This window comes from Ochotona princeps, chromosome 20 (assembly GCF_030435755.1).
Source record: "Ochotona princeps isolate mOchPri1 chromosome 20, mOchPri1.hap1, whole genome shotgun sequence".
NCBI classification, from domain to species: Eukaryota; Metazoa; Chordata; class Mammalia; order Lagomorpha; family Ochotonidae; genus Ochotona; species Ochotona princeps.
Window position 1 is genome coordinate 10397835 of NC_080851.1, and position 126543 is coordinate 10524377.

The window sequence follows — 126543 nt, forward strand, 5'->3', positions numbered from 1 at the left end:
GGTCCTGGATCTTGCCTGGCCCAGCCCTGGCTGTGGCACGCCCTGGCTATGGCACTCATTAGCAAATGAGCCAGCAAATGCAAGATTTCTCTCTCTCTCTCTCTCTCACTCCCTCTTTCTTTCTCTCCTCCTTTCTCAAACAAAAATAATTTTAAAGAAAAACACAAGCGATTTACAGTCTTTGAAGTAAAATATGTTTTTTTCTGAGCAGTTTACATGCAATTACCTAGGTTATAAGACACAGTGAGGAAATTAGAAAATTATTTTTTAACTTGTACTTAAATAATATGAATAAGAAATCTTACACCTGGAAAAAAGGGAAATATCTTATTCAAATAGAGAGAACATCTTCATTTCTTTGACTCTAAAATGCCTGTCTACTTCTTAGGAAAATGTTTCTGATTGCACGTTCAAACTTATCAGTGCCCAAATGTCAAGAGTTAAGAGATGTTCGATAAAATGTGGCTAGCAAAATGTCATGTGGCAGAATTCTAACCAGGAAATGCTGCAAAATGAGGGTCATGACAACCTGTGATGCGAAAGAAAAATGTCGGTAATGGCACAGTCCAGTAAACACCACCATTGTACCTGTTATCTAAGTGGACACTTGCCAATTCATGTCATTTTCCCTCTACCACTTTGCTTCCTCCCTCTCTGTAATTCACACACATCTGGGTATGCTCCCTTTTACTGACTAGTTGTCTTATACACACACACACACACACACACAAATGTGTGTAAACACACACAATTTTAAGCAGGCACTGTTTAAATCTTTTAAAGATCAGCAAAAAAAAAAAAAAAAAAAAACCGGTGAAAACCACAAAAATCCCATCAAGTTCAAGGCTGGCTATTGTTTCCCATAACACACTCTGTTAAAATAAAGTATCGTGATACTGTCAAAATGAATTTTCAAGCCAGTTGGATTTTAGGAAGTTACTCACTGTTGTTCAACCTTTTAGCTCTATTAAGAAAAAAGAGCAATTTGAGTTGTTTTCCTGTGTTTTACAGGATTTTAGTAATATCTCTTGTCCTCTAGCACATTTTGTCAGACACTTGGTACTTGATGTCTCCCGAGGTGGATTTGCACTGCTCGCAAACACTGGTCAGAACACCTTGATTACCCTGAGCTGGGTCAGGCTGCATGGAGGCTGTTGCTGCCTTGCAAGCAGATGCTGTTTGGGGATGTCCAATACACTACTAGTTTGGATTATAACCAATGAGCCAATCTCCCAGAACCCTCATCTGTGTATATAGGTTTTTCTCTTCCAGTGTGGCTGTTCCTGAAATCTACCTTAGTCAATAAAATACAGCAGAACTGGCATTTTGTCAGTACTGTGCTGAAACCTCAAGAAATCTTCAAAACTTCTGTTTTTGCATTTCACACTTCTGCATTCGGGGGGAGTTGGCTGTCATCTAAGAAGTTCAGCTAACAGGAGACCAACATTGCCATGAAGGAGGTCCAGTTCAAGAGGAGAAGTGTTAACACTATAAACAAGGCCCCCAGAGAGAGCAGTAACAGAGGCCCTGCTAACATTCTCCCTGCAGAACTAACAGGTGCCCCAGCAACCGATGCCACGGAATGCAGAAATGGGCTGAGCCATCTCACCACCGCACTCCCTGCCTTGCGTGCACTCAGGGAATGCAGTAATGGATGTCGCTTTTCACTTTCTCTCCTCCCTCTTTGTTTCTATGTATGTGGCTTGTGTGTTTGTCTGCCTGCCCGTCACATAAATGAAGAAATAGAAGTTTGATACATGAGATAGTAGAGTCAAATCTAACAACATAGAGGCACACAACATTTTGTTTTGGTGATATAAATCCCCTCTAGTGCACAGGAAAAAATAAACATCTGACCTCTGGGATATTTCTAAGGAAAAGATAAGGAGGAAATGGATTTTGATAAGACTATAATCTTTACATTTTGTGATTAGTGAAGAAAGCACTTGATTTAGGAAAGGTGCTGTGACCATCCTCAGACACAAATAGACGCACACCCAAAAGCTGGCTTGGATATCAAAGCTGATGACAGTGCAATGTTTCTAGGGAAACCAGAGCAGAACTCTAAGCTGGTCAAAAAAAAAGAACCCCCAAAACAAACAAAAAACTAAAAACAAAAAGCTTAAAGGGGCTGGTGCCACAGCATAGTGACCTGGGTCTCCACCTGCAATAGTGGCATCCCATATGGGTGCCAGTTCAAGTCCAGCTGGTATGTATAGGAAAGCAGCAGCAAACAGCCCAGGTCCTCAGGCCCCACACCAACATGTGAGACTGCAGAAAGAAACTGCAGGCTCCTGGTTTCAGACCAGCCCAGCTCCAGCCACTGTAGCCATTTGGAGAATGAATCAAAGATGGATGGTCTCTCTCCATCTCGCCTCCCCTCTCTTTGTGACTCTTTCAAATGAAATAAAAAACTGTGTGTGTATACACATATACATATATATTATATATAATATATATTGTACAAGCTCATATAATATATAAATACATAGAAATATGTATTTACATATATAAATATATAAACACCACACGGCTATCTCCAAAGAGCGTGATCATGGCGAGGACCTGCTGGGTGCGGTGGCTGGACTTGCACTGGACTGTACCCTGAGGATGTTACGGATGTACTTTCCTGCCTGCAACAGAAGCATGAGTGAAAGGAGCGGCAGACGCACCTTATAGGGCCCAGGGAGCCATGCGACTTTACATGTGACCTTCAGTGTTCATGCTTTGAAATAATTACTGCTATTTAAATAATGACTATTCTTCTTCCATATGAGCAACCACCCAATGAGTCCTTGTGTATCATAGTATTTCCCCTGAACTCTGTAGAACTGTGGTCTACATCTGGTTAAGACACACCATGTCACAACTGGTCACAATTAACAGCTGTTTTCTGAAAGTAGCCTTAGCCCCTGCTTAACTCAGATTCATGATTTAATCTCAAACTCAGGTCTACGCCAAGATATCCGATTCACCAGAATGAGGTCCTGAGTCCCATACTTTCTCCCACTAGAATTAATCACTGACACTTCTGACTTAGGTTGGTTAAACCTCTAACCGGTTAAGCAGAACCCAGCAAATGCAACGAAAGGTAGCAGGATCAGTGTGCACGCTGCTGGGTCAGAGCAGCTCAAAGGGCAGGCCTGTCAACATGGCGCAGAGCCAAGGAAGCCAAAGAAAGGAAAGTGTGGCCCTCAGTACTGGAGTGATTGCCCAGGCACTACAAAGACAGCACAGACCGCTACCAACAGCTGGCTTGAATGGCAGAACTGAAGACTCCAGGTGCACATCCGAATGGCTCGAAACATTTACTAAAGTAAAGTAAAGGCTTTCCTGGGAGAGGAAGCCTGGCTTCCCAGAAGTGCCCAATGCAAAGAGCAGAGAAAGAAGACTGACTCGGGAGGGGACTGTGGTGGTAATTAGGTAGCAGTAAGAAGGCAATGGAATGATTTAAACCTCCTTCTAAATATGAGAGCACCTGGGCTTCCTCATTAGCTTAGCCGGCTGGGGGAGGGGAGGCAGCAAAAAGGAAGAGGAAAGGGTGAAGCTTAAAAGCTTTGGAAAGCAACAAGACAGGAGCCAGAGTGTTGACTGCAGAGGGTTGCTGGCCACAGCTGCTCACCGGGGAGCACACTACCGGCTGGAGGGGTTAGACATGGGAACGTGCTACCACGGGCTACTTTAGGGAACAATTGGCCATTGCATTTATGATGACTTCCAAAGAAAAAAGCTTCAAGTAATTCATTGATTCCTCTGATGTTGTGGAAATTCAAGCCCATCTTAAAAGAATTCCTTTAATCATCATTCACTACATCCTATGTGACTAACACTACCACGTGGCAGCTAGTAGAATGCCTTACACAAGTGGATACTGAGCAAATGACGGCTACAGGATTATTCAGTTTGTGATTGTTATGGAGCTAATATAGTACTTTGATAGTTTATCTCATTTGATATTTAAATATATTCTCTGAGAAAGACACTTTGGTCTTCATGTGACAATAACAAAACTAAGGTTCAGAAAGAATACATATGATTCAATGTGTGTCACATCTGTGAGTTCAGCCAACTGCAAATGGAAAATATTTGAAGAAAAATGGCACTAGTGCTGGACAGATACTTTTATTTTTCTTGTCTGTATTCCCCACATAATATAGCATAACAGCTGTTTATGTGACTTGCATTGTGTTAGGGGAGTAGTCCCACCGTGTTGGGGGAGTAGTCCCACTGTGTTAGGGGAGTAGTCCCACTGTGTTGGGGGAGTAGTCCCACTGTGTTGGGGGAGTAGTCCAGAGATGATGTAAATGCAGAGGATGAGTGGAGGTCCTCTGCAAATGCTGTGGCATTTTGCAGAACACAAGCATCCTCAGATTTTGACATCCTAGGTGGAAGAAGGGTCCTGGACCAGTCCCCCATGGATACTGAGGGATACCTGCACCTTGCCTCAAACTCAAACTGTTGAAAAGGTTCTAATCCTCTTCCCTCAGAGTCATACCTGTTTGTTTCCAAGTCATACCGCTTGCCCTAGGGTTAGAGATAACAGATCACTCCTGGAAGTAAATGAGACAATCTCTTCCAGTTCTTTCATTTTCTTTTTTTCATCTTCAAAACTTTGCTCTATACTGTAAATACTCTTTCACTGGTTAAAAAAATAATAATTTAAGGCGTATCTAACTGCTAGTATTTGCGCTCTATTCAGATATTAAAGTTCAAACATTCCGTACTTAGATTAGCACTCATTTATCGCACTGGCAAATACTAAAAGTCAGATTCCGGCCTTCAAAATGATTCATTTGTTATACTTGACACTATCTGATGAAATATTTGAATTTTTTCTCAAGATTAGAAGGAAAAAGAAACTATCAGATCTCTTTCCAAAGCAGTACTTTCTGTCCTTCCAAATCAATGTTAAATTGTGTTCAGGAGATGAGTTCTAATTGACCACAGCCAGAAGTGTAATTTGCTTTAAAAGTTCTTATCATCTTGATTGCTCAACATGTAATCAACTTGGAAGTTCAAAAGCAATATGAAATGCATGTCTTAAATAGATGGGTCACACAAAATTTCTCACAGCATGACAAACAACTTTTTTTTTAAGAATCAAAGCTTATTATCAGTTGTACCAAAAAAGCCCCACCTGAATCATGTCTTATTGTTGATGTAACCCTTCCTAAGGAGAATGTTTGTGAAGCAATGCAGTGGACATTTTCATCTACATTTTGAGTCCCAAAGTATCTAACAATTACATCCCTGCCATCATTGTCTCATCTAGTAATGTTCAAGATGTCTCAGGTAATTCCTAGTGCCATGAGACAATTTTCTTGGAACAAAAGCACTGTTACTGGCTGAGTTGGCCGGCCCTGACACCTCTCTTTTCTTAGCCTGCTCCTGGCATAGTGGCCCATCAGACCACATACCACACAAGAGATGAATCCAAATGTTAAAACCTGGCTGGAGTCTGGCTCTGAAATTGCAAAGAAGACCTGTGTAATCAGCTGTCAAACACAAATTTGATACCAAAGAACTATGCTTTTCATCTTAGCATTAAGTTTCATCCCATGAGAGATTCCCCAGCTTTTGGTCCCACTCTTTGTCACCTATCACTTCAAACATTAAAAATGCCAAGAAAAATAACCTAACAGACATGTCACAACTCACCATGAGCCCTGGCGTGTGTGCGTGTGTTCTTCCGTGGTTTGCTTGGCTTTCTGAGTTTCAGTAGTTTAGTAGTTCCTCCAACGTACAGGTGGGATCATTCCCAAAGCATTCCCTACCAACCCCTGCATGTGCTTTCAATCTCTCAATGAAGAGGAAGGCCTCTTACATGCTAGCTGGCCTTTATAATCATCACCGCTCTTAAATCTTTGTCCTGCCTCACAAGTTCTTCACGAGACAGGAGTCACATCTAACGCACTTGGGTCCCTCTGGCATCAAGGGCAGGAGATTGTGAAAGGTAGCTCAATAACTTTTGGCTAACTTGACCTGAACCAGAAGTTAAAAGGAAAATAAAAAATTGGGGTCTTTTCTAATTTTTGAATGACAAAGCTGACAGTTGCTTCACCTGTGGCTCTTTTAGAAAAATAGCATGGAGTGAATTAGTTAACGCCAGATTACTTCTGGTCAACACAAGACTAATACTTGACACTGTCAATGGAGATGAACCCCAGTATAAATTTCTTCACAACATTATCAAAAATCATTTTGTTTGCACTTGAGTAGTTAGTCACCTTCAGTTAAAATAATTCAGGAGCGGCACTTTATCATCACGGACGATGTTCATTGGATAAATAGCAAAAAATGAATCTGTCTCCCATATACTCTGGTTACAATGTTTGTCAAAGATAAATGACATCAATAGAGTAAAATCTAAAGTTATTTCTTCTTCCTAGTTTCACAGGTGGAAATTCCTTTGATGGATTCTGTTGAACAAATGTGGAGAACTGTAGTAAGATGTAAACAGAATCATACTGGTTAAATAGTGAATCACACTGACCCAGGTGCACGGAGTTGAGGGACCCATTTGGGAGGAGAATGGTGGATACAGGCTTTGCTCTGAGTCATGCTGAATTACATGCACATTTCAAAGTTCTTTGAGCCACTTCCTCATAAGGAAACGATTCTTCACTCTGTAGACAATGTCAGAGATAAGCTTTGCCTGAAAAGGTACATGTTGACAGTGAATATTTCTGTCCAGAATGCTGTCCAGAACCTGTTTGATTCCATTAGAGAAAACAATGTTCTTGAAAAGGCACTAATTTATTTATACTGCCAAGAAACACCACTCATTCACTGCAAGGCTCTTGGTATCCTTTTTTTTTTTTTTTAAAGATTTATATATTTTATTGGAAAGGCGGATATACAGAGAGGAGGAGAGACAGAGAGGAAGATCTTCCATCCGATGGTTCACTCCCCAAGTGGCCGCAACAGCTGGAGCTGAGCCAATCCAAAGCCAGGAGTCAGGAGCTTCCTCCAGGTCTCCCACATGGGTGCAGGGTCCCAAGGCTTTGGGCCATCCTCGACTGCTTTCCCAGGCCACAACCAGGGAGCTGGATGGGAAGTGGAGCTGCCGGGATTAGAACCAGCATCAATATAGGATTCTGGTGCGTTGAAGGTGAGGACTTTAACCGCTACACTACCGCACTGGGCCCAGGCTCTTGGTATCTTTTAGGAAGCAGAATCATAGCTTTTGAATTGGCATGGAGAGCTAAGGTGATGTGGACAGGCAGGGAGTGCCTGGATGTTTACACTTTTTTAAAAAATATTTTTGATTACGTTTACATAGTTGATTAAGATGGCAAGGGTTGAGGATTAGGGGAAAGTGGGTGAAACCATTGTTTCCACATTTTTTCTTCTTCCTCTCTCTGTGGGAAGGGTGGACATAATGGGAGAAGCCACACCCAGCCTCCCAACACCTCAGCACCGAGGGATAGGTCGCCAGATGTCATCCCAGGGTCCCCAATGAGGAACATGCTCCAAGGGTTCTGCTCAAATGGTTTTGATAGCTCCAAAATGCAATTTATTTTGTTGCTCCAAGGATGAGGAAATCTTTCCAAGATCCACTGACTGGCATACCCCGCCTTAGAGTTTCCATTTGTCCAGATATTTGCTATCAACGCTTGACTGGGGTAGTTGACAATTTGTTCTGCCTTCCATCCTCTGCTATGGTAGCAGACAGATGTCCTTTCCAGGCCCCAACGGATTTCCATATCCTCCGTGTGAACCTGGGCATGCCTTCCACTGCTCCGTCTTAGAATCTGAGGAGGTTCAGTTCTGTCTGACACACTCACTCCACGGTCAGCCCATAGATCCTGCAATTCTCCCCATGATTGGAGTGCTGAGCTCAGTGATTCAGTTGGGAAAGATCCCCCAAAAAAACCTCATCTGAAGTGATCCCAGACCTGAATCTGGTGTGTGCCTGCCAGTACGGGGTCTGGCTCAATTTATCACCCACATCAGTCTATGCACACACAGGTAGTTGCAATCGCTGGGTCAGTTCTGTCCCTGGCCCCATCTCTTACATAAACAATGGTTGCTATGGCCCAGTCCAACCTTGCCCACCATACACTCTGCCCTCATGTATATCAGCAGGAGTTGCAGCCTAGTCAGAGCTACCCTCAATAAACTGCACCAGGCCCACTCCCAGCCCTGGTTCCTGTGCATGCCAGTATGTATGGCAGACTGATCCAGTCTGTCCCCCATCCCATTCAGGTCTCATAAACATCAATGAACACTGAAGCCTAACTAAACTCAATTGATCCCACTATCCATGCCACACTCATGCCAGCAGGTGCCAGCAGGTGCCAGCACCTTCCTAGCCAGGCCTGCCTCCAGCCCTGGTTCCCATGCTCACCAGTAGGAGTTGCATCCCATCAGAGAGGTGCTCACAGTTTCCCCACTGGGCCCACTCTCAGTCCCAGGTCTTGCACTCTTCAGGTGGTTCAGGAGTCTAGCTTGACAGGATACACCCCAATCCCAGCACTTGCCAGCTGATGTTATGGCTAAGCTCAACCAGTCTGCATTTACTCTGGCTTATGCATGCACCAATAAGTACAGTTGGTTAACCCAGACTGGCTCTCCCTCTAACATGGTTCACACACAGGCCAACAGGTGTTGTAGCCCTGCCCAAATTGGTCTTCCCCCAGTTCCAGTTGTCATGCTCACCAGTGGGAGCAGTGACCCAGCAGGAGAACCCCCTCAACCTCCTACTAGGCTTGCACCCTCTCCCTGAGTCTCATCTGTACTGGTGAGTGCTGCAGCCCAATCTGGCATGGCCTGCCACTCCTCAGCATTTGGTAGCAGATGCTGTAGCCTGACCTGGCCCAGTCTGCTCCCAGTTACAGCTTGTGCTGGTGGGTGTTACAGCCTAACCCAGCTCAGCCAGTTCCAAGTCCTGGCCCTAATGTGAACTAGTTGGTGTTATGGGCCAACCTGACCTGTCCTGTACCCTGTCCTGGTTTTCTCTGCCAATGAATGTTATGAATTGGTACAATCTGGCCTGCCCACAGATGAGACCCACATGTATGCTGGCAGGCACCATAACCTGGTCTGGTCTGGACTGTTCCCAGCCTTGGTTCTTGTGCTCACCTGCAGGAACTGCATCCTGACTAAGGAGTTCCCCAAGCTTCTCTATCAGGTCTCCTCCCAGTGGCAAGTCTCATACACACTGGTGAGCATTGGCCTAGCCTGACTTTGTCCACCTTCTGTCCTGGCAGGAACAGTGGCCTTGCCCAACCGGCCCACACCCATTCAGGCTCTTACTTTTGGGTGCTACAGCCTAGCCACACCTGGTCCATGCCCAGATAAAGGCTTCACATGGCTCAGTGGCTGCCAAGACCTAGCCCAGCCCATCCTCCATACCCATTTACCCTTTGACTCCATTCAAGGACAAACCTTTTTTCATGTCCTCCTCCTTTGTCTTAATCAGATGCTATATTCCTCTCTACCACAATCTTCTACTTCTCCAGGAGTATTTGCAGTTTAGTTTCAGAACATTTTTAATGAGATCCCCCCCCCCCAACTATCACATTGGGGTATATAAAATTCCTTAACCAAATCTTACGGGGCCAAATCACTGGATTTAATTATTGCTTCTGTAAAATCATCAAATCACTATTAATACATGCTCCAACCATAGTCAGGAGCTTATTCTCTCATAAGTAAACACACATGAAGCTCACACTGCACAAGCCAGATGCCGACCAAGAATCAGACCCTTCCATCACTAAACATATTTATGCCAGTTTTCTTTGTGTGGCAAACAATTTCCAATTGTAACTGTCACCATTTTACTTTGTACTATAAAAACATACTACCTGCCTTCCCTCGCTTTCAGAATTAGAATACAATTCTATCCTCTTAAATGCACTATAGTCCCACAACTTGCTTTGATCCATTGAATGGTACCATGCCAGTTCTAGATTGGAGCCTTAAAGGAAGTGAGAGCCCCCATTTTCTCTATCCTGAAATCCAGAGTCCAAGGAAGGAATCTGCCAACGGCCAAGGCCAACACGCTGTCAGAAAATCCCATACTGCCTATTGGAAAGGCCACCTGCAGAGCGAGGCCCAGATGGTTCAGCCCCTGCAGGTAAACACCATGTTCTATGCAAGATAACATGGAAAATGGAAGAACCACTCCATTTACTCCAGTACAGATTGAGGAACTGTGACAAATAATAATGATAGAATTATTCTTTAAAACCTGCACATTTTGTTGTTAGACAGCAATCAATAGGTAGAGCAGTTGCTATAGTAATTTTGTAATTATGTAAATGCTTGAGAATTAAATGGGGATAATGAAAATTGCTGTTTATTTAAAGACCCAAGTGAAAGGCTAGGAAATTTCACAAAGGTTTATTATTTGAAAAAGGTTTAAAAACATAGAAATATTGTTACCAAAATACAATGATTGAAGGAGAATAAATAAAAACCGAAACACATTCTACAGATCACTTAGGGGTGCCTAGAAGCATTTTTTGTTGAAGTTAGAAACTTTCTCCTTTTTGCTTTGTTTCATTCATGATTCCTTATTTTTTAATGAGAAATGATCTAATAAAAATGGATGCCGTAGTGGAGCCATTAATTGAATCAGCACCCATTGTTCCCTTAATTGCAGTGGAATATCCTTCTCCAATCCTGACAGGAAGAAGGGTTAAGAGTCTTTTCCAAGCTGACTAGCTGCCCAACCAATCCCTTGCTTTTTTGTTATTCTGGATTCTATGTACAGAAGAGTCTGAGGAAATACTTAACATATGATGAGCGCAAGAAAATGACACATCCTCACAAAGAATATTCTCTGAAATGTCTGTAGCAGAAAAGAATTTAACCAGGCTTTCTGTGTTTAAGGTTTAGATGAGTTTAAAAAGTAACCACGAAGAAACAGAGTGGGGTATAATTATGACCACCCTAGAAAAATAACTAGAGCAGGTGGACATTTGGTCTAGCAGTTAAAACACCCATCCGTGCACACCACAGGTCAATGTTTAGGGTCAGTTCCTATCTCTGACTTGACTTCAGCTCTCTGATAATGTACATCCTGGTAGACAATGGTGGTAAGACCTGAACTGGCTTCCTAGCTTCTTAGCTCCTGGTTTTGACCCCAGCCAGGGCCTTTGTGTGCTTCTAAGTCATCAACTGGTGGGATCTCTCTCTCTCTCTCTCTCTCTCTCTTACTCTCTCTCTCCCAGGGAAAATATTTCCTCCCATGGACCTGCCCTTAATGGAAGACAAAGATGGCAGAATTGCAGATCTTTCCAATCCACTGGCACCTCTAGTGCAGTGAACCCTTCTAGTCTACGGCATGTAGCTAAATATTATTCTTAGTTTCTATCGATATATCAGAGTTTGCCTTATTAGACATTTAGTGTGAAGTTGAAAGGCAAACTCACATTCATGTGAGACTCATTGGATTGCCCATGAAAGAATTATTTCCCAAACACAACAGTGTGGTTCCTCTCCCCCTCTGCATTTTTGAACCAGCTACTGAGTTCAGACATTTTTCTCATTTGGAAGGCACTGGGGAACTGTGATTATATGACCTGCCAACATTTTATATTTGTATTGTGAGAGTTTTGTTTTCTATTATAAAAAAGCATTATGTTCAGCCACATAATAGAGACAGTAATGTGCACCAAATATTTCCATTTTATTTCTCTACATTCCTCAGCCTCGTGCAGTGATAGGACCACGTGATTTATCTGGCTCAGGGAAACAAAATGTGAGGAGTGAGAGGGGTCATTTCCTGGCCAAAGAATTAAAAACCATCTGTGATTTTCCAGTTCCCTCTTCCTCTGCCCAGATGAAAGGGTTTTATATTTCAGGTGATTCAGCTCTAAGCCGATAGAGCCTTGATCAGCTCAAGTCTCTAATTTGCCCACCTACGTAGAATATGTAACCATGAGTAAGACATAAACTTTTGCTAAATTTATTCTTTTGAAGCTAATTGATTTCTACAGTACAATCTAGCCCATTTCACTCATACAGTATATTTTATAAACAAATTTAATGTTTCAATCAACCCATTCATCCAACACAGTAAATATGCACTAGTGTCAAATATTATGGCAAGCCACTAGGGTGAGGATGGTCTAAAAAGATACAGGCTGTGTCTTCGTTATAGTTACTTTCCAATGACAAAAATGGGTAAATAAATCTCAAAAAAGAGGAGCATCTACAAGTACCTGCACGTGCTGCAGCCATCCTAAATACTTGGCAGAAAAATATGAAGGAGGAATTGCCAATGTTTTACTGCTCTTAGGCATGGTAATATATTTTTATAATATGATCTTTTACATATCCCAAGAAAGCATGGGACAAAATGTGCATGGGAAGGGATACACATAAGGGGTTTGATTCTTGAGATGTCAGGGAAGATTTCTCAGTGGAGGTGACATTTGATTTGAGTCTCAAAACTTAAACTTCACCTGATGTAACACTGCTGTGTGATCACTACAAGTGTGTCTTTCTCCTCTTTACGGTAGGACTGCATGTCCACTGGGTTTCACGTTAGGATCAGCCAGGTGTTCCATAGGGCCAAGAAGATCTGAGTTGAATGGCCGGCTATCCTTTTCAGGCAAAAGCTATCAGAGCAAGTGATCACTCTGAACCAACATGTGTGCAGAGATGTGCGGCGACCACAGCAGCACAGGCTGAGATCAAATTCCTACCAGTCCTGAAGCCTGAGTGAGCGCACTGAGAGCAGCCTCGCCACCCAAGGCTGCACGCATGAAAAACACGTCTCTATGACTTCAAGATGCTGGTATGCACAGGGTAGTTTGTGACTGCGACATGAGCAACTCCTTCGGACAGGTGTCGCTCATGCCACTCAGAGGCAACGGTTTGTGAGACTGGCATGGGGTGGAGGCTAGTGGGCATGTCTGAAACAGTAAGCTCAGCAGGGTGTGGATTCAGACGTGCAGCGGAAAGCAAGATGAGGTCTGGCGGCACAAGGTGTGGCAGGGCTTCTGTGGCTGTGTTAAGAAAGGTCCTTGATGCTGTCAGTCCAGACTGAAGAACTGCTCTGAGAGCGATGGTCAAGACAGAAATGTCTGTGGTCCTTCAGTGCACGGAGCCTGTGCCAAGGACTCTGTTTCCAAAGCGGCCTTAGATAAAGATTTTAAATTATGAACTGTCCTTTAGAAGCAATTATGAGGCATGTTTGGAAAGTCACACTGAAACCTTTTTGTCTTGCACTGTCTAAGGAAGGCGATTGTCAAAACCTTGAATCTATAGTCTACCACTGCCACTGTACCTTGTTTGGAGGATTTTAATATCTTCTAAATAGTAAAACTGAACACCCCCCCCCTTTTTAAAGATTTGCTTGCGAGATGGAGTAACGTGTGGATTGTCTGTGGCAGTGGGGAAATGAAACTGTCACATCAATTACAAAGGCCGCTAAGTTGCCAGCAGGAAAAGCATTGATTCTCAGATGTGTAATTTCAGATACCTTTGTCATCTCACTGAATGGAAAACTTTGAAAAGAAAATCACTTTTCCCATTCACAACAATACCCATCATTGGAGTCTTTGAAAACAACTGATAAGATGGAAATTTATTTTTGAAATGCTCTCGGTTGTTGTTAATTTTTATTTCTAGTTTAATTTTCATTTCTCCTTTCTTTGAGATATCGATTCATCAATGACTAGATTCTTAGCAGGACTCAATGTGACCAGAGTCCTCTGCAAGTTCATTTCAATAGACAGCTAAGTAAGAAGTGATTTGGAACTGTGAGCTTAGTATCCTTAAAACAAGCATTTACTTTTACTAACTGCTTAAATTCTGGGCAATTTTTGCCTCTTCTCCTGCTATCTCAACAAAGACAATTTCTTCAGCAAGTAGAAATTGAGATAGTTGGAAATCATGAAAAGTCTTGCCTTTCTGGGAACTAGATCAAATTCTCGACATTAGTCTCAGAAGACTCTGGAAAGTGTAAGAGGTCTGACACTGAGGTGGACAGAATGGGGAGAAGGAGGTGGAGAGCAGACAGGGCCTGACCCTGCCGGGGACTGGACCTGCCGAGGTGCCTCGCCTACTGCCTGCTGTATTTTCCGCTGCAGCAACCTGCTCTTTTTGGAGTTCAGTAGCCAGAAATGAAGTAATGTGATGACAGTATGAGGTGCTTATTTCAGAACTGTGACCAAAAATAGCCACATGCTCACCAGTCCTCTTTCTTTTTTCTGAGGACAGAGGAAACCTCTACTCCTGAACTGCTCTTGAAGTTACCTAAGGACCGCATGACTGCGTTGGAGTAATGGACTGGCAGTGGGACTGCGGTATTCATCTTCCAAATCTGCCTTACAATCCCCAGGCTGTTGGCCACAAGCTCTGTGGGATGACCGTGGGAAGTTGTGTTATTTAAGATGCTCTGTCATAGAAAGGCAGCACAGCTTCCTGCACCATTCTGACTAGATAACAGTGACACATGAAAGACATACATCTTTTGTCCAGGCCATGAGATTGGGGAGGTGCTTTTCACAAAAATTGGCATTTTTGTTCTGCAAAATATAAAATATCTATGACATTAGAAATATTGCCTCATGTGATTAAACTATGGGAAACATGGGAGAAACCACAGTTCTATGAGTGATCCTGTAAGATTTTAGGACTACTCAGCGATAAACGATCAATATTTACATGCAATGGCTTCAATGAACTGTAACCCCTCAGCAATTAAAACAACACGTAGGATGATTTGCCAGAGAACCATGGTAACTTGTTTCTAGCTTAAAAACACCACTACCATTATAGCAGACAGTATGGAGATTCCTCAGAATTCTGAAAATAAATCCACCAGACGACCCAGTCATCTCATTCCTGGGAATTTGCCCCAAAAAAATAAAGTCAGCATATGGAAGAGTTATTTGTAACCTCATGCTTATTGCAATGCAATTCACAATAGCTTTAGTTTGGAATCAACCCAAATATCCATCAATTGATGACTGGATAAAGAAAATATAGTATATACATTATGAAATGCTATTGATCCATAGAAAAGAATTCAATCCTGTCTTTTACAAAAAAAAAAGATACAACTGAGAACTAATAGGTTTACTGAAATAAGCCACTTTCAAAAGTTCAAATCTCATATTTCCTCAGACATATGACAGGTAATAGGCAACACAGAAAACGTCTGGGAATGAAATGGTCACTTTGGGATATGAGTGTCTTTTCAGCCCTAGATTATACTCCACTTGAATTGTGGTCATCCTACTTTCTACTTGGTGAATATTAAGATTAGCGGTGAATTAAACCGATTAGACACAATGGGGATTTCAAGTATGTCTTTACAAACACTAATGAAGAGAGGAGGGGAGAAAAGGGAAGGCATGCAGGGAAGTGAGGGGCATGTGTCTTCACTGATCTGTACCAGTGGAATATATAAACTGAGTTCTTTTCATATTAATAAAAATTTGAAAGGAAACAGTAACAGAATTGACATTTATTAATAAGAGCAGTATAAAAGTTACAAGTAAAATACTAAAACAAGCAAAAGGATACACTGTAACTCTGTAAAAGGTTTACTTAAACGACTGTGATCTTTGTGGTTTATATTAAGAAACATTTTTTGAAGAATACATTTATCCATGCGATGAGATGAGGTTCTGTCCAGGAGTGATTCTGCAACACTCCATGCAGACTCTGCAATGCAAATCAGTTGCAGTATTCCTACCACTCCAGTTCTAGGGAGGCTTATGCAGTCAACCGTTCCCTACATCGACTTTCCTGGAAAATCTTGGCATATTTGTAGTTTGGGTGTTTAAGGCTTGGTGGCTGATCTGAGTAGCAAGCTAATATGAGATGATGGTTTTTAATCAGTTGTGTTGGTTCATGTGTGTAGTCTTTCGATGCAGAGAAAAACAATCTTCTCATAATACTTTCTTGATTCAATAAGAACTCCCATGAAACTGAATAGATACCACTTTTTAACCTGTTTTTGTTGCTGTGATATATAATCAGTTTCTAAAAGTCTCTTGTAGAAGTAACATTTAACACAGTGACCTGTGGCTGGTAAGTCATTATTGCAGCTTTGGCACATCATTTCATAAACTATTCCATGTTTGGCCTACATGAAGGACATATTTGAAAAGTCATTGGTTACTTTAACTTTAAAGTCTTCAATGTGTTTATGTGCTGGAAAATGGAATTGGTCATAGGATGAGATGAACAGATTTGAAAATTAAGTTAACCATATGAAGGGAAGCTCATGCCTGTACTGCCTGGATCGTTCAGGTTCATGTGCTTAAACAGAAGTGCTCCACTGACAGCAAGAACTTGGGATTCAGATTTTCTTGTGCCTCCTCAGAACTGACTCTAATACAATAAAATAAAATAAATTAAAAAAAAACTGACTCTAAAAGGGACTTTATCAAGAGTAACTAATATTTGGATATTGCTTGAAGTCCTCCAATGATTGTTTTTACATATCCCAACATATCACCTGTATCAACTACTTAGAATCACAATCTTAGCCTTTTACAGTATTTATCTAAATTATCTCATTTTAGAGTAAATTGGGTATATTTCTGACTCCAGTGAAATGTGTCACTGTGAGATTATGGTGATCGTGCTTTTGAGTTAAAATATCCATCCATGAACATGGATAATGATATGCATAAAATAAGTCCTAATCAACTAATTATAAATGCAAAAAACTCTATTTTTATTTAAATTTGACCTATTCAATGCATATTTTGTTAGAACAATGGTTAATTTTACACATTTCTTCTATCAGTTGTTTATACTTTCTAACTAATATCCCCCATACTACTTTGTGACCCAGCCAATCTCTGATCCTAAGGAACAACAATTATCCAAACTGTGCCTTCCTTCTGTAAAAATATTAAGCCAAGCTATGTTTGCTTCATAATAACCTATTGTGATCATTTCAAACTTTGGGTAGATTTGATGGCCAAACAGATAAAATCTGATCATATTTTCGCTAAAGTTGAATTTCACATGTAACAGCTGTATGAATTTCCTTTGCTGAGGGCTCAGCAATTGACCAGCAGGAAATTATCCTCTAGGGTGAGCAACTCTTAATTCAGATCACCAAACCACATCAGTGCACAAATCACTTAGAAACGCTGTTTCAGTACACAACTAACTACAGAAAGGAGAGAGCTTGGATAAACAGAATAAGAATGTTGACACTTAAAAGCCCATAGAAAAGCAGCACAGATCAGCTGAGAAAATATGATGAAGACGCTGGAAGGAAAGTCTGACGTCCTGACACCCCCATCCAAGCAATCACCCAGAGCAACAGGCGGCTGATAGCTGTCAAATATGAACTGAAACCCCAGCGACAGAATCCTATCTATTTGAGTGGACACCTTCCATCTCCTTTCTTCACTCCGGCATGGTTCCTCCTGTCCTTTGCGGATGGAATTCAGCCATCCACACCAAGAGGCGTCGTGAGACGCTGCCAGCCAGTCTTCACTAGGAAGCAGTATCTGCCCATCTTGTGATTCTGTGTCTAGACAGAATCTTCCACAGGAACCCACGCTGCACTCCATCAATGACAGATTCTAACAGGTGTTATTTTCCTGTCAGACTTTTCATTCCTTTGTGACTGTTAGGCAGAGACCACCTCCAAACTCAGTTTTGAAAACTGGCAGTTTCTGCTCTATTTCTCCCACCTTCTCAAGTCCCTCAGCACCACCATCCTTCGTTGATAGCATTCTCTTCTGACCCTCACCCTCCACTCTGCTGCACCAGCTCTGCCCCTGCCCCCACACTCCCTACTCCGGCGCAGTTTCTGTTTTATCTCCATTCAAAAATCTCTGGTTGCTCATTTCCTTTATAATTGCGAACACGATGTCCCAGGTGACACAGATAATTCTTTATGAAATATTAATGTCTTCATTTTCCAAGGCTGTAAGTGTCGTTTAACCTGGAGTGGTGATTCTAATTATGAGAGTGGTAGACTCCTAGGAATTCGAGTAGGAAAATAATTTTAAATAGGAAACTTTCCAAAGGTCACTGAAAGTAGTTAGTAAAAGCCACGATGGGCTTTCCTGATGTCGTATTTCAGGCTCAGCTCATCTGTAGGAGTCTGTTACGGTGGGATGACACTTGCTCTAAATAATGCCTTATGATTTATGAGTATTTCTGCCACAATTATAGGGGCAAATACCTAGTTTATATAATGGCTACAAATATTACTTTGGGTGACCCTTCCTCAGATGGACATTTTCCAAAATTATCCAACTGGACTGTCCTCACATCTGAATTATTCATACAAGAAACAAGATCTTTCATTTTTAGCATGATAAAAATCGGGCTTGCATAGTTTTGTGATTTTTTTTTTCTGAATCTTTAGGCAGCTAAATACATGCCAATATGCCATTGGAAGAAGATGACCAGGAAAGTAATAAGCTGGAATGTGGGACTTCCATGTGGCAATGAACAAGATGCATCTTCTATGCATGTAAACAGGTATGTGGCTTGACCTATTCTTCCTAACTCCACTCTGTCCCCCAAAGATTTTGCATTACTGGCTATCAGCGTCTCAGTTCTCATCAGATATTTACAGGTCACAATTGCTGGCATGAGAAATCACCAAAGGCAGGAACTCCTTTATGTATGACTTCCCCAGAGATTTGTGTGTAAATTAAAAAAAAAAATCACAATGTGTTTCTCACCATTTACCAATATCCATTTGCATTATTTCATCCAACAATTTCATGGTGATTAGGCAGTTTGAAAATGTACGGAAATCAAACCTCCCCTAAGAAATCTGTTTTGAAATACTGCAAGCATAGGGTTTGGCTTATTTGAAAGAAACCCGATTTATCACATTTGTGAGTTAATTGATCTTAAGTCCAATATATATGCTATAAAAAGAAAGGTGACATGCATTAAAAAGAAAATTTAGAAAACCAAATACTCAAGTAAATCATCCATTCTTTTTGAGTAATTTTGCTTCTAGTCTCTGACTAAAGAATAATTAATTTGCATGGTTATCTCTCAGTTTATTGATTAAGCGACCCAATACTCTCACGAAATTATTTATCTGACATGGACATTTGCAAATGCTTAGGTAAATATTCAAAAACATGGGGATATTTTAAAAAATTATATCAAAATCAGAATTAAAAATGTTTATTTCTTTGCAAATGATTTAAAAACTTACACATGTTAGGGTTTTTCAAAGTTTGTGGAACAATGCATATTATGAAAAAAAAACTATACATGGGTTTCTCTTTTTTTAAGATTTATTTTTATTCCAAAGGCAGATTTACAGAGAAAGGAGCCAGAGAGATCTTCCATCCGCTGGTTCATTTCTCTAATAGCCAGAACAGCTGGAGCTGAGTTGATCCGAAGCCAGGAGCCAGGAGGTTTTTTCTGGGTCTTCCACACAGTGCAGGGTTCCAAGGACATGGGCCATCCTTTGTTGCTTCCCAGGTCGTAAGCAGGGCGCTGGATCAAGAAGTGGAGCAGTTGGGCCACGATTCAGCCCCTCAAGGGATGCCACTTCTGTAGGTAGAGGATTCGACTGTTAAGGAAATACAGCCGTCCCTTTTAGTTCTTTTAATTCCATTTTTCCGTGAACTTTTTGAAGTCCTGACACTTCTGAAAAGATAATTTCCTGCTGTATGAGTGAGACCGAAGTTACTCCCAGAAATATAAGGTCATAGTCTTGAGTGCCCTCATTTATTGAAGCATATCTATACTAAAGCTTAGAGCACGCCTCCGCAAGCCAGTGAAGCTGTTAAACAGACTGTCAGTTGGCTGTGCTTGATTTTGAGAACAGCTTTTGCACAGGAAAACACAAAATTCTTTCAGTGGTAGCAATTCAGTCATTCTTAGGAGATTTGATTTGGAGGTAACCAGGCTGTCTGTGTGTGTGTGTGTGTGTGTGTGTGTGTGTGAGAGAGAGAGAGAGAGAGAGAGAGAGAGAGAGAGAGAGAGAGAGATCTATTGCTTCAGCAAAAGAACATGTTAAATCATGTTAGATGAATGGACTAGAAGCAAACTGTACTAGTCTGTTATAAAGGACAGTGAGTTCTGGGGTTTACAGTCCCTTGTGGTTCTCTTACAACTCTTCTCTGTGGTCTCACATCTCCACTGTAATTGTAATTTATAAGTTGCGTATGGAGATGGCTTGCATTGTCTTCAATGAGGTTATTATACGTTCTTTTGCTTTTGGTAATTGCTACTTTCAGAATTTGGGACATTGATGCGTGTTGACTCCTGTCATTTTCAAAAATTCCTGAGACTCCCATGATGATTTTCTTGCTGCATTTTGCATTCCTTGTCCTCAATTTTGGGTCACTGACCATCAAAAATAAATGAACATGAAGTTTTTAGGTTTTATTCCATTTGCTCGTAACAGTTTACCCAGATGCTAAATAATGATCTACTATCTTACATTTAGGTTCACAAAATTCCAGCTAACCCAGACTTTCAGAGAGAAAAGGACATGTGCTTAATGCACAATGTTCTACATCAGAATGCCTGGATTTGACTCTCAGCTCTGGCTCTAGAGTCCACTGCCCTGACAACACAGACCCTGGAAAGCAGCGACAATGGCTCGAGGAATCGGGGTTCCCTCCATCCACGGGACGCCCTGCACTGTGTTCTCTGAATCTGGCTTCATTGCTGCTTCAGTCCCATTGTTATGGGCCTTGAGGGCTGCAAGCTGCCCATCTCTGTCTCTTTACATCCCAAAGAAACAGAAGCTAAAAATAAATAAAAAGAAAAGGCAGAAGGCAAATAGCAGGAAGACTTCTAGATGTCCATAAACTTTTTCAACCTGAGCATTGGCTCTACACAATCATTTACAATAAAAAAAATTTAGGATTTTAATCAACATCATGAAGAAGTTAATTCCAGATGTTACAAAGTTCAGACCCTTCTGAGAATATGCTCAAAGGGCACAATTCCATGGCTATGCCATAGTCATTGTGAACTTACCAGATTTGCCAGTATAGCTGTTATAGAAATCCCAACAGAAGTATCTGTGAGGATTCATTGTTAGTGGTGTGAATGGATTTTAAGAAAAGTAATGTGGGCCTGATGCCATAGCACAGTGGTTAAAGTCCTCGCCTTCAACGCACCAGAATCCCATATGGGCGCCAGTTCTAATCCCGGCGGCTCCACTTCCCATCCAGCTTCCTGCTTGTGGCCTGGGAAAGCAACGAGGACGGCCCAAAGCCTTGTGACCCTGCACCAGCGTGGGAGACCCGGAAGAGCTCCTGGCTCCTGGCTTCAAATTGGCTCAGCTCCAGCCATTGTGGCCGCTTGGGAAGTGAACCATCAGATGGAAGACCTTCCTCTCTGTCTCTTCTCTCTATATATCTGCCTTTCCAATAAGAATAAATAAATCTCAAAAAAAAAAAAGTAATGTATACTTTCAGGATCTTTCCTGAACTTTCCTTCACTTTGGAAACTTTGGCAACTAAGGTAACCACAATGGCTATAATAATTTTACTCCTTTTCTGCGGCTTCCACCCTTTGCTTGCTCAATATTGTTAGAAATAGCAATTGGACTTTCTTGCCTTTATAATTTTGATTTCAAAGCAGATTTTGGGATGGGAGTAGAAGAAGAATTTTCTCCTGTCCAGTAAAGTACTCACCCCAGGAAATAAATAATGCTGTTATTATCCTAATTTCATCTTAGTTATAAAGTATAAAAGGTGGGCCTGGTGGATTTAGTGGCTCAAGTCCTTGCATTGAATGTGCCGGGATCCCATATGGGCGCCAGTTCTAATCCCGGCAGCTCCACTTCCCTTTCAGCTCCCTGCTTGTGGCCTGGAAAAGCAGTCAAGAACCTAAAGCCTTGGGACCCTGCACCAGCGTGGGAGACCTGGAGGAAGTTCCTGGCTCCTGGGTTTGGATCAGCGTAGCACCAGCCACTGTGGTCATTTGGGGAGTAAATCATCAGATGGAAGGTCTTTCTCTCCATCTCTCTGCCTCTCTGTATATCTGACTTTGTAATAAAATAAATAAATCTTTTAAAAAATTAAGCATAAAATCTATAAAGTAAAAATTTGACCTGCTTTGAAGAAAAATAATTATATGTAAGGATGTATTTGAAAATAAGCAACAATTATGGCAAATTATTTGTTTGCATATTACAATCTAGTCCTTTTGCTTTCAATGAACTTGGACAGTTTACTGGCACCCACATACATTACTCAGTAGATAAAGATGTACTAAGAAAGCCCTTTTATTTTCGTTCTCTTAACGTAGTGAATACAATCAACAAAAAAAGATTTTATCTAATTGTAGAGAGAGGATATTAGAATAAACTTTCTTTTTTCCAAAATATTAAAAATTCAAGGTACCAAAAACTCATCACCTCAATTTGGCGACTTTCCAAAACTTAAATAGTAGATGGATGATTAATCTTAGGTTATACAAAATAGAGTTCCATGGATTAACAATTTCTGTTGGGGCCAGTATAGTGGCACACAAGGTTAATCCTCTACACTGTGGTGCCTGTATTCTACATGGGCAGTGATTTGTCCCTGACTGCTTATGGCTTATGACCTCAGATGGCAGTGTGAGACGGCCCTAGCCTCGGGCCCCTGCACTCACAAGGGAGACCGGGAAGACATTCCTGATTCCCAGCTTCAGCTGAGCTGGTCTTAAGCAGTTACAGCCATCTGGGAGTGAACCAGCAGATGGAAGACCTCACTCTCAGTCCCTCTCTCTCCCTCTATCTCTGCTGCTCTGTAAAATCTGCCTTTCCATAAATAACTAAATCTTTAAAAACAAATTTTATAGCTTGCTATTTTGATGGTGATTCAATTAAAAGTTAGGTGTATTTTTTTTGGAAAACATTGGAACTATTATATTTCATTATATACTATTGTGAGAATTCTCTACTTCAAAACTTTCTATGAATGCATTAAGAAATTATCTGATATGTAGTATCAAAGTAATTATCATAATTGTTTTCCAAAAGTCTGTACTAAGCATAAATGTACATCTTTCTGAATGTTAAAAAGCTAGATTGCATTAACGAGCAAAACAAAAAAAATCATTATTTCCGAAAAGAAAGTCATTACTACTTCCTAGCCTGATTAAATTTCAGCAAAATAAACTCAGACAGATGAAAATATTTATATGTCATACCAACGAAATATAAGAGGGCACAGGCAGTGAGGACATGACAGGCCTTTCAGTGGAAACGTTTCCAAGACTGTTGGAAGACGTTAGGAGTGTCTCGTATATTGGCCCTGAAGGCCCCTGCGATTTTGGACTCGGCACTATTTTTTTTATTTTTTATTTTTTAAATATATTTTTATTTTGAATTTTGAATTACATGATACAGTTACGAATAGGCTGGGATCCCCCCCCCAACTCCCACCGCCCCCATCAGATTTTTCCCATTTTGTTACAATAGTGTAGTCCTTCCTAAGGAATCATAATTCCTACTTCCTCTAGGTTAGCTTCCTCTCGTGCCCTTTAGGTTCAAATTTGTTGTCTACCAATCCACTCTAACTTTGCAACCTTGTTCCCACCAACCCGCTGTAACCTCATGGGGCCACACAGCACCTGCTAAATGTCCTCCCTGTGTCTGGTATTTTGACTTACTAGGGCATACTTATCCCAAGAAAAGCTTAGTTGCATGAAAGAACTAATAGAAAATGTGAGGTTTAAAACAGATATAAACAAGTTTGAGCAAAAGGAGGACTTTGTTCGCTAAGCCTAGCATGAATCCACAAACTGTGGAAGCAGATGTGATGAAGGCCAAATTTGCCATTTAAATCCACACATGTGGGATTGCAACCTACTAATACGTACCACTTCTGAAGCTGTGAGCACAATACATATCTGTGAGTGCAATACATATCTGTTTCTCTTTGCATATCTAGTCACATGTTCTCTTAGACACTTGGCTCCACCTTACTGAGCATGCACCATACACCATGTAGTATACTGGGCTCTGGGAATGAGAAGAACTAGGGTGTAAAGACTGCCCTTTAGTAGCTCACACAGTCACCAGAAAAAGTGACATGTTAACAGTGTAATAAGAACAATAATGGAAGTACATAAAATTCAGTCATATGGGGCAATAAAGATTGATATCCTTGACAGAAATGACCAAGAAACAATTCACCTTAGCTGGCTTTGAAGCATTATTAAGAGGAACTGACAGACAATGGGTTCTTGAAACATCTGTATGAGCTTGTCAGACAAAAATGCAAGAAGGCCTAGGATGAGAAAATGCACAGGAAAGTGGATATAAATTGACTTCTTCATAAAAAAAAAAAAAAAGAAGAAAAAAAGTAAGATGCAGTAGAGTGACAGTGACAAAACCCTGGGAGCATGCCTGGAAGAGGATCCACGAGCAGGTGGAGAGAGAAGTGCAGAGAGAAAGCGTGGTCCAAGATGGAACCGTGGTCCCAAATCCAAGAAACAGGAAACTTCAAAAGGAAGCGGGCAGTGTACCAATGCTTGGAAAAGGTGAGTGCGAGCTGCGTGCACATGACTCATTCTGTGTGGCCCTTGGGAGTCAGCAGGGCTTTAGCAAAAGCAATTTCTAGGGCATGCAGAGAGCCGAATCATTAATCCCACTTCCTGTGTGGCTGGAAGGGGGTGGTTGGGGCAGGGCAGGGCAGGGCGGGGGTGAGGGGGTGGGAAGAAGGCATGGAAGATAAAACAAAGGTAAGCATTCCACTGCCAGGGCATGCAGTGGAGACAAGTGACAAGTAAATATGTGGGTCGACAACAGTGTGGAGAACGTCAAACGCATTTTATCATTTAGTATTGATGAGATTTCTTTATCTTACTTTGTACGTTATTATTATTTTATTTTGAATTTTGAATTTTATGGTACAATTCCATAGAGTTTGGGATTCCCCCACCCAAATCCCACCCCCCAACTGATATTTTTTAAAAAAGATTTATTTTACTTTTATTGAAAGTCAGATTTACAGAATGAAGGAAAGCCAGAAAGAAAGATCTTCCACCCACTGGTTCACTCCCCAAGTGACTGCCAGAGCCTGAGCTGAGCCAATCTGAAGCCAGGAGCTTCTTCTGAGTCTCCCATGTGGGTACAGGGTCCCAAGGCTTTGGGCCATCCTCCACTGCTTTCACAGGCCACAAGCAGAGAGCTGGAAGGGAGCAGCCAGAAAATGAACCAGCACCCATATGGGATACTAGCGCACGCAAGGTGAGGATTTGGCCACTCAGCAGTTACAATAGGCCATTTACTTTATTTTCTTTAAAAATTACAAAATTAGAGAGCAGATATTTAGTTTAGTTCTTAGGGTTCCTGCATCTCACATTGGAGCACCTAGGGTTGATCCCAAATGTAAACTCCTCTATCCATCTTTTCAGGAACACAGACCAGGGGGAGGAAACAGTGATTGCTAAAGTGACTGGATTCCTGGCAGTCCTGGGGACTGAGCCCAGCCTCAGCCAGTGTGAGCATCTGGGGAGTGAACCGAAAGATGAGAAATCTACCTATCTAGATGTCTCCATTTGTCTGTCTCTCCTCCTCTCTGTATATCTGACTTTGTAATAAAATAAATAAATCTGTCTTTCCCTCTTTCTGTTACTGTGGGGTGTGAGAAAGATCATACCAGACAAGTCTAGGATGTGTTAAGGAGTCTTTATTAACCAAGCTTGGTGATAACTGGGTCCACCAAAAATTAGCAAATGACAAGTCCATAAAGCAATCCAGTCTGAATCAAAATCCTGAGAGGAATAAATGGTCATTACCCTGAAACCTGTCCATTAAACTGAAGACCTATGTCCCAGCTTCCCTAGCAATATAAGTTATCGTAAGAGACACACAGCAAACAATCTGGACAGACTTACAAAGCTGCAAACAGTCACCTTTCCCTGGCTTCTCTCTCTGTCTATATTCCATTATTGCTAGACCTGGCCTCTCTTGGAACTCTTGAAAGTACACAAATTGGAAATACCAAGCATCTTAGCATTAGCATCTTCGCTGACTCGCCTAAGCAGTGAACAGAGGGTGAGGACATGTTCAGGGGCTGCCTCTGTCCACAGAGCCTGTCCACAGGAAGCCAGAGAACAAGCAGGTACTGGAGAGGCCAAGAGTTGGAGGGTGACAGCAACAGAAGTGGAAGCACGTGACCAAGAGAGTGAACCCCATCCTGTCATGAGTCTTTATGGGGGCTTGAGAGGGCAGTGATTAATGCAATACTGTTCCCTCTCAGGTTACAGGTGCTGATTGGTGAGCATCACCCAACTCAGAGGTGGGCAGAAAGGAAAACATGGCTTCCAAGCATCTGACCATGAACTAGCAGCCTAAGACCACAACACTGTCTCTCAGATACCTACATTCTAAAAATCCAAGCATCAGACTCAATATGATGTCGCCCACAACATTGCTGGTCAATGTCCTGTAGTCGATTTTATTTTTTGCGTTCAGAAGAAATTAGTTTCTGCTAGCAATCCCTTTTTAATAACCTAGTGCTACTTTAAGTTAGTTTTAAAGTTAGTTCTAGTAAGATGGATGCTGATATCAAGAAAATCTATATTCTCCAGTTATTTTTACTAACTTTATACCTATTGAGAACCATGCATCATTTTATTTAAACAAAAGAAATAATTCTGGGTTCCTACATTGTTTTCTATAATTTAAAATCTTCCTGCCCAAATTTTTATATTTATCTTGTATGAGGCAACATAAATGTTTCCTAGAAAATGTATTTTATTGTACTAAAGTATCTTTAAAAACACTAGCCCATGGGAGGAGAAGATCATGGCCAAGGTAAGCTCTTTGACCGGCAAGCTCAGGACAAGAGCATTTTGTGCTATTTACAATTCATGTGGACCAACACAAACCAGCAGCCTGACAGACCCAAAATTCCAACCAGCAACAGAGATGATTAAGCCACAACTGTGTACATTGAATATCGTGATTTGGCTATTTGGCATTAGTGTACTCAACACAGGTCGGCGGAATTATTTTTTCACTTTGAAAAGCAGGATTAAGACCAGAGAAGAGACTTTGCTGAGCTGTGATCTCAAGCATACCCTCTGAGGGACAGGAACTAGAAACAATATAAATTCCTTAAGAGCCAGTGACATATCCAGTTTCATGGAGAAAATGTCACTGCCTCAAGAATCAACTGGCAACTTTTCCTGGATCCACACAGGAAAAAAAAAACAATTCATGTGGGGAACATTTATTATGAAAAGATCACCTGAAATACTATGAAAAGATCATAAATCATGTTGCCCAAAAGACACATTTTTAAAACTGTTCCCTTTTGCCCCTCATGGTCGTTTCATCAGTTAACATCTGTCCTTAAGCAAAGACGACGGAAGTCAGCTGATGCCAGAGCACGTGGCTGGCATTCACATTCCACCCCGAGCACAACAGAGAGGATGTGCTAGGTGGAAATAACTTTGCAGAAGCTGAGTGCTGTCTGTTCTTTTTTCCTTTCTTGAACAATTCTGTAAGTTAAGTCAGCCATTGCTAGAGCTATATAACTGGAAACCTTGCTCAATGAACTGCAAATGAAAATTTAAAGGCATCAGAAAATGAAGGATGTAGGTAGGCTACTCCAATTCCAATTTGTAATCTGACTCATTTCTTCCCCTCCTTTCACAGAACTGAGTGTTCTCTCTGGGAAAACAAAGTGGGAACTCTTCATTCTGCTCTGTGGAGAACTTTCCCGTGTCGAATTGTATTTTCCTGGCCCCCCTGATCCCTTCTTCAGAGCCACAGGCTCCCTGCTTGTGGATGACAGAAGCCTCCGGCCACAGGGACTCAGAGGAGAAATTCCAACGCAAAGATTGGTGACGAGGTTAATTGCAGTCTTACATGAGAACTGAATGGTGGTCATGTATGAGTGCCAGCTATCCAACCGTGTGTGTCTCTTCCTGTTTCAGAACTCACAGGCACCGTCTGCAGTCCGCCGTGGTCTTTTGATAACCAGTGCAGCCTGAATTGCTCATGCACAGAAGCCTTGGTGTGGGCATGAAGGGCAATGCAGGAGGTTTATTGTAAGAACAGAGGAATAGCTTGTGTCACAATAACTATCCTTCAGATGCTGATTTTGAACTCTGGACAAAATGTAAAAGACAGTGGCTAAGGCAGAAGATGGCCCAAGTACTTTGGGCCCTGCTACCCAAATAGAAGACCTGGAAAAAGCTCCTGGCTTCGGCCTCGCCTGGTCATTGTGGCCAGTTGGGAAGTGAATCAGTGTATGCAAAATTTCTTTATGTCTCTTCTTCTCTTTGTAGCTCTGACGTCAGGTGGGTAAATAATTTTTTTTAATAGAAGCTGGTGTTATGCCTCAGAAATTAAAGCAGCCATTTGCGATGCTGGAATCCCCTGTGGGAATGCTGGTTTAACTCCCAGTTACTCAGCTTCTGATCTAGCTCTCAATTAATATGCCTGGGAAAGCACCAGATAATGGCCTAGACACAGCTAGCATCCTGCCTGACACCCATGCGAGAGGCCTAGAGGGAATTCCAGGCTCCTGGCTTCAGAATGCAACCTGGCCAATTACAAACATCTGAAAAATCAACCAGCAATCACAAAATACTCTCTCTCTCTTATCCACACCCAGCGCAACACATGCACTCTGTTCTTCAAATAAATACATACATAAATCTTTAAAAATATGTATTTGAAAATAATTAATTCTGACTTTTGCTCCGAGACCACTAAACCTTGTAGAAATTAGATAATACAGTCTGTAGCAGCCATGACAACGACTGGATGAAAGGTAGATAGAAAAAATGAGGGAGCTACAAAAGGGAAGACACAAAATGCAGATATTAACCAGACACCTGAGTCATGCATGGGGAGCTTGAAGGGGGCCCTGCAGGCGTCAGCGGGAGCTGTGGGGAAACCGAGAGGAGGCTTGAACTGCCCCTCACCGCGCAGACGGACCTGCAGACAGGCCAGTCGAGATTTATTCCCACTAGGCGAAAGTCACCCTTCCTAGGAAGGTAAGAGAACTTAAATTCTCTACCCCATAGGCATCCATCTGGCCAACGCTGAGGAGACTGGCCACACAGGCTTTGCTCATTATGCTGCACGACTAGAACGCTTGCTAACTGAAAAGTAGATTGCAAAGTCGAGCAAAACCACTGGAAAAGAGTTTCTCATTTTCCTAATAAGTTAAGCAGGGAGTGTGCATGTGACCCGGTGGTTAAGATGCTGGGTAAGACACCGCATCCCTCACCAGAGGGCCTGCGATCAACTTCCAGCGTGCTGAAGATTCCAGTTACTTGCTTGCTGGCACTCTGGGAGGGAGCGAGTGTTGGCCACAGCACTTAGGTCCCAGCCAGCCCTGTGGAAGATCCAGGCTGGATTCCAGCCCTGACTTTTGCCTGGCCCAGCCCTGGCTTTTGTGGGGATTTGCTGAGTCAACTAGTACACAGAACTTCTCCCTCTCTTTGTGTCTCTCAGTATATCAAATAACTCAAGAAAATAATATTTAAAATTAAACATACAACTGCCATATAATCCATATACTAATTTCCTCTGGTTTTATAAAAATGTGCACGGGCATATATACATACAAAATTTGTATGTGAATAGCCATAGAAGCTTTATTTGTTACAATATAAAAACTGGAATAATTTCAAATGCTGATCAGTTGATAAAAGGACGAATACACTGTAATACATCTGTAGAATGTAATAAAAAGGAATGAGCTGTATATATACACAAAAATATCAAATTATGCTGAATGGAAGAAGACAGACAAAAATAGTATGTACTGTATGATTTTTACATTTGTTTGTGGTTTGTGTGCATCCCATAGATTTCTAGATAATATGAATAAATCCACAATTACATAAAGCAGATTTTAAACCCCTTAGAGAAGAGGAGAAGCAGGTGGGTAGGTTAATGGACGAATAATCATAAAGAATTATAAGGGAGGAAAACTTTGAATTATAAGCGTGGAAAGCAATCAAGAAAACTTGTCTTGATTGTGGTGACAGTTTATTAACATATATACGTATATATATATATGAATACTATAAATATGTGTAGTTCCTTGAATGATCATTACAGCTCAATAAAGTTGTAAAAATTCACTTGACATGTGAAAATATAGGAACCTATGATATATAAAGGAAAAAAATCGCTAAGAAGAACAAACACCAAAATAACCCAGATGCTGAGATCAGCATCTAACAACTGTGAAATAAAAATCGCTTTCCGGTGCTGCGGCCGCACACGACAACAGGAAAGGTCTTCATTAAGAACTGAATCTTCACAGAAGATATTCTCAGAAAAGCTAAAATCACATTAGGAATCGCTAGCACTGGGATATTTACAGTCCCTAAGTATTTGGAAACTAAACACTGTAATTCAAAGTTAGTCATGAAGCCAATAAGTAATCTTGAGAGAAGTTAGAAACACTTCCAACTGAATGAAACAGTAGCAACACACTTTTGTCAGATGCAGCGAATGCAAAATTTAGAGAGAAACTTATAACATTAGATTTTTTCTTAGATGTTTATATTAACAAAGAGAAAAGTTCAAGTCTGAATGTTTAAATTTACATGTTGGCAATAATATGAAGAAACCAGAAATTGTACACGTTACTAGTGGGCACAGAAAGCAATAAAAACACTTTAAATAACTGGGAGATGTTTTCTTTTTTCACGTCAAACATTCTTTGATGAGCTAGCAATTCCACTCAAAGTTTTCAGAGAGAAATAAAAGCATATTGTGCAAAAATTTGTAAGGATTATTCTCAGATTTATTCAAAATAAATTAATACTGGAAATCATCTAAATGTCCATCAATAGTGGCAGATAAATAAGTTGTGGTGTATGCACACATAAAAAATTAAAGAGATTCTATCTTTTCAAACATTTACCATTTCTTTAAGGTTAAAACATACAAAACGGTTTCTTCCAATTTTGTAGAGAAATAGACAGTATCTTAGGATTATCTGCAGTCATTCCTCTATGCAATAGAAAATTGGAATGACTTTCTTCTATATAACTTAGGTCCCATTAGTTCACTGTTTCCCAGAAAAAAATTTTTAAAAAATTAAAAACGAATGTCTTTAAATGAATGATATAGCCAATTTCACGAATAATACACCAAATAAATTAAGATGTACACAAAAGCATATGCTGAATGCTCAGTCTCATGAGGCTCTAGAACAAGCACAATAAAAGAAGGGAAATATGAGAACATGATCCCTGGAGAAGGGTGAATTGTGTGAAAAGGTGTGCGGAGGAACATTTTTAGATAACGGAATTATTTTCCTCTTTGATAGGAATATGAATTAAACTCTAGAGAATTCTGCATTTTGTTGCATGTAAATTTTACTTCAAAAGAAATGTTAAAGATGAAAAAATTCAAGATGTTTCCTATTGTGAAGACAATAAATATACATCTATAGAATGAAAAGAACTTGTCATGTTGCTATGCCAATGGATCCTGTTAGCTAGGGTTCAAATGTCCCAGTGACTGCCCCACCCGTGCGCTTTGTGCCCATAGTAGATTCGAAACTGGCTTCCTGTAGAGATGCTGATGTCATAGCTCTGAAGTTTTTGAAAAACCATTTCACAAAATAAACAGAAAAAAATAAATCTTGGTGCCACTTTAGGTGGCTGCATCCCATAGTGGAGTGCCCAGATCTGAGTCCTGAGCTCTGAGAGGCGGTACCGACAGATCTAATAAATCTATTCCTGCCAGCCATGGGGACGGAGTGCCAGGTTCCTGGGTCTTGCCTGGTCCAGCCCTGGATGGAACTGGTATTTGGAGAATGAATTATTAAGATTTTCCCTATATGTGTCTATACCTTTCAAATTAATGTTTAAAAATTTAAAAATCTTCGTAAGCACCTATATAAACTCACTCACTCACCCTGATTCTTATTAAATATGACAACAGTTCAGGCCTTTCTAGCTGAAGAATGTGTACTTAGGGCTCAAATCTACCATGACAGAGACAGCAGGCTTGTGTTCTGTGTTGCAGGGCTTTTCAAGCCATTCCTCACTGCCTTTACAGCGCTGTGCCTAGCGCCCTGTCCTTGTTTCTGCCTTCTGTTGGAAAGGGTGGATGGATCAGCCCCTTCCCTTCAGCCCTATCCGGCTCAAACAGGTTCATTTTGCACGTGACAAGCTGACTGCGCCATAACATCTCAACCCTTGTGGACTGAGCAAACTGATGCCAGGCAATTACGCCACCACACCAGTAAACAATGCATAGCATCACTTAGTGCATCAGGGAGTACGAGCCTTGGCTTGGAGTAAACCCAAAGTCCTCTCTAATTGTAGTTGGCATTGGCAAGAAGGCAGAGTAACTTTTTTTCTTTTAACCTTGGGAGTAATGTGAAATTATTCTGAAGGAAAAAAGTTGATTCTGGCACCAGTAAATGGAACTTTACAATTTCTATGGAAAATCAAAGTATCTATTTGTAATCATCCACTATTCATATCCGGGGGAAGAAACGTTAATAATAAAAGGCAAAAAGGAGCCAAGTTACATGATTGCTGCATGTGTTAACTTTCTTCCCTGCTTTCACCTTCATTCTTGCGGCGACAGAGCTGAAGTCCCAGAGAATTTAAGCTCATCTGTTCCCCTTGATTCTGCATGATGGAAGGGTGGGGTCCTAGCGCTTTCGTTCACGATTTTTCTCAGAAAGAATGTTTGTGGTGCTCAATTTACAGGTTTCACGGTTTGTCGGTGCTGAGTGGGCGAGCCTGGGGGACCCAGCAGGTAATTCCTCCCTCCAGAACCGGAGCACAGCACGCAGGCAGAGGACGCCACATAAGGGATTTCTTGCTCAAAATCAATAACTATGGCAAACAAGCAAAAGGCAAGTCACTCTGACACAAATTAATTTATGCCTCTTATTCCCAAGGAAGGACTACTTGACCATTAATATAATCAAATCATTGCCAAATAGTGATTATAAACTCATGAACCCAATTTGAAACAGAAGACTAAAATGCAACCATAGGAAAAAGCCTTAGAATGTTATTGTTTCCTAGAGAGTTTCTCATTTGTTCATCCAAAATACTTTGAATCTGAATTGATTCATTCAGAACATTTATTTTTTGAAAAGAATTTGTGGGGCACTATGTTAATCACCCACATTACAGGGGAAAAACAGAAATAGTAGAAAGGTTTTCAATGAATATATCTGAAATTAACTAATCCTCAGAAAAGGCAGGTGGTCCATGGAGAATAAAGTCTGTCACTATAGCACTGGCCTTAATGGACTATTTATTTCATGCCTTTATGTCTTTTATTATCTGACTAAATGATTTAATTAGGAAATGTCCTTTTTATTTTTAAATTTTTATTTTAGATGATGTTTACATAGTTGAGCAGCAGAGGGGGAAGCATCAAGGGTTAAGGAAAAGTGGGTGTGATCATTGTTTCCTATTTCTTCTTCCTGTTTTGGGGGCAAGGAGGAGAGAGGTGGAGAAGCCACACGCAGCCTTCCAACTGCCCCAGCACCCGGGATGGGGAACGGCCTCCAACATCAACCCAGGGTCCTGATATGGCGCATGCTCCAAGGGTTCTGCCCAGGTGCTTTCCATAGTTCTGAAATGCTGTGGATCTCGCCAATCCAGGGATGAGGAAACCCTTCCAATGTCCATTTGCTGGCATAGTTGACCTTAGATTCTCCATTTGCCCAAATTTTTGCCATCATCATTTGACTCTGGTGGTTGTCCCATTTTTTCTGCCTTCCTTCCTCTGCTACCATACCTGATGACCTCTGCATGCCCCGACAGGTTGCCGTATCTTCCATGTGCACCAGACCTTGCCGTCCATCTTTTCCACTGAGGAAGATCAGTCAGGCCCAAGGACACCAGACTCCCCAACCCCAGGGCTCACGGACCCAGCACCCATCCAGCAGGCGGGGAAATGTCTTATAGTAACTCATACTTTTGAAAACTACTTTCAACAAAATACAAAGCAACTGGAACTTACGCAGCTTGTATAAACTATCATCATGTCTGAATTTTAAAAAATTGTAATTTTCTTGCCAATTGAACTCAAGCATACCTTACAAGTTGGAAGCAGAACTCACTAATATCACAACTACAAATGGATGTTTCCTTTCCACAGTCCAGCTTGGTTGCTCAGCCAGGGACTAGAATGTCTCTGTTCCTTTACATCTAATTGGGATCATATGATTAGCTCTGGACAACAGACAGTGAACAGAATCTATGTCATTTCCAAGAAAGAGTGATGGCTCCATATCCCACAATCCTTCCCAAAGTCACTAAGAAGTAAAAATAATGACGAAATAATTCCTAATATTTTCAAATATTATCCTAGCAGAGTTTACATACTGTGTATAATTTTGATAGTGTTATGATAATAACGGTATCTTGTTTATAAACAAAAATTTATCCAAGTCACCCTCTAGAAACAACAGCCAAATAGTTCTTGTGTGAAGGCACATGGTTGGTCAGTGGAAAAGGAAACTTGCTGCGGTTCGAGACCTACTGCAGATGGAATGCCAACCTCACCTTGGCCCTCCCAGCCTCCCACATTCCAGGGACCCTCCTCTTCATGCTTTCACTGACTTCTATTATGCACAGCTTCGTGCCTTCAACACTGATTTAAGGAATGTTCTCCACAATGAACAAAGTTCTTTCACTTTGACCCCAAAACACTAAATAGAGAACATACACTGGGGCTGCTGTGTGTTTAAATACGACTTTGTCCAAGCAGTGGCCTCCTTATGCAAACCACAGCCTATACCACATGTGTTCTGACGAGGAAGGCACCTTGCACAGGGAAGTCTGTCACGGCAGGAGTGACACACAAGACTAACTGATGCGACAGAGACGGCACACAGCCACGTGTCCCTCCTCTTCTGCAGTGCACCCAAGTACAGCACCAGGAAATAATACTGGGGCACCTGAGGGGCAACTCTGAATGGGACTGGCAGGAAGGCAAACTGGTGGGGGGAGGGTGTTAAAGGAGTAACAAAGCAACAACGAGTCAATACTGTCCCCATCACATCCCAGCTGCCAACCTGGCAACCGGAGTGAGAAACAAAATGGATAGAGCTGAAAAATAGACAAATTCATAGTCACATCTGGGGAACATTCAGCGGGAAACTGTATCCTGATCCTGAATGCAACTATCAATAAATTTAAACTAAAACGTGATTGATCTCATTAAAGAAATTCTGAAGTTCTGCTGTTGCATGGTCAGATAACTATACATAATGTCCTGTATATTAAAAAAGAAGAGAGCAAGCTAAAAGAAATGTTTTTGAATATTTTCACCATAAAAAGCAGTAAATGTTTGAGAAGATTCCAACATTGTACAATGTGTACATTTGTTGAAATATCACATTATTCCTTAAACAGGTGCAATTTTTATATCAGTTTCAAACAGAATTAATGGACTCAACAAAATCTAGAAATGTTCTCAAACACAGAAATTATCTATAAAGAGATAGAAAAATAAACTCACAGTGACACTGAAAACTAAGATTACTAGAAAATTGGTTATCAGGATCTGAGAGAAATGAGTAATTGCAAAACTAGAGGAATTATCTTCAACACAACAAACTCCTGCCCAGCTGTGCAGTCACTCTGCAAGAGACAATATCCTTTCCCCGTGAGCCTTCCTCCCTGCTTCACCCGGAGCCCTCCTTTAGAAAACTCTTAGCTCACTTTGAAACTTCTCATCCAGCCACATGTTTCTCGGGAAGTTAGGTTTTACCACAAACCAAAATGGCTTCTTCTTTTCTGCATTATTTATCTATTGCATCGTAACAAATGATATCAACACTGAATTGAAAGGAACTTTCCCAGTGTGCACCTCCCCGGGGCCATCTCACACAAGGCTACTACGCTCCAGGCCGCAGCCAGGGCGTCAGCCAGCCCAACTTCCCACTGCTGATGGGGAAACCACATCCGCACTTCACTCCTGAGGTTGCCAGCCAGATTCTGTCACTCACCAACTGTCTTCAAGATTTGGCAGTCGGCCTCACCTGGATTAATAACCTAAGGAGAAAAACAGAGAAAACTCCAGATGGAAGCTTGTGAAGTGGCCGAAGTCACGTCTCCTGACTTCAGCTCTGTGTTGCTGGCCTCTTTGCCCAATAGGGCTAGAGGAACTGCATGAGACGGAGCATGGTACAGGGGGCAGGGGACATTCGGGGTACCCTGGGGATAGGGGTGCCACAACCCCTCAGCAGGAGCACCCCTCTTAGAGTCGGTCAGGAGGAAGCACAGTAGGAAAGGAGATCCAATCCCTTAGCACTTGGGGAGTCAGGGTTCTCGAAATGAGCGCTTTGGGCCAAGAGCGCGGACAGGTCCAGAATTACAGCGGGGAGCTTGCTTGGTTTGTGCCTGCCGATTTTTAATTGCATGTCAATATACCAGCTAGTATCTCTTTTTTTCTTTTTTAAGTTACATCTCGCATCTGCTGGTTTCCACATCAAATGCCTGCTACAGCTAGAATTGAGCCAGAAAAAGCCAGGAGCCCAGGTCCCCTCCGTGGATAGCAAGGACCAAGCCCCTGAGCCATCTTCTGGTGCTTCTGGGAGTGTGCAGAGCTGGGAAAGCGGCTGGGGAGCAGAGAAGGACTGGTACCCAGGCACTCCGCTGCGGGTGGGGCCGGGAAGCAGCCGCACGTGGGCAGCCACCTGTTAGGCGCCCCGTGCGTGCCCCTTGCCTTTGGGCACCGGCCAGGGCCACAGCCACACAGGGGAAGCCGCCCACGCTCCCGCAGCCGAGGGGACAGAAAACGGGCATCAGCGTGAACCCGAGGCCTCACGAGTGTCAATTCACGTTTCAAAAACATGTTTTAGAAGACGCCACATAAAAAAAGATAGCTAAGAATGACTTAATACAGGGAAGATACTTTAAAAGGGGGAGGGGAAGTTGCCAATAATTCCAAGTAGTTAAACCTGTGGTGGTCTTGAGTTTGGACCTTTTCCCTACAAAGCATTTTAAGGACAGGCCCTCAACGGGGCTTCCAAGGTGAGAAGGCTTACTTAAAAGGCGAGGAGTTCACAAACACGGGCCACGTTCTGGGATGGAGTGCGCCAGGAAGGGGAAGGTGGGAAGACAGAGGTACCTGCTGTCCGCCCCACGCGCAGGGACAGCGCGAGAGGCCGCTGCCCCTTGCCCGGCTCCCGACGCGCGTGGACAGGGCCACGGTGTGGGACAACGGCCCCACGGCCCAGGGCAGCACACCACTTCCTGAGGCAGCTTCACGGGGTGACAAAGGGCAAGGGGTGTGGCTTCCGATTCAGGAGCCCAAACTAACTAACTACCGATACCTCGATCCCTTTACACACAGGAAAGTCAAGCTGGTTGCCACTGGGAGGTGAATGAATATGCTATTGTAATTTGGGGGCAAAAATCATAACGGGAGAGATAGGGAGGCAGGAGGGGGAAGATGCATAGTGGAACGCCAGTGCTTTCAAGTCTACAGCTTGAAAAATGTGAAATCTGCTCATTTTACATAAGTTAAAAATAAGAATAATCAAAGAATAAAATTCAACAACAATAAACGAATTAGATAAGAGAGGTATAAAGAAAGTATACAGCCGTTAACTCAGCCTCCAGAGTTAAGCATGATGCCGTTTGGGACAGGCATGGTGGCTCAACAGGCTAATCCTCTACTTACAAGCACCAGTATCCCATATGGGCACTGGTTCCTGTCCCGGCTGCTCCACTTCCCATCCAGCTCCATTCTTGTGGCCTGGGAAAGCAATAGAGGATGTCCCCAAACCTTGGGACCCTGCATCCACGTGGGAGACCCAGAAGAGGATCCAGAGTCCTGGCTTCAGATTGGCTCAGCTCCGACTGTTGCAGCCACCTGCGGAGTGAACCAGCAGCTGGAAGAACTTTCTCTCTGTCTCTCCTTCTCTCTGTAGATCTCCCTTTCCAGTCACAATCTTCAAAAAAAAAAAAAAATCGTTGTGCTCAACCTATTCATCCTGTCTTCTTTTCTCCCCTCCAACCCCTGGCAACTGCTGCTGCCTTAGTCTCAATCGCTTATCTTACCCAGAATATCACATGCTTAGAGCCATACAGTATGTAACCTCCTTAAATCAGCCTTTTTACTTAAAAACTCAGGTTCTTCTGGGTGTTTTTGTGGTTTGACAGCTCCGTTTTTTTTTTTTTTTAAGATTTATTTATTTTTATTGGAAAGTCAGATGGCTTTAGGCCGTCCTTGACGGCTTTCCCAGGCCAGAAGCAGGGAGCTAGATGGGAACTGGCGCCCATATGGGATCCCAGTGCATGCAAGGTGAGCATTTAGCCAATAGGCTAAATGTTATCACAAAATGTGAATGAACCTAGACCATGGTGACAGAGTCTCTGCGGGCAGCTGGATGAGGCTGGGTCCCTCGGAGCCCTGCGGGCTCAGCCTCCAGCGCCAGGTCGGCGGTCTTACTGTGCCCACCGCTCTCCCACTTCAGCTGGAGCCATTCAAGCTCCTGCTGCTGCTGCTGATTCTCTGTATTCACGTCTATCTTCCATTCTTACGATAGCAGATTCTCCTAAAATGTGAGACCTCAATCTCTCTAGAAGTGTCGTTGGTTTTTCACCTTGTTTGGCTTTTTTGTTGGGAAGACAGAACTGGAACTCCCAGCTCTTGGTGAATCAGACTAGGAACTGGAACTCCCAGCTCTTGGTGAATCAGACTAGGAACTGGAACTCCGTGTTCTGTTCCCTTCTGCTGCCAGGTCTCCAGTATTTCAGAAATTTTGTAGGAGGCAGAACTTCAAAAGGTCACGGGGAATCCACTATTTTCCATGTTCATTTTTCCTTTATCTTTCAGAAGTCTTCTAGTATTTCTCTCCTACAATCAAAGTTAGAACTTTTATTTTTGTAAAGTGTTCACTTCCTAGAGATCTTTCCTTGAGCAACAGCAAAGTTAGCTCCTGTTCTATGCTCCAGTCGTAGCTCGATGATCTTAGTTGGTAGCATAATTTCAGAGTCTGCATTTGTATTTGTGAACCTGTCAATATTCCAGCTGCTTGATTCATTGGTCTAAGATAATACCCACTGGCTTCCAGGTATCACAGCTGATTTTATTCTTCATCCTTTTTGTCTTTTGCCTTTGCTTTCAGTCAGCTGTTTCATTTCTATAAATGTACTTCAAAAGGCTTATGGAAAATGGAAATAAAAATATGAGTTTGTTATGGTACAATATTTTGATGAAGCATGTTACAAAATCACCACATTGATTTTTCTTACTATCCTTTCAAAATCTTACTTTATATTTAATAAGATCCATAGATTCCCCATAATCATTTTATCATGTTCTTTGCTGCTACTTGGTTAGTGGTAGGTTTTCCTCTCAGATTCTACCTATTCATAGAATTTATAAATTATTATTATAAAATTATAGCACACATGCTCTTATTACTGATTGTTTTATCTCCTTTCCATGGTTGTTGATCCAACGGGGCTCCTATTTGCAGTTTCTGAGGGTCTGCTGGTTTGTTTGGCATCGTCCATTTTCTCCATTTTCTCTTCACTTCTACTTCAGCAATTCTCCAATTTATTTTCAGCTTTATTCCACTGTTCTGTCCCTGATTTCTTGGGAAATAAAAGATTAAAACTCGGGACTGAAATGCATTTTCTCTCGTGGCTCAGAGAGGAGCTACCCCAGAGATAAAAGAAGACAAATAAGTTCCTCGTAAACACACTAATGACAGCTTCATGGCAGAGCGACTAAATGGTTTTATGGAAGAAAAGGCTTTAGGGAGAAAGGCTTTTAGCAGAGTACGCCTGGTTATTTAGAAACCTGGATTCCGCGTATAATGGACATGATTTCAGGGAACGTACCATACAAGCAATAACCACATGAATGTAAAGCAGAGATGCTTTACGATCTAAATGGTTCGCTCGGGACGTAGGTCTGGGTCAGAAAACGTCTAATGCAGCTTTTGAAAAGGCCTGGGAACCCTTCGCTAAGTACTGCATTATTTGACAACGCTGTCTGCTTATTTATATTCTTGGTATCATTAATGTAGTTTGATTTCTTTTTCATATAACTCTTATTGGACAGTTTAATCCTTTTATTTGAAAGACATCACAATTCCTAGCCGTATCATTCATTAATTTTAAGCCTTTGTGTTTTCTAATGCATTCATTAAGTGGTAGCAATTCCCCAGAAGTATCTTTTTAGCTGTGTTCCACAAGCTTTGAAAGGTAATATTTTCATTATTATTTGTGCAAAATTTAATTCACTTTACTGAAAATATACAAAGGTTTTCCCAAACTTACAAATAAATCTGATTTTATAATTAATATTTTTTGTTGCAGATAACACACCTAATTCCACCGTTGTCAAAGAATGCTTATATGATACTAATATTTTGAATTTAGCTGACTCTTGTTTTATTGTTAGTTGGTAATTTTATGTATGTCTAATGGATGCTTTAGGACAAGGAACAGCGAACTAGGCCCACACACTCAATTCAGACAGAGGCCTGTTTCTGTTAATGAACGTTTAATGGAACATTATCACATCTCTCCATCCAGCCACCTTTGTGCTACCGTGCTGGAGTAATTGTGTCACAGACCAAATGCCTGAAAAGCCTAATTTATTTACCACCTGCCCCAATACAGAAAAACTTTGCTATCCTTACTCTCTAAGACTATGTATTCTCTGAATCTTTGGGGAAGTTTTCTATGTATCCATTGGCTAAAACTGACATGAACTTAGAGTTGCTTAAATAATCAACATAACCTTGGTTAATTCCTTTTGTTTTAAGTTATCCAGTCCTAAGAATATGAAATTATGTTAAGTAACACAAATACATACAATCTGTTTTAGGTATGCAAATATTGAGAATAGATACACTTTCCTGATTAGTTGATTTTGGAAATTTAAATATTGAATGGAATTTTGGTTTCACATTAATAGGAATACACTTTGGCTTGTTAGGGTCTTGTTAGGGTCTTGTTATTTTTAATCAATTTATTGTCAACATTGTTTATGTTTTAGATATCTCTTTTGAGTTGCCAAAAAATGGGCTTATTATTTATTTCAGGAAAATAATCTTTGTCTTTAGAATCTCTTCCATCCACAGTAATGTGTGGTTATTGCTTATCTAAAAATTATTGCATAAAAATAATGAAATATTTTAGAAAGCAGGGTGTACTGTGACCTAGTGGGTTAAGCCTCTGCCTGTGATGCCCTGGGCTTCTTATTTGGTCTGGTCATTTGGTCCCTTTGTTTTTCACCTCTCTTTCCCTCCTAAACCAAGAACCTGGAAGTCAAGTCAGCTTTTCCAAAGGCAGGGCAGGGACCCACCCACTTGAATCACCACCTGCTTAGATTGCACAGGATCAGGTAGTTGGATGAGAAGCAAAGCAGCCAGGCCTTGAATCAGGTACACCAACACAGACTGTGCCCATCACAAGTGATGACTCAAACCCCTAACAATGACATCAAATGCTTGCCACCAAAATCAGATTTTTTAAAAAAATAAAACAACATTTTATTTTAGAAAGGAATAACGGTAAAGGTAGCACATAGTTCACTTATTCATTTAGAACTGCAGGACGCACTGGAAACATGCTTATTGTCAGAATGCAACAAACTGGCAACTTCAGTTAGCTAGCTCATCTACTAATGAGAAAAAAGCTCATCTAGTTCTAACAAACTCAATAAATTAAAAAAGGGTTGCTAATACATTGTTAAAATTAAAAATTAAAGCTAAGCAACTCCTCTGTGTAAGAAGAAATACCTTACAGGTTAAAAAGCTGTTCTGGCACATTCACTTTAAAATGTAATGCAGACTATCAATTTGTTGTGTAAATTATAGCACTGTGATTCCGATGAATAATTCCCAGGGAAAGGCTGGCTAGGTGCAGAAGGGTGCATCTCTTCAGTATCAAGTATCAGAAGAACCAGCTAAGCAAAAGATACAAGATTAACAGCAGATTAACATCCATTTCAGTCTCCGAGGGGAGCGAGCGCCTGGCCTCCTGACTTCTCACTGCCTGGGACCATATCAATTTGTATCTTCGCTCAAGAATCCATTAACACCAAACACTTGGTAAGATAAGGTGACTGACGCACGCATGGGTTCAGAAGCCTGGGCTGGGAAGTGAGTGTCAACACAGATTTTCCATTCTGTGTGCAATAAAGGATAAGAATATCAAAATAAGATTAGCTTTAGAAAGGCAAAAGGAAATGGATCCCTGGTCTTTTAAGATTAGTCTAATTTGAAGTCACTGTCTGGGCCCAGCAATTTCCCAAGGATGACAGTGTATATATATGCAAATAAGCATCTGTCCATTCCAGCTCCAAAGACCACAGAGACCTAGAGAGAACTCCAATAAAACCTCCTGGAACTGCTCTCTAGAGCAAAAGAATGGTGAAAGAGAAAAACGCAAGCCTCAGTTTACCTAGCACTGAGGAGAGAATGTCAAGATTGTATTTTTATTAAAAGATGAGGCGAGAGCGGTCAGGTCCTGGACCTCCTGAAACATGGATACTATTAGCCCAAGGAAACCGAGGGCTCCGCTTCAGCAGCGGGGACCCTCCAAGTCCTGGGGCCGCCAGCAAGAGGTGTGAAAAAAGCACACAGTGAAAGCAAAGAAGAAAGTGATGGAAGCATTCCAGAAGCACAATTCACACTGACTCCTAGAAGTGCGTCATTTTTTCAAGCTGTTGTACTTGCCTGCAGCAGGAGCAGCAGAGAACACTGGAAAGCCACCTGAACCCTAACAAGGCGCTTGTTGATCCAGGAAGTCCCGGGACCAGAAGATTCAGGACACATCAGGCTGGTCAGAAAATCAGCTACATCCATGGAAAAGCCCCTGTAGGAAGCAATGGAGGTCAGGGCTTTTTCCCCCGTTCGGTGAAAATCTTCCTGAAGCATTGCAGCGGGCGGATCAAGCACCGGACGGCAGTGAGGACGCCGAATGCAGCGTTCTCCTAGCAGAGGTTACCAGAAAGAGGGAGTGAAAAGGGACTGAGGTCAAAAGGTGCGGAGCTGCAGCTCAACAGAATAAATGTCTAGAGATCTAACACACAGTGGGAGGATGACAGTCAGTAATGCTGCTAAAATTTTTGTTAAGAAATTTGATTTTAGAAGCTCTTATAAAAAAAGTAAAAGCAAATATGGAAGGTGATGATGTGATAAATTGCTTACCTGTAATAACTTTCACTTGTGTATCCAATTGAGACATACTATACACCCTCAATGTATACATCAACAAAACATTCAACTTCAGTAATAATTCTGGAATTACACAATAGCATTTTACTATAACTGAGCAATGATTTAAGTTTCTGTTTCATGGCAGTGTTTTGGCCGTTCCCATACAGTCTCCCATGAACTGTTTGAAAAACTGTCTCACACTCAGGTTTGTTGTAATCCAGGAAATTCAGAAGGTCTCACTACAGAGCCTGTGGTTCAATGCTGTGACATGCGCGCATAGGGTAGAAATGAGTGGTTCTGAACATACTCCCTAAAATGAAGCCTTGTTAAAACCTTGTCTTGTTAAAAGCCATCCCATATTGGCTGTCTGGCTTGGAGACTCAGATGCCAACTGGGTGGCGAGCGCTGTGGCATAGCACATAAAGCTGCTGCCAGTGACGCTGGCATCTCATACCGCTGCCTGTTTCCATCCTCGGCAGGGGTTCTGCTTCTGCTCTGACTTCCTACTGGTAGGCTGGGAAAAGCAGCACAAGACGCCCCAAGTGTTTGTGCCCCTGCGACCCACATGGGAGAGCTGGATGAAGCTCCTGGCTCCTGGCTCCAGTCTGGCTCAGTCCTGCACATTGCAGCTACTTGAGGAGTGAACCAGCATTTGGAAGATTGTATGTGGTTTTTTTTCTCTCTTCCTCACTTTCTGTGATCCTGCCTTTCAAATAAATAAATAAATCTTTTCAGGAAGAAATGCCAGTTGAGATACCCATGTTTCATATTGGGGTGCCTGGGCTCAAATCATGACTCCACTCCCAACTCCAGCTTGCTGCTCATTTCCATCTGTAAGGCAGCAGGAAATGACTCAGGGACCCGGGCAACTAACACTCAGGTGGGAGACTCAGAATAGAGGTCCTGGCTCCTGGCTTCGGGCCAGCTCTTACTGTTGCTGGCAGACATTTGTGGCAGCAATCAGTGCATTGACACTCTCTCTCTCTCTCTCTCTCTCTCTCTCTCTCTGCCTCTCAAATCTCTCTATATATCTACCAAAATTTAAAAGAAAAGCCACCCATTCCCTTTTTTGTCTGTGTGACTCATAGGAGACACTCCTTTGAAACAAGCTGTCTGTAAAACCACAGTAGTATATGCCCTCACCCTGACTGTGGTGAGAAAGAATTTCTTTGATTGCAGAATTTCCTGTGACTGCTTTATTTTTTCCTCCCTCAGTATAAGGTTATTGATATTTGATTTACACATAGTAGGTGTACAGCCTTCTGGGGCGCAGTGTGACAGTTCATGTGTGTGCACATGCATGCCTGTGGTTATGGATTCACAGGTTATTGTGTACTTACATTTCTGTGCTTAACTAAGATCATTATTTGTTTGGATGTTCACAGTGCCCTGTTTGATACTCTCCTGTTTTTGTAAACATTCTTTAGCCTTTAGCTTCCCTGATTTCTGGAGAAAGATAATCCAGGTTCCCCAAATCTATTCCTTGGCCCAGACACAGTCTCAGGGATTTGTCTCAAGGTCACAGTCTAGTTGGTAGATGTGCGTAGTGCAGCTAAGACATCCCAGGAAGCACGCAGTTATGGTGTGGCTGAAGTCAGAGCTTATCTCCCTGGGTCCCTGGGATGAAGTCTAAGGATGCAAACCTCACTCACAGTGCTTGAGGGGTCAGGGGAAAAGGTGATTAGGAATAGGCAAGAACATGGAGGTAGAACCAGCATGGGGGAGACAGGGGGAGACAGACCAGCATGGGTCACCTGTACGCTCGCCCTGTCCGTCCCCTGGCCGCCTGGGGACGCTGCCAGCAACAGCCTATCACCAGAGAGGGGCCTCTCCCTTGGAAGAGAACCATGAGCCAAAATACATCTCCTTTCTTTATGAGTCTGCTGGGCTCAGGCTCAGGTATTTCACCTTGGTAAGACTGAACTAATACAAATGGAAGATAATATATCAAATTTTAAATAATATATTACATAAAATGATTACATGTTTTATGTGATTTATATTTAATATATAAACATATATGTGTAATAAATGACATGTACATATATAAAATTTATTTGTTATATATATTTAATATATAAAATAGGTCCATACCAATATTTCTAGTTCCAAAATTAAAAGTTCTCTTGTAATATCTTCAATTTTACACCTGTACCTCATTTCTTCTCAACAATGAAAATCTTGACTTCTAAAGAAACATAAATGCTTGCCCTTTCTTATAGAAAATGTAATGTTTGATATATACTATGGTAAAAATGACACAAATATTATTAATGCTAGTAAGATTGTTAAATGTATTTTTAGGTATTTTCAGAGATAGGGGGAAATATTAACTTTGAAAGTCACTGGAAATACTTCAATAGCGGAATGATGGACTTACGGCTATTCAGCAGTGGCTGCCCATTGTAATAGTGGTGGGGAAGTCGGTGGTGGGTGAGGGGACTTGGGGAGAATGGGAAACCCCAGCGCCTGTGCAACCGTATTATAAAATAATCGCTTAAAAAAGAAAGATTGGAAGTAACTATATCCCCTTGTGTAGCTATGCCAATCTTTGGATTTCCGTGAACTTCAATCATTTTAATCTTGCTTTCAGTATTTAAAGAAATGGCAACCACTGTGGTGGCATAACACACTAATCCTTCACATACTGGCATCCCATATAGATGTTGGTTAGTGAGCTGGCTATTCCACTTCTGATCCAGCTGTCTGATATATGGCCCAGGAAAGTAGCACCAGCCCAAGTCCTTGGGCTCTTGAACCCGCCTGAGACCAGGCAGAAGCTCCTGTCCTACCTTCAGCAGGGTTCAGCTTTGGCAGGTGTGACCATTTGAGGAGTGAACCAATGGATGAAGATCTCCTTCCGTATCTCCCTGTCTCTTTCTGTAACTCTGACTTCTAAGAAAAATACATACATCCTTTAAAAAAAATTAAAGAGATTTTTTAAAAATTCTTTTTTTGATTTCAGATTTTGCTAAGATTGATTTAGTTTTTTGAAAGAGAGAGAGAACCTTCCAGCAACTTGTGCAACAGTTAAGTCTGGTCCAGGCTGAAGCCAGGAGCCAGAAACTCCACTTGGTTCTGCTACACTGGCAGTAGGAGCTCAAGTACCTCAGCCATCTTCTGCTACTTTGCAGGAAGCTGGAGCAGCAGAGCAGCCAGGACTTGGACCAGCACTCTGTTACGATGCTAGCATTGCAAGCAGCAGCTTAACTCACAGCACCACAACTCTGCCACTAAAATTTTGGCTTTTATTTATGTGAAATATCTACATGGCTCTACAACAAAATTTATGCAACAGAGTCCACTCACATGAGTTCATCTCCCATCCTTATTCATTCCTCTGTTCCCTCCTTCCTTTCATGGGTAACCAACCATCTTTAATATAATTTTATTTCTGTGAAGGTTATGTATTTATTCATATTGCTCAACGCTGTCTTTTTTTTAATTCTAGGAGTTTGATGATGTTCTTATCTAGAGTTATTGTGCTCATTCTTCACTTATAACTTTTTGAACCAATCCACAATGATGGATATCTGATTTGTTTCCATGATCAACAATGTCGTCAAGCATATATCCATTTTTTTCAAAGATTTATTTACTTTTTTGGAAATGGAGAGTTACAGAAATAAGGAGAAACAGAGCGAAAGATCTTCCATCCGCTGGTTCATTCCTCAAATAGCTACAACCAATCCGAAGCCAGGAGCCAGGAGCTCACTCAGAGTCTCGCATGTGGTGCAGGGTCCCAAAGCTTTGGGCCATCCTCTACTGCTTTCCCAGGCCACAAGCAGGAAGTTGGATGGGATGTAGAGCAATCAGGACACAGACTGAGGCACATATGGGATCTTGGTGCTTGTGGTAGGGGGAGGAGGAGAAGACTTTAGCCAATTGAGCCATCATGCTGAGCCCGGGCGTGTATCTATTTGAAATACATTTTAAATGAGATTAAGAGGGTAAACTACATTTATAACTTCGCTAAATAAGGGGCCATTTATTGTAGCATATGTACCGCTCTAATGTAAGATGCTAACAGGAGAAATTGTCTTTGTATATTTGTCAGGGGATGAGGCTGCAAATGGAAACACAGTAAGTACTTCCTGCTAAGTTCTTTCTCTTTCTCAAAATGATATAAAATCTTCCATCCCAATTCACTGCTCTGATGGCCAAAAGGCCCAGGACTGGGTCAGACGCCAGGACCCAGGAGCTTCATCTGGATCTTGTACGTGGGTAGCAGGAACTTGATTATTCAGGACAGCAGGGAGTGGATCAGAAATGGCGTGTCAAGGACAAAACCCCTTGCCCACGTGGGGTGCTGGCACCATGGGCAGTGACTTAGCCTGATGTGCCATAGCACTTGCCCTCAGCTCCATTTTTCTATAAACCTAAAACCACTCTAGGAAATTAAAAAAAGTCTCTTTTAAAAGATAAAAATAAATAGATAAATAAATGGCATCTTTTAAATATGTTAATCTTGTCCTAAAAGGCATGTTCACCAGGCCCGAGTTACGGGTGGGGGCTAAATGACTAAATTCACCTCCGGTTTCTTTTCTGGTACATTATAGATAAATATCTTAACTAGTACAAAACTTTTAATAATGTAAGTGGTCTCCAATCCATTATATCTTAAGAAATAATGTAATAGCAGAAAAAATGTTTTAAATTCATTGATATATTTATATCTGTATCTATGTCATCTATACATATAAGTATAAATGGAAACAGATACAGAAAAATGAAGTGTCTTTTCACTCAGAGTAGAACATTTCTGACTTTGTGAAATTCAGTCAAGGATGTTTTAAACTCAAAGATGCAGCTTGCCTGTTAAATAAACTCCCTTACTCCCCATGCTGAGCTGTGACACAGCAATCCTGGGTCTATAGTCAGTAGCATCTACAACTGAAATGTCTTTTAAAGTGTCGGTGAATCTGCCAGTTTGTTTCCTTGGGCCTCAAGTACAATCCAAACTTTAAATACATGATGAAATGAAATGTATTTGCCAGTCTTTTTATGCTTCTTTATGTTCAACATACATGACTATGCTGCATTACGTTATTTTAGTTATTATTATCTTCTGAAATCAGAAATAGCAACCTCAGGAATGACTGATTGGAATCTGGTTGTGTATCTTATATACTTTAAAAATTCAGTCTCAAAAACAAGTGATTAGTGAAGTGGAAATGATGGGTTCACATTCGAATAACAGCTCATAATGTATGAAAACTGAAACAGAGTGGCTCTACGGAAGCGTGCTGGGCCCATAATGCATGAAAACTACATAAAAGGAGTAACAGATCAATAAAAACTGGTGAATTAATCACTGATGATTCATTTTCTTGTGCTATATATTATTTTTTTAGGGATAACTATAAAAGCAAAGAAATATTCGCAAGATGACATACAGGAAAATTTCTAGAATTTCTTCTTCCAAGTTTCCATGCGTCTCTTGACAAAGGGATAAGTTGGAGTCTTGATTTTCTTTTCCTTCTTGAAGCCTACAGTTGAGAGGAAAAAAGTCAATGTCAGATGCGTCCAGTGACCTGAAGTCACTGCTTCCAGTATGCTCATGCTCAACCCATCACACACTCCACCCCTTAAAATACAAGGATACAAGGATGCATCTACACCTGCTGGAGCTAGCCAATGCACGCATTCAGATGAAACTCACAAGCAGCAAAGGGTTATGTAGCATCAGCACCGAAGGGGCCACTGGATGTCAGTCATGTGGATACCTAAGCAACGCTCCAATGAATTATCTATCAAGTTTAGAAACGGAAGAACGAAAAGCTTACCACCTCTCATGCAAGCCTGTCTGCAGTCCTGCAGGTTAACAAAGTTGTTCTCATTTCCTCCACAGCCAGTGTAGGCGAAGACGTCACAGCCCTTCTTCTGAGGGTTAAAATAGTAGCGGGTCACGTTGGCAGAGCACAGTCCCTCATCTTTCGGACTGTAGCAATATGAGGGGCCTTTATGAAAAACAAAAATAAAAAATCAGAAATTCTTAAACTTCAAAATTAATCAACTGTGGTGATTACTGGAGTATCTAGGGGGATGGGGGAGAACCAATACCACAATAGTCTCATTCTGATTCCAACATGATAGGTCTTTAAAAAGTTTTTATTATTATATAGAAAATGCATACTATGAAAAAAAAACACTATGAGTTAAAAAAATGTTTTGTACAAAGCCAAACTTGTATTTTGAATTCTACTTCCCACAAATTTTCTGAAATATTATGGCATGGTAGTAAACCAGTTAAAAAATGTGCTGGTAGGCCTACCTGCTACAGTTTGGTCATTCTAAACTTTTACAAACTGGGCAAAATTTCTTCTGAAACTATGTTATTTGCATCCTTTGAATATGAAAAGGAAGTAAACTCCAAACATCTATGGTCAAGGGAAGACGGGCTAAATGTCAAAGGAGAATAAATGATGTGCTCTGATAAACTCCGCGTTGGCAGTTTTATTTTAAATGTCTTTATAATCTGTTCTCCTTCTACTATAAATCAGGAACTAAAACATTTAATTTCCAGCCAACCAACCCTGAGGCACTTATATGCATACAAACAATGCAAGAGAATGCCTGCGGACTGGACCCTACAAACTCACAATTTTGCATTTTCAACACAGAAGAATGATGAGCCTCATCAAGCTCTAGCCAAGAAAGTCTCCCTTGTTTGCCGAATGCCTTTGCTTATTACCTCTGGTGGGTCTGGAGAGCAGTTTCTACTTCATCCCTCCCCACAAATGCTAAATAGTCTCTAAGGAACCCATCATTGGAAGGCTGTGGGATAGGTAGGGGAGGAAAATCCGAACAAGGATTTCTCTGTGCTGCAACTTGCAATTGCTAGGAACACAGAAACCAACTGAGTCTTCCCATATTCCGCTATTTCACAATCACAATTGACGCCACGCACACATGAGTCCATGGACCATGAATAACAATGTAATTGTTCACGTGCAAATTGAATGAGTGAGAAAATAAGATTGAGCGCCCTTATCCAAAATGTTAGAGGCCAAAAGTATTTCAGATTTTGGAATTTCTGTAGATTTAGGAATGTTTTCCCAAATGATTCTTGTGGTAGGATCCAAGACTGAAAATGAAGTTCCCTGTTTCTCATATATGCCTTCTACACACAGCCTGAAGGGAATTTTACACAATCTGTTCAGTAGACAACATCCTTTGGCATTTGGGCTGTAAGTTGTCACATGACGCTGCATGTGCAATTTTCCAGGGCTGACATCATGGTGTTATTAAAAAAATTACAAATTTTGGATTTTTAGATAAAGGATGGTCAACTTGTAGCTCTTAATAACAGAGAATTTCTCAGTTAGGTCAGAAGCTGGCAAGTCAGCAGCTTGTAGTTTACACCTCCATATGGTAACCAGGGATATGCCACTCCCTCAGAAGGCCAGAGGATGAAGACCAATACTGCATTATACAGGAAAGCAAGCCACATTAATTTCACATCAAATTACTAATGTTTTCATCTGAAAGCCTGAATACAAAAATGAATAATAAAACACTATAAAATAGTATTTACTTTTCTTTGGCGCACAGTAGCCCATACAAGTGGCTTTGTCTGGGAACCGGTTCTTATTACAGCCGTAGCCAGAAGTTGGAAATTTTTCGCATGTCATGGAACTTAGATTGAAGTAATACCGTCCCACAGATCCGTGACAATAGTCTTTCTTGATTTCCAAGCGGCAAATTTTGGGAACTTCTAGGAAGAGTGGAGCAGTAGAACATGGTGAACCCAAAGTGGCCCTCTTAGCAATACCTCTGAAATTTTGCTGTATCTTCAAAGACAAGTGGAGGTGGGATGGGGAGAGAGATCATGTTTCATGTTAGAAGAGTAAACTCCAAGTGACTCCTCTTGGACTTGGTGACTCAGCATTTTCTTTCGGAATAAGTGTGGACTTGCTGCTGTCTTTCAGGCACAACCAAAGACTCCGTTCTGTTTCTACCAAGTCAATCCAAGTTCACTCCTATAATTCCACAATCTCTACTGGCTCAGTTCCCTGAGCGGCAGAGCCTTCCACTGCGCTACAGGCCTTAGCAGGTAGGATGAAAGTCAAGTACACACACACACACACACGTATTTGTAGGTATGTATGTAAAATAGAATACAATACTGTGAATCTCTGCCACCACATTCCTGTATTAATCCAACATATGTTTGGGTTTCAATGCACAAAAATAGTTACAAAATTAGCTAAGTCACACTTCAGTGATAAAATACACTCAGGGTATTTCAGGTTGATGGGTAACTGACAGGAGGAAAACGCGTGCGCGCACACACACACTCCCGGGAGGGGCGAAGGAAAGCCCTAAGTTTTGGAGCTAATGACACACACAGAAAAGCACTTCTGTCGCATCTCAGGGCCCTAGTACACTTACTAAGCCCTCAGATGACAGAACACATTTTGCCAGAGTTCAAACTGGCCCGAGTCAGGATAAATGCCAGTGTGTGGTGGGTATAGTATTGGGGGGTCCTAACCTCGAGATCATTTAGTGTGAAACCAGCCCAACACTAGAGACCCCGAGGCTGCGCTAGCCGCCTGCTTGAAGCCGGCGAGCAAACTTCCTCACTTACTCTCGATCATCCAGCAGGCCTCATGGCATTCCTCCCACGAGTTGAAGTTGTTGGCATTGCCGTCGCAGCCCCCGTAATAGAAGAGGTTGCAGTTCTGCGTGCGTCTGTCGTAGTAGTAGCGGGGAATGCGCGCTCGGCAGCGCCCGACCTTCGGGGGCAGGAGGCAGATCTCCGCCTCGTTCCCTGCAGGAGGGAACAGGGGGGGTCCGGGGAGGGACGTCAGCCTTGTCCCGCTGCATCCCGCAGGAGCCGCCTCTGCACCGGGCTCCCTGGGGTCCAGGAGGAGAGGGCTTGTCCAGCTGGTGCCAGAAGCTCCTCTGCTTCCCGGGCCGGCTTCGCCTGGCCCCAAGAATTCGATAGGAGAGAGGTCCCGGGCTAACGCCGTATCTGTGGCCCTCCCATACCTCTGGGTGCCTGGGCAGCCTCGTCCAGCGCGGTCACCAGCACGAGCAGCGGCAGGAGCCACAGGGGACGCGCTGGGCTCATGCTGCCGGGGGATGGTGTGGGACCCTCGAGGGCGGGTGTCGTCAGAAGGCGTAGGGAAGGAGCAGGCACGCAGTGTCTGCACTGCCCGCGGGGCGGTGAGGGCCTGCTTTATGAGACCCCCGACGGGACGGGGCGGGGCGGAGCGCGGTAGCCGAGCCCGCAGGGGTGGCTGATTCACGCCGGGGCAGGGCAGGCCGCGCCCGCGGGGCAGCGTGTGTGGGCGCCAGCGGAATTCCCCTCTAGTTGAAAAGTTAAACCCGTTTCCCAGACTTTCTCCGGAGGTCAAACGGGAAGACCCAGATAGAGTGTCCCTCGGTGTCGGCGGGCTTCAGGGAAACGGCATATGTGGTGGTGCAACCTTCTATCATGCAGGGTGTGCCACCCGCGAAGCAGATGGAACCCCATTCCTGAAACTGTCCATGGGCGAGATCTAGACTGAGTTCATGTGCCCCGTGGGGCTGGGTTCATTGCAACGGATGCTGTACATTTACACATGCATTCCAATTACTTCTCATTTACACTTAAAAAATTTACTCTTTAAAAAATTTATGGGAAACACACACACACACACACACACACACACAGCTTTCGTTTGCTGATTCTCTTCCCCAAATGATTCCAGTGGCTGGGGCTGGCAGGGTCCAGTGAGCCACCACCTGCTTCTTTGCAGGTGCAAGTTACCAGGAAGTTGACAGGAGAAGCCCACCAACCCTTCCATTCCCAGCCCTGGGACTAGCACACTTCATATCTCTACCACTGTTACCTAGCTTTGGCTGCCTTCCCTTTCATGCTAATGGAATCAAAGAAAGTTCTTTCATTGAGATATACCCATGTACCTATGTGTATCAATAGTGTTTGTTTCTTTTAATCTCAGAATAGCAATGCATGAAGACATTAAAATGTATGAATGTGCTACAACGTGTGAATATGTTTTTATGTGTAGCGATAGTCTGCTCCTTTTTCCCGTGGAGTGACATTCCAATATGTGAGTATGCAAAAATTGTCCTGTTCCTGGGTATTGGTGCTGTTTCTAACTTACAGCTATTAGGAATCAAGCCGCTAGATGAAAACATACTTTTCACTACTTCGGGATAAAGTACTTAATATTAGAAACTGCCAGTTCTCATGATTAATTAGACCACTTTAAACCATCACCGCGAATGTCTGAGGACCACAGTTATTTCACAGAAGATGGAAGAGGAAAAGTCCCGGGGTCGGGGGTTATAGGCTGGGATCCGGAAGCTTTGGGCAGATCAGCCACATCCCACACATTTCTCAGTGCCACTCCATCTAATCAAGTTTGTTGCTCCTTGGCACATGAGCCTGTAACCTACTTTTTTTTATTGTAATAAAAGTATGCAGGAGTTTTACACAAAATATTTAAGATGTTTTTGGAGAATACCTCATGGGTTCTTTTGATGAATGTGCCAACCAAATTTCCCTTTTCTCTCTTGTTCTATTGCATATTGTCAAGTGGATAATTGTTCCTGAGGAAACTGGGTTGGCAGTGGTGTTATACAAGTTCTGGAGGTTTCTGAGAAGCCCTGGGAAGCACAAGACACTTGCTCTTTATGGGTTGAGAATCCGGGATATTTACAAGCCATGCTCCTTGTGCCAGTTTTCAAGGATCCTGACGTCACATGGTAGAATCATATTGCTAGGAACATGAACAGCCTGGTCAGCTAACATTCCCAGATAGCCATGACTAAGAATGACAGGGAAGAGGATAACTAGTGACCAACTCTCCGGGACAAAAACAAAGATGACATGGGAGGGTGCATCTGTTATTTACAAATCCCCATGTTGTAACAGAGGAAAACTTTACCACTGACCGAAGATTAGGTTCGAATGGTTCTGGTTCCAGTTTACTCTTCTGAATATGATTAAATCTGCGTATAAACTGTGCTAAGATTCAAGACTTGATGTTGATTCAGAATTGTCCTTCAGCCTTGACTGTACACTATTTCTCTACCGTCTTTTCATTTAGGGGACACTTTTTGATCATTCTTCGCTCATATAAAGATAAGCCTTTTGAATCAGGGTGGATAATTTGGGAAAACCACAAGGTGTGATGAGGCAACAGACTCAGGTGTTCTAGAACAAGATTTTAATCCTTGCTGCTTTGAGTTGTCTGAACTTTCTAGCCTTGATTTCAAGGACACGTCCACTATCTCCACTTCATCAATGTGTTGTAGGAGCTAACTGCACAGTGCCTGGGCTCTTACAGAGACTGTTGGCCCTGACACATTAGCCACAGTCCATCTAGACTTTCTTAGACCCTGGTTCCTGCTGCCAGCAAGCAGCAACATGAACTGGTCTTGCAGAACTGAAACCCGTGACCTTGCACCAGCAGCTCATTTGTTTGAGTTCAGAGGCCACTGTCCCCTGTCTAGGAGATTGGCACACCCATTAGCTATCATTTTGTGCTCTTCCAGAGAAATGAGATCCAAGTTGCTTAGTCAAAGCAGAGAACTTCAGTTCGTTCGGCGATGTTGTACATCTAAGTGGGAGGCAGAGAGGGGCAAAGGCAAGCCTCCCCCTTCCCCAGCGTAGAGCCAACAGACAGCTGAGGTCATGCTCACACAAAGCACTGGAGAAAAACGAGTTGTCTTCCCTTTGTGACAAACACAATACATTGTAACCCTCCTGTTTCCACCAAGAAAAGAAGAAGGTCTGAACAGCCCAGTCACTGACACATTTTCAAGTCAGGTTGTTGGGGAAAATGACCCCTCTCAGTTACAGAACATTTGAGTGTTTCCACACCTTCACATTTAATGAGAAGTACGGTAACATTGCTGCATTTATCCACGGGACCAAAGGAGCAAGTGATGATCCCTCCAGTAAATCTCTGGGAGGTTCTATAAGTGGAATCCAGGACAAAGGGTTACCACAGGCAATGGAAAAGAATTCCTTTTTCCAAAGTCAACAGGAAGTGCAACACTGGGAGGAAAGTGGGAGGAACAGCCATCCAGAGTGACCACCATCATCACCCTACCAAGAGACAGTTACAGTGGCAGGGTCGAAGCCAGAGCTCCAAGTATGCTGACATTCTGTTGAAATGTGGTTTGGAGTTCTTTTAATTTGAATGGAAGAAAGGAACTGTCTGTGGGTTCTCATTATAGAGAGGTAAACTGAGACCTACAAAATAAAATGCTCAGACATGGCTGTCAGCAGGGAAGAGATTAAAACCCACAACTCTTGATTCTCAGTCCTGTATTCCTTCAAACACAGCAAGACCTGGCCTCTTGTTCTGTGGTCAGACGTCACGGTGCAACACTATAGAGCTGCAAAACACAAAAGCTACCTTGAGGGCAGAAAGACTTCTGCAAATGTCTGATACTCACTGCTTATCTTTCTTACTCTCCCATTAGTGTCTATATTTTTAATAATATTTATTTACTTGACAGAGTGACAGAGAGAGAGAGAGAGAGAGAGAGAGAGAGAGAGAGAGAGAGAGAGAGAGAGAAGGAGATCCTTTCCACTGGTTCACTCCTCAAATAACCACAAGGCCTGGGCTGGTTCAGGCCCCAAGGGCTTGAACCATCTGCTGCTGCCTTCCCAGGCACAGTAGCTGGGAGATGGATCGGAGGTAGAGCACCTGCTTCTCCAACTGGCATTCTGGTATAGGATGCTGCATGACAAGCAACAGCCTAATCTGTTGAGCCACAATTTTGGCCTTTACACTCCCTTTGGCTCTATGTCAACCAGATATGAAGTTTATTTGAGATGGATTCTCCCACAAGCGCACTCATGTGCAACTAAGAAGGAGTTGACACCTTCTACAGTTTACCTTCTAAAGACAACAGTTCATCTTTCTGAGTTTTGCAAGACTTGAGGCCACTCTTCCACCAATAAGGCATCGTCCTAGTTTAGTTGCACCATGTAGGAAGTGCTTGCTCTAATACAGCCTCTGTTGGACTGGGTACCTTGTAGACTATGACATAACAGATTCTCACAAAATGATGATACAGTTGAGGACAGTCCAAAGCCTTGGGACCCTGCACCCACGTGGGAGACCCCGAAGAGGTTCCTGGTTCCTGGCTTTGGATCGGCGCAGCTCTGGCTTTTGCAGTCACTTGGGGAGTTAATCTTTGGACGAAAGATCTTCTTCTTCCTCTCTGTGTATCTTTGTAAAAAAAAATAAATAAATCTAAAAAAATTGTCATTCCTATTCTCTCTAGAAGAGGGGATAACAGAGTATATCATGTATCTCTACTTGTCACCATTCCTTCATTCACGTATTTTAAAATAATCTGGTTGTATGTGTAAAAAGTGCTACACTTAGATGTTTGGAGTGAATGGGATCCATTAGGGATCTCACAGCATGACATGGTAGACAGACGAGCATTATAAAACCCAATAAAATGTAATGTTCTTAATACAATATTAAAAATATGGACCAGGGAATAAAATGTGAGTACAGCACAATTCAAAATAAAAACCAGTAACCACAAACCCAGCTGACAGTATGTCTTCCAAGTCCATGGGCCCCAGGCATGCACTCCTCCAGCCAGCTGCTTTGGATGCATCTTGTAGGTACTGTATTGCTTCTGCACATGGGGTCACATCAAAGAGGCATCTTTCCTATGCCCTGGGTATAAACTTCTTCACACATTATTGTATATAATCTACGTGCAAACCATCTTTCCTATTACTCAACTTGCTGCACTCAACTTTCCTAAAGCCACTAATTTTTAGAAGGATACTTCAACAAGTGTGTGGGAAATGTACATAATAATAAAACTATCCATGCACCTCAAAAATTCTTTTGCACAGAATTAAATTTATTTTTTAAGGTTTCATTTTCCATGGAATTTTTGAAGTGTCCTTGGGGAGCTGGTGCAGGTGATCTGAGGCCCTGTCTCCCGGCCTCAAAGCCTGCACACACATTGGTTTCTGCACAGTAATGGATAGCTGTGACAGCTTCACTATGTAGACTGACTCTCCTGTATCCTGAATTCTGGGAATCAAAAGTGTGTCAGGTTTCGGCACATTCTCACAGTTTAATGAGCTATCTTGGAGATGGGGGCCCAAGCTCAAATATGAAATTCACTTATGGTTTACATATACCACATACCCATGGCCTAGAGTGAATTGTAAACGATGTCTCAGTGGACTTGCATGTATTTTATCTCTTTCCTTGATAAAGGACATGAGGTGTATACTTGCATTGTAACTGTGAGTAGCTGAATAAAACCCACTGTATAATTTTCCACTTTCAGTGAAAAGTTGTTCCTCAAAAGTTTTGAATTTGTGAGCATTTTGGATTTCAAACTCCAAAATTAGGGATGCTCTGCTTGTACACTGCACACTTATAGCCTGCAGTCAGCATCTGGACACCCCCCTCAGACTTTTAAGTACAGATATAAACTTCGTAATTCATTCATAGAGGAAACTGATAGGTACCAATTAAATACGTGGCCATCGTTTTCTAAATAGGACATCTGCCAGAGTTGATGATCAGATTAGAGGATTGAGTTAATCACGGATGGCCCCATTTTCAGGGTTATATTTAGCCAAAGTCATGGACCTTGAACTTTCCATGTCAAGATACATTTACCCGGAAGAATATTCCATTTTGGTAATACAATCAAAATTCATGCTAAACACACCTTCATTATTGAAGTGTCATCTGCTTTCCAAATATTCATTCGTTCTAGCTTTATGTGGGACAACGTTTGCATGTTATGTCACACAGGAGGGTCAGTCTGCCTTTTGCGTCTTGATCTCCCTGATGCAAGACCGGTGGACTCGCCACGATGTGTGGTCTATCACTGTCTCCCGTTCTGCCCTCACTCCCTCACTCCCACCTGATGGGGAGTGGCTGAGCTCAAGCAGCACTATGTTTTCCGTTTGCCTATTTCCCTCTCGGAAACTTTGCAACACCTCCTCCTCCTTCAGCTTTGCCTCAACTGAATGAAAGGATGACTTCCTGTCCCTCTCTGCCTGGCCTCCTTTGCAGCAGCCGAGACTGGTCCCACTGGCACTACCTCTAACCCCAACTGGATTACACTGCCCTACAGCTCAGCCACTCCTGGTGACAATACAGAATCACTGATCATGTGTATAACAGTCAGTGTTGTGACTGTTCTGTTTTTAAAGTTTTACTTTCAGTTGATGTGGTTGATCCTGATGCTTGTCTGCAAGTGCTGTAAGAAAATGATGCTCAGAGTCCCACTGTGACCCAGTGCGCCAAGCCTGAGACCTGGACAGCATGGTCTCATAAGCGTCCCGGGTATTCCTACCTCAAAACACACTTTGTGCAATCTGTATAAAAAGAAACAGCAAGTAGGCAGCCTGGCTGTTTTATCTTGTTATTTGCGAGGAAAAGAGAGGAAACTCCCATCCATTGGTTCATTCCCCAGACACTCAGGAGAACTGAGGCTGGGAGCCATGAACTTGAGCCAAGTTTCCTGCGTGTGTGGCAGGAGCCTAGTGCCCCATGCCATCACTGCTACCTCCCAGGCACCTCACTAATAGGAACTGTAGTTAGCTATGAGACCTAGGTGCCAGACTATGGGATACAGTCATCTTAACTGGAATTTTAACATCTTAACATCTTAACATCGAGCTAACTGCCTGCTCCAGTACTAGCTTATTTCAATTCTAAAACAAATTAGCCAACTGAAAAACATCATGAAATACTTCAACTGCTCTGTATACTCCTCTCCCCACAAAGTGCTTCAAAAATCCACAAACTTGCAGTACAGTTAAAGAAGTTTCCAGGCTTTGTCCATGATTGGCACAGCAAGCAACACATACGGCTTTCTTTTCTATACTTTGTTGATATGAACTTTATTTTTTTTTTGAGAATCTTCAATGTATTGAGATAAAAACATTAAACATTTCATGCTTTAGAAAAACTGTCTCATCAACTATCCCATGGAACATCACTCCACTTCTCAGAGAACAGTCGCTTCCTTCACAAGCCTTTAAGCAAATACCCTCTTGCCGGCCATATCTGGCTGATAAAAACTCAGTCAGATATTTCGGACAAACAGAAGCCAAAGCAATGTGCATTTCCTGCCTCTCCACTTGGGGTCTGTGACCACAAATCCCATCTCACTCAAAGTCCCACTGCACTTGAACTGTTTCAAATGACTCTTGTAAAACCACTAATATTTGTATGGTATTTGGATTGTATTTACATAATTTAAAAAGCAGCAAGTAATAAAAAATGAAGGTGGGTTTCAATATGAAAATCAACATGGCTACACATAATGAAGAGGTCAGATGATTTTGTGTAAAGAATAACCACGAATCATGGGTGCCAGCAGAGAACACTAGTTCTCTGCCTGCAACACCGGCATTTCATATGGGTGCCAATTCAGGTCCTGGATGATACACTTCCAATGCAGCTCTTGTTTAATGGACCGGGAAGGGTTTGGGTCCCTCAACCTTGTGCGAGACCCACAAGAAGCTCTGGACCAACTCTAGCTGTTGTGGCCATTTGGGGTATGAAACAGGGGATGGAAGCTCTCTCTCTCTCTCTGAACTTTAAGCAAAATAAATAAACATTTAACAACATCAAGAAGAAGCAAATGTGCATGGGCACAGCAGTCAGGACCTGAGAAGACACAGTCCATGCTCAGGGCTGCAGTGAGTGACATGGAGGCATGAGTGTAAAACACTATGATGTATGGACTCCATTTCTTTTCAGAAAACATGACTGCAGAATTGATTGCATCTAATAAACATGAGCTAGGCTCATGTGTGAAAAGCAGCTCAAATGAAATTCTAAATAACCATAAACATGGTTTCATCTATGCGTTTGTCTGAGATGGTATTTGATAGTTACCTCAGGTGTGGGACAGACCATTTTATGTACCAGGATCCTGAGAAACGTGAGAACTATTCTTTATTTACGCCCACACAAACTATGGAAAATTGCTATTTAAAAGTTGCAAATGATGACAGTAAAACTCTGGGTGAATGGAGACTTGAGTTTGACTATGAGTCAATGGGCATCGGGAGGATTGCCTCACTCCTGGACTGGCAAAACTGACAGCATTTCAGAACTATTCAAACCACTTGGTCAGAAGACGCACTACATCGGGACCCTGGGTTGATACTGGGGTGGCGGTTCCCCATCCCTGGGTACTGGGACATTTGGAAAGCTAGGTGTGGCTTCCCCCTCCATCTCGCCCCTTCCTCCAGAGACAAGAAGAAACAGAGAATTTGGAAACAATGATTTCATCCACTTTTCCCTATCCCTCAATCCTTCCCATCCTGGTCAACCACGTAATCATCATTTAAAAAAAAAAAAAAAGTTGCCATTTTTTTCAGACGATCCCCTAGGGGGCAGAATTCCTCTCATGGAGAACACGCTGCAGACCCGCGAGCAACCCAGAGATGCTGCCTCTTGTCTCTCTGCTTTGCTTTTTTGAACTTAGATCCTTTGGTGACAGCAAAGGAGGTAAAAGGGCAAACACACTCCTAAGCCAGGCTGTGTTTTATCTTGGATTAGTTAGTAGCTCTCTTAGCTAGAGGGGCAGTGGGTCCCTACTCTCCTCCTTATCTTGACTGACAGTGGAGAGGAGAGAGTTGGTTTAACAGGGCCCTGTCTGCTCTAGGCTCCTTCAGGCCTTTCCAAGGAAATGGCCCAATCTGAAAACTTAGAATATGAAGAGCAAAGGGAGAATTTGGGGTCATTTGTTACTGACTCTGAACCTTCTAGGACTTTCCATTATTTGACGAGGCTACCTGGATAGATGATGTTATGTTGGGATTCTGTTAGCCCTTGGCTTCAACACAACTCTGACCATTTGGAATCCACATACACTGTGTCTGCAGTCCTTTTCTGTGTTCCTTGAAAGAGTTGAAAACTTCGATCCCTGACCTCTGGACTTTTTTTTTTCATGTAAGACCTATGGCATCAAAATAAACACTCTTGAATTTCCTAAGAACATACCTCCTTTCCATGAAATATTTTATGTTAAACGCTATTAAACACAGTGAACCATCACATTTTAGAATAATCGTTTGTTAACAGAGTGAAGTTGGCTGACTTGCCCTTTTTTTCTACTATAGGTAGCGTAGCCGCTTCTGCCAGAGGCCGAGTGAGCGCCTTTATCAAGAGTTCCCAATTCTCCTTCATGTGCCAAAGAACACAGACAACAAAGGCAACGATGAGCACCAAAAAGTTATGAAGGTTCTGTCCTTTTCTGGAAGTGCCCGAATGATTCCCTTTAGCTGAGGCCAAGTTTTCTAGAAGCAGAACCTGATGTATCAAAGGCAAGCTGTTGGATTGAAACCTAGAAGGAGAAAAGCAGGATGGGCAGGAGGAAAAGCTGATCAGAAATGGGGTGGTAGAAGGCTAGGGTGATCTTGAACCTCAGGGATTCTGAATACTTCTCATCTGCAACAAGAGTTTAGCATAGAAGCAAGAGATGAGGCTGTTTAGACCCCAGAGCAGCCAGCAATTCATTATACAGCTTGGGGCCAGCTTGGGGAAGAAATCTCTTAGGGATGATCAGATGGTACTTGGGCTCCCATTGGAGAAGCCAACCTGTTCAGAAGGTTTAGACAGACAGGCAGGACAACATATTACCATGCTTGGTGTCAAGAGAATCAAATCATACACACACAGTATCCTTTAAGATGAGCCTCTAAAAAGTCACCTTTATACCTGGTACCCACGATATCCTTTCTAGCTATACCTATGATACTTAAGACACCATTTGGCTACAGTGAAATATTTTCCAAGCCAATTTCATAGGAGGATCACTGAAATTGATCGCCTGAGCAATGGGAAAGGTGGCTCCAAAATGGAAAGAGGAAAGATGCCTACAAGGATGGCAGAAAGTTCTTGCATAAAGAACATTATTGGTACTTGTCACTTCCATGCTGACCTTCCACATCTGCTTATCGTTGATATCCAATTGATCGTGACAGCTACATACAAATCCCAGGTATTATTTGGGGATGCACTTGTATAACTAATACACTACTTTATTTGTAGTCAAAAAGGTTGCTTGTTCAGTACATTCCCACTGAAACTGATCACATTTCAATTCATTATATTGAAGTATAAAGACACTTTCTATACGGTTCCTTTTTTATTTTTCACTTTTCAAAAAACTATTTTATAGTTCCATAGGCTCTGAGATTTCCTTTACCCCTTCCCCGAATATCCTCCCTCCCTGTGACTTTCCCTGTATTATTACAGCAGTAAAGTCCTTCATAAACAGTTGTAAGCCCATTATTCTGCTAGTAAGTGTATTGTGACACTGAGAGTATGGACAATGGCAGGGAATGCAGCATCCTATTGTCAAGATATATTTAACAGTTTCACTGGGAGTCCATCTTTGATTTGGAAGTAGAGATGCACACTACATTATATCTTCACATCTGGATATGATAGTACCTATTACATAGTTACTATACATCCCCTTAAATGAAAAGCCACAAAACAAAAGCAACAATAGTAAGAAAATGGAAATTAACAATGCCATGAAGTTAAATAACATGCTACTGCATGACCAATGGGTTGCTGGATAAGTGAAAAAGAAAATCAAGAACCTTCTTGAAGAAAATGATGCTACTGTAGGTTCCACCTAACTCCAGTGAGATTGGCCTACATTCAAAACTCTACTAACACCTGCTGGCATGGATGTGGGAAGAAAGGTACCCTCCTTCACTGTTGATGGGAGTGTGGGCTAATACAACCACTGTGGAAGTCAGTATGGAGAGTACTAAGAAAACTGAAAGTTGACCTGCTGTATGACCCAGTTATCCCACTTTTGGGAATATCTCCAAAGGAAATGAAATTTACAAATAAGAAAGGGAGCTGTACTCCTATATTTACAGCAGCACAAACTACAATAGCAAAGACATGGAAACAACCCAGATGCCTGTCACAAGAGGAGTGGTTAAAGAAACTGTGGTACATCAACTCCATGGACTACTTCTCAGCCATTAAAAAGAATGAAATTCTACCATTTACAACCAAATGGTCACAACTACAGACCATTATGCTCAGTGAAATAAGTCAATCCCCAAAAGACAAATATTGCATGTTCTCTCTGATATAAGGCAATCTCCTTGCAAAATACAAGATCGATAGTCATTACTGTTTTTTGCTACAGCTCATGGATTATGCTATTTTTTGTTTTACTTTCATTTTTTCTCTTATTAAATTCTTCACTGACTTATGGGTTTCTTTTTTAATACCAGATTAAGCACTCTAGTGATTTAGCAGATTAATGAGCAGTCCTCAGAATGACCTCAAACTAGGTGAAATGGTACAATTTATAAAGTGAACAGCTTTGGAACTGTAGATGGAGGTTGATGACCTCAAAGTTTACCCTGTGGGAGAGAGGAAGGGAGAGGAAGAGCCTCACACGCTTTAGATCGTACAGGACCGTGCTGACCCCTTCCTGCCAATCTCGTGGCAGGTGTTCTGATTCAGATACTTGGCATAATCATATTAAAGGAGATTATGAAGAAGCTTTAAAATGCCAAGACTACTGTGCAGTGACACAATTATTCAGAGACAACCCATCAGAAATTATTACAGGAAATTTGAAATAAAGCCACAGTTTGCTTAGTAAGTGAGGAGCCAGAGGCACAGCTGGCTAAGATGGACTCAGGGTTTCCAGCAACTCAGTTCCATGCACTCACTGTGTACCTTTCTGGCAGGTAAAAGATGCCAGTGATCAACATTGAAGACCTGACAGAGAAGGACAAGTTGAAGATGGAAGTGGATCAGCTCAAGAAGGAAGTGACCCTGGAAAGAATGCTGGTAACTGACTGCTTTCCTTTGAGTTGAGTTTCTTTTGTATTAAGCTAAAAAGATGTTGCGGGAGTACTATGTCACAAAGTATCAGCTGTGCTTTGTTTATTTACGAACTGGGGAAGGCAAAAACAGCTAAAAACAAGTTACACAAGTAAAACTTCACTAGAGATTGAATGTTAACAATTGCAATTCTGTATTGATTCAGACTCTAAATCTAAAGGCCTAGCCACATTGTTTCCAGAAGCCCCATTCAGCTCCTGACCTGTGTTTTGCATTACTGGCAAGCTGGGAAGAATTTTACATTTTTAAAAAATATTTATTTTTTTTTTTATTGGAAAAGCAGATACACTGAGAGGAGGAGAGACAGAGAGGAAGATCTTCCATCTGCTGGGTCACTCCCCAAGTGGCTGCAAGGGCCAGAGCTGAGCTGATCTGAAGCCAGGAGTCCAAGCCTCTTCTGGGTCTCCCACATGGGTGCAGGGTCTCAAGGCTTTGGGCCTTCCTCAACTGTTTTCCCAGGCCACAAGCAGGCAGGGAGCTGGCTGGGAAGCGGGTTCGCCAGGACATGAACTGGCACCCAAATGAGATCCAGGTGCATGCAAAACAAGTACTTTAGCTGCTGGGATACTGCACTGGACCAGAGTTTTAATTTTTAAAGACTTATTTTTGAAAAAAAGAGAGAAAGAAAGAGAAAAAGCAAGGAAGGAAAGAAAGACAAAAAGGAAGGGGAAGAATGGAAGGAATTATAGACAAGAGATAGAAATTAGGAAGAATATTAGAGACAGTATTTTTGCTATACCATAAAATGTAGCAATGCTTACAGGCACTATGCCTTTATTTTTTCTAAATTCTCAAGCTTCTCTTTTTTCCACATAATAATCTGTTGTTACTGAGAAAGGTACACTCAGGACCTCATATTTTAGCACTCTCATGGTCAGAATAAACGAATACATTCCATTCTTCTGCAAACTCTTCTCTTTCACATCATGAAGAACCCAAGCACAGGAGCTCCGTGGCTCCTCCTGAAGCCATCCGATAGCTCTCAGAGACAGTCAGGACAACTCGGCACTTGGGAGGAGTGGAAACGGCAAAGGAACAAAGCTCCCAACAAACAGGAGCTGCAGCTTGGAAAACGTATTCGTGTAGTTTAGATCTCTTCATTTAAGGAAATTTGCAGAAGAAAATCTTCTCCATAAGTGATAACAGCATATTTCATATTTTTAAATCTAACTTTATCAACACCAAGTACAAGAGGGAGTTTGTATTATCTTCATACTTGGCTCAAAACTTCTACTTGGAATCAAAATTGGGACTTTAGCTTCTTTTATAACTGTCTCGAACTTATCTGTTCTTCTTTCCATGAAAGTAAATTACGTTTTGCTGTAAAGATAAAACTAAATCTATTACCAGCACAAAAACTTGGAACACACAGTAAACAAGCTGAAATCCTTATCTTAATAATTTTGGAGCAAAATAAACGTTTGGAGGAAAGGAGGGCTGTTTTTCTTTTTTTAGTTGAAAGAAATAACCAGGCACCATTTTATTTGTGTATTCAGGATTATTCCTTTGTGAGCAATTGAGTGATCCCACCTTTATTATCCATTTGTGGTAAATTAACCTTGGAATTTGTGTTGGTGATAAACTTCACTGCATCACCATCCCTCAGGCTTTGGGGTACCTTTTCCCTATCGATCCATCTCCTTTCTCTGGGAATCAAAAGTGTCTTAATATCGCAGTGCAGAAACTACATGCACAGAGAAAGAGAGAGACAGAGGTGCCCTGCATGCTCTGTTCAGTCTGTTTGGGCAGAACGCTGTTGCCTTGCTGGCTTATAAACAAAAGAAACTAATTTCTCATCATTCAGGAAACTGAGGAATCCCAAATGAGGGCACGCAGCAGATTCGGGGTCTGGTGAGGGCCCGCTCCCTCCTTCAGAGCAGGCTGCCTGTCCATCTTGTCCTTGCCTGGTACCAGGAGCCCGCAAACTCCCTGGGGTTTCCTCATTAAGGATTCTGATCCTATTTGGAAGGGTTCATGACCTAATCACCTCACTTCCCAAGGGCTCCACTTCCTAGATTACAGTACACGGCTTTGCGGGAGATACAGTCAGCTGAATATATAATACGTAATGGAAACTCGGGTCCTGCACCTTTAGTTCTGAGACAGGCTAGCAAAGGGCCAGGGACGGGAGTGGACAGATCTGGAAACATAAGTGCCAGGCTCAGAAATTCTGGCTCCACAAACTTTCTGCGTGTGCCACCCCGACCGAAGTTATCCAGCTGACCTCTGTCTGCTTCCTCAAAGTGGGGCTAGCATCAGCATCCAGTTTAAAGGACAACTGGGAGAAATCCATGCGGGAAGAGTCACACGGTTCTGTAAACAATGGCAGTAGGCACCAAGGACTTTCTACTATTATTTTACTACCAATATTTTAAAATTATTGATAACCATGAGCCTTTCTCTATTTTATTGTCAATACATTAGTATTGTCAGAGTAGAAAAACTGTTAGCATCCAGTTTCTTATAGCATGCAGCGATTAAAAACAATCTTTGTAGTGACAGCTAAAAGAAGTTACCATGCGATGTTATAATCTTCTTGTGCCAGCTGCTCATTAGGCATTCAATGCAACCAATATTGCTGTTCTTATTTTGAGAACCTTAGAACTGCCTTAACTTTCCACTGTGACATGCAATCTTATTTTCAAGTACACATATACAAGAAATGTCACAGAAGCACACAATTCTAAGTAATCAGTGTGCTATATCTTCAGATTCTAATCCTTCACTGACAATAATTTTTAAACTCTGGTTCCTGGCATCTGGTAGGCTTAAGCTGGTATTTAGAAAAGAGTGTGGGAAAGCTGGGGGGGTTAATCTAAATCACTCCAGATTTCAAAAGTATAAATTTGCAAGTATCATTCTAGGAAGAAGACACTTGACTCTGCTGGCCCCAAATTGGAAACAATTTGTTCTAATGGGTACAGGATGAGTTTTCAGGGTTGTAAAGCAATCTTCAGTCTTACTTGTAACGTGGCTGGGAATTTGCGTATAGAAATACCACAGAGACTTTCTTTGAGAACAAACAATATCTTGGTTAAGCAACTCATGGAATGGGTGGCCATTTACTGTATTGCCCAAATTGAACTGGTTTTAGATTACTGTCATGAAACATACCTTAATTGACAACAAAACACACTGAAGTATACAGAGTATGAAAAATTTGTTTCTCTTGGTGGCATAGGCAAGTGTACACACACACATTTATATTTATGAATTAATTGGCCTTGCCAATCTCTAGAAAGAGTATGAAGTACTATATAAGCAGATTTCAGGGGAATCCAACTAATTCAGTTAAGCTGAAATTCAGAGCACCAGCCAAAGGCCGGCTCTGTTCTGGATGCAGGGAAGGAGACAGTGGAAAACTCACCCAAGGGTCTTTGACCCATGAAAACTCACTCCTGTAGAGGAGTCCTGTGTGAAGGGTCACGTGTTTACTTTTAGGCATCCCACAGTGGCAATAAACCTGAAAATCAGTAATGACTCATTTCCTTTGACCTTCACATGTGTCACACTTTTGGAATGAGGACACATGATTGGATCAATAATGGCCTGGAGACATTCATGACTTGTGTTGCTAGCTGAGTTCCAATCCTTGGACTCTGACTGGAAGATGCCAGAGGCCATGCACCTTGAGCACTAGGTGCATGTGTGTGCTGAGTGTGGGCAGGAGGTCAGGGGAGTGAGCAGCCTTTGGGTCTAGCCCAGGAAGCCCAAGTGCAGTGACAGAAAGCAGAGAGAATGATGGTACAAAGACACAGAATAAAAATGGATTGTAAAAAGTGAATTCTTGGGAGCTGCAGCTTTCTGTTGGATACCAAATGAGTCATCTCCCTCTCCTTCTCCAGGTATCTAAATGCTGTGAAGAAGTAAGAGACTATGTTGAAGAAAGATCCGGGGAGGACCCGCTAGTCAAAGGTGTCCCCGAGGACAAAAATCCCTTCAAGGAGCTCAAAGGAGGCTGCGTTATTTCCTAAGAGAAAAAAAAAATCTTCAATTTTAATGACTATGTAAAGTTTCCTCTATGTAATAAAACTATTGAGCAGGTACATGTATTTTTAAATTTATAAAAATAAGCTTTTCATGAAACTTGGAGGTGATAATACATACATCTATGTCTTTTTAAAAGTACTCAGCACAAGGCTTTATGTATAATTGACTAGATATTGATGGATCCTGCTTTTAAAAATAATCAGTATGCTTGTAAGTAAATTTAGGTTTTACTGAGTTTGTTGTTGTCCTTTTAAAACAGATAAAAATACTCTATTACCTCTTCCGGAGTGGAATGTGAGGGTCATCCTACAGAGCCCATGTTCTTTCAGCACTCCCAGTATTCCACTCAGCATCTTACAGCTTAGGCGCCTATTTTTTTTCCCAGTCTTTCCCCTGCAAGACTATCCATTTGACATGCTGAAAATCTATCTTGACAAGATATGTGTGTGCAGAGGTTTGGTTTTTGATGGTTTCCCTTTCCCTCCAACCTCCAATTCTACTTCTTAATGACGTTTTCTCAGGACACCAGCTGTGGTGAGGTGCTTTCTGTGGACACATCCCAGTGAATTTAAGCAGCACTGAAATAAAGCTTATGAGCACAGAACCAGGAAGCAGAAAATGCTGGTTCTGCCACTTGACTGGCTAACTGAGCTTGGGCAGACACTTCATCCTTTCTAAATCTGTTTCCCCTACTGTACAATAAAGATAATAGTGGTTTTATCATCCTCCTTTTTGGAGGTCAAATAATACACTGGTGTAACTGTAACAGCGTATTACCTAGCACATAGTAAAGCCCAATAAATGTTAACTTCTGTTGTTATCAGGAAAGGTACCAGAGGGAGTTTCCAGGATCTTTTAAGACACATGCTCTTCCACCCATTCCCATGTAGATACTTTGTAGCACAATCTTTTTCATGGCAGAGTGATGGCCAACAGGAGGAAACTCACCAGCAACCTTCCACCTCACTGCCCAGCTAGGCTCCTGCAGGCATCTTACTGAAGCCAAATAGCACCATCTCAGTGCCAATGGTTAGGCAATAACTTGTAACCTGCTACTGTAACAACAGGTGAATGGGTCTATTATGGATCAAAAACTGTTTTGATTGCCAATGTCTCCTTGTTGTCATCTTACTTGGTAAAAGTTTAGAACTTCTCGGAAATGCTCACTGATAGTCGTCCCTTGGAAAAAGCCAGAGAATAAACCATCCATTATTTAGTCTGGAAGGGAGTAGTGTGAGGGTCCCCCTACACTTGGTTCCACTCCCAGTACCCTTCCACTCTGATCAGTGTGTGTTCCACTGTTATCTTGTATCTCTTGTCCAATTCCTTCAGCTTGAAATGATGAGAATGAGGGCTTAGGGATACGAATTAGAAAATTTCTGATTCAAACACTGTCTGGCTTCATGGCAGCCCCGCCTCCCACACGTTCTCATCTCATACGTTTTGGATAATACAGGAATTTGTGTTAAACCATAGAATCTATTCTCTCTTTCCTCAGCAGAAAATCATTTCCTACTATGGCAAATTACAAAATCCCTCCCCATCTACTCCTCCAGGGTTTCCTGACTCTTTTATTCATTCTGTTTCCCTCCAAGGCACCCATCAGAATCACGCATACTATTTATTCTGTTAATTCACTTAATTATGGTCTGTCTCTAGGGATTTTCCATGTGCACGCTAGCGTTTATTTAATGAATTCCATGTATCTGATTAAAATAAATACAAAGTCTTTATTGTGGCATTCAGTAGCATGTAGAATATAATCCTGACCATATCCTTAGCTTTTCCTTATAAGTGGAGACAGATTTTAGAGCCAGACAAGTCTTAATTACAATCCCGGTTCTTGCACTTTCCAATGGAAACCTTTGAAAAAATGACTTCAACTCTATGAGCCTCCATTTTTATGCTACATAAAAAGAGGATCTCAATATGGACATATTAAATCAAAGACAGGTATCAAGACACTTTCATCAATGTCCTGCGTTATTACAGACCCTGTAGACTGCTTGTCATCAACAAGCACAACTACTAGGAATCCTATCTGATGTCATATTTTCTCACCCTCGTGGATTTGCTCACACCATTGCACCTCTGTATTTCATTGCAGTTCTTTTTCCTTGCTCTGGCTCGGGGGTATTTTGTATATCTCTTAAGACATCTAACCTTATTTCACTTTCAATTTATTTTTTTCATTTTGAGAGGTAGAAACAGACAAAGGGCTCTCCCATCCACTGGCTCACTCCCCGAATGCTCCAGGCTGAAGTCAGAGCTGTGTATTGAATAGCGCTTCCCAAAGTGAGTGGCATGGACCCTAAAACTTGAGCCATCACCTGGCACCTCCCAGGGTGCACTTTAGCAGGAAGCTGGAATCAGCAGTGGAGCTGGGGCTTGAACCCACACACTCTGACACAGGATTCAGCATTCCCAAACTAAAATACCACCCCCCCCCCCCCAATGCTATTTGTTTCTCTGGTTATGGTTTGTGTAGTTGTCTTGATTTCAGTGCTCTACTGTAAATATCCCAAGCCAGAAACTTTGTTCATCTTTAAAACTGCCATACCAACTGGCTATAATTTAATTGGCTTGGGCCGGCGGCGTGGCTTAGCGGCTAAAGTCCTCGCCTTGAAAGCCCCGGGATCCCATATGGGCGCCGGTTCTAATCCCGCACCCAATAACAATAAAAATCAGATATACAGAGAGGAGGAGAGACAGAGAGGAAGATCTTCCGTCCGATGATTCACTCCCCAAGTGAGCCGCAACGGGCCGGTACGCGCCAATTCGATGCCAGGACCAGGAACCTCTTCTGGGTCTCCCACGCGGGTGCAGGGTCCCAATGCATTGGGCCGTCCTCAACTGCTTTCCCAGGCCACAAGCAGGGAGCTGGATGGGAAGTGGAGCTGCCGGGATTAGAACCGGCGCCCATATGGGATCCCGGGGCTTTCAAGGCGAGGACTCTAGCCGCTAAGCCACGCCGCCGGGACCTAAAAAAAAAAAATTTAATTGGCTTTATAAATGTTGAATTCAAATAAAAGCAAGCAAGGACAAAATTTATGAAATGCTTATGTCAGATAATCTAGAATTCTTGTGACTTAATGATCAAATCAGTAATAAAAATAGGATAAAATTTTTGTTGTTAAAAAAAAACAACAGAATACTGGGCCCAGCACGGTAGCCTAGCAGCTAAAGCCCTTGCCTTGCACACCTGGGATCCCATATGGGTACCCGTTCTAATCTTGGTGGCCCCACTTCCAATCCAGCTCCCTGCTTGTGGCCTCAGAAAGCAGTGGAGAACGGCCCAAAGCCTTGGTGCCCTGCATCCACGTGGGAGACCCGGAGGGAGCTCTCGGCTCCTGGCTTTGGATTGATTCAGCCACGGCTGTTGAGGCCACTTGGGGAGTGAATCAGCAGATGGAATATCTTCTCTGTCTCTCCTCCTTTCTGTATATCTGACTTTCCAATAAAAATAAACAAATCTTAAAAAAAGAATACCAGCAGAGGTTTGAATCAGAGAGGAATCACAGAAAGGAAGTAGAGAAAGATGGTATAAGAAGAAGGAAACGAAACCATGGCTGCCCTACAGGCCACAGAGCAGAACAGACATTAACTCTGACATGTTCAGCAGGTGTTCTTTCACAGCCAAAGTCAACGGAAATGAGGCGCTGCCTACACAACCTTAGCACTCCGCTCTTCACCAAAACTTCCTGGCCTCATGCGTGACAACGAGTTATTAGAGATGCTATATCATTTCAACTGTTGGTACATTGGAAGTATCTGCCTGCATTTTTGAGCTCAACCTTTGGCAAGAAGAAACAAAGCTGTCATTTTAATCTGGACTGACTTCATTATAGCCAGAAGCCAGATTTCCAAACAAAGCTAATGACCAACTTGCTAAATCCCCAGAAGAATGAGTTAGCATAATGAAAATAACTAATGCAAGTGGACAATCACACAATTAATGTTTTCTAAGAAACTCATAAAGAGAGAAATGTTGCCTTTTTTTCTTTGAGATGTGTAGGCACAGGTGGGGGCAGAGAGACAGAGGCGCTCCATCACACAGCTTCATTACCCAGACGCCCACAATGGCTGGTCCCGGACCAGGCTAAAGCCAGGAACTAAGAACTCCATCTAAGCAGGTTTCTCAATGGGTTGGCAGAAACCCAGCGACTGAGCCACGTCTGTAGGAGCAGAAGGCAGAGGGGAGCTACACCTGCACACGGAGCTCGGGTACCACACTGTGGGATGCAGGTACCCTGACCAATATCTTAACTGTTAACCAAATCCCCACCTGGGGAATTGATTTTGCTATCATGTACTAAAACTCATTTTTGAGATAACTGGAACATCAGATAAATTTTCTTCTCAGGTGATATTATATCTACAAAAGAAACCTTATGCATAGTTACATGAAATAATTAAGTTCCTAAAACTTGTTATGAGACGGCTTTAACAAACTGAGGCAAATATTAAGTGATTGAAGCGTACACCAAGAGGTTAACGTTGTGGTATTGTGCATTAAGCAACCACCTGCCATGCTGGCATCCCATATGAGTGCTCATTCAAGTTCCGGTTGCTCCACTTTTGCTCCAACTCCCTGCTAATGTGCTTGTCAAAGCAGCAGAGGGTGGCCCAGTGCATGGGCCTCTGTACCCTCAAGACGGCCTTGACCCGTTGATTTGGTCTGGCCCAACTCCAGGCCAAGATGACCATCTGGGGAGTGAGAAAATAGAAGATCTCTCTCTCTCTCTCTCTCTCTCTCTCTCTCTCTCTCTCTCCCTCTCTCTCTCTCTAACTCAAACTTTCAAATAAATAAATCTTAAAACCCAAAAGCATCATTGTCATTTTACTACTTAAAACCAAGCAACAATACAACATTTTTCAGAATGCTGTGTGGTCACAGCATTTCACCATTTTAGTTTAATCAATTTACTTAACAAGATACTGACATGTGAATTATCCAGCAACAATAAAAATGTTTTAAAAAGTAGCCTCCTAAGTACTTCATGTCTAATTTAAGCCTCATAACACTGTGGAGAAAGTTGAAGTACCAATATGGGTTTATAAATATTTATCCCATCATGTAACTAGATGATTTCAGAGGGAAGAAATGTCCAAGCCAAAATAATTCTATTTTTAGAAATTAGAAAAGATATACTCACCTTCATTTCCTTAACCAACATACTAATTTAAGCTGCTGTTAAACGGATTATTGTCACCAAATTACTTAAGCCATTTTAAATCAACCCTTTAAACTTAAGAAATCAAAAATTAAAAGAAAGAAAAAAGGAATGTGTTGTGCAGACAGATGTCGGTTTTGTCTTGGCTCAGTGCTTTTTAACAAGGGAAACTTTGGCAGAGGATCTAACTGCTGCGCGCCGAGGCGATCTGGGTCTTTCCAAGAGAACGCGAGCCCCGGCACATTTTCTCTGTTAATGACTTGTGCTGTGTAGACGCTCAAATTCAAGCAGCGCCACCTGAACTGACTCAGCCCTCTGGGTCACTTACCTTACACATGAGAACAGCCAAATTCCGAAGAATGCCAGTGACTTTGCTGTCACAGCCAGTGGCAGAGCTGGGACCACAACCCAGGCGCTCCCTGTCCATTCTAGCGGCAAGTATTCCAAGAACAGAAGGGGGAGGGGGTTTGGGGGGTGGAGGAGGGCTACGAACAGAGCCAGCTCACTCTCCCAAGTCAGGTACTCTGAACTCAAATAAGCTGCTCCTGAGCTCGACTTGGTCAAAGTCTTTTTGAGAGAAGGAGAGATATCCTGTTTGGAGGCTTCCTACACATATGCTCTATTTTTCTTCCGGTCTTCGGAGCACCGCTAACCAGTCCAAGTTTACAGTAGAAGGGAAGGTTTACATTACACGTCTGTGTTCTTCACATCACACGGTTTTACAGGCTTCCCAAAGCACCAACTAAATGAATATATTTCCCCACAAGGAGAAAATCCAGTTCTCGGGAATCCGTTGTCCACACCCTGGAAAGTAAATCCAAAGCATCAGATGTCCACAGGCCCATAAGGTTGTGTGCCCGCTGGCCAGCCCGGCCACGCCGGCCATTTTGCCTTTTGGCTGAGGAGGACGCAGCCCACCTTATCCACCCGCCTGGAGCGACCGACAGCCCTCCTGAATGCCACCAGGAGGCTGTCTGGCAAGGTAGCCGGGCCAGCAGGCACGAGAGGGTCCAAATCCAACCGAACCGTAACAGGGTTCCGGCCCCTGGTCTCTCAGGATCAGTGGAAAGCTACGCACCTCCCGCCATTTTGTTCTGAGCGGACCTCTGTGGCCGTGGGCCCCGGTGTGGGTCCCCTAAGGAAGCGCCTGCGTGCAAGGCCCGTCCCTGTCCACTGTTAGGCCTCGAGGCTCAGTTGGAGTGAGGGAGAGGACCTGCTTTGCTACCCATATACCCCGGTACTGGCGGCGTGGGGACGCTTTGCTAAGAAAGGTTACGGTTTCTGCTTCCTTCTTCCTGTCGTGCCCTTATCTTCCAGTCAGTACAGGCATCCCTTGGACAAAGCACAACTCCCTTATGGGGACTGAAACGCCCCTGCGAGATACCAACAGCATTCCTTTCACCCCTAAAACGTGTGAACCCACTTTCTGCTCAGAGGCCGGTGGGCGCGTGGTCTCCTTGGGCGCGACCGCCCCTTCCCTTCTACCTGCACCCACGGACACGCGGCTGGGGAGAGGTCGTGGATTCTACGTTAGTCCTTTCAACACATGCAGGGGTGAGGACCCGTCTTTCCTGCCGGGTTTGTGTCCTCTTTTCCTTGCTCCACAAACAAAACCCGGATGTGACTTAGAGGAGAAAAAAAAAAAAAGTAAAACTCGTGCCGTCCCGGCCCTGCGGGGGCCCAGCCCAGCGGCCGCGGGCGTGGCGTGGAGGGGCCGAGCCAGCGCCTGCAGGGCCAGCATCCCTGCCGGGGCCGCGCGCTCTGCCAGGCCTCCCGGACTGCTGTGGACTCCAGCAAGAGCCTCGGGGATTTGAAGTGCCCCGGACGCGCGGGCAGGGCCTGGCGTGACGGGGCGGCCCGGAGGGGCGAGCCCTGGGGAGCGGCGGGCGCCGGGAGGCGGTCACGTCTCGCGGGCGGCGGGGGACCCCCGGTTATTTCTGGACGCGCTCTGGTGCGCGGCGCTTCTAGTGGCACCACGGCCCCAGCGCCCCCGGGGCCCAGTACTGGGACCAGAATGCCAGCCCTGCACATCGAGGATTTGCCGGAGAAGGAGAAGCTGAAGATGGAAGTGGAGCAGCTACGCAAAGAAGTGAAGTTGCAGAGACAGCAGGTAAACGGGGTTGGGGTGGAGAGGGAAAGTTTTGCTCCTGACCTCTGAACTAGCCCCTCGCAGTTGGGTATTGTGAAGCCCAGGAGAGTTTTTTTGTTTTGTTTTGTTTTTCCTCCCAACTTGTCTTTGGCAGGCGCCTGGGAACTGCCTGGGGAAGTGAAGACTGGAGGGAAAGTTAGAGGAAGGGGGAAGCCCGAGGCACTGGGGCACAGGGACTTCAAGACAGCTGCTTGCCACAGTGGGGCAGCTGGGTTCCTGGGCCGGAGGGCATGGGGAAGGCGTGCTCACAGCCCACTCCTCCACGTCGCAGAGCCGCATTACCTGGTTGTGGAGTGCACCAGCGGCCTTCAGCCCTGTCCTCTGGCCCCCCTCGGGGGGCTTAGGAGCACAGTGTTAAAATTTCTGCTTTTACCTGTTGCTTTCATCCCCTAATATGGCTTGTAAGACCACCTTGTAGGCGAGTATAGACACAACTGTCGTGTGTGAGTAAATTATCATGCACACTTAGACGATGAATCTTAGCCCCAGTGCAAGTGTGGGTGCTCCTGTGAGAGCCCGGCCCAGGCACGAAGCTCCCGCGGGTGCTCGGGGAGGTTTTGTCATTTTCGCTTCCATTTCTTACTGCTGATAGGGGCTTCCGGAAGACAGTTATAATTTTTTTTAGCTTATTTGCATTTACTTAATCCCAATAGACAACCTGTAGTTATAGGAAAAAGCTTTGAGGTAGTTTTTTTTTTAAAGAAACTAATTTTTTCCTCCACAGCAATAGAACTTTGAATGTACATTTAAATTTAGTACTAGAAAATTTAAACAAAGAAAAAAGAAAACAATGGAAATGGTATAAATATTCTCGCTGGCCTTCTCATTCCAGGTTCTGACAAATTCGTCCCTGGTGAGGGTCTTGTTATTCCTGCACGATGGGTGTTCCTTTGGTATACAGTTTTCTGAATGTAACCCTTCATTTCCAGATGCCTGCTGTATCCACCTAGATTTTGTGTAAGGATGTCCTGAGAGTTCTGTGGCTTTAAAAGTATTATCCATAAGTGGAAGGGAGTGAGAGGACCTGATGAGTCACTTCACTTCCGCAGAGCTCAAGGCTGCACCCGCAGGCAGCCAGTGCTGGACACCTGCACTTCTCCAACACACTGCAGCTCTGGGCTTGCCTGGGGCACAGCTGCGTGTGCCCAAGGAAAACATCTTCATCCATTCCCGTTTTCTTGTTAAACCTCACTCTTGCAGTTTGTCTCAAAGGGTAGACTTTCTGAGGAAACTATTCAGTCTTTTCTCCGAGGAAGAGAAGGTCTGAACTGACTGCATAAGTTTCAGATATTGGCCTCAGATAACCCTTTTGCTATGGTGCTGGCCTTCCTGCTGAGCAGAGTGGGGCGTTTGGAATACCAGCTCTTCCAGATCACCATTCCCGCACTGCTTTATGCTTTGTGAATTCCAGAACGTGACACATACCCAAACACCTGGAGGTTATCTAATACTGCACCTGCTGGTTAGCGTGGAAATTCAAAATCAGACTATGTTTTAGTTGCTATATGACACAGCATAGCTGTATTTTAACTGTGGAAGGAAATCCTATTGGCACAATGCATAGAAAGGGTTGGGCTGACTTGAACATGCAGACTTTCAAACTTTTGATCCTGACCAATAGGAAGAAATAGACCTTACATAACGTGAGTTGTATATATGTGCACAGGCTGCATACCTACTAGAATAAAAATAGAGCAGCAGAGATTTCTTTATATTGTGATTTTTTAAGAAAAACTATATTCAATTCTGTTAATTTCACTAAAGGGTGTTGACAGTGTTTGAAGAACTAATTCATTTCCTTTTTTATCTTTTTCTTTGTTTTCCCACATTGAAGGTGTCTAAGTGTTCTGAAGAAATAAAGAACTATATTGAAGAACGTTCCGGAGAAGACCCGCTGGTAAAGGGAATTCCAGAAGACAAGAATCCTTTCAAAGAAAAAGGCAGCTGCGTTATCTCCTGAGTAACTCTGGGGAGACCGCCTCTTCTGTGGAAGGGCCGACTGGCAGACAAGCAGCACACCTCCACGGGGAGGAGGGGATACTTGGGAGAGGCCCTCCCCAGGCACCACAGAGATTGCCCAAAAGCATTCGCACTGCTCACCTTTGCTCACTTCGCAGAGTGTCTGATGTAAAACTAGCAAAGTTGACGATGTTACCAATGCTTGACTCACCTCTATTTTAAACCTGCTGCTTGACGCCTCAAATAAAGTTTTGTCTGAGGAAAATCAGTGTGGTTGATTAAAAAGAGCTCTTTTCATGTGTTCACTTGACTGTTTCTTTCCATAACTTTTTAGGTGGTTGTGATAGGTGTCCAAATTTTATAGGTCAGGTCCGCTGCCCGGATCTCTGTCTCATGGCTGTATGGTGCCAAGTTGTCACTTCTGGAAGGTGTCTGAGCAGGTAGACTGCCTGTCACATTGACAGGAATCAGACTACTTGAGCAGGAACTATGCCATCTGGTTTACGTAGGTCTGATTTAAAGTGTCTCCACAGGAGTGTCCTTGAGAAGGGCCTGGTTCGGCCCTCAGGAAGAGCCCCACCTCCTCCAGGCTGCTGTCCCCATCCCCCCAGCCCAGGGCCCTGGCTCAGACACCTGCAGCTCTGCAAGCACTCCTGCCACTGTTTTCCTCTTGGCTCAGGCCAGCCAGGACTCTTCCTCCAAAGCTCTTTAAACTCCTATGACTTGTACAAGTTGAACATTTTCCCTGTGCATGGGGTGCAGCAGGATCTGTTGTGGCTGGCCTTCATGGTCATTTTGTTGTTTTTTGTTACCTGGTAGAATCAGAAGGTCATGCAATGCTGGAGGAGGAGTGCATGTATTTTGTTGACTTTAGGATGCTGGTTTCACTGTAGGTATAATTATGCAAAGCAAAGAATTCAGGAAAGAATTGCTGGAGAAGAAATTAAAAATACGATTTTGTAGGAATGTACCCATCCAGATTAGGAAAGAAAGCAAACCAACAGCAAGAGCAGCAACTGAGAAATCTTGAGCATAGGAAAGCTGAAGTGAGTCTGAATGGCAGAGAGGGGCATTTTATGTTCAATAAGAATGTTTTCAATCAAGTAAATAACTACATTGGAGTTGTCAAAACAGTAACAAAAAATCTTTACTCATTAAAATCATTTTTTTCTTGGGCCCGGCGGCATGGCCTAGCGGCTAAAGTCCTTGCCTTGAAAGCCCTGGGATCCCATATGGGCGCCGGTTCTAATCCCGGAAGCTCCACTTCCCATCCAGCTCCCTGCTTGTGGCCTGGGAAAGCAGTCGAGGACGGCCCAATGCTTTGGGACCCTGCACCCACGTGGGAGACCCGGAAGAGGTTCCTGGTTCCCGGCATCGGATTGGTGCATACTGGCCCATTGCGGCTCACCTGGGGAGTGAAACATCGGATGGAAGATCTTCCTCTCTGTCTCTCCTCCTCTCTGTATATCCGGCTTTCCAATAATAATAAAATCTTTAAAAAATATATATATTAAAAAAATCATTTTTTTCTTACTAGTTTAAAGGGATTCTTCATTTATTATAGTCATTCATAGAGACATGTGTTGCAAATAATTATTATTCCAGGTCCTTGGCTTAGCCTTTCCCAGTGACCTTGACCTTGGTGATGCAAGTTTGAGAGTGGAGTAGAACACCTGCCCTAGTCTTTTAGGAAGTTAACTGCAGCTAACAGTCCCTCAAAGGAAGGGCAAGCTTCCTTTGAACATTTTTTCCTTGGCTTTCCTGTCTCTTGGTTGCAAAGAAAAAGCAAGGAAAACCCTTGCATGATAGCTCTGAGTCGAACGGGCTTGGTCAATAATGTGTCTGCAAGTTTTAAATGTGGCACCAGCATCATGCTCAGCTGGATCTTTCCTCTGCCTAGACTTGGAGCTGCTCCTTATTCGTTGTGTAGGATAATATCTGAGACCTGCCCGAAGTGTAGCTTTCCCTTCACTCTGAAAATCCTTTCCCTAAGAAAGAACTGGATCACCAGGTTTTTGAAAAATAGCTTGCAGCAAACCCAAAGCAGAGACTATTTCCTTCTGGTTCCAGTCATTGTTCAACTGGATGACATCAACTGGGATAATTGGGAATCCAGGGATAGTTAAAGCCCGAAGCACGATCTGTTGCAAGATAAGGTTTAAAAACAGCAAAGGAATATTTCTTTGAAGCACAATTACTATTACTATTACTATTACTTTGAACACAATTACTATTGAGGATGTGCTGCTGCTATTAGCCATTTAACCTAGCCTGGGATTTGGGGGCCTGGGTGCCTGTAAAATCTTCTTTTAATAGGATGTTTCATTTTTCCCTCCCAGTCATCAGTGTTTTGTTTTGTTTTGTTTTGTTTTGAACTGAATAACCAAACATCTATTTTGGTGGCTGGAAAGGCAGGTCACTTGTTTAATTCCAAAAAGGTCAAGACTACACTGTTATCCCCTAACTTCCCGAGAGCTGGGATTCCAAGGCTGCATCCTGAATTTCTATGGGCCACATTCACTCATACCTGCAAGTCCTAGCTGTTGTTATTCATGCCTCTTTGAACATACGACTAATTTGCCAACTTCTGATGGATTTTAATAAATGTCCAATCCTGCAGGTGTTTCTACTAAACCTAGATCTGTTGATTTTTTTCCTTAGTGTTTTATCATTACAATATAATAAATATGTGAAAGCATAACAAAAACACTTTTTTTTCAAGTGTTAAAGTGCTGAAAACTTGATTTGCTTCTACTGGGAAAAAGGCAAAGTATATGTTACAAAATACTATATGTTAAAAAATACTGCAAAAGTGAAGAAGTTGTTTCTGCACTGTTATGGACAAAGAACTCTCAATTTACTGCTGAATAAAGGGATGTAGAAGTCTGCCCATCGTACATTTTGTGTAATGCATGAGAACGTAAGAACATACTTTTATTCCATTTAATTTGCTTGAAGCATCACTGGATGTTTATTCAGGTGGGAAAGGATGATCTTGACAGCTCTCTGTAATTTTGATTTCTAGATCCTATGAATGGATTAAAATAAACCAATTTAAAAATTTTTTAAATGGAAGCAAAATATATATTACTCAGTTCAGGCTTTGCAGCATGAGTATATTTTGTTATTAATATCCTATGAATTAAGGAGCAACATTTGTAAAGCTAACATTAATGAAGTAGTGATGTATTTTGATTCATTAAGCTATTCCCTTATCAAAGATATTGGATCAGTAACATATGGTGTACTTCTGTTTTACTTCTATTTCTTATACTTTGAAAATACAACCCCAAGGCTCTGGCATTAACCCAGTTTGCTGGTTACTTGAGAACAATGCGAAGTCCATTGGTGTTAACTGTTCCTTCTCTGCAACTGAAGTTTGTCACTGACAAACAACCTGACATGGATATACATGCTCTTTGTAATTTTGAGAGCAAGAGAGGGACAGCTCCCCATCTGCTGCCTTTTTCTCCAAATACCAACAAAGGCTAAGGCTCAACTGGGGCCGAAGTCATAGCCTGGAACAAAGGCCAGGACTCCCACTGCAGAGAGCACTGCCGCACCCCAAGATCTCCAGTAGGAGGCTGGATCAAGGTACCAGACCCGAGTACCCCACCTGGGACACAGGCCTCTCAACCAGCATCTTCCCCTCCAAGCTTTCATTACATGATCTGCACCTGCCTTTTCTCTTCTTTTCGTAAATCTTTGAAAAAACTGCATGCAATTATGGTTTCTGCTGATTCATGTTCACATACATTATTTGAATATAAAGATAATATAAGAATACATTACTATTTATTAATATTTGGATGTTTCTATTTGAGGTAGATGACAGTTTAGACATTTGAAAACCAATCATCTCAATTAGAGTCAATGAATGGATGAAAGGCCTGAAATATATTTTACATATAAATTCAGCCAATATTTTCCCTACATTCCAGGAACTTACAGATGAAACAAATGGTAGTGACATTTATTAAATTCAGTCAACTAAGCCTTAGTACAAGTGGGTGAAGTGTTTGAGAAAAGGAGGCTGTTTCCCCGCCAACCCACCTCACTGGGTAAGGAGCTTGCTTTTCATCTTGGGCTAAGGAAGCCAATCAGAATGGTCCTGAAGCATGAAGAAAGAGAAGCACCATAAAGAAAAACAGCACGCTCTGATGTTAAAGGCAAAAACTGGAGTGAGGGATCACACATTCATATGGTGATCCAAAAAGGTGCAAGAAGGACCATTTGAAAACTGTTACGAGAGAAGCATCAAAAGGGGTTAGTTTTTGTAACTTGATATATTGTCACAGCTCATGTGGCAAAGCCTGACTACACTATATAGAAAATTAATTCTTATTAACTAGCTGAATTAACTGATGCATCAATTTCTGGAAAGCACAAGGCTGAAGGATCTCTTCCTTTTCTCATCAAATATGGAGAATCCCTGTTGCATCATCACTTGGTCGTGTAGAAAGGCTCAGTTCCAATGAAGCCAAACTCCAGAGTCCTATGCGTGCATTGCTGTTCCCCAGACTGGTCAGTCACTCTAGGGAGGGCGAATGCTACAATCAGCCAACTAGGTCAACAGTTCAGATCTAACTATATTTGGGTCTCTGCTTTCCATCAATCTTACATCAATCTCTGGGGCCGACTAGAATTCTTTCTAGCCTTTTCCTAATCTTCAGTCTAAAATGGCAGAGATGAGAGATGCCTACAAGATTTCAGTTTGGTGCTATGCACTTCCCAGATCTGTTCCTGTTTTCAGTTGTTCTGAGTACTTTGAATTTAGACTGTAGAATGACACATATTGGTATTTCTTTGGTTATATATCTGTGTTCTAAAGTTTCATTTTGGCTTTCCTTGGTACAATACGTTTCACACTGAACTCTGTGCCCTTACTCTGATCAGCAGTGCCTGGCTTCTAATTCCTTTTACAAGGCCAAAAGTTTATCTTGTAATTACTTATATATTGCCATGGCTGAAAGATATAGTTTGCCTAAAAGGAATGTAATTTTGCTAATACTTATTGATCGATGAGTAACACCATCAGAGGTCTGAGAATACACATATCATGAGCTTAAAGTATTTGGCAACTTAGTGTAGCCGTTGAATTGGGAGTTGACCCTGACAAAATGAGATCCCTACACCCTTGTTTGAAGAACATTTCTGAAAAACTGCATTACAGGCCACTCTCTGAAAAAATTTCCTGGGTGACTGGAATCTAAAATTTCTAATGTTATCAGGCATTTGTGTATTTATCTTACACTAAAAGGAATATAACATAAATGTACTTTACTGAAGTCATAAACCAAAATGATATACCAAATCAGAGGGTGCCAAAATTTTTCTGTAACAGGCCAGACAGTAAATAGTTTAGCTTTTGCAAGTCTATCTCCACAATAAGTATTTCAGTAGAAAAAAAAAAACAAACCTCCACAGATAATTAAATACAAAAAAAACAGTAAATATTACTGTGCCCTAAAAATAAAAGCAGTTCTTATAAAAACAAGCAGAAGGTTGGCTCTAGCTCCCAGGCCACAAAGTACTAACAACCCCCTCCCCCAGTTCCACAGTTTTGAAACTAAACCTTAGCCACCATTAGTGGACTTAGTGTCAACTGACCAGTGGTTTGAACAAAGTAAAAATGAAATATCGGCATATATTTCACAGAGCAACAGAGAAGATAAAGTTTGTGTTTTTTTTTTTTTTTTTTTTTTTTTTTTGTAGCTTTCCGTTAATAAAAGCAAGTGTCAGAGGTCTAGCTTTGGGTGACGTGCATGCATTGACACTTGCCCAGAGGCCTGGCTTCTGCCCCTGGCGCCTGAGATGCAATCTCTCAGCCAGGTTGATCACCCTACTGTATTAGCTTCCCCGGCAAGTTTGCAGCATGACAATAGAGTTCAACCTGTTGTGTAAGCTTGGTTCCAGGACAAGGCCAGTGACCCAACAAGCCCCACTGGAGGCTGTGTTCCAGGAATTGGGTGAGCTCGCCCCCTCCCTGGACTCCACAGCAAGAGGACACTTCAAAAGCTCTGTGCTTTGAACTTTCTGCGACTGTGTCCCAATCCCATCACTTCTCCCTGCTAATTTCCGCGGGTACACTTGACCTTTCGTCCAATGTAACCGAGAGAATAACATCTTTCAGTGAGTTCTGAGCCACCATGAGGGTCTCCGGCTTCTGCTCTCCATGTAGAGGGGCTTCCTCCAGCTCTTGTGTTTCTTCGTGTTTTCCAAGTCGTTGAATATTTCTGACTTTGTACCAAGAGTTTGGTATACATTGTCTTTTTTTTTTTTTTGAAGATATATTACTTCATTTGAAAGGCAGAGGATACGCAGTATTTTATTTTGTCCGCACAAAGACTCAAAAAACATGTACTAGGAGCTTAGGCAAATTCCTGAGTCACACAACTTCTAAATAGTAGATTAAGAATGGAAAGCCAGGCATTCTCAGTCGACCCAAATCCTTATTCTTTTTCACTGATTTATATTATTTTTTTGGCATCTGTACATTGTGTTCTCTAACAAAGTTCAGTTTAATTCTTTTGATTATCTGGTACACACAATGAAAACCTGTGTTGTAAACATCTGTGTTCCCAATAGCCTTTGGTGCAGACGACCCTTAGTAAAGAGAGGTTGGAATAATGGATGAGGACTCTGGGTACTGTACTGGTATTTGACATTGTTCTTGACATCTTGCTTCTCTCTACATATCCTCTCTCTCTCTCTCACTTCCCCTCAGTCTTACTCATCATGTCCGTCATCATCATTTCTGTTCTTATCACGGAAAGCTGGACAGACTAATCTTAACTTCCTAAAAACCAAATCAAGCCCAAATCACTGCCGGTTGGCTGAACTTTAACAGCTCGTCTCTCTGATGCTTCCTTTAAGGGTTTTACTAGTGCATGATGTAAAATTTCTGCATATTTTTCTGCTTTAAATACTTAAGAGTAAGAATATTCCATTGAAATATGGAACTAGGAAGAAATAAAAAATGTGTACAGCTTAATTACTATTAGCATCATTTATAATGCACTTAAATCTGAAATCAGAGGATTATTCCAACTAGCTAACTCATAAATCATAGCACTTAAAAGTTTCTATAGGAAAATTCTGGTGTAAGACACTTATTTTCTTTTTCCCAGTACTGATGATCGCTAATAAGTTAGGACATTCACTTAATGAGTTACTACTGAAAAGAAGAAATATGTTTATCGGATCCTCCTTTTTTTGTTGTTTTTTTAACATTCTGAGAAAAGCTAGATGCTTGGGGATAAACAAACCACAAGCAATAAGCACAGCATTGAAGTGATTCTCTTGTATGATGTTTTGATGTTTCCTGTGCATAGGAAACATTTCATTTGGTACTGACAAGTAAACAGAATAACCCCACGACTTGTTTTCATTCTTGAGATGAGAAAATCAAGCCACAGGTTTAAGGGATTTCCCATGGTGGTACTTCCAACTTTAAATGTATGTTTCTCTTACCACATAGTGTCATTACTCTGTTTAAATAAATCTCTTCAGTCAGCACGCAATTTTTCTGCATATGCAATTTCCTTAAACCAAGAACACTTGCAAAATACATGAGTCTATGTAAACTAGTTCCAGAAGTCAGTTAACCATCCAAAATAAAGTCTGACGTACTGTGTGTGTTTGCCTCCCACTCTACATGTAAGATAATCTACCTTGTTCACCTCAAAACTGGGGATAAGGCCAAAATGAATCCCTTTCCTTCAGAGAGATCCTGCCTACACTGTGTCATTGAAAAGCAAGCGCTTTGGGTCATCAGTTTAAACTGTGTTGCTGCTTCACTGTGTTGAAGACTTCCAGAACATTCAGAGCACATGGTCTCTCTCCACTGTGCCTGGGTTCCTGTCCACCTCACAGATCGCATGGGCCCATCTGCCTTAGAGTCACCGGCCATCAGCTTTGCCTGCCACCGCAGTCAGAGGCATTGCTGCCTCTCCCACACCTTTTCCCTCAGGGACAGTCACCCCACTGAGGTATCCTAACCTCCACTGGTGAGCACTTGAGGCTTACACTGCTTGCTCTGCATCCTGTCTCCCTGGGTGCAGACACCCACTAACCCCCTTACTTGCTTGATGCCACTAGCACACAGTTCAGAGATCTGACCCCATCCTTCTCCATGCCTACTGTCCCCAAGAAGTTACTAATTTTGCATTCCCTATTATCCCACTATATGACACTACTTTCAAGTGTTAAAATACTAGTATTTCTGTTGGTATACAAGCAGTCTTAGATGTTTATCATTTTCTTTTCTTGAGTCTAGAGACTATTGACAATTTGAGCAAAATTCCATGCTTCCCAACACCACAATGTTCTGGGTACTAGAGCTATAACTATGGTTTCAGTTGGGTGTAACTGAAGAGAGAGTGCGAGGGGGCTTTTGGAAGTCTGGTGTTGTTGCGAGGGGTGGATCCCTGCTGGCTCAGTGCCGGTCACGTTGTGAACATTCGTTGTGCTGTGTGCTCTTACAATGCAGGTACTAGCACTTACACAATATTCTAACTTCAGTTCTTTCTCTTCTGGACATGTATCAGCCATTTTTTTGCTTTCAGTCTGGTTTCTCTGCCTAGGGGTAAGTTCAACCTCCTTTCTTGTGTTTTAGGCATTGATAATCCCCCCAAAGCCGCTTTGTTCCTTCTTCCCCGAGTTCTGTGGTGGGATCTTCTTCAGTATTCTGGGCGAGAGGAGCAACCAGGAGAATAGGGGAGTGTGTGATGTGCACACTGTGGGAATTTGGCTGAGTAACAAAGGGTGGGAGGTCACTGCCACATCTAATTCCCATTCTATTTCAAGAGCTGATTAATCATGCTCTTCACTCCCATTCTTTTTATTCGAAGCCTGTTAAATTGTCAGGGGCCTGACCCCGGATGCTCCTGAATGATTTATTTAAACCAGGAATTTTTTAAAAAGCAGTGATCGGATCCAGGAGGTCAAGGGGCCTGCTGCCATGCACCCTGACCCTCTTTCTGGGAGACCAGCACCCTGGCAGAATTTGGAATCTGATGGCAACTGCTTGGGCTTCTGACACAGTGTGAGCCCGCCTAACACAGCATGAACGTGGTCGTTTCACTTCAGTGTTGCGGTTGCTGCTCAGTTTCCTTTGCCTTGCTTTTCCCTTCATATCTGCCACCACTGGCTTATCCTAAAATTCTTCTTCTTCAGTGTCCCAAGGTTGGGAATTTTTAAGGCTTCTCTTACTCTCCCTTTCAATATAAATCCTAGGACATACTCACATCATACTCTTCTAGTCCTCCCTACTTCTCCCAATTCCTCTCTCCCACACGCGTTCCAACTTTCTTTGTTTCCACCAGCCTGCAGCAGTTAAAGTGCAGCCTGCAGCTGTTAAAGTGCAGTATGACATTGTCCTTCAATATCTCTGGGACGGGGCTGGCACAGAAGGTTAAGCTGTTATTGGCAAGGCCAGCATCCCACACTGGGGCACCGTTTTGAGTCCCAGCTACCTCACTTCCAACAGAAGGCAATGTGACCCCTGCGACTCAAGTGGGAGACAAGTATGGGGCTGGTGGCTCGTGGCTTTGATCTGCCCGAGTCCTTGCTGCTGTGACAGTGGGTGAAGATCTAGCTTTTTCCTCTCCTCTCCTCTTTTTCCCGATCACACTCTGTCACTCTGATTCTCAAATAATTGAATAAAATTTTTCTTTAATCGTTTAAAAAAGATTTATTTTTATTGGAAAAGCAGATTTACAGAGAGAAGGAGAGACAGAAAGATCTTCCGTTTGCTGGCTCACTTCCCAAGCAGCTACTGCAGCTGGAGCTGAGCCAATCCAATGCCAGGAGTCAGGAGCTTTTTCTGGGTCTCCCAGATGGGTATAGGGTCCCAAAGCTCTGGGTCATCCTTGACTGCTTTCTCAGGCCACAGGAGGCGAGCTGGTTGGGAAGTGGAGCAGCCTGGCCATGAACCAGCACCCATATGGGATCCCAGCACTTGCGACATGAGGACTTAGACACCAGGCCATCCCGCCAGGCCCATTTTTCCTGGAATCGGCTTATCTTGCCTCCAGGGTCGAGTTTCACCCACTTACTCCTCCTGTGTGCTCACTTCTCACCTCCCACTGCTCTTCTCTTTTAATTCTTTTCTTCACTTCCCCAAAAACGGTTCTCACAAGGCATTTCTTTATGGAACAAATACTGTCCACGATTTGGTGACGTGTTTAACAGACAAGAAAGGGAACAGTTGGGAACTGCATCACGGCCGTCTCCCTCCATGGTGGTCTGCAGCCCTCTTCGTCTTCCAGCCTCTTCCTCTTCCCATCTTCTATTTTCTGCTCTATTTCATCTTCAAATTCCAGAAATTTCTAGTGAAAATTAGTTTATTGCCTCATTTCTCTTTTCGCATTTCTCTTTCGTCATTTATCTTTTCATCAAATGCTTTCTGAAATACTTTTCTAAAGACAGCTCCTCCCCTAACACCAAGTCACGTGCTGTTTTTCTCCCTTCTTTTGTAATTTTCTTATAAACTATACACCTACAGGCATACTCTACATGTATACATACAGTAGGTACACACAATATATACACATACATATATAAATACACATATACATACACATATATTTATACATCCAGGCTGCCTGTAAATCTTGTTTTTTTTTTAATAAACTATCTTTGTAAAATAACATTTATTTATTTTATTTGAAAGGAAGAGTTACAGAGACAGAAGGAAAGACAGAGAGAGAAATCGCGGCTTTCCATTGCTGATTTACTCCCCAAAGCCAGGCTCTACCTGGAGCCTGGATCTCTACCCGGAAACGCTCGGGGGGATGGCACCCTCCACTCTTGTCACAGGCACAGTCTCAGCAAACTGGATAGGAGAAAGGTCAGGTTGCAGGTAGATCAATAATACTTCAGTGCCTGAGCAGCAGAACAGCTAAAGGTTCACTCAGTGACCAGCAGTCCCTGCACAGGGGCATACAATAGAGCAACGAAGAAAGGCATGGCAAAATAAGTGGCATGGAACGATAGAACTAATATAAGTCATCTGTACTTTTTATCAATGGGCAAAAAGAAAACTGGGAGGGTGAAGGCCAAGTGTATCTTGGATTAGTAGTGACATTTCTCATGGGAGGCACAAAGAGCAGGGGTCACAGTTTGTCTGGGCTTCGGAGCCTGAAACGTTGCTGCTACACCAGGTGGAAAGCCTCCAGGGGCAACCCAAGAGGCCAAGAAGCAGTGACAGAGCTGGGGAGGCACAGGGCTCCAGGGGGAATCAGCTTCTAGTGAGAGAGAAGGTGAGCAGGCAGTGAGAGTTCAACTCACCGGATGTGTGGATTGGAAAGGCACAGGGAGAAAGCCGGTAGAGCATGCCAGCGGGGCTGCCAGAATCCAACTAGGGATCAGCGAGTGAGGAACGGAGGCAGGGAAAGAAAGCAGCCTGCTGTGGAAAAGTACTGAATCAGACTGAGAGCACAGAGGAAGTTGCTTTCACAGGAAGCAGGAACAAGGAAAAGCTTTTCTTTGACTATAATCGCTATTAGGATCAATTTGGGACATATTACGCACATCACATTTTTAGGCTGGAAAGAGGAAATCAAGGAAGAGATGGAGAAAATCTTAAGAGACAGCTTGGACTCTTAGGTACCAGGTGCTCAACACAATGGGTATTTGGAAAAGTAAAGCGCTTGCTTCCCATCTGAAAAAACAGCCCCCAAAGAGGGAGGTGGACACCAGCTCATTTTTTCCCCGTGGGTAATAGTACTATTTCCTCGGGTTAGCTTCATCATCCTGTCACACTCTCAGCATAGCCTGTCGCCTGTCTCTCCACTGCTCTTCTGGACGTCCCTACCCAGGGACTCCTGGCTGGCAGCTGAGGGAGCCGTCAGCTTGTGTGCTTGTCACACACTGAAATACGCTTTACCTGTCTGAACATCTGTCTTCCCTCCCACCCCGCTCCCAGGCAAGGTGGCCCCAAGGCTGAAGTGCATACTACGTAGGGCACCACAACCATTTGTGGATGGCTTAGCAATCATCTTTTTGATGTGAAATTTTAAGTAAGTTTCTGTTTCATTTTATCTTTGAAATGAGTCTCCATTTTTTCAGGAGAGAAAACGTGCATCTTATTCTACTTACGATATTAGAAAATGTATTTATTCCTTTTGCGGCTTAAGAAACCAAAAGCGTGTACTATACATTGTGCTTTGCCAGGAGAATGGGTCGGAATGCCAGTCCTTGCACGTTTTAGTTTGCTTTGACACTAACTAGGTAGAGCAGACACATTGCTGTGTGTGGAAACCCTGGATTGCACCCCCGGGGAGCTGTGGGCAGTCCACAAGGCATGGTCATGCTGTTTGTTGACTGGGTTGGCTTCGACAGTAGGAAACATCTGGCCGTTTCCTGATACTTATCAAGACAGAACTGTTTCCTTTAAAAACAGCTTCACATGAACAATGCATTGCATAACAGCAGAGGAATTTTATAGCACAAGTATAGAAAACAAGAATGTGACTATTATATAGGGACATTAGCTTTGACAGTGATAATCTAAAAAAAAAAAAAAAAAGAAAATTTACATGAACTCCAGAAGCACTTCAATGTCTATACTTCCAATGAGTTACTGAACAAAATGTTGGACCTTCTTGGAACTGATTCCCCTCTTACTTCCAGTCACTGATGCAACACGGAGGATGGCCGCCCTGCCCCGCACCGTGCTGCTTCCCGGTTGGACCAGCATTTGTACTGCTCGTGGAAGATGCTCCGTGTGGCGAACACACCGGCAGGCTTCTTGGGACAAAGATATCTTGCCTCTCACTTTGCTCACCACCATGCTTTCCACTTCACTTCACCAAAAACAAGACATTCTGAAAACTTTCCAATCCAGAACAGAGTTTGTCTCTTTCCCAAAAGGAATGTCAGAAGAAAAGCAATCAGGGATAATAGCACACATTGTGGTGCAGGATTCATTCAATGCAAAGTTCACCCCTTTTTGCAAGGCAGTCTGAATGAACTTGGAAAGAGGGAACATGCATTCTGAAAACAGGTTAGAGAAGAACAGGATCTGATTCTCCTGTCTGAACTCTGAGGGTCTCCAAACACACTTCACAGTCCGAATTTTTCAATGAAAGGAATTTTGAAGGTAGAGAAGATCTGTCTGACCTCGGTACTTTCATGCAAATCTGTGATGGATGGCAGAAGGCTGCCTTCCTTCAGATCTGCATATCAGAAAATCTGACTAAATGACTTCCGGTTATGGTTTCACAGTGAGCAGAGATCACCTTGTGTGCCTGACCCAGAGTAGACAATGCTAATTAGTCCCAGGGCGCTCTCCCACTGAGCGGCAACAGGCCTCGGGATCCTTCCCCAATCACTGCAGGTTCACTAAGCAACTGGACTTGACATGAAGTGTTAAAACCATTTGCCTTCTCAGGTTGAGAACTTTCCTAATATAACAGCACAATCATTTGGGGAAAACTTATTATTTTTCAAAATGAGGCCAAAAAAATTTGTTTTGGCCATCCCCTCTTTTTCTGTGTAACGCATGACTATTTTAGGAGATAAATAACTGCATGTGATCTGATTCGCTACCTTATCTTTGTTTATCAACAGTGGCTGAAAACTTTATCTCATGCAGCGTGAACAGACTTCTGGGCATTCACGACCAATCCGTTTCCAACCTCCCAGGGTAAGGTGTCCTTCCTGCTTACTGTAATTTATCTTTTCCTGTCCCTTTCATTCTTTTGGTTCTTTCCATCCTCCAAAATGTCTATCAGCAAGGCTACGTCTCTTATCAATGTACAAATAAAATGCACAAAGGCTGTATCTTAGCACAAAAGAAAAACAATGTAAAAGTTAGCATCACTTTATCACCTACTTAAATCAACGTGCTATCATTTTTGCCCCTTCCACGATATTTTTTAAATGGGTTTTACCAGTGATCTCTTTTTAACTCCTTGAAAAGTCCCTCAGAATTTGCTGGTCCTCCCCTCTCCCACGGCTTCTCAACAGCACTCCTGAGGTGCTCCTTCCTTGGCTTCTCTGGCTGGCTGGCCGTGTGCAAATTAAATGTCATTTTTGTTCTTTTTCCTTCCTAACAGTCACAAAGGTCCCTGAGCTCCTACTGGTCTTCTGTTTCTGTTCTCTACACTCTTCTCTTTGGAAAACTAACGTTATGACTTTCAAATTAATGTGAGCACTTCAAAACTTCTCTCCTCGATGCTAGTTCTACATTTTTAACTCCCTTTCCAAACATTAAAAACATAAGTTCATTTTCTAATTACTTCCCACCTTAAAGAAACATTTTAGTCTGATTTTGCATATGCAGTGTGTTACACAACCAAATTTGTTTATTTAAAGATTTATTTATTTATTTGAAAGATAGAGCTATCAAGACACATACACAGAAAGAGATCTTCATCCATTAGTTCACTTCCTAGAAACCTGAACAGCCAGCATTGGGCTAGGTCAGGGCTAGAAGCCAGGAGCTTCACCCAGTTTCTCAAATGGGTGACATGGGTCCAAACACTTGGACCACGTTCTGCTGTTTTTCCCAGTTATTGCCAGGAGGCTGGACTGGAAGTGGAGACGCCAGAGCCTGAACTAGCGCCCATATGGGATGCTGGTACTGCAGGTGGTGTTTTACTCGCTATCGCACCATGCTGGCCCTTACATAATTTTTTTTAATTAGAAAAAAAGGACCAATACAGTGACATAACAAGCTAATTCTCTGCCTGTGGTGGTGGCATCCCACATAGGTGTTGGTTTGCGTCTCAGTGCTCCAGGTAAGCTCCCTACTGATTCATGGCTTTGAAAGCAACAGAGGATGGCTGAAGACCTTGCGCCCCTGTACCCATGTGGAAGACCCAGAAGAAGCTGCTGGCTCCTGGTTTCAGACAGGCTCAGCTCTGGTAGCAGCGGTCACTTGGGGAATGAACCAGTGAATGGAAGGTCTCTCAGTCTCTCCCTCTCTCTATGTAATTCCAACATTCAAGTAAACTAAATAAATCTTTAAAAGGTTTAAAAAATAAATTGTATTCAACTTTTAAAATCACACTTACAAACAACAAATGTAGCATCGACCTTGAAGCAGAACTGTGGCCAGGTCTAGGAAAGAGCCTGGCCAACAAAGAAAAAGGAAGCAAGCAACGGTAGGGAATTTCAGTAGGCACGTAAGACACGTCCAGCAGCGACAGAGATGCTAGTTAATGCCACAGTGCTGCTGACGGGGAGGGGGCAGCACGTGCGCAAGACATCCTGGATCTGATCTGGATAAGGGCCAACAATAACCTCTCCAGTTGGAAGAGGATGCTGAGCAGCTGCGGTCCAGCACAGCAGGAAAGCTCCAAGCATGTGAAGTGACCTGTGGGACACCCGACAGGACCGTGGTGACGGCTTCTGAGCGTGAAATACTCCTGAGACATCAAATGAGATGAATATGGAAGAAAAGGTGCTTGCTTGTCTCCCTATGGAGGTCACTGGTGCCTTGGGGACAGCTTGCAGGGGAGGTGGTGGAGGTTAATGTTAGATCAGGGTGGAAGCTGCAGATCAAGGGACAAAGACGTGGGGAGGACACATTTGACAACTTTTCTTCTAACTGAGAAAGAATGAGAAATCCAGCTTCTTTGGGAGAGGCCTGAGGTCACTTAAAACCTGTTGGGACTAGTCAGAATACAGCAACTCAGATCACACTGCAGAAGGAAAAACATATACTTGTGCGACGCTCCTGGGAGGACGAAGCCCCTGTGAGTGCAGTGGGAGGTGTCGCCCCAGCAGGGAGGAGGGTGCCCCCCCTACTGCAGAAAAGGAGCACCTGGTGACTTGGAGGCTCTGGGCTAGAGTTCCAGGGGATGTCCAACCCCCGAAGCCACCTTCCCCGGGAGGGAGGAGAAACTGGCTAAGGGAAGAAGGAAACCAGAAAAGGGGGAAGAAGAATGGAACAAAGAGGAAAGGGAGGAGGGAAAGAAGGAAGGAGGAAGCGGGCAGGCAGGAAGGAGTTATAATGGGTGGGTGACCCAGTGAGCCTCCACAAGTGAGGTTTCATTGGATACCACACCAGGTGATGTTGGCCAGAAGTCCTCCTGACCTGCCTCATGGACTCCAGGTACTGGAGCTGCTAACTCTGGAGTCATCCACGCACTGCCTTACTTCGATTTGGGACTGTGGCTTCCTCACTGCGGTTGGTAACACAGCAAGTACACCCACTCCCTTAGCTGGATCCTCAGAGGTACTCGGCATCTATTTGCTGACCAAATCAGCAAGAAAAGGGAGGAAGGACAGAGAGGATACAGACAAGGGCGTGTTTGGGCTTTGTTCACAGTCTGTTCCCAACAGGAATCTTACAGCATTTTCTTTTCTTGCCACTTCAAAGAGCTGAAAGAATGTATTTCTTTTGTTACTCAAAAGATACAGACATTATATTAGTTTCCTCAAACTGGCAAAACAAATGTTTGTTAAACATATAGTTGTGCCTTCTTTCTATTTACAGCATGGAGAAGAAACATGTACAATTTTCCAATAATTATAGTTCAATCCAGAAGACCAGTCTGCGAATGAGTCACCCGCCTGTCTCGACGGGAAGAGGCCAGCACGCAGGTGGTCACGCCTGGAGGCTGCGGTTCTCACTGACCCTGGGGGACAGGTGATGTTCCTGCCGGGCTGCCTTAGTTTCTGCTAAGAGAAAAATGATGGACCATCCTGAGTTTGTTCCTGATGCCATAAATGCTACTGCAACACACCAAGAATTAACTCTCTGCTACAAGATGAATTTGTGCAGGTTGAGCTCTGAACCAGAAAAGAATACCATTTGATCTGATTTGCTTCCTTTACATTTAAATGACAGTTATATTAATATCTTTTCTATTTTATTCCTTTAGTTGCTAGAAATATTTAATGCAGTGTCAAAAGATAAAATGTCTTAAAATAAAACTGTTAATCCCACAGACATTCAGAATGGAATGGTGGCGACCAAAGGGTGGTGAGGAGGGGAAGGAGTTGGGCTGGCAAGTGTTGCTTTCATTTAAAGCGATTCTGTTCTTCCGTGACTGAACTGAGAGGATTGTTTTCAAAAAAACCAGAGGTTTTTTTTTTCCCCACTGAAGATACCAAAGCATGCACACGGGCTGCCTAGTGGCCTAATTTCAAAAGTATGTTCTACAGAAAAGGACTGCGGGCTTTAATTTTTCTGCTGCTGAGACAAGTGTTTCCTCACAGGGATCATGGACTTCATCAGTAGCAACACTAACACTGTTATCACCGGCTCATGACACTGAGTACCTCCTGCTAGAAGGTGCTGTGTTAAAGGCTTCATGACAAAGTTTCATACACAGTACTTCAAACGCACAGATTTCTCTCTACCACAGATTATGGACAGTTTATTCATTTTTTCTGGAGATTTCCACTGAAATAAGTGGAAGTAAGTGTGGGGTTACATAGAAAGAAATGAGTAGAATATCTGAACACAGAGTGGTCCACATCTTGGATTCACTGTGTATTTGCTTGACTGACTCTTTTAAAAACAGGCATAAAAATATACGTATCGATGGCATACTGTGTGATGTTTCAACACAGAATAATGTAATGTACAGTTAGGATAAATACTCAAAATCATAACTTCAGGTTTTTTAATAGAAGAATATACATTGACTTTAGAGCTGTGTAGCTGCGCAACGGATCCCGGGACCTGCCTACCCCTATCGGAACCTGCTTCCCCACTAAGCAGCCTTCTTCCCTTCCCCCATCGTCCCTCCTCAGCCTCTTGTGACCATCATTATCTTCTAACTTCTGTGAAATCATCTTTTATAAGACTACATATGTAGATGAGAATCTGAACAGAGTAACATGGCTTTCACACTCTGGGTTAGCACATCTATAAGTTATGGGTAATCGCCACCTGCCATGGTTCACTCGTTTAATAGCCTAGGCAATCTACTATGTTGTAGTTCCTTGAGAAACAGCTGCTGCAGCACTTTCTGAGCCCTGGAATGGACCTGGCATGGAAGCAGACCTGACAGACTTCTGAGGGTTCTCGAAAGACACCTACTGAAAGACTGGAGAGGACCACGGAGGGGTGGGGGCGGGAGGGACCACGATGCCTATTAAACTGTGCCATAAAATAAAGAATTAAAAACAAACAAACAAAAAGGAACTGCAACTGTAACACTGACAACCCGGAATACTGCGTAGATGTGGGCAAATGTACACTAGGTTCTAAGCCAAAATGGAACTATTATTTTTGTAACATGATCTCTTAAAAACAGGGTTCTTTAAAAACAAAAGAGGTAAAACTATGACTCTGTTTCAGGAATATGTAAGTTCATGATAGACCATCCTAACTCCTAAGCTTTCAGTGCATTTTTAACCCTTTGCATAGCTATAGATTTTAGTTTAAAAAAAAAACATGAAATGCATATTTTGAAACACTTTCAGCCTTCACCTCAATATGAATGACTGCCTGCTACCGTGTATTTCCTTGGGACACGGACTGTGGTTTTAATTCAAACGAGTTTCACCACTGCTCTCAGCTTCCTGATAAGATAATTATGTATTCAGCATCTTAGTGCACTTTCTGTTGATAAATTATATTGTAATTGTCCCTGCCAGTGCTGTTTTACTTAGGTGCCCAGTAGCATTTTCATTACAGAAGTCATTTTCCTCCCCAAGGGTTTGTAACTTTATCCTTCCAAAGTCTGTCTTTGTTATTCAGTCTAATAGAATATGAATGGATGAGAAGGGCAAACTCCAATAGGCCTGATATTTACACTTGGTCTCAGAGGAGTCCTTCTTTGATGAACATCTTTACAATGGAGATGAAGAAGCCCTCCTTCCCCCTGTGAGCGAAAAACCAGTGGAGGTTTAGGGAACCACATCTGTTGTTTTTTTTTTTTTTTCCTATAAGATTCATTTATTTTCATTGGAAAGGCAGATATACAGAGAAAGACAGAGAGGAAGATTTTCCCTCCAGTGGTTCACTCCCCAAGCAGCTGCAATGGCTGGAGCTGAGCCAGTCTGTAGCCAGGATCCAGCAGCCTCTTTCATGTCTCCCACATGGGTGCAGAGTCCCAAGACATTGGGCCATCCTCAACTGCTTTCCCAGGGAGCTGGATGGGAAGTGGGTTGCTGGTATTAGAACTGGGGCCCATATGGGATCGCGGTGTGTTCAAGGCAAGGACTTTAGCTGCTAGGTTAGCGCACTGGGCCCCACACGTATTTTTTATTTGAATAGCCTCTGAATAAATGCTCTTGACTTCTTACACAGGTACACATGTGATCATTTCATATCCACAATGGTCCAACAGAGTTACATCAAGGATAAAAAAACAAAACAAACAGAACAAACTGGTGAGATATTAAAAGATGGGCTACTCATCAACATAATACAGTTACAAACTGTCAGCCTGGCACAGCGTGTACATGACAACTTCTGACAACAACTAAAGTGAGTGTACTCACTGAAACAGAGGAGTAAAGTGGAATTCCTGAAACATGTGAAATTACAGTGGAAAATGTCAGATTACAGCAACTGTTTCTTAGTTTGCTTAAGCTATTTGCCCTGTTGACTTTGTAGAGGGCCGAAGAATGATATAACTTGGGCCCACATGGTGACTCAACAGGCTAATGGCTAATGGCTCTACCCTGCAGCACCAGCATCCCATATGAGGGCAGGTTCTAGTCTCAGCTGCTCCACTTCTGGTCCAGCTCTCTGCTTATGGCCTGGGAAGGCAGCAGAGGATGGTCCAAGTCCATGGGACTCAGCACGCATGTGGGAAAACCGAGGGAAGGTCCTGGCTCCTGGCTTTGGGTTGGCTCAGCTCCGTCCTTTGATACTATTTGGGGAGTGAACCAGTGGATGGAAGAGTTTTCTCTCCTTATTGTAAGCCCACCTTTCAAATAAGAATAAATATTTTTTTTAAAGGAATGGTACAAGTGTTTATTATGAAAGTGTTTTTACAAAGCTTCAGCAGGAAAATGCCTAGGCAGCTCTGATGGAAAACCCTTCTCCACGCCAATGCTCCTCCTCACTCTGTTCATCACTTTAGCAGCAGCCATGGGAATCATCACTGCCATCTTGTAGCTGGCTCCCCTTGGCATCCTAATTAAAAAAAAATCTTCCCAACATCCGTTTTCCTTCTCCAGTGAATATTCTGAAGAAACAACACTGACGGTTACACCCCTGGGACACTCAGTTCCTCAGGGGCAAACTGAACGGCTGGTATCGTCACAGTGTCTTGAACTTATGTTGAGAAATAAAGTTTATACTTTTACATTTACCTGTAGCTACATCTTGTAAAAATGTTTTTGAAGTTGTCTTATGTGTTTAATAAATACAGATCTCTTTCATTTATAGCCTAACAAAAATTGCACATGAGTGGTATGGTTTGGATAAAACCAATTCTGCATTCTTTCAACACGGAGCACATTATCCAGCAATGGGGCGAAGGAAACTCTACTGGGGTGGATGTAGAGAGCACCAGTACTGCATGTCCAAGCACTCCTAGGACCAACTGTGCAAAGCACTGGATTTTATCTCTGAGATATTGTGAATTAAGGTTGTCAGATTTATTATTAAAACATTAAGCGTTAAAATATATTTCAAAGTCAGATATAATGACTTGAAATCGACTAATACTTTAATCAGAGTTCTTAACTCAGTAACAGTGCAGTTGTGTCAGTGAATACTGCATTAAGAAAAGTACAGATTGACCCTGCACGGTAGCCTACCAGCTAAAGTCCTTGCGTTGCACACCCAGGATCCCATATGGGTGCCAGTTCTAATCCCGGCAGCCCCGCTTCTCATCCAGCTCCCTGCCTGTGGCCTGGGAAAGCAGTGGAGGACAGCCCAAAGCCTTGGGGCCCTGCACCTATATGGGAGACCGGGAAGAGGCTCCTGGCTCCTGGCTTTGGATTGGCTCAGCTCCAGCCATTGTAGCTGCTTGGGGTGTGAATCAGCGGATGGAAGATCTTCCTCTCTGTCTCTCCTCCTCTCTGTATATCTGCCTTTCCAATAAAAAAAAAAAAATAAATCTTTAAAAAAAAAGTGCAGAATCAGTGTTTGGTAGGAACACTGCTATCTGGCACAAGGCCAATCAGTAGTAAGGTCATTTTAAAAAGTTGATTAAAGATGAGATACTAGAAATTATATGTATGTGTTATAAATATTACATTTCAATTTAAAATGCTAAGGGCATATTCAAGTGATATAGTACCCAAACAATTAGTTCAAGGGTATATCTGCAATTGGAATGCTTTTTAAAATATATATAAACTACAACCATAATGCAATATTTAGTGTCTAGTCTAGTTTTGTAAAAAGTGAAATGAAGGTTTAGAAGTTCACAGGTAATTTGAATAACAAATGAACCTTCACAAATGTTATTAACTTCCTGCCCATACCTAATTCAACAATTTATTAAGCAGTGCATTTCAGTTATTTATAAATTTATTCAAATCTGTTTTCATACAACAAGCTTTCCTTAACACTATTATTGACTTACATCATGTCTCATTTAGTCACATAATTAAAATGACACATGTAAGTGATACAAATGGGCTTGAGAATAAACCAAAATTTATGTCAACTACAGAAATCTCACAGGTTGATCAACCAAGCTACCAAATGGATATTAAGATCCATGCCTTCTTCAGAAGGGACATTAACATATTCCTAACACGATTCAGAGCCACTGTCCATGGCAATGACTTCATTTAGAGGGTACAACCTGACAGCCATGATGGCCTTAAAATGCTGAATGCCAGATCGCAAGACTACAGTCAACAAGTAACTACAACTAAACCAATGGTATAATTTCTCTCATATTAAACTAGGGATAACCTCCTCTCTCTTCCTCTGCTTCTCCCTGTGCCCCTCTCTGATTCACCTTTCTGTGACTGAACTGTTCATCTGTGTTCAAATGCTTGATGGAAAAGCAGCAGCACACACTGTCATGCAGGTGGGACTCAGGCTTCCCAGGCACCGTGACACCACCGCCCAAACCCGATTCAGACTCTCTTTCATCTAGGAAGCTCTTCTATTGTCGAACCTTCTGCCTCTATTAACAGTGACCTTTCTCATTATAACTCATCATTTTTAGATCTCTTAAATGTGACTTTGCAAAAACATCTAGGGTTAAATGAAACATATAAAAAGTTTTCTTGAGGAAGCAGCACAAGGTCTGGAAAGATGGTTCGCAGGTGAAGTATGGAAAGAGGGGAGGGTCAAGCTTGTCCCCCAAAGGTCAGACTAGAGCAAATGAGCAAAGCAGGGGAGTGAGCAGGCTGAGGGGAAGATGCTTGGGTGCCTCTGGAATGAACTCATCCACAGGACAAAGCCCTAAGCTGGGTGGAGTTGGAGGCCTGGAGGCAGAGCTGTCTCCTTATTGAAAGCAATAAGTAAAAGCAGGTTAAGGATGAAAGCCTGCAGGCACCAGTATTTCAGAGCTCCCTATTTAGAGAAAACCAAACATTTTCAGATATTTGATTCCTCTAAGCAAATTTGGGCCAATCCATTTCCGTTTTAGTCACTACAAATACTGTACCCACGAATTCGGAAGCTGCAAGCCTTGGCAAGCAGCTTTCACTGACTGTTGCTTCATGGTGGTAGCAGTTCTTCCTACGGTTAATTTTTTTGTTACCTCTTGGGAACAAGAAGAGGTGTGACTACATCCTAAAGCCATATAGCAACTTCTGAAATACTATGCATTTCCTTCCCATTTTTATGATCTCCTAAGAAGTCCCCTGTGTTACTTATTTCTCATTACTGGGGTCATTTACATATTAAAAATACTTTTCTTTGGATTAATCCAAAGAGGGTTGATGGCCAGAGTTATGCCAAGAGTGGTAGTTCTCCTATTATAAGAGTGTACCATATTGTCTGTAAGAACCTCAATACTGAGAAACATCTGTAACTTGTCCTCCAACTTCACATTAGCTGTGAGATTCCAGAATAGTCTAGTATTACAGAGCTCAATTCTCAGAAAACAGACCTGAGAAATAATGAAACTGAGAGGAAATGCCTAGGACATGACAGTTTTCTGTCTTTATAATAGTTAAGAAACTAAAACAAATCTTACATCTATTAAAAAAGGTTTACTTGAAGTTTGTGCTGTCAAGGTTATTAACTTGACACATTTTCTGCTTATTTAAAATATCTTTCAATGTCTGGTAAATTACCTTGTCCTAGGGGACAAATGTGGCTATGCCTGTTAATAGATGATTAAACACTACATTTTTTTCCAGTTCATTAAATTTTATATCCATCATCTGAAAGAATAACATCCACTTCCATTTATGACAGAGTTATCACAGCATATTTTGAAAAACCAAAGCAATAATCAGCCTTTCCACTGAGTTTCTTTGCCCACAAAGGACACAACCAAATTTACTGACAGACACTCACTTGACACGCAGTGATCAGAATGTATTACTTGAGTTATTTGTGGGTTTTTTTTTTTTAGTTATTTGTTTTGTGTGGGACATGAAAGTGGCATTCCATTTCATCTTCCTATTTTCCTAAGCTAATAATGAACACAATTAATTCATAAACATTTCAGTTTAGTTAGGAGCTCACTTCCTCCACACTATTCCCACTACCTCCAATTCAAAAACAGCATAATCGCTCTCAGTGATTCATGAAATCCATAAATATTGGTAAATCTAACCAAACAAATATAACTCCTTAATAAGCCTTCCATTAGTCTTAAAAAGAGCTACAAATGTGTTGGCATAGTTTCACAAAAAAATACATCTAATTCTAAAAGCAAATTGCATTTAACTCACCAGGAAAGAATATCTAAGCACTAAAAATATTCCAAAAAGACAGATATGCAAAAGTGGCAGCAGTTTAGCAAGACATGGCAGGGGAGCCTGACAGTCACTAAGTCATCTGCAGTGTGACAGTGTACAGGAAGTCATGGTGTGTGCAGTCAGAAGAGATAACAAATGCCTCCTGGTGTCCCAACAGTGAGTGCCAACGTCCTCACCACACGGCCCCGGTGGGCGTTTTCTATATCACCATGTGTACCTGCCACTCTTCCCACTCAGGTCCATTTTACAGATGTGATCAAGCCTCAGAAGGGTTGAGAAACTCAGTTAAACTTGCACATTTTGAAGAAAAGAATTTACATCCATTTCTTTGGGAATCTAACAGCCCATCATGTGCTTTTGCCATCCTATCCTGTTTTCCTTTCAGTATTTGTAATTATAATCGGGGAGGAGGACATACATATAAAATGTTTAAATAACAAGCAAAAATAAAACACTGTTGTGCGTGTGTACACCTGTGCATTCCAAGACAGTGGAAATAACATAGACAAAAAACACAGCTAAAAATTAAACAAATGGTTAAAGCTGTTTTTCTTTTTCATCTATTTGGTGACATTACAAAACACTGAGAACTCTGGGTTCACACTCTGCAGCATGAGGTGGAAGTGCCCAACGTTGGCCTGACATCCCTAGCTGTCCAATGCCACACGGATGGGGGACTGGACAGGAGGAAGAAATGGAGGCACATCCTGTTGCTGGGTCCAGGGGAATGCTCAGATCCCATTTTAATGAATTTTAGGGCAAGTTGATCACTGCCTGATTTTTCAGCCCCCTTTCAATTTGTTCAGAACTCAGAGGAAATCTGGGAGTGTTTGGGGCCGAGGAACTCCAACACTGAGTTACTTTGGGAAGGATCGAACTTCTCGACAGACTGTCTCCCATCAAGAATGCCCCCTGCTTTGTAAACAATGTAACTTCATAGTCAACTTCAAACTACTGCTGTAAGACAAGTAAACTCCTAAGCTGTGGGAGATGACCAGGAAGACAGCACCGACTCTGGCCTTTCCTTCTTAGGTGGGACGCTTCATTTACGACTTGCTGTTTTCTGGGAAGCAGAGAAAATCAAGTCACAACCTGCCAGATGGCAACCTGAGGACAAGCCAGACTCACGTGGTGTTACAGATTAAAAATGGTCTGCTCGCCTAGAATTGAGCACACGCCTTCGTGTGAGCTAAATAAACCTATTTTCTTTATAAAGTACTAAGCCCTGCGAATTTAGTTACATTAACAGAATATGGGCTAATACTTGCAGGTTTTTTTCTTATTTTCTTCAGTGTGTTATAGTTACTGAGATATCATATATAGTATATCGTTCTGTACATTATAATGACTCTGCTTATATGCTAACTTTTCATGCTGTATCTAAGATGATTATGACATCAATGGCAGCCAATCAGGGCCCCTCAGGTTTGCTAAGCTGCATGGGTGTACCTGGCTGCCAATCCCAGCGATGTGTCCTGCCCACTCCCCTGAACAAATCCTTTGAATGTCAGTGAACTGTCCCAGTAAATGACAGCCTGTCATGGACATTGTCAGAGAAAATGGAAGACCATTTTATTACATAAAGTTTTTTTTTATTTTTTGTTAAAATGCAGTATTTATAGCAGTTTTTTTTATGAGCCATACTGTATATGTACACATGTATACAGCATAAACCAATCTGACCGCTACAGGGCATCTGGTTTCATCACTTTTTAAAATACTGTTTACGGGCCTTCTGCAATAGCGTAGTGGCTAAAGTCCTTGACTTAAATGCTCGGGATCCCATATGGGCGCCGGTTCTAATCCTGGTGGCCCCGCTTCCCATCCAGCTCCCTGCTTATGGCCTGGGAAAGCGCAAAGTCTTGGGACCCTGCATCCGCACGGGAGACCTAGAAGAGGCTTGGGCTCCTGGCTTCAGATTGGCTCAGCTCCAGCCATTGTGGCCACTTGGGGAGTGAATCATCAGATGGAAGATCTTCCTCTCTGTCTCTCCTCCTCTCTGTATATCTGCCTTCCCAATAAAAATAAATAAATCTTTACAAAAAAATAAAAATAAAAATATTGTTTACATAGTTGAGAGGGACGCACACCCATGAGGCCCTCTGAGTAGGGTGGGCAGGGTCAGGTTTGGAAGCAGGTGGGTGGAACAATTTTTATTTTCTCCTGTATCCTCAGAGGAGAATATCACACTACAGCAGCACCTGGGGAATGGCATTTTTATTTTAACTCTTCTCTCACCTTTATGATGGGAAATCCATTAAAAATTTTAAATAATCAACAATTTTCAGTCCTCGATGAACCTACCGGCTATGATATCACACAGCAAACACGCAACACTCAGCTAGTGAGTAAACTCTGCTTCTGCTAACCCAGCAGCACATTTTTATCAAGGGTCTCTTACTACCTGAGTACTAGGATTGTAGTGTGCTGTGACTTAAAAGAAGAGCTCTATAGTAGGGACAATAAAATTAACACTGATTTATTCCCAAGACACTGTTGGGAGCCACAGTTGAGATCTACCACGTCAAGCGCTTGACAGAAACTAACAGGTGTTGAACTGATGGCCTTTCTAGAGGTACACATTAAAGATCTATCCTGAATAAATTAAACAAAAGGATTTCATTTGATGGTTATATGTTGCATAAATAATTTTCGTGGTCTTTTATTTTATGAATTCACATCTCCAAAATATAGAGAAACTGTACGACAGATATGCGGTCATTAGACACCACAGAGGGTTTTGGTTTTTTTTTGAGATGTAAATTTCCAAAATGTGCCTCTTTGCTAAGGAAGAAGTGGGTTTTAAATAAATAGTTCAGGGGCCCGGCAGCGTGGCCTAGCGGCTAAAGTCCTCACCTTGAAAGCCCCAGGATCCCATATGGGCGCCAGTTCTAATCCCGGCAGCTCCACTTCCCATTCAGCTCCCTGCTTGTGGCCTGGGAAAGCAGTCGAGGACGGCCCAATGCATTGGGACACTGCACCCGCGTGGGAGACCCGGAAGAGGTTCCAGGTTCCCGGCATCGGATCGGCGTGCATCGCCCGTTGCGGCTCACTTGCGGAATGAATCATCGGATGGAAGATCTTCCTCTCTGTCTCTCCTCCTCTGTGTATATCTGGCTGTAATAAAATGAATAAATCTTTAAAAAAAAATAGTTCAAAGAGGAATATGAGTTTGTAACAGCTCTATAGAAAGTGCTTGAAATTTACCCATGAGGAGTAAATATTCACACTTCTGCAAAAAATAACTTGCTTTTGTTAACTCAGGACAGATGATAACAATCAGGAACTATTTTCTGAACAACTAAAGTCCTGAAAAATACCGCAATTCATGACTAGGAACGAAAGCAAATCTGTATGTAACGTAACACAAATACACTTACATAAAAAAGCCAACAGCACGTCATAGTTCACAATGCCTAAACGCCTTTAGAATGGGGTCTGCCTTCCAAAGTGTCAGTTACTTTCACTTACAGAAGTGGTCGGAGTCTCTTTTCTGCCTGCCTCTCTTCCTCTTCACTTTCCCACACAAATATTTCACTTACATTAAACCTGAGTGCATAAGGACATCTTGACAGTTTACTCCAGGATATGTGAGGTCCAGAACTTAAAATAGATTAAAATTATAAGCACCTATTAAAATAATGCTGTTATTTTATGGAATAGGTTTGTAGTTTATATTTCTTAATACAATTTTTAAAGTTTAGAAAGAGAACTCTGAGAAAGCCCCTCAAGGTCGAACTGTCAGCGACGCCCAAAAGGTAAGTCTGGAGACACCACACGTGAACAGAGCTGAGGAACCCAACCTGCAAACGGCTACCTCTCATCTGGGCTAACTGCCCAGGAGGCAGCCTGGCATCTCTGGGCACCTTGGGGACTGGCTGGTGATGACACCAGTTAGATTTTTGTATTTTCCTGCTACGGGCATAAATAGTCCCTGTGCTGGGGGCTGAGTTCCCGCCGAGTCTGTGGGAACAGAGGTCACGCTGCAGCACTTCTTAAGATACTCAGGGTGCAATCACTTTTCTGTCTTCATTGTACTCAACTAAAAAGCTCTCTGAGTTCTAGAAAAACATTTCACAATTAGACTGAAGTTGAACTGAGTTACAAGAAGTAATTACAGAAAAAGGAAAGGGGACTCAGGGGAACTGACTGCCTTATTCAGAAGGTTGCCTTTCAAACAATAATCTAGAAGAGAATCTATTAATTATTGAAGGAATTTTAATCTAAAGTTACGGATGACTTTAATAGGTACCACTCTAACATATTTTATTCCTCAGAATTGTATGCATAAAGAAAACCAACAACTTGCCTTTTAAAATTTTTAAATATTTAAATATAAATCAATCCAAATTTCAAATATATTAAAATGAGACCTTGAAAAAATTCGTATTTGAGAGCCAGAGAGAGGAGAGAGAGACAGAGTGAACGAGTGCCCATCTGCTGGTCACAAAATGCCTGCAAGCTAGCTGAAGCCCGGAGCCAGAAACCCAGCCCAGCCCTCCAACCCAAGTGGCCCAGATGCCAATGGAACCATCACCACTGCCTCGCAGGCAGCCAACGTCAGGGGCAGAGCCAACCACCGCTGTGGGGCCCTGGGCTAAAGGCCTGCCCCAAAGGATCCCTCACACAGAACAAATGTTCAATCTCTTGACAAGCAGACTCAAATGTTTCAGTTTCTAGAATCCAGGTTACCCCAAGTTACATTCCTGCTGCATTCAGCTTGAAAGTCAAAGTATCTGTCTCAAGAGTTTTGAAGCAGATGAATTATTAAATAATGCAGAAGTCTCACACATGACTAGCTTGCAGGACTATTCATTCATTAATGAGATAAGGTTGAGGAGAAAGGTATCCCCTTTTAAAATGTAAATTCATGACTTCAGTTTTTCCATATATTAATATTTGTTTTACGCAGAATTGTAAGATGCTCAAGTGTGTTGATATTCTGTTTATTTCCAGACTCAGCACAGGCATCTGAGAAGCCATACATATGCAGACACCTGGCCGTCTACGTTTCCATGAACTCAGCACAGCACGATCTTTTGCACTGACCCTTGTTGAAGTTATTTTCTAAGGCTCCCAAGGACTCTGTGGAATGCAACAGAGGAAGCAGATTCTGCATTATGCTTTAGATAATAAAGTTATAGAGGACTAAATTTACAAAAGTTTTAGTTTCAGATATAGTCAATGTTTGACCTTTTTTATCAAAAATATTTTATGCATATTTTGCTGACTTTAAGGAAAGACCAAGACTAGGATGCGGCACTTAGCCATCTCTGGTCTCCATGGCCATTCTTCAAAGGCTTGTGCAAAATGCCCTAAAAGTCAACGGGTTTTCTGCAGACTGAACGCCTCAGAAAGATAAACCGTGAGTGTACACTGACAGCAAAGCTGTGTGATCAATCATACAGCGAGCCCCGACTTTGGCTCAGAGTGGCTTGGCCCAAGTTCCAGCTCTGCCTCTGATGCCATCTTCCTGCTAATGCACTCTGGAAGGCAGTGGATGACGGTGCAAGTGCTTGGGTCCTTGCCACCCACGTGGAAGACCTCGACTGAGTTCCGGATTCCTGGCTACAGTCTAGTCAAGAACCAGCTGTTGTTGCGATGGGGAAGTAAACCCACAGATGGAAGCATCTCTCTCTTCCCTAGTCCTAAATTTCAAACTAACAAGTGTACAAGAAATGTACCGAATGATCCCTGTACTCATACTGGAGGAGAAGACCAAGATAGCAACCAGCTGCCTTTGTGTACGACTTACACAGTATCTGGACGGTCAGAAAATATAAGGACAGTAAATGTAGCAAGGACCAGCCTACACAAACTGAGAAAAGCGGCAAACAACCAGCTAAATGTCCACTGCCTTAGGGAAAAATTACTGGAAAGTTACTTTACCAATTTAACTGCATTCCACCTGACTTTTTTTTCTATTAAAGTTTAAATGAAAGGATCTCATTTGGAAAACAGCAACTACTATACCCTTTGAAAGAACATTTATCATCAATATAACCAGGATTTGGTGGAACTGTTTAGTACTACCTCATGAGAACTTACTGTATGTTCCACAACTATGTTTCAGTGACTTGAAATCAGTGAGATTATTTATAGAACGAAACACTTACCGCAAATCAGGGATTCCTCCACACCTTCCCCTTACCAGAAATATCGCTGGAAACAAGACTAAGATTCAGAAATTCACTTGGCATAAGAGCCAACATCTCAAGTGTGGCAATTTTTTCCAGAACAGGTTATACAAGATTTCTGTTATTCTTATCAAAATCCACTGTGATCTCTAACAATACATAATGCACATCAAATACAGTGTCATTTGATTTTGTAAAGAATAACTGCTGATATTTTGTAAATGAAAAAGAAAATAACCCGAATACTTTATCTGACACTGTAAGTCAATGAATTCCAAAAATGGGGGAAAAAAACTAAAGAAGTAAAAGGGAATTGAATGTTAATTAGCTGCTTATCAAACCTCTATAGGAAAAGAATTTTCTGAGCTTCTGTCAAGTTTATGCTTCCATAAAGTTGAAAGCTATACTGCTCTCATTTTAATAACCTAAAAAAAGCCATACGAGCCAAAAACAAAGCAAAACCAATAAATAAATAAAATTCATCAGGGTGCTGAGAATGCGAAGAAACCTAAGTGAACTAAATTCCAGAAAATGATGAATCCTCCCCAGAACAGAGAACAGCTGCTTTCATTCCTGGCAGAATGGAGGAAAGAGCGAGTAGCCAAAGTTCTAGCAGCTGCACGTCTTGCTGTAACAGATCAGAATTCCCAGGTACCCCAAGCCAGCATGATGAAGGTTACAACTATACTCAAACTTCTTTAAAGTAACACTTCATGTAATTATCACAGTAAGTTCATGAGTGTATAACCACTCTCTTTATGCAGTATTTTAAAATTTTGACATGACAGAGAGGAAAGACAGAGAGAAAGAGAGAGAGGGAGAGATTGATTCCAACTACAGTTTCATTCTCAAAATCTTAAGTCTGGGACTACAGCCAGAACTGGGCCAGAGCCAACAGTGAGGGAAAGAATACAAGCCTGCCACAGGAGTGCTAGGAGCCCAGTGACATGAGAGCCATCTCTCCATCTCTTGGGGTCCTCATTAGCAGGAAGCTGGGATCCAGAGCTGGATCCAGAGCTCAACCCAGCCATTCTATGTGAGATGTGGGCCTTAACGAACAGCGTAACCGAGACGGAAAGGTCATAGCTCAAAGTCGTAATGTGAGTGAGTGGTAGACCCAGAGCTTAGGCTCAAGGAGTGGCATTTCCTAGCTCTCAGTCTGTTCTCAGTAAACATTAAATCAATTTTTACACACCACTATGGTATGATCTGATTTACTAACCGAATGAATACAAATTATGAAGCACCTTTTTGAATTTGTCACAGCAAACTCAATATAGATATTCTAGACTGTCAAAGCACTGAAAAATTTGATAAACTAGTTAATTTTGTAGAATCAGATGCTTTTGATGGGAGGGGGTGCTGGTGTCCTTCCCCCACAGTTCTGATGTTTAAAATGCCAAATATTTGTTTTAGACCTGACATCTACTCTCTGCTCAAGCAATATTGATTGGCAGGCTAGCTTAGATTCTATCAAGAATACCTGTAGTTCTCCCTTTCCTCACTGCTGAGATGTGGTACTTTAGATATGCTTTCCATCATTTGTGAATGTGGACATCCATGCCTGATATCCATTATAATGTATTATCTGCAAATGGGCTTGGTACATTTCCAAGAACAAACTCCTAGAGAAATAAAATGACTAGAGCTTCAGAGAAATTGTGAACATCTGGGATTTTTACAAAGCATTTACAGAATTTCCTTTACCATTTAAAATGCTCCTTCTACCACCCAAACACCTGTAGGTATTATGTTGTTTGAATAAAGATTATAATGTGAATATTTTATATTCCATCTTTATAATCAACATCCCAGAAACCTGTAGCAAGTGAGTCTTTCACAGAATTAGCAATGAGCTTGCAAATGACTAGCGTCAAACTTTCCACATCAGATATATTTTCACAAGTCTAATTTCTGGGAGTGTTGTTTTCTAGGGATCCCCATGGAGGAGGAAGAATGTGCTGCCTGGGGCTTCCTCAACTTCCAGGAACTTCAGTAAGTACAGTGAGATGACAAGTGGCAGGAAATACCAGGAAAAGACAGATTTTAGCCAGTTCTTAAAAAGAAATTCATAAGAAACACTGAGCCATCACCCAAACATGTCCTGGAGCCTCAGCCTCCCGGCAACAGTCAACTTTATCCAGTGTTCTAATATTTCACAAAGGCCTTTCAAACATTAGCCACAGCTTTAACCCCAAAACCCATCCTTCTCTTGCCGTCACCAGTTCATAGATCCTGCTATCTTTTCTACTTCTATTGCTTGTTCTTTGCTGTTTTTACCTTCAAGTCATTTAGGTCTTCCCTTTGGCCTTTTGCAACTAATTTAATTGCTGGCAATTCTTTCAGAGTCTAGTTCTGGTACCCCATAATTGGCACACATATAGGAAAAAAAAATAAGTTTTCAATGGGTCACTTTTCGTCTGCCTGACAGAAATACTTACTTGGAGGTCACATCATAACCTCAAAGTCTGACCAATCTACTGTCTTCCCCTTACCCAAACTCTTTTTTCTGACTGAAAATTTCTGTTAACAGTAGTGAAAATTAACTTTCATTAACTGCTCACAGAATTAACATTATCATGTGTCAGGTACCTTCCAATATATTAGCCTATCTACTTCTCACAATTCCATGAAACAGGTGATGTAATGAAGAAATAGAATCCCTAAAGCAAGTAAGAGATTTGAACTCAGTTCCTCTAACTCAACCATGTGTCTCTCCCATAGACACAGAGACTGGTAGGCTTATCTGGCACACAGAGGGCCAACAGGAACTACTACAGCCAGGAAAAGAAGAGCTGAACTAACAGTTAATTGGGAATAAGACAGAAACCACTGAAAACTCAAGTAAAACCAAAGAAGACAGACTCCTAACTAAAAATACAAATAAAGAGGTTTTAAAATTGTACTCAACACTGGCCTTATTTGGAGCAAGTTCTTACACAGCAGGAATGTTAAACATGCTTGGTTTCATTCAGAATCTGGGTTATCAGAACCATTTCTCAGATTCTTTATCAAGAAATAAGACTTAAGCAGAGAAGCATTAAAGCCAATTGATATGATTTAATAAAACATTTATTTTTGAAGCCTATAAATGGGTAAGTTGTAAAATAGTGACAATATGAAGTATTAAACAATATTTTAATATTTTTACTCAAGTCTATTTTCTTTTGCTTTCTTTAAACAAAAACATGGATGAAAGCAAAACTCCTTTTAACTCCAAATTCAATGTTTGAATATTTTTGCTATTTTGAGCCCATCATACAGCAGAAGCAATTCATTTTCTTTCTTTTTTTTTTTTTTTTAGCAATTCACTTTCTTCAACACTTTATGCCACTCAGTGTTTAGCAATTACTTAACTTCACAATGTTCTGTCACACACATGGCCCACCTAAGTAATGAAAATCATAAAACTATATGTAAGCCAAGTCAATAGCACTTATAAGGTTAATACAACACAGCAACTATACGGCACACATATGCATTAGGCCCTTCTAGATATAAGCCAGAAATAAGATTTGTTTAAAACCAAGGTCCTTACGTACAAGGAAAACTGTTGATAAAAGAAGCTGGTCTACAGTTTTAACAAATAGAAGAGCAAAGGGGAGTATACGGTTTATATGGTTGACGACATTTGATACAAACACATTTGCTATTCCATAACGAACTGGTTTCCTACCTCAAGAGATCATTTGCAGGCTTGCCAGGCATTCTGTTACTCACCCATTAAGTTTCCTTACATAAAACATAAACTTACATTTATAGTAACAACAGAATTTTATATTGCTATTCAATTTTACAAGGAGCAAACATTAGAATAAAAAATCGGTAAAACACACTGACCATCTATATCATTCAGCCATCTCAATACCCCTGAAAATTGGGGCTAAAATGAACCACTGATGAACAGTATTTAAAGAGCAATGTATTATCTCGTGTGATTTACAAATTAAGCAAAACCCAATCATCTTCCATGGAAAAGGTCACAGTATTTGAAAATTAGGAATGTCCGGATGCTGATTTTCATCCAAGTGGTGACCCAAGCCGTCAGGTGGGAATAAATTCTAAACTCACACTTACTTGCATCACCTCAGTTTCATAATCCAATAAATGACAAAAAATACGAACAACGAGAACAGCATCATATAGCACAAAAGCTTTGTTTGGCTTCCTCTGGATAAAATTTTAAGTTTTCCCATAGTTTTCCCTAGAAACCCTGTTGTAGAATCAAACTGTGAATCCTACAAGAGGAGAAGAAAAAGAAAATAGGACTGTTAGATTCCAGTATTCAACATTCAAATAATTCATTATATTGCTATAAAGATTGCATTTTTAATAATTTTTGTGTTTAATCAATTCTAGGAGCCTATTTCTAAAGTCGGGTAAACGGCATCATTATTCCATGTAAGACAAAGCAATTCTCTCAATGAATGCATTTCACTATTTCATTGAAAAACAAACCAAAAACAAAGGTAAACAATATACACTATATCATATAGGCTTTTGCTCACCTTTTCCTTTGACATTTGCTCCCCAAGGTCAAATGACTGACTACTATAAAGTTATAGAAATTCATTTAAAATTTAATATGCTTTTTAGTCTAATGTTGTTTTACTTTCAAAATCATGTTGCTCAGCTAGCTGCCTCTGAAGTACAACAGAATCCACTGAAAGTTAGGAGAAAATCACGTGAAAGATGGCAAAATATTGAAGGAAGCATAAACACTGGCAAAGAAACAATCACGTTAGAACACAGACAGAAACGTCCAGAAGATAAGAGATCGGGACCAGAGTTGTGGTGCCAATGGATTAACTCACTCTCTGTGATACAGCATCCTATATAAGCACCAGTCCTTGCTATGCACCTGAGAAAGCAGTGGAAGATGGCCCAACTATCTAGGCCCCTGCCATCCATCGGGGAGATACTGATGGGGTTTTAGGCTCCTGGCTTAGACCTGGCCCAGCCTAGTCATTGCAGGTATTTGGGGAACGAAGAAATAAATGGAAAAATCTCTGTCTCTCCCTATCTCACTTTAACTCTTCCTTTCAAACAAAACAATGGGAAAAAAAAGGAGAGAGAAAGAGAGAGAGAGAGGTCTAGATACAGATTAGAAATATTACACTTTCTTAGAAATTTCAATATCCTAAAATACAAAGATGGAGCATAACAACAGCCTTTGCCTAGTTCAGTGTCTACCTCTGTGGTTCTTTCCCAGGATACTGAATCACAATCATTTGGGTTACTTTTTTTTCTAAAATATAAGCCTAGCTCCATCTGCATGAAACCTGAAATCAGTATATTAGAACTACAACTGGGCAAACGAATTTGCAAAGGTTTCCTAGGCGACTGTACAGGTTAATGAGAATGATACTTTCAATGCCACATTCATTTTTTATAAATACAATTTTTAAAGCATTCAGAGAACCAAGAAGTAGTCCAGGGACATTTGACATCCAGAATTAATCCTAAGGAATGGCAGAAGTCTTTCAAAATCACAAGTGTATGTGGCTGAGTTGCTGAGCTTACTTAGGACAGAGATACAAGGTCCCTTGCTGTTCTAGAGTGATGATGGAGTAGGGCCAGACCGAAGGCAGGAAGTGGGAACACCATTCAGGTCTCCCACACACGATATCAACTGCTGCCCTTAATGTCCACACCAGCAACAAAGTGGAATTTGTGAGTAAAGCCAGGCCTCACACCCGGGCACTCTGACATAGAACACAGGTCTTCACCAGCGCCTGAAGTGCCCAACCACTCACCCTTAAAGAGCTTTGTGACTGCTGGCAGTCTGCGCTCATATGTACCTCTAAGACCACGGAAAATAGTAATTTGTCCTGAGTCCTTCATGTTTCTGAAGAAGAATTAAAGATAAACTGGTTTCCACCTCATCCTCCCACTGTCAGCCAAAAATTTAAAAAAGAGGAATTATGGCAAAAATAACCCTCAAACTTATTTCAAATCAACTACATAAAAATGGACCAGAATCCTGAATTTCTTATCTCTAGATCTAGCATTTCAACATGGACAAAACAGGGCCTGGCGGCATGGCCTAGCGGCTAAAGTCCTCGCCTTGAAAGCCCCGGGATCCCATATGGGCGCCGGTTCTAATCCCGGCAGCTCCACTTCCCATCCAGCTCTCTGCTTGTGGCCTGGGAAAACAGTCGAGGACGGCCCAAAGCTTTGGGACCCTGCACCCACGTGGGAGACCCAGAAGAGGTTCCTGGTTCCCGGCATCGGATTGGTGCATACCGGCCCGTTGCGGCTCACTTGGGGAGTGAAACATCGGATGGAAGATCTTCCTCTCTGTCTCTCCTCCTCTCTGTATATCTGGCTTTCCAATAATAATAAAAAAATCTTTAAAAAAAATGGACAAAACATTATTCTTGATTAACAGAACAAATTTGAGACTATTAGATGAGGTTTGTTAGTTAGTCATAACTACTTACCATTTCAGCTAGTAATTTATTTTGATGTTTAACTTCATGGCCTATTTCAATGGACAGCTACAAAAAGGAAAGCACAAACATTATCATTTAAAAACACACATGCAAGTGTTATAAAGAAAAATACCATTTTAAGCATTTGAATTTTCTCAAATGAAACTTCAGTTTATAAAGTAATACTCTCCTTGTGACACTTTCTTCATTGAAATTAATAGAAAATAAACTTGGACCCTCTGTTCTTCCCTATGTTCATATTCAATTCCATCATATACACAGAGCACTTCTTTCTGGCTCTCACATCCTGTGTGCTTTTTTTTTTTTTTAATTTATTAATGCTACTCATAGAATTCATTTATTTTTATTTTTCCTTCTTATCACAAGTACCTGTATAGTCAATACAAAGTAAGACATAAACACTAAATCTTTCCTAATAAATGAGACGTTAATTTCAAATTGTCTAAATTGAGTATTTCTTAAGATTTTAAAATACATGAAAAATACTTGCAAGCTAATGTTACCTATATCTTGAGTTAGCCAAACAAGGATCTGAGCCAACAAGACACAATATCATGGGGAATGACAGCTGCACTTCAGCCAAAAGCTGCTTAACGCTTCCTGTGACAAATTCATCAAGGCTGTTACTTCTAAGAAGCTTAAATACAAACAACTACTCAACAGTGTGGGACATTAGTGCCAATACTGGTCTCAACTGATGTGGGAAACATTTTAGGTAATTTGACACAAAACTACACCAGAATTCTGCTGAGATTTTACACAGAGAAACTGAAGCAACTATAAAGCCAGATAATCCAAAAACCTAATTAGTTTCTATAATTTTTAGTCATGCCAGAAAAGAAATCTACAGAATGTAAAAATTTCTTCTTTCAAGAGTCTAACTTTGTCAACAGTGTAGTTTTTTAACTATATTTATTACTTAAATCTTTCAAATATTACATTTCTGTAGATAATGTAATTTATTTCACAGATCAACAACTACTTATTTCAACAGCTTTAAACATTTCAATATTGTTTCAAACTGCAACGGTGTCCAGGCTGAATAAATTTGATTTTCAAAAGACTATAATGAAATGCCAATTAAGCTTTTGGCAATACAGGCTTCTACAGAATACTTCCTGAGTATGCAGCATGCGTATTATAATGCAGAATGAACCATAGACACAATTCAACATCATCTTTGTGTAAGCCATTTCTTCAATGCAAATTTACTCAGTATGACTGACAAGGAATTATGCCAGGTGTTGTGTGGAATGTAAAAGTAAGTACAATTCAAAACCCTCTTTTCTAGTAAATTTACCTCACATACAAGTAATTCCAATGCAAATCACTAGGCAACAATAATGAACCTGACAGATGTTCCTAACAAAAGTTACTCTGGGCTGTGTACACAGATGGCGGTGGGCGGGAGGAGCAGCAGCAATGCAGAGCTCCTCTGGACCGGCAAGACAGGCCAGGAGACACAGGAGAGTGGGGTGCGAGACACAGGGCGGGAGAGCGACAGGACAGAGCCCGCAGGCGTGCACGCTGGAAGGAAGTGAAGGGAGCCTACAACTGGGGCCGGCCCTTGAAAGGCATCTTCAATCAAACCAGACAGAGGTTTATTACATCATAGGAAGTCATTAAAGACTTCCGGGAGCACAGGATGTTAATTTCAGAAAAAGTAAAAATACGATTGTGGTGACAGTGTGCGGCTCAGACCAGGATGCGCAGAAAGCCAGGACAGAGAGGTTAAGATGTTATCCCACTAGCTCACTCAAGAAAACGGGATGTAGTGTTGGAATTACAGGAAAAGCATTAAGCCTGCACGGTTCATATAAGGCACGGGTGTGGGAATAAGAAAACCTAAGATTTGTACTTGTGGAGAAAAGCAGCAGCTAGAAGAGTTAGACGAGGTGGAAGACAGAAAACCCTATTTCAGACATTACTGTGCACAGCATATAACATTTTTTAGAGTGTTATCAATATATATACAGTAAATGTACCATGTACTTTCACATGCCATATTCCCCAGCCTCACAGCTTCATATAAACCATGAGAGCACACTGACCTCATGGAATTATGGGATTTAGGCACTGAATTTCTTAGTACAATGCTAATAAAAGCCTAGTTTCTATGAATGCAATGCACCTATAGCAAGGCTGAAGTGCAGACCTCACCCGGGGCGTACTTACGGATTTGATAGCACTGACTTTGCTCCTCAGACTTTCAGTGAGTCTCTCGTTCTCCTCCTCACAGGCGCTGTAGCCACTGCCAGCATAGCCGTAGTTGCCAGGAGGAACTCCGTCACCTGCAGCGTCAGTCACAGAACAGCTCTAGCACAATCGGAAGCCACTTGGGCAGGGCTAACACTTAGGAAAGAACCCAAACAGACCCCTGGAGGGCGTTGCAGACCACCATGTATGCCGTATGCCATAGCATGCATGCCCCAGGTGAACTTTTCAAAGTAGTAACCAGAGATCAGGACCACGGTTCCCATTATCCTCCCCCCCTCAGAGAATATTCAATTCATTTCAACACACATTTATAGAGAGCTTCAGGGGAAGGAGTGGGGTGCAATTCTAGCAGAGATGGATCACTCCTGGAGAATGTTAGCCAACAAAGAAAACAAGTTCTTACTTGGGGTTGCTCTGAGAGAGTTTATATAGATGGCGGCAGTCAAAAGACCGACTCCACCACTGTACCTAAAATGGTATGTGATTTTCATCAGGGAATTAAACAACAGGTGGAATGTTAGAAGATACATATGGAAAAAGTATTGCTCACGGTGTTCTTTCACCACAGTTCTCTTACAATAGAACGATTCCAGTGTCTGTTGAAGAATGGTGATCATTCTGGACACACAGTAAGGGGAACAGGATGGAAGTGACCAGAATGACCCAGCATTACTTGGAGGGTCACACAAAGCTGGCAGAAGTAAACAGCAAGGGAACAGCTGCAGGACAGGACAATGGGACCACAGCCAACTGCACGACAACCTGGGAAAAATACGGCAGGTAAAGGGGAGGTCTCCACACACTCCAAGTGCAGACAACTGTTCCTCAAGTGTGCAACTCTTCTACGGAGTCCACTGGCCTGAGCCAGTCCAAGGCTCGGACATTTGGTTGGACTGATCTAAAGTTTGAAGTCTATCGCATTTGGGCCACGGAAAACACAGCTCACAGGAGCCTGAGACTGCATTCCAATGCGGTATGCCGGTGACTCAACCAGTGGCCTAACCTCTAAGTCAAACACCTGTCCCTGTTCTATTTATTCAAGATGAAATTCTGTTGCTTCTTGCACAGAAATCTGCCACTGCACATTTCTATTAGTTTAGCCTTTCAAATAAGCAAATCTTTTAATTAAAAAAAATCACCCACCCCTAATGTTCTGCACACAAATATTTATTAAAATCATTATTATTCTACATCAAAAATTGCAGGTCAATACACATTAATAAAATGATAATAAACTTCTAGGCCCATCACAATTGCCTATTGGCTAATTCTTCTCCTGAAACGTCCAGAATCCCGTACGGGTACCAGTTTGTTTCCTACTTGCTCCACTTCCCATCCAGCCTCCCACTTCTGGCCTACAAAAGCAGTAAAGGATTGTCCAAAGCCTTGGGACCCTGTACCCATGCAGGAGACCTGCATGAAGCTCCTGGCTCCTAGTTTTGGATCTGACTCAGCTCCAACTATTGTAGCCACTTGGGGAGCGAACCACTGGATGGAAGATCTTTCTCTCTGTCTCTGCTTCTCTCTGTTTATCTGCCTTTCAAATAAAAACAAATAAATCTTATTTTTTAAAAAAGCCGTTGCTTGATACACTGTAATCTATTTCAACAGTTCCCTAAACAATGTGCTATCCGGATTAAGAAAAATCACTTTTCAAGTCCCTTTTCTACAACTTAACCAGGCACACTGCAGTACAAAAAGGTAAGTGGGCTTCAGGGTTAATTTATGAAAATGGGAACTCCTTGGCCTGGCATGTCACCTCCACAATTTGGTCTCACATTTGCTAGCTCACATCAAATCAGACATAACCGCTTCCCTATGGCATCCACAGTCCTAGTGCTACGGCATTTTCTTCTTTGGCCACTGTCTCACCTGGCCTGCATCATTCACTCTGCCATGTGAGGTACTGTTTGCACAACTCATTCTGTATATGTGTAGGGCCAGCCTGTGCTGTGGCTCACCTGTGCACTTGGCAAGCGCCAACAGGCAACAAGCACGCCGCAGGGCTCCTTCGGACGTATAATGTCTACTGTCACTGAGGACAGTGAAAAACTCGGAGGCGGACAAACAACTCAACTGCCTCAAATTCATTTGTTTGTCTTCAGTCTATGAGATGAGCAGTCATAAACGGTTTCTTGTAGACAGCCTATTAATGAAGGTTCAAGTCCACATTGATAATTTTTGCTGACCTTAAACCTCTGACACTTTTCTAAAACTGTTTTTGACCATATTATAACAATGACTGACAGACAATGTCTTCTTCCCACGTACCCACATAATTCTCAAATGTACTGTGCTGATTTAGATGGGTTTTTTCTCCCTCTCCCCCCCCCCCCTTGGTTTTTAAACATCTCCTAAGAGTTTCAGAAGCAGAACAGGCAGTCCCCACAGCTGCTCAACAGTGGAACAGGATTAGATAAGAAATGTTCCAGGCCAACTGCCTTTGACCCCATCTTGCACCCCAATGCCAGTGAAGTAATGACGTGTACTTATACCTCTGAAACTCGCTGCCAGCAGACTAACCTCACCATTATCAACGTGCTTGGCATGCAACGTCCATTCCTCACATTTCCCTTCTAAAACCCAAGGACAGTCGGGGAGGAAATTCCAGCCATCGCCTCCACAGGGGCAACACCATCGCACAGCCCCCACACAACTGCCATTAGCACCTGTGGACAGCGCACCCCCGTCCTACGCTGTTCCAACGTGGGGATGACTCGGACCTAAGAAACCTCTCGAATCGGGACCCGTGACGAGCCTCCACTCGGCCCCGTCAGCATGGATCCCCGGCGCACACCGCGGGCCGCCCCGGGGCCGGGGACAGGGCGCCCGACTCCGCACACCTCAGCCCGCCTCTTACCCAGGCCTGCACGCCTCATCCTGCCAGAGGAGGGAGGAAGAAGGCAGGCGGGGGTGGAGGGGCTAGGAAAGGGCCAGAGGCCACCCGGGCCGCGCCTTCCGTCCTGGGGCCGCCGCCAAGCAGCAACTTCTTCACACAAGCGCCACGACAACAGTGAATCCGAACACCGCGCCCGCTGATGGCGTCACCCTGACGCTCAAGGGCGCTCTGCGAGAGGGCTGAATGGCATTGTGGGAAATGTAGTTTCCCCTAGACGTAGGGTAACGGCGCGGGAAGGGCGACGTGGACCGGCATCCTGGAATAGTCAGGACTTCCGGAAGAAGTTGCCAGCTGCTCTGGTTTCCGGCTTCTTACTGGATCTCAACTTTTTGGCTTCTGTCCGGCAGGTTGTCAGGTCCCAGGACTGTGCGGCTGGCTGTTGCTTCCTGAATTTAACCCCGTGGATATGCTTTCTCGGGTTGACTTACCTTTCTTGTTTCATGGTAGTACCCACTCTTTACCTCCCGAGTTAGTTCAGGAAAGTCAGGTAATTTTGTTCAAGTTTCTCATTTTGCCAACAAAAAAATACATGCAGGCCACAAGCAGGGACTGGATGTGAAGTGGAGCAGCCAGGATACGAACTGGTGCCCTTATGGCATAATGAACAAAGAATGATAGGATTTCTTAGTTGTTTTCCTTTTTCTGTGAAGTAATGTGGCCTTTGGGGACTGCCAAGGTCCACACTCAGATATGGACTTAACACATTCACCTCATACTTACACTGAGTCTTAATATATTCCCAAGCATTGTGGGTCCACAGGAATCCTGTGTTCATGGGACATTGTAAGAATTAGATACTGATGGGGTGGCAGAGAACAGTGACAATGCATATGTGCGCTACCATGTTCCATTAGACTCCATTCACAAAACACAATGTCAAGTGTAAACGTATTCAGAACATTGTGTCAGTGAACATAACGCAAATTTTAAGCATGGTAACCTTCTGAGCCAGTTTGCTGTGCATGCCATGAAATGAGTCTGGTCTTCAGAAAGAAATTTTTCAAGAAAACTAGGCCCTAATTGACAAAGAAAGGGCAAGGGGGTGGGTGAATACAGAGGCAATATGCATCCACAGAGAGAAATTGAGCAAAGTGAAATATTTAAACAGAACAGCAAAATTCATAAGGAACAAAGCAGTTTCTGTACACATGAGATGTTCCAGGGAAAGGAAGGAGGGCAGGTTGCACAGTCCTCCCAAACTCACCACCTACCTGGTTTCTGCCAAAAGTAAATGATTCAAGTGATTAATGAGCCATAAATGAGTGAAATGCTTCTGCCTTAGCATGTGCAGTCAGCAGACAGCTCCTCCGGGTGACTGTGGTCCCAGCAGACCCACTCAGCAGGGTGGTATTACAGGGGTGAGGTTTGTGCTTGCATTGCACTCCAAGATAATTCTCTCTTCCAGCACTTTTAGTGCATTACAAAGTCTCCATTTTGGGAAATGAATCCATCCTTAATGTCAATTCATCAGTAACTGTGATTTTTTTCTGAATATATGGCAATACAGTAGAAGAGTATTTAAAGTTCTATTTCCAAATGGGTGCTTTAATGTTCCAGTTTTGAAGACGTCTTTGACATTTCTATAACATCCGTTTAGATTAAATAAGATAGATTTGATTTCCATTTCCTAGAAAATAACAGTGTTGTGTGTTTTTAAAGGTCCTGAATTAACTAGCATTCATGATCGATTAGTCAAGTTGATAGTCATTTTATTTTAATGTCATTTATTATTCAGGAATCATTGATTTATGTCATTTGAAGCATTCAAATTACAAACAGAAATCTGAAATATAGAGCTAAATCTTATTCTTATAGCACTGTTTGACACTCTGTCAGACATGTTATTCTTATTACTTTACTCATTGACTTGATATTTGCCCCAGTAGTGCATTTATTTATGTACATATGTGAGGCAAGAAATTTCAATAAATTCTTCACAAATTGAAATGTGCTGTCAGTCTTTATGCAACAGACATTGCCTTAATTATTTCTGCTTTTCAAAACAGTCATGACTCTTTGTGAACTGAGCCAAAACTGTATCGCAAGTATTTACTAAGAATTATGCTATAGCCCAAGGCTAAAAGGTCCAGTTTTGTTACTTTTTTGGAGGGTTTGTTTTAAATCACAATGTGACAACCATCTGAAATGGCCCAATTTTTATGTTCAATCCTCGGTTCTTTTTAATCATACAAACTAAATGTAATTGTTGAATATCAGACAGCTGTAAATGTTTTAACCATCACCCAAGAATCAATATTATTTGATATCTGTATTATAGGAGAATCAAGTCTCAAACTCAGAAAACTTACTTGTGCCCTTACAATGTGCTTCGTATGTCTGATTTGTTCTGACATCTCGGTTTGCTTTTAGGGTACATCCATATCAGCAGATACTGCGCTACTCTCATGCTGTAAATGAGGATGCTACAAAAAGTTCATTAGAAAGATGTATTTCTTGGTGAAAAAGAACTATTGAAATACATTCACATGCAAGTCTTGGAAAATTTCACAGAACACAAGTATTCTAAAAAAAACTATCCACAAATTTTAAAATTGTATTCCACAGTAAAACTTACATTTTACTTTAATTTTCCATAAATCTTTGAAGCATAAAAAAGAGAAAGTTTTGATAAGCATCACTGCATTAAAAATAAGAACACCTGGGATCTGGATTTAGTCTAGCAGGATGTGATGTCACGTAGGACAGCTGCTTTCCATATTGTTTTGCCTGTGTTCATGCCTGGCTCCTCTCTCCATACTAACTTGCTGCTAACGCATGGATCCTGGGAGCAGCAGAGGATGGCGCAAGTCATTGGGCATGCTGCTCAGATGTAAGACCTGGACTGAGTTTCCAGGCAGCTTCAGCCTGGCTTAGCACCAGTTGTTGAGGGATCTAGGAGAGAATGAATCAGTAGATAGAAGAAGCTCACCCAGTCTCTCTTTCTTTCAGATAATTAGTTAAAATTTTAAACTATAATAATTGTTCTCATTAGACAACACCATTAAGCTAATTCATCTCCAAGTTCAGGCATTCCTTATGGGTGCTGATTTGTGTTCCAGCTACTCCGCTTCCCATCCAGCCTCCTGCTTATGGCCTGGGAAAGCAGTAGAGGACAGCCCAAATCCTTGGGACCCTGGACCCATGTGGGAGACCCAGAGGAGGTTCCTATATCTTGGCTACTGGCTTTGGATCAGCTCAGCTGTAAGCATTGCAGTCATATGGAGAATGAACCAGCAGACGGAATATCTTTTGCTATTCTTTCTGTGAATCTGCCTTTGAAATAAAAATGAATAAATCTTAAAAAAACCCAGTATCATTAAAAGTGCAAAAAGGTAAGTAATTCAATGACATATGATATTTGTAATACATGCATTTATATATTGACAATGCATTTATATGGAACATATAAAGAACTCCCAAAAAAAGAATTAATAGAAGAAATGTCCAGGTTTATAGAAGAAATGAACAAATCTCTTCACAAAAAAGAAAATCCATTGGCCAACATTTCGAATGCTGCTCAGCATTGTTAGACTAACAAACACCTTGGATAACTGACATACCTACTGATATTGAAATACACTTCCACATAAGCCGTGAACCACCACTTGGTTATAATTTTACTACTCATTACAGCTACAAATCAGAAACATTAGTTTCAGCAGTGAAAACCCCTACAGAGCACTTAATAGTACGAATGAATTTCTAACTATAATATTGAGTGAAACATGATGAAAATAAGAACATCGAGAATGAAGTTCAAAGACAGACAAAACTACCTTATGGTGGGAGACATGGAAACAGCTACTTTTAGAGGGACTAGGAGGGAGCAAAGATTTCTGGGACACTGGCAATTTAGTATATGTTTTTGATAAGTTATACAGAATATTATCTCTTTGGGAAGTCCTAAATCCATACATTTCGTGTGTATGTTATAGAACAACAAAAACTTTGACCAGAAAATGAAATCCAAAATTAAACTCTGTCTAATGGTATTATGGAATAGATAATTAACAATGCATAAATTGGAAAGAAAAGGAAAAAAGAAAAATTAGTAAGTATTTGGCCTCACCCTCAGGCCAATTAAATTGGCCCAATACAACACAGTACTATTGAGGATGTTTTATCAGATTTCAGCAGATGAAACATTGGATAATGAGGATGCACAAATCCCCATGAGTGTTTGTCCTGATGTTGTAAACTCCATGATCGTGATCTGCCCATTGTTGCTCCCATAATAAACTATGCTGCTTCTTCGCTTTGCCCAATATGCTCAACAAGAGATGCCAAATGATGTTTCCGTGTGTAGGTGCTAGTATTAGGCTCCCTGCAAAGCCAACTTTGGGGTGGAGATTGCAGTATGTGTGCGCCGCAGCGAGCACTGGGCTGGAGAGTGTGGCTACAGGAAGTGCAACAGGGAGGCCTCTCAGGATCAACTACAGGAGCAAGTCAGGAGAAGCCATACCGTGAGGTAGTCAAACTGGGGGTGCCCCGAAACTGAGACACCCCTTTAGACTCTTCTTAGCTGTGGCAACTCTCTACCTCTCTTGAACTAGAGGCTGGATATGAGCTTAGGCATCTGGTGTTCCTTGGGTTGGGCAATGCTGTACTGCTAATAACAATTTCTATAGTGGGCAGACAGTGGGGGGCATGAGCAGGCAGCTGGCAGGAAGTCCTTTGGTGCTGAGACAGCATGGCGTGACCACAGACTTCTGTCTGTGGGCAGCTCGGGCCAGTTCCCAAGGATGAAAACGCTTGTGCCAGTTGCCACTCAGATATGCAAACACCATAATGCTACTTGAAGAGCTACAATGAAGCAACTATTCCTGAAGAAAACATCAAAATTAATAAAGTGAAGGGAGACGTTTCTCAACATTAATGCAGATAAATCATTTGTCTTAAGAAGGAAGACCAAGGATTCTGTTATTGGGATACATTGGAGAACCTACTGCATTTTAAATCGTTATAAAAGGCATGATGTCAAGGGGAAACACACACACAGGGAAATGGGTAGGAAGTAAGACTCATATCTTCAAATTTAACATGAAATGTGTATAATTTACAGGTTAGAAACAGTAGAAAGAGATCCTTGGCTTATAACTCTATTGAAATTGTGAAAGTTAATTTTTTTTTTTTACTATTTTCAGTTAAGCAGACCTGATTTTAAAAATCTTAACTCCTTCCCTTGAGAAGAATAAATGATTCTACTGTAGATAGTGTTTGGGCTGTAACTGGAATCCAGGGACCAACAATTCAAACATCAGCAAAAGTTCCCTAAGTACGTGACAGATCTGTTGGAAATATTTAGAATACAGTATTTGCAGACTTGGGAGAGATTTCCATTGTTGGTTTACCCAGCTCTCTGGCATTAAAGATGAGGAAACCCATAATTAGTGGAAATTGACTAGTTTAAGTTCTGTGGTTGAAATGCAATGGAAATGGGCACTACAACCCCAATGTCATCCGAGGCCACGTATTTCTCATGTGGTACCTCACCTACTGAGCTGTCCTAGAAACTTCCAGAGCGGGGGCCTGAAGATTGCCCCACACTCTAACATAACTTCTTTTTGAAAGTCATCACATTTTGAAAATATTTCTTGAAGATTTTTTTGTTATTGGAAAGGCAGATACACAGAGTGGAGGAGAGACAGAGAGAAAGATCTTGTGTCCGAATTCACTCCTCAAGCAGCTGCAACGGCTGGTGCTGAGCCAATCTGAACCCAGGAGCCAGAAGCTCTTCTGGGTCTCCCACACGGGTTCAGGGTCCTAAGGCTTTGGGCCATCCTCGACTGCTTTTCCAGGCCACAAGCGGGGAGCTGAATGGGAAGCGGGGCCACCAGGATTAGAACCGGCGCCCCTATGGGATCCCGGCACGTTCAAAGCGAGGACTTTAACCACTATGCTATCGCGCTGGGCCCCACACTTTGAAAATATTAAAGTCATCCTTCTACATCCTACCTTAAGCTTTTTTTTGCTTGTATAAAACAACAATGCCGGGCCCGGCGGCGTGTCCTAGCCTTGAACGTGCCGGGATCCCATATGGGCGCCGGTTCTAATCCTGGTGGCCCCGCTTCCCATTCAGCTCCCTGCTTGTGGCCTGGAAAAGCAGTCGAGGACGGCCCAAAGCCTTAGGACCCTGAACCCATGAGGGAGACCTGGAAGAAGTTCCTGGATCCTGGCTTCGGATCGGCATAGCACCGGCCACTGTGGTCACTTGGGGAGTGAATCATTGGACGGAAGATCTTCCTATCTGTCCTCCTCTCTGTATATCTGACTTTCCAATAAAAATAAATAAAATAAAATAAGTCTTAAAAAAAAAACAACAACAATGTCAACAGTGAGTAAAGAAGTTGACATGATTCCATGCTCTTTTTTCCTGCTTTTTATTTCCATTAGTGAGAGAGAGAGAGAAAGAGAGAGATTGATTTAGGATTTCAGGGTAGGCAGCAAGAAACTCAGTTTCATAGAATAGAGGCTGTCTTGGTGGAAAGCCCTAAAGCAATTCATCTCTTCTCTGGTTTACTTCTTTGAAAACTGGAGCACACATCTGCCATAAAACGAAAACTCTTGCTCTCATGTCTCCCTGATCATCCAGTTTTTTTCTCTCAGATATAGTGTCCCAAAACGGATCTCCTAAAGAGAAAATGTTGGGTCAAATGTAGAAGATTAGGTTTCCACCTGCAGTTAGTGCGTTTACTTAACCCAGCTGGTGGGAGTAGGTAGGGTTTCTAGCAGATTCTTCACAAAGTGGACGTAGGGAAACAGGACAAATTAAAGTCCCCAGTCGGACATGAAAGCACGTGTGAAGTTTGTAAAATCTGCATAAAAGTTCCTGCTCTGCGTTCAGAACGGTACACAGTTTGTATGGACGGTTTAGCTAAGGGAACTGAGCAATGTGCTCAGTCCTGTCCTTGAGCGCTATCATCGTCATCACCCTAAAAGTCATGATTCGAGTGTAAGAGCCATAATTGGTACTTTTAACCCTGGTGAATCAGGCCATGTATTTTTGTTTTACTGAGTTTTCTTTCTTGGAGTTAGAATTTCTTCTTCTCTCTGGAGGCGTGGGTCCACATCTGGCATGTTTAAAAGCTCAGGGAGCTCTCTGACCCCAGGAGTGGAGGCGGGTCTCAGCTCACCACTGCCACAGTCTTCAGACACTGACGTTTGCTTGTGTCTCAACAGCAGCCCATTCACTAGAGACAGGGATTCTGGCATAAAATATGATTTCCATACTTAAGTGAACTAGAACATTTTAGCAGTAAATTTTTCTCTTGTAAAGTTGCTTTCTTCCTTTTCTATAGGAAGACATTTTCTGATTAAAAAAAAAAAAAGGAGGCAATGTATCAACTTTCCTGTTGTAAAACAAGTACCATCTTTGTTTCATTGCTATTCGCCTAGAAAAGCTATTTATTTCAAGTAGGAGACACTATGAGTTTGAGTTTTCCTCCTGTGAGATCACTTACCCCACCCCAGCCCACTAAAAAAAATCTCTGTTAATGGGTCACTCTGTGAAGACAAACACTGACAGAATTTGAAGGGAGGAGAGGGAATTGGGCACCTCTGTCTTAGCCTCCCCAGACTGCAGTAAAGTATGCACATGGCATTTCTGGGCATTTGATTGGATGCTTCCTTTTCAGCTAGCACTCATTTTTATAGCTTGACTAGAAACTTTACCAAGAGAAGAAATGCGTTTTAAATAACAATGTGTTAAATAGATATTCATGACTATATACTCTGGAATTTGGGTCACTTCCAGCTTTATTTCATTTGAGAATGACATTTTTTCTTGTTCTTTCATCCTTCCCTTTTTCTCTTTTTTTGGATCCAGGTGCCATCCATCCACTAAAAAGGAATGGTGACCAATGACAACCATCACACGGGGCCATGAATATTTATCCA

General features: G+C 42.2%; 4 protein-coding genes across 8 annotated transcripts; 2 read left to right on the plus strand and 2 right to left on the minus strand.

Moving 5' to 3' along the window:
* Window positions 1–35550: 35550 nt before the first annotated feature.
* On the minus strand, window positions 35551–52456 carry TFPI2 (tissue factor pathway inhibitor 2). Of its 4 annotated transcripts, none has more exons than XM_058678257.1 (6): window positions 52026–52456; window positions 51622–51804; window positions 50569–50748; window positions 48818–48991; window positions 48428–48520; window positions 35551–35895 (listed from the first exon to the last, which is right to left on the minus strand). In XM_058678257.1, the coding sequence occupies exons 1-5, from the start codon at window positions 52105–52107 to the stop codon at window positions 48438–48440; spliced, it is 702 nt and encodes a 233-aa protein (XP_058534240.1). In that variant the 5' UTR covers window positions 52108–52456; the 3' UTR covers window positions 35551–35895; window positions 48428–48437. The 4 variants fall into 4 exon arrangements, with proteins under 4 accessions (XP_058534240.1, XP_058534239.1, XP_058534238.1 ...); XM_058678256.1 differs by lacking the exon at window positions 35551–35895 and adding an exon at window positions 42604–42687; XM_058678255.1 differs by lacking the exon at window positions 35551–35895 and having other exon boundaries at window positions 47791–48520.
* Window positions 52457–63754: 11298 nt separating this feature from the next.
* Window positions 63755–67989, plus strand: GNGT1 (G protein subunit gamma transducin 1). Its single transcript, XM_004582303.2, has 2 exons — window positions 63755–63850; window positions 67750–67989. The coding sequence occupies exons 1-2, from the start codon at window positions 63755–63757 to the stop codon at window positions 67876–67878; spliced, it is 225 nt and encodes a 74-aa protein (XP_004582360.1). The 3' UTR covers window positions 67879–67989.
* A 6807-nt stretch (window positions 67990–74796) lies between these two features.
* GNG11 (G protein subunit gamma 11) lies at window positions 74797–77210 on the plus strand. The gene is made up of 2 exons (XM_004582304.3): window positions 74797–75178; window positions 77052–77210. Exons 1-2 carry the CDS (start codon window positions 75083–75085, stop codon window positions 77175–77177), a joined length of 222 nt encoding a protein of 73 aa, XP_004582361.2. The 5' UTR covers window positions 74797–75082; the 3' UTR covers window positions 77178–77210.
* A 2895-nt stretch (window positions 77211–80105) lies between these two features.
* Window positions 80106–119042, minus strand: BET1 (Bet1 golgi vesicular membrane trafficking protein). Of its 2 annotated transcripts, none has more exons than XM_012926145.2 (5): window positions 118609–119032; window positions 115707–115822; window positions 113520–113576; window positions 111154–111314; window positions 80106–80204 (listed from the first exon to the last, which is right to left on the minus strand). In XM_012926145.2, exons 1-4 carry the CDS (start codon window positions 118625–118627, stop codon window positions 111159–111161), a joined length of 348 nt encoding a protein of 115 aa, XP_012781599.2. In that variant the 5' UTR covers window positions 118628–119032; the 3' UTR covers window positions 80106–80204; window positions 111154–111158. The 2 variants fall into 2 exon arrangements, with proteins under 2 accessions (XP_012781599.2, XP_058534218.1); XM_058678235.1 differs by lacking the exon at window positions 80106–80204 and adding an exon at window positions 93787–93808 and having other exon boundaries at window positions 118609–119042.
* Between the last annotated feature and the right edge of the window lie 7501 nt (window positions 119043–126543).

Coding starts and splice junctions, on each gene's coding strand:
- TFPI2 (XM_058678257.1), bottom strand. CDS start 52,107: ATGAGCCCAGCGCGTCCCCTGTGGCTCCTGCCGCTGCTCGTGCTGGTG. Junction 48,992..50,568: donor CTACTGTGCGCCAAAGAAAA/GTAAATACTATT, acceptor TTTTTCATAAAG/GCCCCTCATATTGCTACAGT. Junction 48,521..48,817: donor ACAGGCTTGCATGAGAGGTG/GTAAGCTTTTCG, acceptor TCTCAACTGTAG/GCTTCAAGAAGGAAAAGAAA.
- BET1 (XM_012926145.2), bottom strand. Junction 113,577..115,706: donor AAGTCAGTGCTATCAAATCC/GTAAGTACGCCC, acceptor TCCTTTTTGTAG/CTGTCCATTGAAATAGGCCA. Junction 111,315..113,519: donor ATAAATTACTAGCTGAAATG/GTAAGTAGTTAT, acceptor CTCCTCTTGTAG/GATTCACAGTTTGATTCTAC.
- GNGT1 (XM_004582303.2), top strand. CDS start 63,755: ATGCCAGTGATCAACATTGAAGACCTGACAGAGAAGGACAAGTTGAAG. Junction 63,851..67,749: donor TGACCCTGGAAAGAATGCTG/GTAACTGACTGC, acceptor CTCCTTCTCCAG/GTATCTAAATGCTGTGAAGA.
- GNG11 (XM_004582304.3), top strand. CDS start 75,083: ATGCCAGCCCTGCACATCGAGGATTTGCCGGAGAAGGAGAAGCTGAAG. Junction 75,179..77,051: donor TGAAGTTGCAGAGACAGCAG/GTAAACGGGGTT, acceptor CCCACATTGAAG/GTGTCTAAGTGTTCTGAAGA.